Source organism: Schistocerca piceifrons, chromosome 2 (genome assembly GCF_021461385.2).
Source record: "Schistocerca piceifrons isolate TAMUIC-IGC-003096 chromosome 2, iqSchPice1.1, whole genome shotgun sequence".
NCBI lineage: Eukaryota > Metazoa > Arthropoda > Insecta > Orthoptera > Acrididae > Schistocerca > Schistocerca piceifrons.
Window position 1 is genome coordinate 69,063,293 of NC_060139.1, and position 144,179 is coordinate 69,207,471.

The window sequence follows — 144,179 nt, forward strand, 5'->3', positions numbered from 1 at the left end:
GTTCCAACTTAATAAGTTCATTAGTGACATATGCAATGGATCACTGCCACTGATGAAAATATGCAATTTTTTACCCACTTCATAAGAAAGGTGACAAGACAGACTTAAGCAATCAACGTCCAATTTCCTTACTGACATCTTTTTCCGAAATATTAAAAAATAATGTAGTTAAGAGTAGTCGCACACTTACGTGGAAATAATTTACTTAGCGTATTACAGTTTGGATTCCTCAAGTGCTGTTCTGCTGAGAATGCTATTTATACATTCACTCAGCAAATAGTACAAGCCTTAAATAATAATATATCAACAGTGAGTGTTTTTTGTGACCTTTCCAAGCCATTTGACTGTGTAGATCACGATGCTCTCTTAGAAAAATTCAGGCATTGTAAAACTTATGGCCTTAAGTACAGTTGGCTTGAATCATAGTTAACAAACAGGATGCAAAAGGTTGTGCTGAATAAGTCATAAAATGTCAGAAATGTACAAAGTTTTAGTGACTGGGGGGAAAAAAATCACAGAAGGAGTCCCACAGGGTTCAATTTTTGGTGCGCACCTATTCCCTATATATGTGTATGATCTTTCACTGAACATTCAACAAGAAAAATTGGTATTTTTTTGCAGACAATACTAGTGTTATAATAAATCCAGTTAGAGAGCTGGTAAATGATATTTTCCAAAGAACTGTTAAGTGGTTCTCCGAAAATGGACTCTCCCTAAATTTTGAAAAAAACACACTACATTCAGTTCTGTACATCTAATAAAGTCACATCAACATCAGCAGGAGTCAGTAAGTACGGTAGAATGCTCCAAATTTTTGGGTGAGCATACTGATGAATACTTGAACTGGAGAAAGCATAGTACTTAGCTTCTCAAAAAATTAAGTTCATCTACGTCTCTTCTGCGTATAACTGCTAATCTTGGAAGCGAAAGCGTCAACCTCCTGACAGATTTTTGATATTTCGACTCATTAATGACTTACAGAATAATTTTCTGGTGTAATTCATCCCTTAGAAGGAAAGTATTGATTGTACAAAAGCAAGCAGTAAAAATAAAATGTGTATTTTAACTGCTCCGCCACAATACGTATATTCAGTAATGAATTTTGTCATAAATAATCTATCATAATTTGAGAGCAGTAATGTTCATATCCACAGCACTAGAGGGATAAATAACTTTTATTATCCATTATTAAAGCTGTCGTCGCTCAAAAAGGAGTTCAGTATGCAACAACCAAATTTTTGACCATTTGCCCAATAACATAAAATGTCTGAAAGTCAGAAAAAGCCTGTTTTTTAATGAACTTCCATGAGTAGGACGAATAAAAGGAAAGTGTGTGCATGAAAATTAATGCTAATCATGTAAACATAGCCTGTAAACTGACTCATCCCAAATCATTTCGATAAAAGTATCGTCCAAATTCTCTATGGAACACGTAACTCACTAAATAGCTTAGTTACTAACTTTTCAGCGACGTGTAAGACAGGCAACTGCCTGAAGTAGGAGAATGCCAATAGGTGCGAAGCACCACTAAGGTAGGTGCGAAGGTCGGAATCCTGAAAACTGCCACAAATTCCGAGGTCTGAAGAGGCTGTTACGCGCCCAGATAGCCAACAGTAGATAGTAGTATATCTATGGGGGCTTCTGGCCCACTATAAGTACAGCGTGGGACAAATAAAAGTGGAATGGAGAACATAGTTCCAGGGTACAAACAAACACAGCAGAGGAAAGGAAATAAAGTACTAACCTGACCACAGCACATGTTACAAGTGACCAATATTCCTCTCTTGGCACTTTTGGGCCCTGATGGGCAGGTTTCTGAAGGTAGATCGAAGCTGGACTGCTGGAATTGCTGCAGTCTCATCCGAAATGTTCGGCTGCAGTTCTTGAAGACCATTCGGGTCGTTGCGCTATGCCTTTGCCTTGAGAGCTCCCCACATAAAGTAAACGTACACTGGCAGACCAGGTGACATCGTGGCCAGCTAGCGCCGCGACCAGGCTGACCTCTGCTATCAGCTCTGTCAGCTGTGAAGATTGTCTAACTGGCGCCAAGGTTCGGCCAGCTGTATAGGCAGTTGCTTCATCCTGTTGGAAGTAACTGTAGGTCCTTTCATTCTCCCTTAATGCTGCCACAAATGGTTCCAAAACTGAAGCGCCGAAGTCAGCGTCTGACGAAAGAAGATGGGACCAGTAATGTGGCGTGCAGACACTGCACACCAAACCCCAAACTTCTGATCACGCAATGGTGTTTCGTGGAAGTTATGAGGAATTTCCGCTGCTCAGAACCTGTGATATGACATACCCACTCAGGGTAAACCAGCCTTCATCAGACATAAAGAACATATCCATGTCAAAGCCATTAATTGTTATTTCAGTGAACAGCCACTCACAAAACTGGAGACACTGAGGAGCATCTGCTGGTTTTAATGCGTGAACAACAGACATTCGGAAAGAGATGCATGTGCAGGTCCGGGGGAAGTATTCGTCTACACGATCAATGTGAGATGCCGGTCTCTTCGGGCTGATTTGGTACAACCCTGAAACATTTTCTGGTGACCTGCAGCCACATTTTCTGGTGACAGGGCACGATGCAGAAGGTTTTTTGACTTTTTCAAAACAGACCCTGCCTGACGCCATTTTCGGACTAAGCGCTGCATGGCTCTCATTGCTGGCACTTTGTCACCATTAAACTTCTCAGCGTACAGTTGACCACACTGTTTCCACGACTTCGTTGTCACGTAGCTTTCCACAACGAACACCCGCTGCTCCACTGTGAGCACCATCGTACCCTCTGCACTGCTCCACTCACACTGATACAGCCCGCACTACGCTCTGAGCCGGTGTGGATTACGTGGCGAGCGTACACGTAGTGCGCGTATCACGGGGTGTGGCTATATGCATACATTCACGTCCAACCGTATTCACTCGTTCGGGCCACTTTTATTTGCCCCACCCTGCATATCTTAATGCCATAATGTGCTTAGCACTGTCCTTCTGACGTCACACGCTCTGGCTACCTGTTCGTAGGGGCAGGTTGGGCGACAAAGGAAGAGTCAGGTATTGCGAATCAAAATTTGGAGCTCCTTCTCAAGTCATACCTCTTTTCTTTAAAAAAGGGACAATCAAAGTTCTCCTTAACCAACACACACACACACACACACACACACAAACACACACACATTGCACTCACAGTCACAGCCGGCTACTGAAAGTGAAACAGCCAATCAATATGTACCCCAGAGCTGACCATCTTGTTCACTGTACCCTAGTTGGCGTCCAAGCATGACTTTTGCTCTATCTTTGCACTCACTTTGGTGCAAGGTATGATGGACCCTCAGATTATGTGCTAACCTTACTTGCACCTCTAAATTGCCTATATTATTGTTCTACAACACCAGTTGACACTACTGTTGTCGCTTACAGATCAAGATTCATTTGGCGATGACTGTGGTTCATCATCACGCCGTCCTTGGTGCAGGGCACAATGGCCCCTCAAATTAAATGTCACAAAGTTATTTGCACGTCTAAATTGTCGAAAAACGTAATGGCTTGTGCTATAATAGTACAAATCACTCATGTCTTATTCTACTGGTGCCACTGGTCTAACTTACAGGTTGAGATCCATTCAGTAACGACTGTCGTTTGATCTATGTACCTGAAACAGGCCTATCACACGGTTTCTAAGCCAACACACACATTTACATCTCCCAAACAAAGCCCAGTATTTTACCAGACATTAAAAACGAAATATGGAATCAGTATGTGCCCTAGAGTCGGCCATCTTGTTTTCTGTACCCATTTGATGCCCAAACACGAATGTACCGAGTGATCAAAAAGTCAGTATAAATTTGAAATCTGAATAAATCACGGAATAATGTAGATAGAGAGATACAAATTGACACACATGCGTGGAATGACATGGGGTTTTATTAGAACCAAAAAAATACAAAAGTTCAAAAAATGTCCGACAGATGGCGCTTCATCTGATCAGAATAGCAATAATTAGCATAGCAAAGTAAGACAAAACAAAGATGATGTTCAAACAGGAAATGCTCAATATGTCCACCATCATTCCTCAACAACAGCTGTAGTCGAGGAATAATGTTGCGAACAGCACTGTAAAGCATGTCCGGAATTATGGTGAGGCATTGACGTCGGATGTTGTTTTTCAGCATCCCTAGAGATTTTGGTCGATGACGATACACTTGCGACTTCAGGTAACCCCAAATCCAATAATCGCACGGACTAAGGTCTGGGGACCTGGGAGGCCAAGCATGACGAAAGTGGCGGCTGAGCACACGATCATCACCAAACGACGCGCGCGCCTAGCAATATGGGGTGGAGCACCATCCTGCATTTTGGCTCTAATAAAACTCCGTGTCAATCCAAGCATGTGTGTCAATTTTTACCTCTCTATCTACATTATTCCGTGGTTTATTAAGTTTTCAAATTTATACTGACTTTTTGATCACCCTGTAGTTCGATTCTTGGACCTACTTTGGTGCAATGGAAAATAGAGCCTCAGATTTACTGCTGCAGTGTTACTTCCACGTCTCATAATATTCCAGACAGATTGGAAGGGAAAAAATTGCATTCAGCTTTGCTGTCCAACTACAAGTCTCAAGACTAGTAATGTCTTTGAACAAGATTCCATACAATAAGCGCGCTACTGTCTTTCCCTGCAACTTATACCTATTTCTTTCTCAGACTTTTAAACATCTTGCACTATTTTATGACGAACGCGTATCCTAGGTAGATAAATTCTATAAACATGTCTTGATTTTTCTTAAGTACTGCGTCCATTATGAAGCTCAGCGTCATAACTGCATCTTTGACGCCTTTCCCTCCTTCAGAACCGAACTGATCTTCACCCAACAGACCCTCAATCTTCTTTCCCATTAATCTGTATATTATTATTGTCAGAAATCGTTATGTACAAGCTGTTAACCTAATTGTGCGGTAGTTCTCCCATATATTTGTGTTTCATATTGAGCCACAGAGCGTCTTTTTTTTCTTTTGTCCTGTTGAGTGTCGCTTGGGCTGAAACAAATTTATTACAGTCCTTTATTGTTTTTACTAAATGAAATTTCGTTAACAAATAGTCAACGCGACAAGCGTCCTCTGCGTAGACCAGGTCCAGACGCCAGAATTCGACCCAGCTCGAACATGACGGCGTCCGTATCAGCGACGGCGGAAGCAGCTGAGTGGAAAGCAAATGGAGGCCATGCGTCGAGAATTTCGGCGTCGTTTCAACATCGGACGTGTTCGTCGTGTTTCCCCAGTGCATACAATCAACGACTGGATCTGCAATTTTGAAGCAAAGGCTTCTGCGTAGAAGAATAAAACTTCAGGGAGACCCCGTGAAACCTTCCCGTCTCCTCTATACCTCTTTTGTTAATGATAACCTTCCCCTTTACAATAACCTATGTAACCTTTCCTTAGGATATCTCTTGCTTAATAATAACAAATGGAATCTTCCCTTTGAAGTTTATTCTCTTTCTCACTCATCGCATACAAATTTAATTGCTGATTTTTAAAAGTGATTTTCGGATTATTTCGACGAAACATAAAATGTGTCGTCGTCGTGGCCCTCAGTCGTTATCTGCAATAACCCAAAACTGTTCCTTACCTTATTTACTGTTACTGCATCGCCATCTGGCTGCTACATCGAACTGCGACATGATTATACTTACTCTGGTTTACTATACTCTATTAACTGCTGGTAGGCTGTCGTAAGAAGTGGCAGTATTTATTACCAAAGCTGACGTTATTCTTTACTAGCAAAGCTGACGTTATTCAAAAAATGGTTCAAATGCCTCTGAGCACTATGGGACTTAACTTCTAAGGTCATCAGTCCCCTAGAACTACTTAAATCTAGCTAACCTAAGGACAACACACACATCCATGCAGGAGGCAGGATTCGAACCTGCGACCGTAGCGGTCGCGCTGTTCCAGACTGTAGCGCCTAGAACCGCTCGCCCACCCCGGCCGGCGCTGACGTTATTCTTTAATTAATTTGACAGAAGTTACGTAATTCATAGTTACACTTTTTCTTGACAACAATAAAATTTTTGCAAAGTTTTACGTTGATGGTTTTTGGGATGGATTATAATCAGTAACGCAACATTGCTGGCAAAAATTAATTATATTTTGAAAACGTTTCTTCATATATTTACTGCTGGTAATGAAATGATTTTACAAACGTTCAAATGGGACTTACTTTTTACAATAATCTTACAACTAGCATTGCGCAAACATATCTTCAGTAGTCTTGAGTTTCGCAACGAAAATAATTCAATAATATTATTCTTCTTATGATAATATTTAGCTGATGTCTCTGTACATTCGTTTATAATCCCTTGTAAATCATAGCTAGTGGCTGGCAGGCACACCGCTCCTCTCAACCTCTCGCTTCAAACCTGCTACCAACTCGCTTCACATCTCGCTTACTACTGACTCCTCCGAACGCTAAAGTGCGGCCTCTCCTGCCAACAATGCTTTCTGGTGCAGACAATCCCTGCTACCATTACAATATGTATCAATGCGCGGTCTTAGGCGGTCTCTCCCGCCCTTTTTGAAATTATATCAATTTGCGGTCTCTCTCGTCAACAATACTTTGGTGCAGACATTCCCTGCTACCACAACTATTTCCAACATGACAAATAGTAATTATTCCTACTTAATCCTATTAATAAAATATAAACATCATTCATAAATTGTGATTTGACAATAGACAATAGAAATATAAAGGTCTTCCACCCGAACCGTTCGTACGGGAGACAAAATCGTGGCTGTGTGAACTGCCTTGGTAAGAAGCCCACAACGCTCTGTTCGACGTCATGTAGAGTCTCTAAAGTGGCATCGTTCGAATATTCAAGGAATACTAAAAGTGGATTTACATCCGTAAAAGTTGCAGACCTGTTGTTGCGTAGACAATATGCTGAACGCATTGTTCACAAAAATGCAGGACGACGCAATTTCATTAACAACATGTGGAAGTCGGACGAAGCGTCGTGGAAATCGTTGCGCGTGAACTGCCCCTTTTCCTGCCAATAGTTGGTTTGAACATGGCGGAGCACCGCACGTACGGCGCGGGTATCGATCGGAGATGTGCAACGATTGTTTGGTATCCCTGTCATTTCAAGCCACGATCATACTGCACGGACCCCAAGATGCCTGACCTGAAAAAAATATGATATTTTTCTTGGGGGTCATGTTAAGAGTACGGTTTACCGTATTCGATCTGCTACCACCGAAGAACTTAAAACAAGAAGACGAGAATAAATCTCCAGGATTCCTACTGAAAAGTGAGGCCGTGCCAAGCATAACGTTCCAATCAGGCTGCAGGAATATGTGCGCCAATGATGAGCTCATCTAACAGATATAATAATCAAGTAATAAAAATTGTGACATTCACTAATAGCATACTCTTTACTATACATTGACATAAATAAAAATGTGTAAAGTAATTGTGCTCATCCATTAATCTCCATTCAAAAATTTCCCGTTCCTTAGAGTCACCCCGTATACGGGTAACACGACAGAGAGCTATGTGGACGAAAGTTTGATGACAGAGACTGCAGATGTTTGTAGGATATGACTTTCGAGGAATATACCAATAAAAAAGCAACAATAAATCATTTGTTTCATTTTTTCACGAATCCGTAATGGTTTTTCGTGGTGCAGACAGACAATGAAAGATTACATAATTTCATGAATTGAAATCCGTCTACTTCCTGTATTTCTGTTCTTTTACGATGCTTTTCGGAAATGAAATCTAAAAACCGAAATAAAGACACAAAATTTTAGATTTCAGTTACGAATCGTAAATAAAACTTAAAAACTGAATTACAGGCAATCGACTGACTTGTATTTATTAAATGTACTCGCTTCATTGTTACAAGTGTTATAAAAAGCCGGCCGCTGTGGCCGAGCGGTTCTAGGCGCTTCAGTCTCAGGCGCACGAGTGTGATGATGTTGATCTTCATAACTATACTCGAGACAAACAACAGTATCAGAATTAAGTCCGCCTTGATGCAAAACATCTTGTTATTTGTTCACTTATTTATTTCCCAAACTAGTTTCGGCGACAAATATCACCATCATCAGTGGGTGTTTTTAAATCTTATTTGTTGTACGTTACGGCATGTTTTTTAAGAATTATTGTCGCTGTTTGCGGCATATTTTCTGTGCTTTTTTCTGTTGCCGTTTTTTCTCGGCGTACATCATGTCATCTACAAGTTCGTTGGACGGCATATGTAGCTGATTCTATACACAGAAAATTACACACCATATATTAGAAATATTGACCCTGGCTGTTGAGACACTTGTCCTTTTGTAACACAAGGCAGTGAATAGCTGTCTCATAAAATTCCCTGGGCTGCGATGTTAACCAGTTCCGCACGTACAGCTTGAAGTCGTCGTGCGAGGTGAATCGTAAAGGTTATGCTGACGTTCTTCTTTGACCAAGATGACCCCCTTCTGATTCACTTCTTGCAGCAAGGGACAACAGTGAATGCCCAGCTTTACTCGCAAACCTTGATCACCCTTCGCCAAGAGATCACGTCAAAACGACCAGGCCATCTCACCCGTGGGGTCATTCTGCTCCACGACAATGCAAAGCCTTCTACGGCCAACACAGTGGCGGCACTGCTGCAGAAATTTAAATGGGAGGTTCTCGGCCACCCTCCATACAGTCGAGACCTCTCTCCTTATGATTACGCCATTTTTGGTCCCCTTAAAAAGGCTCTGAGGGGAAAACGATTCACTTCGGATGACGACGTCCAGCTGTACGTGCGGAACTGGTTAACATCGCAGCCCCGGGAATTTTATGAGACAGCAATTCACCGCTTTGTATCACAGTGGGACAAGTGTCTCAACAGCCAGGGTCAATACTGCCAACATAGAGTTACTGGTTTCTGTAATTATGCCTCTGGCTCGTTTGTTTTGAACGCCCCTTATAAACTAAGGTAGCCCTACTGTACAAATGCTGCCAGATTTTCATAATGTCTAGGTCTCTGACTTCCCCAATTATTCGGCTGCTTCTAAACCAGCTGTTGTTGCTATTATCTCCTGCATTGCCATATGCTCATTTTCATGTCGTACTGGTATCTTCTCGTAAGTACTCATCAAGCCCTATTGAGACAAATTTAAACGCCTCCAAATCAAACTTTTCAAGACAGAGAAGTGTTCTACTGGCGTAGTCTTAACGAAGAATTCAATCTACTCACCAGTGTTTTATGGGTAGTCGAGGTACTGATTCTGTTTTAGGATCTCGTCGAAATACTTTGAGTGAAACGCTATGCAAATTTACGCATTAAAAATCAAAAAATACAGGTACAAATACAATAAATACATCATATACTTATAGGGATATATTGTCTGTTCTTTCGTACATGTCCGAAGTAGCTGACGGTATTAATATACTTCTAATTTAGTTCTAGACGGTTGCAGGTCATCAATGGTGTTTGTTCTTTCGAACATGTTCGAAAGAACAGACACCATATCCATATAAGTATATAGTTCTGGCAATACCGGCCATGACCTTCTTCTTCTGTGCGGATGCACACATATTCCCCGAACTCTTACGGGACTTGAAAGAATGTCTTCTATGAGCAATGAATGTGGGTCTCGCGGGAGGTGTGCGCGAGATAGTCCCTGCAGTCGCGCTATCCTCTTTGCCCTCGGTGGCTCAGATCGATAAAACGTCTGCCATGTAAGCAGGAGATCCCGGGTTCGGGTCCCCGTTGGGGTACATGTTTTCCCCTGTCCCCGTTGATATATATCAACGCCCTTCGGTAGCTGACGGTATTAATATCATTCCAAATAAATTATAAATAACACATAGCTCTCATGTGTCACTCTAGCACGTGCTGCAGCTGCAGGTCTAAATACAAGCTAAAAAAGGGTCAAAAATGGTTGCTACAACATTTTGCAGCCCAGGAAGTGCCCTAACTGCAGGAAATCAAAAGAAATCAAAATTAAAATACTGGATAAGAAGCAATATGGAAGTTTAAGCTGTTCGTGCGGTTTTTCAACCCGAGAGCTGCACTGTGGTATGACGTTACTATAAAATGTTGTTTTTTTATTAAGTCTGAAAACTGCTAGGTCTTTAGCCAACTAATCATTAAACAATGCACAGCAAACTTATAATCCTGCGGGAAATCGACACAGCTCTCCCTAGTCATGAAGAGGATCACCCATTGCCTGCACTGAATAGTAAGAGAACGATCGTTGAGTTTGACCGCTGTACGCAACGATAAGACCGTCTCAATTAGAAAAAAATGGTTCAAATGGCTCTGAGCACTATGCGACTTAACGTCTGAGGTCATCAGTCGCCTAGAACTTAGAACTAATTAAACCTAACTAACCTAAGGACATCACACACAGCTATGCCCGAGGCAGGATTCGAACCTGCGACCGTAGCGGTTGCTCGACTCCAGACTGCAGCGCCTAGAACCGCTCGGCCACTCCGGCCGGCCTCAATTAGAACAACAGCGTTAGTTTTGCAGCAGGTTATATTTATTGTTAGTGAGTTGCCTAACAATGAAAAGTTGTAGGACAATTTAAAGGATCTTTTAACTTAAATCAAGTCTGACAAGGGGACCCTCCATACTACAAATCACGGTTTTGATGTGCTTCAAATATGTTGTAGAGACACTTCCCCTGAGTACATGGCTATCAGGTTTTTTAGCGACGGGTCTTGGTTTTTGAGAAAATCGATTTTGAAGTTCATTGCGCGCTTTGTGTACTCGTAACATTACATATGTTCCCAGAAAGTGGGCATAGGGCAGCGGTAAAGATTCACGGCTACCGCGCTGTAGGTATCGTCTTCGAATTCTGCTCCCATATGTTTATTTTTTTGTGTGCAAGAACCGTCCGGAAAATTTGGTCCTAATGTTCAAAAACGAGTAGGCGAATTAACTGGGAAATACAGAAACGTTGTCATGTCCTGCACGAAATCCGGGAAGTTCACAAACTTGTGTACGAAAAATTTCTGCGTTCTGTTATTCTTCCTTACGTGGAACAGAAAATTTTTTTGTACACTATCGATTCGTGGGGAGGGCAAACCAGTTCAGTTTTATACTAAATTCACTGATGAAAGGAAAGCGAGCACTCTAAAAGTGGTCCCACCAAAGAGCACTTCTTTTTTTTTTTACCAATAGGTGAAAATCTTCACGAAAATTATTCAGAATGCTCTCGACTTGATGAAAGACAATAGAGAGATCGCTTCTAAGGAAGAGTCGATAAAATTACATTCGCTAATCCTACATCAATTCGACGCACCTAATTTTTAAAGTTTGATTAGATACGCATGGTTCGCATCGAAATTAGCGAATGAAAGAGAAAACTTTTTGAATGCAAAAGAATTGTGTATCCCCGTATCGCTCATGAAGAAACCGTGCGCCTGCAAGACGGATGCTTTCATAAAATGCGCGTAGTGCTGCAAAAATTTGTGCTTCGGTTGTTTCTATGATAAGTATCGCCCACAATATTGTTCTGGCACATCAGGCAATGTGGACGATGAAAAATAAGATTTTGTAATACTGTATGACAGAAAAAATTAATAACTGAATATATCTTTATAATTTAGCACACCTTACACTGTTTGTTGATATTCTTTAAAATAAAATTGAAAAACTCGGTCGATTTTTTTTAAAAAAGGAGGAAGTACACTAGCACGATTCGAACACGGTACCTCCAGCGCCGTAGCCCTGAACCTTTACCGCTGCGCTACGCTGGCTTACTCGGAACGTAGGGAATGTTACGGGTATACAAAGGACGCAATGAACTTCAAAATCTATTTTCTCAAAAACCAAGACCAGTCGCTTAAAAACCGGATAGCCAGGTACTAAGAGTAAGTGCCTCTACAACATATCTGAAGCGCATCAAAATTCGTGATTTACAGTGTGGAGGGTCCCATTGTTAGTGTAACAGATTTTTATTTGCTTTAACTACTGTGCACAATACACAAAGCAGTTAGCAGAGAGCAAAGTGTTCTAAAACTCTGGATATAATTCATACAAAATGACGCTAACAATAAGGAGAGCTATCGAATTCAATGGAATACTGCGTGGACAAAACACAAGAAACTATTGTTATCTGAGCAGCTCATGAATTCAGTGCCACAAGTTACTAGAAATGGGCAACTCAAGTTGTGTACCAGAACAAGCAATTAACGAGCTGCTCGGACTATGAATCATGCAACAACAGACTCTGAGACACACATTTCTCCAAAATCAGCAAAGCGTGAGCCAATGAGCACCAGACGACGGCTGAGAGAATAACTGCACGGTGGCCAGAACACGAATGGGACCAGAATATACACAAATGCCATGAAAGTTACTTCTTCCTCCAGCAAAAACTCTAGATTGAGGGGGGGGGGGGGGGACGAATCAGTACTATTATCAATGAGATGGACGAGAATATTACTAATTTCATGTAAAAACGTAGCAAATCTTCCCACTCTCGTCGTACAAAACGCAGATTAACTAACAAGAGTTTGGTACCGGCACACTCTCTCTTCTATTGATCAGACTCTTCGCACTAAGCACAGTGGTGGGTTAGCTCAGTCTAACTGGATGACCAAAATTTTGGAGCGAAAGCGACCGACTTGCAAATGCTGGCCAGGCGGGGCCGCGGTGTATCGACCTGAGAGTTAATGCACAACAGGCAAAAGTATCACACTCATGTATTCTCCGGGGATAGTGGTGTGGCGTCCCCCGCCCTCAGTTAGGTCGGGCACTGGCTCAGCCCACAAACGCACGAAGCAGACCACAGCCTCACTTTCACGAAGCCTGCCCTTCTGTCTGGCGATGCCCACCTCTCTTAATGAGATTCATTAATTGCTTTCTGCCGACAACACGACCACACACACTGGGATCCACTTTTCCAGTGCGAAAAAAGCAAAGGCTTCCACCCAAGATCACACGTCCACTACTATCAATAAAATAATCATCAAACAGTCGAAGAAAACAAAACATTATCGCTCAGCAATACGTGGCAGTAATGTCAGAAAGATTACTTAAACAATATTATTTTAAGGGATAGAGCTGTTAGAGGCTGTTGGAAAGGAAACTGAAGCAATTATTAGGTGTCTGAAGTACAGTCACATACTAAACAGTACAGTATTACTAGTGCATCTAGTTGGATAAAATAACTTTGCTGGAAGGCATTTTACCCACACAAACTTTTCCGGCAGTAGGAATTCGACAAAAGGAAGTCAATGTTGACAATTTCGAGTCAATACCATTGTTACTGGCTGTTTCAAAAGTTTCTAGAAAACATGTCACAGCTGACAGATTCGCAAGTCGGGTGTAGGAATTGTTCTTTAGTTGTCCCTCACATATATTGTTTGCTGCGTGAGTTAGTGGAACGTACTTATAAAGAAACTGCGATCATTGCATATCTTGTGTAACGGATGACTTAATAAAGGCTCTTGACTGTATAGGCTCCACTACCCTACTAAACACAGTGAAACATCTTGAAATGGGAGGTATGGTTTCAGTTGTTTTGTGTCTCAGGTATGGGTAATAAAATGTCAACTCGAAATAAGTTGGCACCTTTCAACGGTACAGCACCCTGTCGTGTGTCACAGAGTTTCACGTTAGGGTGAATTCCTCTCCCGATATACAGCAACGAATTTCTTGTCGAGCGTATGGATCATGTCGATACAAATTCTGCAACTGTGATTTAGGTTTTGAATAAAATACCAGCACCAGTTGCACTTTTGTTTTTATTTTAAAAATCACGCCCGGTTTCAGCATCCGAGGTCATTAACCAGTGGCATCAACATAGTACTGAAAAACAACATAAACTAAAATTAGTGAAATAGAGAAAAATGCAGTAATAGGCATTATCAACAACAACTGTAATACATAAATGGTGCAAAACAATTCTTCCATAGATGATAATGTGCGGATTCGTTAGTCACAAAAACAGATATATCTCACATGTTGTTATTGTGGTCTTCAGTACTGAGACTGGTTTGATGCAGCTCTCCATGCTACTCTATCCTGTGCAAGCTTCTTTATCTCCCAGTACCTACTGCAGCCTACATCCTTCTGAATATGTTTAGTGTATTCATCTCTTGGTCTCCCTCTACGACTTTTACCCTCCACGCTGCCCTCCAGTACTAAATTGGTGATCCCTTGATGCCTCAGAACATGTCCTACCAACCGATCCCTTCTTTTAGTCAAGTTGTGCCACAAACTCCTCTTCTCCCCAGTTCTGCACAATACCTCCTCATTAGTTATGTGATCTACCCATCTAATCTTCAGCATTCTTCTGTAGCACCACATTTCGAAAGCTTCTATTCTCTTCTTGTCTAAACTATTTATCGTCCATGTTTCACTTCCATACATGGCTACACTCCATACAAATACTTTCAGAAATGACTTCCTGACACTTAAATCTATACTCGATGTTAACAAATTTCTCTTCTTCAGAAACGCTTTCCTTGCCATTGTCAGTCGACATTTTATATGCTCTCTACTTCGACCATCATCAGTTATTTTGCTCCCCAAATAGCAAAACTCCTTTACTACTTTAAGTGTCTCATCTCCTAATCTAATTCCCTCAGCATCATCCGACTTAACTCGACTACATTCCATTGTCCTCGTTTTGCTTTTGTTGACGTTCATCTTATACCCTCCTTTCAAGACACCATCCATTCCGTTCAACTGCTCTTGCAAGTCCTTTGCTGTCGCTGACAGAATTACAATGTCATCGGCGAACCTCAAAGTTTTTATTTCTCCTCCACAGATTTTAATGCCTACTCCGAACTTTTCTTTTGTTTCCTTCACTGCTTGCTCAATATACAGATTGAATAGCATCGGGGAGAGGCTACAACCCTGTCTCACTCCCTTCCTAACCACTACTTCCCTTACATGTCCCTCGACTCTTATAACTGCCATCTGGTTTCTGTACAAATTGTAAATAGCCTTTCGCTCCCTGTATTTTAGCCCCGCCACCTTCAGAATTTGAAAGAGAGTATTCCAGTCAACATAGTCAAAAGCTTTCTCTAAGTCTACAAATGCCAGAAACGTAAGTTTGCTTTTCGTTACTCTTTCTTCTAAGATAAGTCGTAGGATCAGATTGCCTCACGTGTTCCAACATTTCTACGGAATCCGAACTGATCTTCCCCGAGGTCGGCTTCTACCAGTTTTTCCATTCGTTTGTAAAGAATTCGCACATAACATACATAATGTTGAAAAACAACTCAACGAAAAACATCCTAAAACACTGTAATAACAAAAATATTGTATATATTCTTTAGAATATAACAAACTGATATACATAACATGAACTTATGTGTCATGCGCTGTGACGGATTATGTGTCATGCGCTGTGACGGAACGTGGAACGGCTGAAGAGACGTGCTAGGAGGTGGAACATGAATAGGGGAGGGCATGCTACGCCACCTCCTGGTACGTCTCTTCAGTCGTTCCGCGTTCCGTCACAGCGAATGACACATAAGTTATGTGACCTATAATTAATGTATGAGTGTCTAAAGAGTATGTTCGATATTTGTGATACTATGGTGGTTTCATGATTTTTTGTCGACTTGTATTTTTAGAATTATTTAATTGATTTTACATTGGTTTTCTATAACAGATGAACCCAACAACATTTTTTTTTTGTTTTTATTAAGACTGTGCATGAATTTTTGCAAAATTTACGTATCACGCTTGTTGATGGCGCCTATTAATACGCGTTTCTCCATCTCACTAATTCCATTGTACCTTGTTTTCCGAAGCTATGTAGATACCACTGGATAATAAATGGCCTTTGGGGTGAAAGCCTGTCGTGGTTTTTAAAATAACAAGATAAGTGCTACGAGTGTTATCATTTTGTTAAAAGTAATACATCAGTGACTAGTCTTTATCTACAAAATTAGGAACCTGTTTTCTTCGTGAATGAAGGAACACAATATTTACAGGTACACGTCAGATGCGCCATAACGTAGCAGATTATATTTTTGAAAGAAAGTCTTGGTGCACTGCAAATGGGCTTGATTGCAGTAAAGCATACTGAACCCAATTTTTTTACATACAGTTCCGTTCCTTGTTACATTCAACTGTTCCACACTTGTGGCACGATTAGAGACCCAGAAAACACCAGATTTCCGGGACTGAGTGCGATGCATTTACTGACGAACCTCATAAGAAATGAATGTAGCTACATTTATGATTAAAATATAAGCCACTGCGACCAGCGGTGGTGTATTGAAACGTGTTTGCTTGGCCTACTTTCATTCCTTAATGGTAGTACTTTAGCCAAGTCAGTTTGTGCACAAGGAATATTTTAGCCCTGACTGAGATATTGTGAACTAAATGTGTGGTAATTCACAAACCGCGTGTAGGCCTACATTTAATGGTTGAGTTATTCTTACACTGACGTATTAGTGTATTTACTCAGTATGCTTACCGATATGAATTTGTTTAACAGGAACACCATAATCCATTCGGTGAACGAAAGACAGGTGAATGAACTTTATTTCATTATTAGCACATCCTTTAATAGAGATCAAGAAAGTGTGCAGCACAGCGCAACATACATTTTCATCAAGATTTAAAAAGCCTGAAAGCTGTTGTTGATAACTCACAGGTTTTCATACCTGGGTTGATTTTTCTTTCACTAATCTTTTTCCTAATCCCTGCAAGAGCACTTTAGGTTCAGTTAAATATTTTATGGAAATGTTTGTTAAAATGAATGTGTCAGTTGCAAATATTCCGTTATATGAGTACATTAAGTCTATTTCTTAGGGTAATAGTAACAGCAGCTATAATCATTACAACGGGATACACAGTTCTTTAGCTGACCCGGAAGCGCTGGTTCAGATCTTTCAAGGTTTTCCGCAACAATCCAGGGAACATCTTTGTGATTCATACCAACCATTGAATTACAATGTTTTACAAGGAATAAATAAAGAATTTAAACAAACGAAAAAAAGAGGCAATGGCTGTGCACACTTGGTATGAACAGGCATTTACACATAGTCTTTAAATAAACATATTGATTTCTAGATTTGTTTTTGGAGAGGGTCCACTTGAGCAAAACATAATTTTTCTTTTTCTTTTTATTTCCCAAACAGGTTTCGGTGAAGTTTCAGCATCCTGAGTTACCAACTGACTGGCTAGGACTGCAAATCAGTTTATATAGGACAGACAAGAAAAAACTTTAACACCATAGACACGGAATACCGATGACCATTTAAAAGTAACACCTGTCATTCTACATTTGTTGGACACCTTATAGACGTGGAACACAGTCTAAAAAACACCAACACTGACTTGAAAGTTTTCAAATGCAACAGCTCCACACAAAAACTAACAATTAAAGAAAATTATCAAATGCAAAAAGCCATTATTGAAGAAAAACAAGCAATAAATGAATACACAGTTCTCTGCAACGCAACTCTGTCCTCTGCCCTCAAAGAACTATCAGACAACATCAACTCATAGACACTCCAAAACCCCTTCTCCCCCCCACACAAACACAAAGCAAAGTGCACACAAACGCTCAGCTACTTACATACATACTCTCACATTCACACACAAAATGGCAGATACACCTCACAAAGGTTCAAAACCCTGCCCAGAAAACACTCAGATGTTCAGCTGTCCGCCGTCTTAATTCTGTAGTTCGTAAACGGTGAGCGTGAAAGTTACTTAGTGCAAGCCGTCACAGTGAATACAATGGATAAACAAGTTAAAGTAAGTGTAACATATTGTAAACACACACAAACACAATCTTCCATATAGGATTAATTAATGGTAGACACAACCATAGCATTCCTAGCCATAAAATCTCCAGGTAAACAATTGTTCTACATTAAGTTCTATATGGTTGTAGATGAGAAACTGTGAAACAAAACAACTTCAGTACATGATATAAAATTCAGGAAATCTACAACATGTGGTAACAAGGCATATATACAAAATTCTGTCTGCTTTTCAAATATGTAAATACTGTCTTAAAAACTGAAATTTGTATGTGTACAAGTAGTAAAGAGAATTCTTCCTGTTTGATAGAAAGATAATAAAAATTCGCTGATGATGGTAAAACTTCAGCGAAACATGTCTGCGTAATAAAAATAAAAAGAAAAGTTGTGTTTTGCTCCACATCCAACAAATCTATTTATAGGTAGACCTCAAGATGACATTAATTTTTTCTTGCAGAATGTTTTATTCGCCTCCGTGCACAGCTGTTCTTCAAACTGCTGACCGCGATGTGGACAGCAGTGGTTCTGGGACGTATTATGGTCGTAAAAACTCCAACAGTCCATGAGATTAGCCGAAGCTGCAGTGCATAGAAATGTTTGGCAACCAAGTCCACCCAAATGTCGAACGTGGTCCAACAGACTTTGTTCTTCATATGTCCCCCATTCGAGATCGGGCTGGCCAGTGAACAGCGCCCTAATGTGTTACTCAAGGTTTCCCAAGTTTGATCATTGATAGTTGTCTTTGGTCATGGTGCTATAGGGCTGCATATATGTATGGTTTGTATTTTGATCCCAGTTTCACATTTCTTCTTTCTTTTCGTAGAAGGTCTTGGAAACCTTTGCGTGTTGCTTCGTTCTGTCTTATTACATACAATATGTAATTACAGATTAATCAATTTAACGTTCTCACTTTCGCTCACGGAAAGGTTCGAATGTCTAAGCAAATTAGCTCTCTGTTCGATAGGTCTTGTGGTTGCTCCTTTAGCAAATTTGCTCATCACTGTTTTGTCCATTTCAAAACGTCTATGGTTTTCGAGCAGCCAACCTTTATGTGTATGGCAGTGTCTCTTATGTGGCAATATTGACAGGATGGGTTGTGTTCTGGGTGTATCCTGTGCCGTCGCTCGGCGGTGAGCGAAAGATCGTTGACGAAGATGTATGCGTCAGAACGGACGTTCGAAGCTATACACTGGTCAGAGAGATTTTTCCCTGTAATATTCCAGCGCACATCCAGTATCTTTCACCGAATGTGCGGCGTGTGTCGTTTATCTGATAAAAAAATTCTGTGATACTCTTGGTTCTGTGATTTCTGTCCATTTCCATTTTCTCCAAAACATCCTTGAAATCTCTGGTAGAGGTAGAAATATCCCTTGGCATTGGTCTGTGTAGCTCTGGTTCTCCAGATATTCCCCATGCTTCCTTGAAGAGGTCTGCCCTATAACAGGGCCTGTAAGTATAGGAAGCATGCTTTTCAGAAACAGAACTCTAGATTTGGATTCAAAGTCAACCAAGCCCTGCCACTCCAGTCCTTCATTGGGAGCGTTAACTGTTCTCTGGCCAGATGGAAGAGCACTCCACTCCATAGGAAACACCCTATGTGTCTCTGTGTATTTTTATTCTGGTAGCAAATTCAGTTTCCAGTGTAGGTATTTGTGACATGTGCCATGACCTGGAGGGCGCATAGATGTTAAACCACTCCACACGTAATTTTATGTTACTTTTACTGGAAGCGTTATCAAGGCTTCCCGTACAATTTATTTTGTGTTCTCGTTCAGTGATTCGCCTTTTATTTTTCTAAACTGCATGCCTAGTATTTTTATTTTGTCACGTTCCAGATGGGGATGAGTGCCGAGACGCATGTGATTCGTTAACCAGAGGAGTTTGCTTTTCCTGACGTTAATAGCTGCTCCACATACCAACACATAAGTTACCAAAATATGCTTCGTGCGCATCACTTCAATGTTATTTTTCACTATTATGGTTAATTCATCTGCACACGCATTGACAGTAAGGCTGTTGTTTCCAATCTGTTTATCTTCAATATGGCTATGTAGTCTACGCTCTAAGGATCTATGAATAAAACCCGTGTCTGACAGATCTGTGCACTGGAAGTCATTCCTAGAGGTATCCCTTCCCGCGAATCATTGAACTCACGTGTCCATTTATCGGTAAGATTGAAGAATTATTGATTCCGTAAAATTAAAGTGAGGCATCATTGCTCTCAAGAATTCGTGGTTCACTTTTGTGGATGTTTCTTCCAAGCACACTACATGTCTGTCCTTACCCAATAGTGTCTACCAGTACTCTCTACATTTTCATTGCGAGAAATTTTCACTGCGAGAATTTTTTGCTATCATCTTGTAGTCTGTGCAGAGTGATCTAAATGGATGTTAATCCGATATTGTGCTCGCTGTTGAATATTTCGGCACAAGTACTATTATTCCTGGAGATTTAGCCATGTACAGATTCCTATTTCCGATCTTAAATTGTGAGACTTCGAAAAATTCAGTACACCCCAGGTGTTACATGCTTCACCCACTGTCCCTGCTGTCGAGACATCTTCGCGGGTACCGGGCGCGGTTGGGCCACCCCCTCCCCAAGTGGAGTGGCGGGTTCAGCGGCGTTCGCGGCGCACGAGGCGGAGGGTAAATGTGGAGGCTGTCCGTGTGGCATCGCCCGCTCTGCCTGTGAGTGGACATGTGGCTGCTCCTTCAGCAAGGTCCGATCAGGCACACGGGGGGAGGGGTTTATTAGTTATTGGGAACTCCAACGTTAGGTGGGAAATAGCGCAAAGGTCGGGGAACAAGGCCAGTATTCACTCTGTCTGCTTGCCGGGGGGGTTCTCATCCGAGATGTGGAGGAGGCCCTACCGGCGGCGATAGAGAGCACTGGGTGCACCCGACTGCAAATTGTTGCTCATGTCGGCACCAATGACTCCTGCCGTCTGGGTTCAGAGGTCATCCTCAGATCGTACAGGAGGTTGGCGGAATTGGTGAAGGCAGAAAGCCTCGCTCGCGGGGTGGAATCAGAGCTAACTATTTACAGTATGGTTCCCACAACCGATCGCGGTCCTCTGGTTTGGAGCCGAGTGGAAGGCTTAAACCAGAGGCTCAGACGATTCTGCGGAGATCTGGGGTGCAAATTTCTCGACCTCCGCTATCGGGTGGAGAAATGTAGGGTGCCCCTGAATAGGTCAGGCGTGCACTACACGCCGGAAGCGGCTACAAGGGTAGCGGAGTACGTGTGGAGTGCACATGGGGGTTTTTTAGGTTAGAGAATTCCCTCCCTAGGCTCGACAAGACGCCTCCTGAGACGCGGCAAGGTAGGAGTAGGCAAAATGCAACAGGGAATAACAATATTAATGTGCTAATAGTAAACTGCAGGAGCGTCTATAGAAAGGTCCCAGAACTGCTCTCATTAATAAACCATCACAACGCCCATATAGTACTAGGGACAGAAAGTTGGCTGAAACCAGACGTAAACAGTAATGAAATCGAAAACTCAGATTGGAATGTATACCGCAGAGACAGGCTGGACAGTGAAGGGGGAGGCGTATTTATAGCGATAAGAAGTGCAATAGTATCGAAGGAAATTGACGGAGATCCGAAATGTGAAATGATTTGGGTGAAGGTCACGGTTAAAGCAGGCTCAGACATGGTAATTGGATGTCTCTATAGGCCCCCGGGCTCAGCAGCTGTTGTGGCTCAGCACCTGAAGGATAATTTGGAAAATACTTCGAGTAGATTTCCCCACCATGTTACAGTTCTGGGAGGAGTTTTTAATTTGGCGGATATAGACTGGGAGACTAAAACGTTCATAGCGGGTGGCAGGGACAAAGAATCCAGTGAAATTTTTTTAAGTGCTTTATCTGAAAACTACCTTGAGCAGTTAAACAGAGAACCGACTCGTGGCGATAACATATTAGACCTTCTGGTGACAAACAGACCCGAACTATTTGAAACAGTTAATGCAGAACAGGGAATCAGCGATCATAAAGTGGTTACTGCATCGATGATTTCAGCCGTAAATAGAAATATTAAGAAAGGTAGGAAGATTTTTCTGTTTAGCAAAAGTGACAAAAAGCAGATTTCAGAGTACCTGACGGCTCAACACAAAGGTTTTGTCTCAAGTACGGATAGTGTTGAGGATCAGTGGACAAAGTTCAAAACTATCATACAATATGCATTAGATGAGTTTGTGCCAAGCAAGATCGTAAGAGATGGAAAAGAGCCACCGTGGTACAACAACCGAGTTAGAAAACTGCTGCGGAAGCAAAGGGAACTTCACAGCAAATATAAACATAGCTAAAGCCTTGCAGACAAACAAAAATTACGCGAAGCGAAATGTAGTGTGAGGAGGGCTATGCGAGAGGCGTTCAATGAATTCGAAAGTAAAGTTCTATGTACTGACTTGGCAGAAAATCCTAAAAAATTTTGGTCTTTTGTCAAAGCGGTAGGTGGATCAAAACAAAATGTCCAAAGACTCTGTGACCAAAATGGTACTGAAACAGAGGATGATAGACTAAAGGCCGAAATACTAAATGTCTTTTTCCAAAGCTGTTTCACAGAGAAAGACTGCACTGTAGTTCCTTCTCTAGATTGTCGCACAGATGACAAAATGGTAGATATCGAAATAGACGACGGAGGGATAGAGAAACAATTAAAATCGCTCAAAAGAGGAAAGGCCGCTGGACCTGATGGGATACCAGTTCGATTTTACACAGAGTACGCGAAGGAACTTGCCCCCCTTCTTGCAGCGATGTACCGTAGGTATCTAGAAGAGCGTAGCGTTCTAAAGGATTGGAAAAGGGCACAGGTCATCCCCCGTTTTCAAGACGGGACGTCGAACAGATGTGCAGAACTATAGACCTATATCTCTAACGTCGATCAGTTGTAGAATTTTGGAACACGTATTGTGTTCGAGTATAATGACTTTTCTGGAGACTAGAAATCTACTCTGTAGGAATCAGCATGGGTTTCGTAAAAGACGGTCGTGTGAAACCCAGCTCGCGCTATTTGTCCACGAGACTCAGAGGGCCATAGACACGGGTTCACAGGTAGATGCCGTGTTTCTTGACTTCCGCAAGGCGTTCGATACAGTTCCCCACAGTCGTTTAATGAACAAAGTAAGAGCATATGGACTATCAGACCAGTTGTGTGATTGGATTGAAGAGTTCCTAGATAACAGAACGCTGCATGTCATTCTCAAAGGAGAGAAGTCTTCCGAAGTAAGAGTGATTGCAGGTGTACCGCAGGGGAGTGTCATAGGACCGTTGGTATTCACAATATACATAAACGACCTTGTGGTTGACATCGGAAGTTCACTGAGGCTTTTTGCAGATGATGCTGTGGTGTATCGAGAGGTTGTAACAATGGAAAATTGTACTGAAATGCAGGAGGATCTGCAGCGAATTGACGCATGGTGCAGGGAATGGTAATTGAATCTCAATGTAGACAAGTGTAATGTGCTGCGAATACATAGAAAGATAGATCCCTTATCATTTAGCCACAAAATAGCAGGTCAGCAACTGGAAGCAGTTAATTCCATAAATTATCTAGGAGTACGCATTAGGAGTGATTTAAAATGGAATTATCATGTAAAGTTGATCGTCGGTAAAGCAGATGCCGGATTTAGATCCATTGGAAGAATCCTAAGGCAATCCGAAAACAAAGGAAGTAGGTTACAGTACGCTTGTTCGCCCACTGCTTGAATACTGGTCAGTAGTGTGGGATCCGTACCAGACAGGGTTGATAGAAGAGATAGAGAAGATCCAACGGAGAGCAGCGCGCTTCGTTACAGGATCATTTAGTAATCGCGAAAGCGTTACGGAGATGATAGATACGCGTAAACTCCAGTGGAAGACTCAGCAGGAGAGACGCTCAGTAGCTCGGTACGGGCTTTTGTTAAAGTTTCGAGAACATACCTTCACCGAAGAGTCAAGCAGTATAATGCTCCCTCCTACGTATATTTCGTGAAGAGACCATGAGGATAAAATCAGAGAGATTAGAGCCCACACAGAAGCATACCGACAATCCTTCTTTCCACGAACAATACGAGACTGGAATAGAAGGGAGAACCGATAGAGATACTCAGGGTACCCTCCGCCACACACCGTGAGGTGGCTTGCGGAGTATGGATGTAGATGTAGATGTAGGTATGATATGTCAATATTTTGTGTAAAATTCCATCAACGCCTGGGCTTCTGTTTCTTGGCAAGTTTTTGATCGCGATTTTCAAATCGTCTTCCGTCACAGGTTCCATCAACGAATTTCTGCTTTCGTCGCTAACTTCCGTTCACAGTTATTTAAGAATGCAGTGATTTTCATGTCGTCCATTTGGTGGTAACTCTAGCGCGCTTTTAAAATGGCGCCACCATTTTGAATTTCCCGTAAGGTGCTGTAATAAAATTGATCGTATCGTGCCTTTAACTGTGTAACTGATACGAAGCATTTTCAAAAAATTATCTTATAATACGTCAGTCTCAGGGCTGAAGACAACAACAATACCTTGTTTCGATATCTTTTCCCACCATTCAATGTGTCTTCTATAAAATCATTTCTTTCTTTTCCATCTGGAGAATTCAGTTCTGGAGTTTTCTTCAACATGTTTGTCACCAAGGACGAGAGTGTTTAGTTTCTAGTAGCTCTTACCATACTGGATTGGTCTCGGGAATCCTTTCACTTTGATCAGAGCTGCATGGTGATCAATTCTGCTGAGTAATATGACTCCATATCCGTCTACGCCGATATTTTCCGAAACATATGACCTTTCCAGTCGGGATGCTGCGTTTGAGCTTATGCAGCTATTGTGGGTTGTCTGGATGTTAAGCTTTTCGCCTGTCTTTTACGCTGATAGCAGTAGTTGCATCTCGTAAGGGCTTACAGATTGGAGCGTTACCCTTGATACAGGCGGCACTTGTAAATTCACTCCCCAGTGTCAACCCATTATGGGAGTTTCTTAAATTATAGGCGAGAGTTTCCCGGAAAAAAGACTGTCGTATCCCTTTCAGTTTCGATCCGGACGGAGCATACACGTTTACAAGTGTAATGTCACCGATGATTTCTTTTATCACTCGGTCGTCTGGATGTAATTTAAGTTGACTCATCTCAAGACCTCTCTTTGTTAAGATTGCGGAATCGCGTCCGTTTTCTCCCACATTGCTGTACAAGCTGTATGCGGCTGTTAGGGAAATCTCGCGACATACCACTCCCTGGAGAAATGCGACATCGACATCATTAGTTTTTAGGAATTCATCGAAAACTTCCCATTTGGACAAGATGATAATACCTGAGATATTGAGCGTTAGATTCGTAATTACTCTATCGAAATTTATATGTGAAGTGATTTGTCAATCGGAAAGTAAATCTCCTATTACAGTTGCAGTTTGCTTCAAAATCAGTTTAGCACTTCTTTCTGTGACACAGTTCACTGTACAGCCTCTATCAGCCAGCGCCTTATTATCATTAGTAGTCGTTAGGCTTTATCCGGTGGGTCATCTGCCCAGGACACGTTTTGCTAACAAGCCGTGTGCAGCAGCTGGCGGAATTCTGTGAGATGCAACACAGAGATTGGCACGACTTCACCGTCCTTCTTCCCCTTTCGTGTGCGGGGGGAGGGGAGGGGGGTGAAGGAGGCGGGGGGGGGGGGGTTCTTTTTGTAGTCGAGACAGGAGCTTGCATTTCATTCCTCAACTTCTTCACTGATTGCCTTATCTGGTCATCTGGTCTGAACAAGGTACTGTTCGCAATGATCATTTTGAAGCCAGCTGCAGCGTATGTGGGGATTCATAATTGCATCCATTTCCTAAGGGTTTATCCAGCTTGGTGTCTTCTTCGGTCCAAGATTTGGCGTCACATTTAGCTTCTGCATTTCCAGAAGAGCTACTGCCACTGTTTTTCAGTTGTTCTTTGCTTGTATCAACACCTGCTACCTTCTCCAAATTCTCTTCCCCCTTCATAGCCGCATTCTGTTGTTCCTCATTCTCTGCATTGTCTGTGACACTGAATGCGCCCTCGTCAAACGTTTTAAGGCTATTTTCTGCTATGATACTCACTATTCCGTTTTCTTGCCCTTCTGCTATCGTTCCACTAACGCTGGGCTTTAGTCATAAGTACCTACGGAGAAGAGCATGGTTCTATGACCCTAATTACCTTGAAAAGCTTAGAAGATTTTGCAGCTTGTTAACATCATCAAAAATTTGATTAAAGAAAAACAAAAAAAGGTGCAGTCAATACAGTCTACGCGAGCGAGGCAGCGGGCACTAAGCTAGTTGTTCGTAAAATTTCATTTTTGTTTGTGTTCTAACCGTTTCTAGAGAGTCCTGTCCATCTCTTAAGGACTACATTTATTTTCCTGACATATGATGGCTATATGTACTCTACTGCTGAGATTAGGTCCAATGTTCAATTCTGACTAATTTTGTTTGAAATAATTTTCAGGGAAACTGACAAACCTGAAAATAATGGCCAACTTCTATTTGTGCACCATACAGCATTTGTGGATTGCGAATGAACGTTTGCATTGTGAGCGGTGCTAGATATATTCTCTTTACGTACAAAAAGAAAGCAGTTTTACAACAACAAAAAACTGAAAATTAAAAAATAGTGGTAGGTATTCACAGACGTCTACAGGCCAAAGAGTCAATAACATACTGGGCGTCCCAGATATGTTGCGGCAAACTTCGAGAGGTTGCAGGGGGCGTCGTGAGGAAGAGATCGAGTACAGGAACCCGTGTCCAGAGACGTCATCCAAGGACGCTACACAGCGGCGAAGTTACAGGTGATGGCGCCTAACAGTAGGCCACCCCCTCGGCAGCAAACGTCGGACCGTACGGTGACGGAACGCAGGCGGAATGTCTCGCAACGTTGTTTGTTATTCGGTGATCGCGACTGATTGCCACAATCTCCAGTGGAGAAGATAGAGCTAGCTGCTGCCTAGACACGCCTTGTCTCCTATGAAAGCGATGCTCTGTTGTCTTCGTGCATGACCGTTTCGAACACAGGTGCCCATCTGCAATTTATTTTTCTCCTGTATACCGAAAAAATGGAGGTTTCAGAACGTTACAGGAGCAAAATAAATGTGGATGGAAACCCGTGTCCGAGGCCGTCATCCACCGAGGCAACAAACCATTGCATTCGTGGGAGACAAGGCCTTTCTACGCAGCAGATACCTCATCTTCTCCACTGGAGATAGTGGCAATCAGTCGCGGTCACAGAATAGCAAACAACATTGCGCGACGTTCCACCTACGGTCTACCAGCACTGCCGAAGGTTTGGCCTACCGGCAGGCGCCGGCGCTTACGATTTCAACACCCCAAAGCATCGTTGGGTAACGTTTCCGATATGGGTTCCTGTTCTCAATTTCTTCCACCCGATACCCTCCACAGCCCACCAAAGTCTGCCGCAACATTTTTGGGACACCTCGTTTACTAACAAGCCAAAATGTTTCGAGATCGAATGTCGTCTGGTGATGACTGGGGCACATCACGTGGTGACGAGAGCGTATAAGTGGAGCCGAGACGAAAGAGAAATAATTTTAGCGACTACATGGACCGCAAGTGGGGAAGTCCAGTGACATAAGTGACTTTAACAAAGAGCAGATTGTTGTTGGCCTGTTCCTCGTTAAATGGCGGTTGGAGACCCGGCAAAGGGCCGGCGATGAGAGCCGTAGGGTATATCATTTCTTTCCAGAGATCAAGGGACGTCTGAACCGTATCAATCCCAACCGGGGTATGGTTCACTTTCTGACAGGCCACTGCCCTTACCCTGCGCACTTACACCGCGTAGGTCGCAGCCAGTGCTATTTGTATATGTGGGGAACATGGATCCCCAGAAGGCATACTTTTTTACTGTCACCGATACAGACACAGAGACGAGTGGGATATCATAAGTCGCTGATGATGTCTCAAGGACATTACATGCCGAATAGGGACAGACATGGACGCTTAGCAGAACACTGCAACACACACGAAGCAAGTAAGACAGCAGTTCCAATTCGTAGATCGACACAGGCAGCAGTACCGAAACACACACTCACTCAAACAGGGAACAGTTTCACAACATCTCGAATAATTAAACTGTATTAGAATAATCAGTGTAATGCAATCAGCCCTGAGAAACCTCATCTAGATTAAGTATCTACATCTACATCTACATGATTACTCTGCTATCCACAATAAAGTGCTTGGCAGAGGGTTCAATAAACCACCTTCAAGCTGTCTCTCTTCCGTTCCACTCTCGAACGGCGCGCGGGAAAAACGAACACTTAAATGTTTCTGTGCGAGCCCTGATTTCTCTTATTTTATCGTGATGATCATTTCTCCCTACGTAGATGGGGGCCAACAGAATGTTTTCGCAATAGGAGGAGAAAACTGGTGATTGAAATTCCATGAGAAGATCCCGTCGCAACGAAAAAGTCTTTTTTTTTTTTAATGATTGCCACTTCAATTGACGTATCATGTCTGTGGCACTATCTCCCCTATTTCGCGATAATACAAAACGAGCTGCCCTTCTTTGTACTTTTTCGATGTCATCCGTGAGTCCCACCTGATGCAGATCCCACATCGCACAGCAGTACTCCAGAATAGAGCGGACAAGCGTGGTGAAAGCAGTCTCTTTAGTAGACCTGTTGCACCTTCAAAGTGTTCTGCCAGTGAAACGCAGTGTTTGGTTTGCTCTACCCACAACATTATCTGTGTGATCGTTCCAATTCAGGTTATTTGTAATTGTAATCCCTTAGTATTTAGTTGAATTTACAGCCTTAAGATTTGTGTAACTTATCACGTAATCGAAATTTAGCGGATTTCGTTTAGTACTCATGTCAATAGCTTCACACTTTTCTTTATTTAGGGTCAGTTGCCACTTTTTGCACCATACAAGTATCTTATCAAAATCATTTTACAATTCCTTTTGGTCATCTGATGACTTTACAAGACGGTAAATGACAACATAATCTGGAAACAATCTAAGAAGGCTACTCAGATTGTCTCCTACGTCGTTAATATAGATCAGAAACAATAGAGGGCCTGTAACACTTCCTTGGGGAACGCTAGATATTACTTCTGTTTTACTCAATAACTTTCCGTCTATTACTACGAACTGTGACCTTTCTGACAAGAAATCACGAATCCAGTCGCACAACTGAGACGATATTCCATTGGCACGCAGTTTGGTTAGAAGACGTTTGTGAGGAACGGTGTCGAAATCCTCCTGGAAATCTAAAAATATGGAATCAATTTGACATCCCCTGGCAATAGCACTTATTACTTAATGAGCATAAAGAGCTAGTTTTTTTTCGCAAGAACGATAGTTTCTGAATCTGTGCTGACTATGTGTCAATAAATCGTTTTCTTCGAGGTACTTCATAATGTTCGAATACAGTATATGTTACAAAACCCTACTGCAAATCGACGTTAGTGATATGGGCCTGTAATTCAACGGATTACTCCTTTTTGGGTATTGGTGTGACATGAGCAGTTTTCCATACTTTAGGTACGGATCTTTTTGTGAGCGAGTGGTTGTATATATTTGCTAAATATGGAGCTTTTGTATCAGCATACTCTGAGAGGAACCTGGCTGGTATACAATCTGGACCGGAAGCCTTGCCTTTATTACGTGATTTAAGCAGCTTTGTTACACTGAGGACATCTACTTCTGTATTTCTCATCTTGGCAGTTGTTCTTGATTGGAATTCAGAAATATTTACTTCGCCTTCATTGGTGAAGGAGTTTCGGAAAACCGCATTTAATAACTCTGCTTTAGTGGCACTGTCATCAGTGACTCCACCGTTGTTATCGTGCAGTGAAGGTATTGATTGCGTCTTGCCACTGGTGTGCTTTATGTATGACCAGAATCTCTTAAACGGCAGGCATATCCATCCCACGGTCATTATACTTCTGCTGGGATGTAGCACTTGTAACTGAACACATAGTATATAAGCAACATAATGGGTAAAATTCAAGACACACAATATAGCAACTAACGGTTAATTAATAACCCAAAGAAATATCATACTTTACACCAATGCGCTTGCCTCAGTGTACATAATAGTTATAGTTTTTATTAAATTGTGTTAGAAATATTAATTCGTAAATTAAAATGTAGCGAAGAGGGACTGCAAGACTGGAAGTAGTTCCGAGGACTTCAGACCAGGCTGGCTCAGATAAGGTAACATTTCTCTCCCTCTTTCTATCCAAGTCTTCCCTATAGTCTCTCAACATATCTTCTTAAAATTTGAATATTTTTTTGGTTTTCTTCCTTACAATTTCCATTGTATTTTTAATTTATTATTACTTCCACTGTAATTGCTGAAAACAATAATTGCTGTTTGCAATATGGAATATGTTTTGTAATCTACATGAAAAGCTGTAAAATGAACGAGCTATTATAAAATGTAAGGCAGCACGTCTCCACATGAGCAGTTGATCAAATCAAATCAAATGTTCCTGGGAACAAGTATCTCGGAAGCGGCGCAGCTGGTCAGCTGTTAGCGTGCTACTGTCATGAGCATCTTTGGAACGTGACTGAAGGACGATGAAATCACGAGTAGGCGTCAAGGCGTTCAATGTCGATGCGTCATCACAGAATGTTGAGGCTGGAGACTTGCACGCTCTGTACCGCAGGGTAAACGGAGGTCTGTGGCAGGTATGACGAAAGACCGCCGTGTTACCGCAGCCCCAAGCGTACCGGAGAACACCATTCAAGACACATTGCTGAGCATGGAGCGTCGAAGCAGACGATTCTTACAAGTTCGCACGTTGACATCGTGGATCAACGTAAACGTGTCGCCTGGACGGATGAATCACCTACCATGTTGTACCGGGCCAGTTCCGGATATGGCGTCATTCAGGCGAACAGCTGCACGAAACACGAAACTCGCAACGGCGAGAGTAGTTTCATGCTACGGAGAACGTTCATCTCGGCTTCCATGTGATCTGTAGAAGTAATTAAAGGCACCATGTAACAGTTGTGGACTACGTGAACGTTACTGCGGGCCGACTGCATTCTTTACGTTTGATGTCTACCCCGCACGCACTGACATCTTCCAACAAGATAACTGTGTGTGTCACAAATTGTTATAGTAATTTCGTGAGCATGATAGGAACTCACGCCGATATCTTGAACACCAAATTCGCCTGATCTGAGTCCAATGGAAAACATCTGGGACGCTTTGAGGCGTCAGTTGCTGGCGCAATAAGAACCGGCCAGTAATTTACGGAATTGCGAGGATATGGACTATCAGACCAATTGTGTGATAGAACTGAGGAGTTCCTAGATAACAGAACGCAGCACGTCATTCTCAATGGAGAGAAGTCTTCCGAAGTAAGAGTGATTTCAGGTGTGACGCAGGGGAGTGTCATAGGACCTTTGCTATTCACAATATACATAAATGACCTTGTGGATAACATCGGAAGTTCACTGAGGCTTTTTGCGGATGATGCTGTAGTATATCGAGAGGTTGTAACAATGGAAAATTGTACTGAAATGTAGGAGGATCTGCAGCGAATTGACGCATGGTGCAGAGAATAGCAATTGATTCTCAACGTAGATAAGTGCAATGTGCTGCGAATACATAGAAAGAAAGAACCTTTATCATTTAGCTACTACATAGCAGGTCAGCAACTGGGAGCAGTTAATTCCATAAATTATCTAGGAGTACGCATTAGGAGTGATTTAAAATGGAATGATGATATAAAGTTGATCGTCGGTAAAGCAGATGCCTGACACAGATTCATTGGAAGAATCCTAAGGAAATGCAATCCGAAAACAAAGGAAGTAGGTTACAGTACACTTGTTCGCCCACTGCTTGAATATTTCTCAGCAGTGTGGGATCCGTACCAGATAGGGTTGATAGAAGAGATGGAGAAGATCCAACGGAGAGCAGTGCGCTTCGTTACAGGATCATTTAGTAATCGCGAAAGCGTTACGGAGATGATAGATAAACTCCAGTGGAAGACTTTGCAGGAGAGACGCTCAGTAGCTCGGTACGGGCTTTTGTTGAAGTTTCGAGAATATACCTTCACCGATGAGTCAAGCAGTATATTGCTCCCTCGTGCATATATCTCGCGAAGAGACCATGAGGATAAAATCATAGAGACTAGAGCCCACACGGAGGCATACCGACAATCATTCTTTCCACGAACAATACGAGACTGGAATAGAAGGGAGAACCGATAGAGGTACTCAGAGTACCCTCCGCCACACACCGTGAGGTGGCTTGCGGAGTATGGATGTAGATGTAGATGTAGACCTGAGCGTAGACATCTGGTTTCACATATCTCCAGAAACCCACGTAGAATCGCTGCTGTACTGCGTTCTAAAGGCCTAGCAACACGCTACTAAGCAGGTGGTGATAACGTTTTGGCTCGCCAATGTACATTTACAGAAATACTTAAAATTCAGAACTGACGAAGGACATGAACTTGAACGTAATGGTACCCATGAGTCATTTATTATAGGTCGTGTATGATGGTTCATGGGTGTAGGTTGATAACTGATTGGTGTTGAGCTTTAGATGTGCCCACGCGGCTACGGCCTCTCACCAGGTAGATCGTTCACTTGGTGCAAGTCTTCTTAGTAGACGCCACTCCGGATGATGAAGCCAACACAACACGCAGCCCCCGGCAGAGAAAATCTCCCACCCGGCCGGGAATCGAACCCGAGACCCTCGCAAGGCACTCTGCCGCGCTGACCATTCAACTCCTGAGGTGTCAGCTACGAGGTGGTGGGTCAAACGTGATGACAAGCGTTCCCCAAGTACGTGAGAAAGATGCAGCTACAAAATATATTTAGAAATGTAGGTATTTGGAATTTGGTAGTCACGATATTAATAGACTGTTTAACTAGTAGTATTAGTAGTGGTACCAGTAGTAGCTTTAGTCATCCATAGATCTCTTTTTACAAGGATATAGGACATGTGAAAGTATTTACAAATTTAGATCAATTTAAAACAAGCTAATTCGTATACACATATATTTACAGACTTCTAGTTAGAGACAATCATTAGATTTACTTCTGGTATACAATACTTTTTTACAAATAACTTAACTAAATAATGCAATGCCACATTGTTCACTCATATCTCACTACCAGTCACTGCACACACTATACACACATTGTTTCATAACACTTCACTCACTACACACACACACACACACACACACACACACACACACACACACACTGGTGATCTCTGGGCCATTTTCTGTACCGCAACTTCCTACTTGCTGTCCTGATAAGATGAGTCAGCATCCCTCCATAATAAGTGAGATGTTGAGATCAGAAATGAGGAAGAGGTGTTAGTATTGTGCTATACATAGCTTGGGGGTAAGTATTTCTAGAAAGGAAAAAACGAAGGAAAAAAAAACATAAAGTCACGATGTTATGTGGAATGTTGGATATTTTATAATCATTATTATTATTATTTATTTCTATAACATTTTTTATCTAACCCCTACTCTGTTTTAGCTAAGTAATCCTTGAGAGTATAAAATGTATTGCATAATAGGTACTTTCTAGGTGCTTTTTTAAATAAGTGTATTTTTGCAGTTTCTTTAATCTCTTTTGGTAATTTATTGTATAGTTTTATTCCTTGGTAGAAAATGTTGTTTTGAGTTTTATGTTTGTTTTTTCTTGGTAAATGTATGTTGAGTCTATCTCTTGTTGCACGCTCATGGACAGAGCTGTTTGTGCCGTAATTACCAATGTTATTTTTGATGTGTACAACTGACTAGTAAATGTATTCACATAGAGCTGCTAAAATTCCCAGTCTTCTGTACAGAACTTTACAATTAGCTCGATTAGTATTTTTGGTTATTATTCTTATGGATCTTTTCTGGAGTTTGAAAATGGTGTTCATATTTTGTGCGTTTGTTCCCCAAAAAGAATGCCATAGCTAAGAACTGAGTGTGCATATGAATAATATGTAACTAGAAGACACTGCATGTTACACACTGATGAAAGGATTCTAAGGGCATTCTGTTTGCAATTACCTTTGTGTGTTCACACCACTTCAACTGAGAATCAATATTCATTTCAAGAAATTTTGCATTTGTTACACAGTCTATAGAGGTGTCATCTACATTTAATTTAACATTTTTCCTCTTCAAACTGAAAGTCATGGCATTAGTTTTCTTTATGTTCAATGTCACTTTATTGCTTGTTGACCAATCATAAACTTCCTTGAGAGTTTCATTTGTTTTCTAAACAAGGAGTTCTCTTGTTTTCTCAGTGACTATAATATTGCTGTCATCAGCGAAGAGAATTTTTTCACTATGAGTAACACTACTGGGAAAGTCATTGATGTATATCAGGAACAGTATTGGTCCTAATATGCTACCATGCTACCTTGCAGAACCCCTATATTAATGTATTTTGGTTGTGATAAGTGTTTTACTAAATGTTTACATCTATTTGAAATATGTGTTATCTCTACACTTTGTACCCTATCTGTTAGGTATGATCGAAACCAGTCATTAGTTAGCCCTCTTATTACCAATGCTTCTCATTTATTAATAGTAAATCGTGCAGAGGTAAACTATATGTTCGTTATTGATATTATTGTTGTTTAGTCTGAAGACTGGTTGTATGCAGCTCTCCATGCTAGTCTATCCTGTGTAACCCTCTTCATCTATGCATATCCTTCTCAACCTGCATCCTTTTCTGACCTGCTGCTGTATTGATCTCCCCCTACAATTTTTACTCGACATTCTTCCTTCCATTACCAAAGTTACGACAATTCCTTGATGCCTCAGGATGCGTTAGTCAACCAATCCCTTCTTTTAGCTAAGTTTTACCACAAATGTGCATGTGGACCAGGAGAATATTTTGTATTTTATTTGCGATCTGCGTAAAACAGTGAGCTAAACATTGGTGAACTGAGCTGAAATAGTAACAATACGTTCTCATTCTTGTATGTTCTACTATTATTGAATAAGCACAACTGCATTGTATCATTAACAGTCGATATTATCACAGGAAAGACATACCTTGTAATTGTATCTGTTTTACTTTCAATGTAATTAAGTACTATAAATAAAACATAAAATCTTTACAATGTGTCTTGAGATGCGAAAATGGTATATTCGTATTCAGATTATCCACGGCCGTTACAACAGTAAAGTCAGAAAACGTTAGGTTCATGCTTCACGACCCTCCCCTACTGGAAATCCTAGGGTACTCGATATAGAAGAGTTCATACAGAATCCTAGTGGGGCGGAGTGGGCGGGGGGGGGGTGGGGGAGGGGGTAGGTAGATACTGAAGGCGAGTCGGAGGGCGAGGCCTTCGAGGATCTTGAGGGAGTGATAAAACTTTAGTGTAGGCGACGTTGGCACAAGAGAGAATTTGTCGGGTTATGGAATATTGGATAAAATGGCTCTGAGCACCATGGGACTTAACTTCTAAGGTCATCAGTCTCCTAGAACTTAGAACTACTTAAACCTAACTAACCTAAGGACATCACACACATCCTTGCCCGAGGCAGGATTCGAACCTGCGACCGTAGCGGTCGCGCGTTTCCAGACTGTAGCGCCTACAACCGCTCGGCCACCCCGGCCGGCTATGGAATATTATGTCAGTTTTAATGTAATGAGGTTTCAACGAGTTTAACATTATTAATGCTGTTGAGACGAATTAATCTCTGAAACTGCGATTTCATTTAAATGTTGACTACAGTTATTTGTCCTTAGATACTTTTGACATTGCACGTTTCACCTGATCGTTATTAGAAGGAGGATGTAAATCGTAGTACAACCGGTATTTGTTTGACTGTTATGCTTGAAATATATCATTTAAAGCACTCGCTTGTGTCAAGATATTGCGTCCTAATAGCGGAAACTGTAATGAAGAGAGAAAACTGCCATTCTCGTTGTTTATACAGCACATCTCGTGCCCTTGCATTACCTTAGAGACGAGCGCCACTCTCGGTTATTCGTGGGCGCATCTGCTGTGCCGGTAATGATAAACGAGTCATTGGAGCTCCAGTGAACGTCGCTTTCCCTTTGAGTGTTGTCCTCCCCGCTTCGGCCGTTCTCGTTGGCCACAGCGCCTTGACAAGGTCATCTGCGGGGATCCTAACCAGCAGCGGAAGCGTAATCCGATCGTTTATATAATACACTCGACCATCTGCTCCACTCATACACGTTACGTGGAGTGTCAGTGTAACTAATCACAGTCGACTCTAAAGATATGTAACGACAAGAATTCCTGATCATATTCTCCGATGAAAGTGAATTGATGGGGGGACCCATCCTCGTACTTTGACAAAATCTCAGCAGGCGGTCGCCGACGTGCGGTCCAAAAGGAAGTGTGGGAGGAGATGCGGGTAGGACAGTAAACGTGAGGGAGGAGCGAGAGGAAAGAGCGACGACAACAGACTCGGAGGTAGGGCCGCCCGCTGCGCCTTCTGCGGCCGGCGGCCATGATGGGAGGCAGGCGACGTCAGAGCGCTGGAGCGGTTTCTCCGCCAATGAGGGGTCGCGAACAGAGAGGGGTTTGTCCCCGATAGACGGCCGACTCCGTAGAGGATGTAGGCCGCGTATAAAAGGCGCTGGTAGGCGCTCGCAACGTCACTACCAGTGAGTGTCCACGCGCGAGAATGGCGCGGATTGTGTACAGCGCCTCTTTACTGCTCGTCCTGCTTGTTCACTCAGGTAAGAAGCGCACCGTCAAGAAGCAACGCGCTATCTTCTTTTTTTTTTTTCTTTCGCGCATCCAGTTTCATTCATCTAATTACTAACTCATCTGTTACACATTTCTTATGTTATTAATCATGTCCCTCGCGCGAGACTGTTACAATCATTGCTCTTGTATTCTGTCATTTTTTCTTCTTCTTCTAACTGAATAACAACACTGTGAAACTTATTTATACGATGGTAACAATGTTTTATAGGTGTGTTCTATGACATAACTACACACGCATCGATCCCTCACAACATATGTTTCTATACCCTTCTATTGAAGTTTCTTCAAGTACGACTGGAGGACATACTTCACTGCTTTAAATAATTCTCCAGCTTTATTGTGTGCCTCAAAATAACGTCCATAAAAAGGAGCTTCTTAAAGATGTCTATTTCACTAATACAATAGAATTTCATGGTATTTCAAGTAACTGTCAAGTTTCAGCTTACCTCAGGTACGTGGAGACTTCAATGCATGCACAAGAAACGAACAGATCATTTGCAAAAGTTTCCTTCTGTAACTCTCGTTGTTCACTTTCATAGTTCATTTAAAGTGGAGGATTAGCTTTTGATTGAAAATATACTGTAGTTTTAAGTATTTCTAGCAGCCACCTGCTCTCTAGCTATGCATCACTTCATTTAGTTCTCTACTTCACCATAAAACAAGTACTTGGTTCAAGGTTCACGGAAATGCACATGCGTCCATCCCTCACAACATATGTTACTAGCCTCTTCTATTAAAGGTGTCAATAATCACATAATTAATTGCATCAGTTGATCTAAAAATAGAGTCCAGATAATAGTGTATAGTAAATTGAAAAGTAGTACATTATATTATGTATTCTTTTGTTTCGAAATTTGTCATTGCATGATACGTGTACAAAATGGCGGCAGCTGCACCGGTTGTGGTGGGTATTTTCTCTTGCTGCAAGTACCGATTGTGAAAGTGGCGCTCCTTGACTTCCACTGCCCACTGCTGGCGGTAAATAACTCTAGCCAAGTGGCTCACTGTTTGGTTTTTTGTAAGATAGACACAACAATAGAATTAACAAAAAATGTTCGTATCGGGATGACGATGTCTAAAATGTAAGTTGCAGCATTGCTAATTTCCGTGAAAAATATCAAAAGGTAGTATCGTCATCAAGGAATTCCGTCCTGCATCAAACAGTTGTACGATATCATACTTAAAAGATAGAGAACTTTAGACTTTTAGATGTAAACGCTACTACTTAGATGCAGCTTGGAGGGCGACTATGAACCTGCCATCCCCATCGAAAAACATTTTCTTTGGAGACTGTTGTCAGCTTATGTTTATTCAACATCGGAAGTGGTAAACATAACTAGAGGAAATCTAAAGAGTGTTTCCTAAATTTTCTTTACTTATTCACCGAAAAATCCATATATGTAAGCGATAGAATGAATACCGTACAATAACAGGTGTTTATTGCTCTATGTTTTATTATTTATTTCAGTTATACTGCCGTTGACCTTGGCCGGTAGTGTCATTGTCAGTTGAAAAGGCCACAGATGATCGAAATTATTCGAACTCTGACTGACAATTAAGACGAAAATTACTCATTTGCTCTTGTGGAAAACATCAGTTAATTTGTTCAAAAACATCTCTAGTATTTTGTTTCTTCAGAATTACAATCTTTTGCGGTAGAGGTATACCACCTGCATGTCACTTCTACGTAGGGAATGTCTAAAAAATTTGTGACTAATCCAAACCGGAAATTCTGAACTCCGATGACCTAGCAATGCGGAAAAATAACTATGAACACATCCTCACGGAATGTCTTTAATAGGTAACAGAGTAGTGTCAAAACTCATTAGTAACTAGCTGTAGATTACAAAAACAAGAGGGATACAGTCACCTTAAGCCAGATATCAGTTCAGGCTGTCGAAGACAATGAGCGTTTTTCCGCTCATCATAAAATCTTCTTTGGGTAATGTACCAAACTACTTTCAGAATCTAATGTGAAATGCTGAAACGTAGAAAAGTCAGGAGCATGTCCTAGGCTGTTCTTTTCTCTTCTAAGACATCTGTTACTGCAACTACATGAGCGAAAGGTTTTTTGACAAGTGCAAATTCGTCATCACTACCGCAAAATATATGTTATATCTCTACAAGTCCACAGCAATGACAGCGTCAACTAAGGACAACAAGTGTTTTCAGGACGTTAGCATTTAACGGTTTTATCCTTTTTGCAAAATGTAACAATCAGTTTAAAATTATTCTATTTCACTAAATAGTGGAAGACATTATACTGCTTCTAGTGATTCTGTCGACGTACTGTATATGTTTTCAATTTTTATGACTGCTCAGATGAATTTTTCACCTCTCATTGTACTTGTATTTGTAGCACTAAATCAACAATCGTTAGAACAATGTTTATGTCAACGGGAAGGAAGGCGGCTTCGACACTAGCATGCATCATATGCGGGAAGCAAATCAACTAGCCTCGTCAGGCCGGCCGGGGTGGCCGAGCGGTTCTAGGCGCTACAGTCTGGAACCGCGTGAACGCTACGGTCGCAGGTTCGAATCCTGCCTCGGGTATGGATGTGTGTGATGTCCTTAGGTTAGTTAGGTTTAAGTAGTTCTAAGTTCTAGGGGACTGATGACCACAGCATTTAAGTCCCATAGTGCTCAGAGTCATTTGAACCATTTGAGCCTAGCCTCGTCAGTTGACATCGTCGTCCCTGAAATAATTCTCTACTTAATACTGCATACCGCAGGGTACTCTGTATGTGTAGCGTCACAAGTTACTGTAGCCTCTCAGAGGTGTCCGACAAAAACTATGAGTGTCTTAACATAAGTGCAAGTGACTTCACCCGTGGACATTTCATTCGGATGGACTCGAATTTATTGATTTGACCTGTTGAGTTCCCTCAGCTTCATAAATCCAGCTGAAAAAATGACTGAATTTGATATGTTACCGCAATCGACTGACGCGCAGCTGACAACGTGGCTCATGATCCTTTATCAAGGGACAAATGACACGGCAAAATAACTAGCCACTGTTGATCAGCTACAGAATTTTCGGGGAACGGATTGAGCATCTCCACTTGCAAGAGGAAATAGTGGTTTCACCTGTAAAGTCAATGCGAGGAAGATTCTTTTGGTATGACCACGATCAATTTCTGTCCACATCCTGGTACAACGCAGTTTGTGCTCCATCTGTTAATACGATTGTTTTCAGCCGGCCATTACAGCCAGTTTTTTGTTATGAACTTGCATTTGCGTAGCATTGCTCTTCACATCAGATCCGATTTACATCTGAAGACTATTGTTTCACATGTGATCTGAAGTAGTCGTAATGTGTTATAATATTGACTGGCGGGAACAGAGGACAGTACATCATCGTGCTAGCCTTCCAGGGTTTTCATAGTGACGTCATATCTATCCAGACAAAGCGGAATAATCCAATTGGAAGTGCGGATGAGACTTCACACAATTCGACGACAAGAAGTGAGAGCGTCTCAGACCGCTATTCCGCTTTCGGCAACCTCTCTAATGAACTGTATAAAGTACGGTGATAACCTGAAGAATCAGACAAATTTTTGAACGAGTCTCTGGGAATTTACTCATATTTTACCGACAGAGCATCAACAAGTACAAAAAATTTGTGGTAACATCATATACGACCAAACTGCTCAGGTCATCAGTCCCTAATCTTACACACTACTTAAACTAACTTACGCTAAGGTCAACAGACACACCCATGCCCGAGGGAGGACTCGAACCTCCGACGGGGGGCCCGGGGGGGGGGGGGGGGGGGGGGCTGCTAGGACCGTGACAAGACTCCTTAAACCGCGCGTCAACAAGTACATTTCTTTAAACAATAAAGTTTACTCTCCAACGGCAGAACCAATTTCGACTGACTAGTTACAGGTATGTTCAGTCACCGAGAAATACTTCTTGGGCGACTCGTAGCGTGTCCAGATGCAGCCATCTGCCAAGCAGTATTTATGAGATACTAGTCACTAGAAATCGATAATCGATTTAGCGGTTAAAGAATTTATGTGAGCATTCGCAGCTTTATTGTTTAGCGTCTCTGCAAATGTTTACGACAGGTTCTCCGTCGGCCTCAGCTGAAATTGCGCTCGAATTTTCAGCATCGTTTCGAGTGCACTAAACGCAGGGAAGTCTCATGCCACAAATGTTTCGTCAATGATTTCGCGTTAAGTACAACAGCTGTAATTGCACATGAGTATAAATATCTTTATGTATTGCAGATTTGTCCTGATAATAAAGGAAATAATAGGTGCCCGAAAAGAAATTTGGTCAGCCACACCAAGAATATAGTGTTTCACCGAGCGAGGTGGCGCAGTGGTTAGCACACTAGACTCGATTTTCGGAAGGACGACTGTTGAATCCCACATCCGGCCATCCTGAGTTAGGTTTTCCGTGATTTCCCTAAATCGCTGCAGGCAAATGCCAGGATGGTTCCTTTCAAAGGGCAAGGCCGACTTCCTTCCCTATCCTTCCCGAATCCGATAAGACCGATCACCTCGCTGTCTGGTCTCCTCCCCTAAAACAACCTAACCCAACAGTGTTTCATCAGAATGTCAGTTCGTTAATTTTTGCATCAAATTATAAATATTACTGCGTAACTTGATACGAAAGTCTATACTGACTGAAACCTTTCAGCTCCATTTGTTTTCACTCTGCACTGCCACTGCACTCGCAATAGTTGCACTGAAAATAATCTGTATTACGTATAATCAAATTATGCCAAGAGTAGCTATAAACTAAACGACAAAACAAATTACACATATACTGCAACACTGAAAATCTCAAGTTTTGTCTTTCATTTCATGTATTTCGTGATTTAGGCATATTTCTTCCATGTGTAGTACTTTTGGAAATATTCACCCGGATGGAATCCTGGCTTTCTGTAGCATGTGTTACAGTAATACGGTAAGCAGTCTCCCTTCTACCACCTTTTACCTTCTGTTACTACAAACAGCACAATCCTTACTGTTACTCTTTTCATCGGAATAGATGAAGTGTGGCTGCTCTGGTAGTCTCTCTTCGTCATCGAAAGTACATGGTCTTCCCCTCTTTCTCCCTTTTGTGTTCGGTACATTTCGAAGTAGAGCTTTCAGAAATTCCACTCTCTGTCTCTTGTGGCTGAAATAGTATTCCTGGTTGGAAGTAGCATCCAGACTGCGCAGAATGAAGCTATTTATACTACTGTCACTGTTTTGTTTCCATTGTCATCGCTCAGGTCACTCAATCACTCACTGTTTCATCCAATATCTACAATACTGTTTTAGTGTTATCACGTAAATTTGCCATTTGTCAGTTTGGTTTCGAACACCGTCTTCGCAGTGAACCAGAAACGTGAAAACAAAACAATAGCGGTGTTATTTCGACAAATGCGTTTCCTTGTAGTAATATCGCTTGCCGATAGATGTCAGAACGCTTCAATACAAGGTGATGAGAGTCGCGACATACGAGTTGCTGCGAATTGAAGGTTGTGCCGGCGACGTCCGACTTGTGAGTCTGTTGCGATATTTACGTGGTCGGGGCTGCCCCGCCAGTTAAGCATCAAGGGTTTAACGTAACAGTAATCAGTTGTTGTGTACCGCAGCACCGAACTTTCATTTTCACTTGGCCGAATACCATGCAATAGACAGAAGACGGTGAAAGCGGCTGCTGCCTCTGAAATCCGGAGGGGGCGGACCGTGTGTTTGCGTCGCGGCCGGAGAGCAAGAACGTAGTCCACTGCCAGTATCTGTTGCCGAATGCAAGTAAGCAGTCCGTAACGCTACTTTTTAGCTACAGCTGATTCGTCTACACACTGTAAGAGTGCCGTTGACAAAAGTACGGGCGATGTCTGTTACGCAAAAGACGCAGGGGCTCCTCGAAAACAGTTGCGTGTCCGCCGTTGAGCCGGGACGACTTTCTCGGAGCCGTATCAAGTTTACGGGCGCCTCGCGACTTCGGACGTACGCGGAACATGAAAGTTTGTTTTGTGCGACCGGAATCCATGCGTGGAAAGCGGCGCCCGAGGAAAGGCGAGAAGTGGTGTTACATAAAGGCGCTGGTCTGCGCGCTGGACTGCAGCTCCAGGCAGCCGGCGCCGCCCACGCCTCTGCCGCAGCTGGCAGGTGGATGGGGGGCTCGGATCCCACAAGGCGCTTTAACGCGCACGCTCACTGCACTACCTCCCTTCTGGAAATTTTGAAATTCTCTACCAGAAGCTTGCTAGGCAGGCGTGGTACCCTCTTAACTACGCAAGCGCGGACGTGTTTAACGGCTTACTCCAGCATACAACAGAAAATTAATGCTGGAACTTGAAACCTCGTCATTCTATCGTCGATATTTCAAAAACAGACCGAGCGAGGTGGCGAAATGGTTAGCACGCTGGAGGACGACGGGTCAAATCTGTGTCCGGCCATCCAGATTCAGGTTATCCGTGATTTCCTTAAATCGCTTAAGGTAAATGCCGGGATGGTTCCTTTCCGAGGGCGCGGCCGTTTTCCTTCCCCATCCTTGACCATCCGAGCTGCTGCTACGTCTCTAGTGATCTTGCTGTCGACGGGACGTTAAACTCTACATCTTCTCTTCCCTTTTTAATTTCAAAAATTAAAATAATACAGTATAAAGAGACATCAGGACTTCAGCCACCTAAATGCACTGAAATAAATCATTGGTGAAGGTTGACAATTTGTGCCGGACTGCGACTCGAACGCGGATGCATCGCTTTCCTAGAACGGTTGCCTTAACTGCCTTTTTGTTTGAGTTTGTCCCTTATTGTTAGTGGCATTTTACCGGCGCGGACCTCAAATGACGCCCGTTCAAGTTCATCGTAAATTGTTTCACTCAGTTTTCTTTATCACAGAGGGCAGCCAGATCTATGACCGAACACGCTGAGCTACCGCGCCGGCTCTCGCTTATCTAGACACGCTTCCCGTCCAACCCATATCCTTAACTTGTCACCCGCAAGTAGCAGATCTGTACAGCAGCAGCACTGCTCGTAGCATTCGCTAAGTTCCGCAGGGGTTCGGAAGATGTGATGCATCCGCACTGAAAGTACCCGGAGCGATCCTCGCTTAAAATTTTATATTCGTGTAGTAGTCTTGAATGCCGACCATTTTTCAGAGCTGTGTTTGAATAAATGAGTTACTCTGCTTATTTCCTCCCTACTGTCTCCTCGAAGTTTCTGCAAATTGGCTCAAATTTAGGGTATGTTCCAGCATTACCAGGAAGGAACTAGATTTCTGGTTATTTATGCATAAATTTTGGAAAGAAAACAACGCAGAGCCTAGTCGGTCATCATCAGTTACGTAATTTACTCTTTCCACAACAATTTACAGCACCGAGTAGTAAAACTTTTGAACACTTTACGGAACAGGGCCAGACCAGTGTGAACACGCCGTGTCACGTTACAGAATGCTGATGAGTGCCAAAAAATTAGACCAAAAGTGACCATCGACGCTCGACTCGCAACGCAACGATGTTTACATTTGCACAGAGCGTAACGGTTAAAAGTGCAGATACTTCTGTTGGTGACAGAACGGTATACTGAACAACATTACATCCGTATTTACGTCTTTAGCAGACTAATAATTACAGTCCTTACAAGTCGAATGTTTTTGAGTTGGTTAGTACCTCCAATTACACACGGCAAGAACAGGCCATTAATGCTTATTTTCAGCTGGGCAGCAGGTCAGGTGTTGAAATGTGGACCAAAAATGTTTGGTCTATACTGACTGGCGTAGCCCACATAGTGATGCAGTACGAGTGTGCAGAAAACATCAGTACGTAAATTCTGTGACGTGTTTGTGGGAAGACAGTTCGACGCAGAGAAAAAACAAACCCAACGCACTGATACGTGTGCATATTGAGGTGCCACAAATCAAATGGTTCAAATGGCTCTAAGCACTATGGGACTTAACATCTTAGGTCATCATTCCCCTAGACTTAGAACTACTTAAACCTAACTAACCTAAGGACATCACACCCATCCATGCCCTAGGCAGGATTTGAACCTGCGACCGTAGCAGCAACGCGGTTCCGGACTGAAGCGTCTAGAACCGCTCGGCCGGCTGAGATACCACATATGAAAACATCTGCACTGTATATGAGTCTTTACTTCGAAGGTAAAAGTTATACGTCGTTAATATTTTATAAAATTTACATAACACATAACTTTCAAATTATAATCCAAATATAATATTAATAATAATAATAATAATTTTCATAATTTTAGAAGGTTTCCTCAAAATTAAAGCAAAATGTGTTTAACACAACTTTTAATGGTTTGATTCTTATATTCAAATACCTTCTTACTACACATTTCATATTTGTACATCAGCAAAATAATACTCTACAACTTACTTGCTCATACTTAAAACACCAACATTTTTATTCTTTGGCAGCTTTCTCGTCGCATTGTACCATTTGTACTAAAGATCAATAATCGCTTTAGTTTTGCTCTGGTGATGTATCTAACCGGTGCAGTTAGGTTGCCATGGTATACAGACTGAAAACTAAATCCAGCAACAAAATTTCCATGGTCTTTCAGAGGTGTTTTCTGAGTATTTTGGTATGAGGTACTCGTGGTTTCCGGTGATCCGTTATAGAATAACAACAATAATAATAATGTTATTATGACTTATTCAGTTTATTAGCCAATTACCTAAGTTTATGTGGAAATACCTTCATTGCAATCACCAAAACGTAAAACACGTTTAGAGATGCAGACACATTGTTATGTGTGATTCTTGAAGTTTTCCCGGCGGACATAATGTTCCATCTTTCGGGCGTGCACTCGGGACAGCGACAATCACGTGACTCTCCGTATAAATAGGCACGCGCAAACGCTATGAACTCAGTCTCCGACTCGCCTTGAAGATGGCTGGGAGTTTTCTAGCCGAGATATCGCAAGAAGAATTGTCGCTGTCCCGAGTGCACGCCAGAAAGATAATGGAACATTGTTATGTGTTTTGCCTTCGCTACGGGAAGAGCTCAACGTAGCTTCGTCACATTTAGTCACTCCATATACTGGGTGTCTTAGGAAGAACCGTCAGTATTCAGGTGTACAACAGGAACGATCATCCGAATCAAAAAAGAGCTGTGAAGCGCATGCCTCAAGAGCTAGGAGCACTTGTTCATCTTCACTACCGTGAAACATGTCTCTTCTAGCACAAGCTCTTTAGTTTCCATATTTTGCGAGTAGGTAGTATGGACCAAAACAAGAAAAAAATTGAAAAGCAAAGAGCTTGCAGTAGAAGAGATTTGTTTCACAATATCAAAAGTGAACGTTGCTCATAGCACTTAAGGTAGACATTTTAGAGTCCATGTTTACTAGACTTTTTTGCTTCGAATGATCATTCCTGTCGTATCGCTGAATATCGACCATTCCTGCTGGGACACTCCGTAGAATGCACATCGCCCAACTCTTCGTTATTATGCATATCAATACCGCTGTGTATCGAAGTCAACGTGCAACTCAGGCTTTCGGAAAAACAGCTGCGAGGCAAAAACCGAGCAGTACTGAATGAAAGCTTAAGAGCTAAGAGTGAAGTGGGCATCACTGTTGCTAACAGCAAGTGCTGAGTGTGAATGGAACAAGTTTGTCTCCAAACAAGAAGCACGGCGAACACTGTCAACATTTGCACTGTTGTGCAGATACTGTCGGTGCAATATAAACACAAAGGTAAATTAGAGTAAGAAATCTAACGAAATAAAATTACTTTGTAACCAAGAGACCATGGGTGGGTTCCTTGTACCACAATACGCATAAAATACTCCCCAGCAACCACCGATGCTGAAGTAGTAAATAATTAGAGGTAGATACGACGATGAAGATCAATAAGCTACTAATTAGGGAAATTCGTATACGCGTTGATGTAACGCAGTACCGTTGAAATGTGGCAGATCTGTTCTATATTTCGTCCCAAGGCTATTTCCATGTTGTAAATGGTAAATTGTATTTAGAATAACACATGATCATTTTCGAAACGGTTGCTCATCAAAATGTTGGTACACTTGTCCTTTCAGATATTTAGTTTCAGAGCGGTAGGTGACTAACTGCCAATGAAGTATTAACTTCTGATGATATCATGTTAAGAGCACGCTGTTGTACACGTTTGAACGAGAATCTATGAGAACTCCGAGAAAAGGCTTTGAGTACCGCGAGTGCTGTACAGAAAGACATTGTGCGGTATTCCTTATGTGACCATAATTATTGTTTGTTCTGAGTAACCTGCCGTGCAGATTAACGTAGTTTCCTCTTAAAATCGATGTCTTGGTCCAGGCCTATCATTGGTTGTTCCTTCGTTCCTTTGCAAATCGACAGTTTTTGTCGTCTTTCTTCTCGGGGATTAATGCTCCATCGAAACTATTGTCGTTGGCGACGCAACATTACGTTCTGGTAAAAATGTCAGGCGGTGTAAGCAGTGACAGTGCTGAAGATAGTGAATTGTATTCTGGTGTGATACCGAACAACCTGAATTGACGTAAATAAAGAAGACTGAAATATAATATGGATCCACTTTCCCAATAAATGAGATTTGTCTTTTCCTATGACCCAGACTGTATGAGGCTAACTGTGCTTTCGATAAACTTTCCTAAACCCTGACAGTGCTTCATCATGCATAACATGGTTTTGATGTGTTTCACCGATTATCAACTGTTAGTTTAGTAATAATCGATTTATCGATACCGCCTTATCCTCAAAACAACTATGCACAGTTAAAGTGTGAAATTAAATTTTCTCCCATTGTTCTGACATTAGAAGGTAAAATTGAACATCACTACGAAATACTTAAGGAGTAAGTCACAAAAATCTGCAAATTCTTGGTGAATACTATCGTACATCTCGTAAACTCCATGTCGCACTGTTATCACTATTGTTATACGGACAGTACGTATTGTGATTCGGTGAGATCCTCTTGATTGTGGACAAACTATACTACTAAGTTACCAGGAAAAAAGATAACTTCAGCAGGGAACAATTTCACAACTTCAGAAACAAACAAAAATGCGTTTAGATATAGATGGTTCTCGTTTCTAAGACACAGTCCATTTTTACAGTTCTACGAAAGAAGAAAACACATACAGATCAGCTAATAACTATCTTTATTCCTCACAGAAGTAAATTTAAGGAAAAATTTCGCTATATTGATGGTAAGTGTTTGAAATTAATTCAACTTCAAATATTTCATAGCCCTCGAGGAAACGCTTTAGAGAAAACATTTCTTATGTGCTGAAGAGAGGCGGCAGGGGGGGCCGAGCGGTTCTAGGCGCTACAGTCTTGCACCGTGCGACCGCTACGGTCGAAGGTTCGAATCCTGCCTCGGGCATGGGTGTGTGTGATGTCCTTAGGTTAGTTAGGTTTAAGTAGTTCTCAGTTCTAGGGGACTGATGACCTCAGAAGTTAAGTCCCATATTGCTCAGAGCCATTTCAACAATTTTTTTGCTCAAGAGACACCGTAGCGTGGTCACCAACCAGAATTGAATACAATAGCAGACTGCACAGTCTCAACACACAGCAAGGAAGAATAGAAAGATCCTTTTTCGGGTACTAAGTCTACTGGCAGCAAGTCCAGACATGTTGATTAATGTTACCCTCTCTTTTCTTAAAGTACCTATGGTAAGTCTGGGTGGTTCTGTAAGTGCCACAGAAGATACCTCGCTATATCCTTATACAACAGAGTCCACTGTCACTCATGACACTCCTTTCTAACGGATGCTAAGCAATTGAAGCCCAGTACTTCATTCTTTCGATTTTACACACGAAGAAAAAACTAAGGGTAACTTCCGAAACCGACCAAGTTGACGACACATTCTTCTCGCCTGAGGTACTCAGCAGTTGAAAAAATTATTTCGAAAAAATTCTGCCCTGCTCCTCCAGTTCTCATAGTATCAGGAAATATTTCGATTATGGAGAGTATACGACGTCGGGGGACGAAATATTCGCTTTCCGAACAGGACCAATAATCAGAAAGGTGAACGCATAAAGCACAGTCTAGTGAACTTCACTGAAGAAGCCATTACCACAGCATAGTCAACGACAGTTTTGTGCAGTGACGCACCATACTTCATCATATGATAGTCAAATGGAAACATTTAAGCTAGTCGAAATTTTGTGTGGACGCTACCACCGCAAATAATCTAACAGACAAATCATAAGTTCTGTGTGGTGCACGTGAAAATTTCTAGATACTGGAAGTCGATACCATTATGACCACTTACAGATCGCATAAAATGGAAGCCCAGTTATGGAATGTACACTCAGCATCTAGACGCAAATGAAGGCGCGTCCAAACGGTACAGTTCTCAGAGTATTTTCTCGCTACAAAAAGTCTACATGCCTCCTTATTTATGGTCCTAACAAAACTTGCGGTGAACATTTCAGGTGTAATTTCGGACAATACACCACGAGCCAGACCACAAAGACTTTCAAAGCATCCTTTTCAACTCTCTGCGAATAATGGATTAGTATACCCCAGAAAACTATCATCTAATTATTTGTGCGCTAAGGATCGTTGTGACGTTTATGCCACTCTCCCTTTATGGGCCGTTATGTAATACGTACTCACGAGCACCCTCCACGTGCCCTTTTCTGTGAGTGTGTGCTGTAACTCCAAGTAGCTGGTCCAGAAACGGAGAGCACTGAACTGAACAGGTGCGTCTAGACATTTGACTTTAGTGTGCGGTGCGGGGTGACGGGAGAGAGCGCAGACGGAGTACACGTGGCTGCAGCCAGTCTCCGTCGCCAGCTGGAGGCTGGAGCTGGAAGCAGGAGGCTGGAGGCTGCCACTTTCTCCAGCGACCCGCTCGGCTCCCCTGGCACGCCAAGGTCGCACCCACCGACGGTTCTACCACAAGCGAGACAACTCTTCCCCAACTGGGAGCACCTTCGGCTGAATGTATTTCCATCTTAACAAGCTCACGGCTCTTCCCCGGAACACCTGCTGTTACGGCGCAGATTTTAAAGCGTTTCTTTCATGTATTTAAAATGCGTAAAAAATACTCAAGCAAGCATTAAAATAAGAATAATGTACGACGGATTTAATAGCTATCAGTAAGCGACAAAACTAAATAATAAACTCGGCTGTTTCGAAATGAAACATGTGGACCTTGCCACTTCCTCTAGTGTTATTCAGTAATTTAAAATTCATCGATTAGAAGTTTCTGAATTAAAAATTTTCATTTCCGATTGGTACATAAATTCGTAGCGGTTTTCCACAAGCAACAGACACACGTATCAGAGACTTTAGTTATCAATAATATATTCTCCTTCATTATTTACAACCGTCGGCCTAAGGTAGGGTGACATTTCGGTTCCGCGACTGCAGAAATCACCAGGCTTTGAGGGGAAGAACACGTTCGGAGCGCATTTTCATCCGGAAAGGAAGTTCCTTGAATGTTATTCGATAGGGAGCGGAAAAAGTTGAAATCTGAGGGCGCAACATCAGGTGAATAGGTAGGTACGGAATGATTTCCCAACCTAACTACTGTATAGCGTTTTTTCTCAAACTAGCAGAATGAGGGCTGGCGTTATCGTGGACTAGCATCGCTTTACACAGTCTTCCTGGTCGTTGTTCTTGAATAGCGTCTGCCAGACGTCTCAGTTGTTGACAATAAATGTCAGCAGTGATGGTTACATGTCGGGGAAGCTATTCGTAGTACACCACACCATCGCTGTTCCACCACATGCATAACATTGTTTTGTGGGTGCACAGAGGTCTCCGTACGGGGAGTTGCTGCTTTGTTTGGGCTCAGCCATTCCTTTCTTTTCCTTATGTTATCATAAAGACACCATTTCTCGTCACCAGTAACGATACAAGCTAGGAATGTTCTGTGTTGCTCATGAGCCAACTGATGACGAGCAAGCAGAGATGCACGTATATCCATCCACTAATTTTTGTAATTTTGGCTTAGAGCATGCGGTGCCCATACACTCTATTTCTGAACGTTCCCCACTAGATGCAAATGACGCACAGTGGATGAATGTTCACAGGTCATCACGTCTGCCAGTTCTCGAGTGAACTAACGTGGATATTTGTGGATTAATGCGTTTAAACGATCTTCATCAAACCCCGAAGGTCTTCTTGAACGTGGAGGCGTCACTAATGTAAAAACGATCCTCTTTGAAACGAGAAACCATCTACTTGCCGTGCTTTGACCAATGGCCTTATCTCAAGACACGGCACAAATGTTTCAGACTGTGTCCGCTGCTGTTACTCCTCTATTGAACTCTGACAGAAGAATGCGTTAGAAATGTTCCGATTCCTCCACTCGGCACTCCATTTTCTAGTGTCCACAACTCCACTCAATATCTCCAAATGTTTATGTAAATTCAAATAAAAAATTACAATCGATAAATAAACCAATAGCAACCGGAATACCAACATGCAAAAAAACCAACGTACAGGACAAAAACGTTACGAACTTATCCAACAAACTAATATTTCACGATACTTAGGTTGGTGTGGTGTGTTTAATCTGGTAGTCGGCGGGAAAGACCAACAGCTGTATTCATCCTCTGAGAAGCAAAGTGCGGTATGAAGTTGTAACGTGAAAGCTTTTATAATTTTATGTTGACTACGCTCGATAGTTTCGTGTTAGCCACAGCACCTGGCTAGTCAACCATCAGAATTTTTTTTTATTAACTTTGGAGCAAGGATCACTTTTGCCAGTGGCAGTAATCAGTTTTATCTTACGTATCCTGTGAATAAATAAATTACAACGAAGAATATCAGTGCGAAAAACATGTCTTTGTGGAATCCGTGGCATCGTTCGTTTCTGTCATAGCGTAGGCCTAAGTGAAGGTAAACACTTACAGACAATTTTTACTTGTCACCTGCTTGCTGTACTAATTCAGCTACATATTCGTGACATTGTACTTTCACAGGAAATCAGAAGGGTGTGCACTCATGATTCTCATTGCTCACAATCCACACTCAATTAACTCGATAAAATGCTTCTGAAAAGCTTATTTAACTTTTTCTGATATATTGAGTCTTTTTTTAAGATAATGAAATTACTGTTCACTGAAAATGCTGTGCCGAAAGCATTAGTTGCATCCTGTGTTTAGGGACTCCTAAACACTCGCTAAGAGATTAACCGAGCCTCTGAATTAATCTATTAATGCTGAGAAACTAGTAAATGCAACATTCTGTAGCGAAGAGATCGTAATACGCTTCAGGCAAGGCATCTCATTATGCTAAACGGGTCTCCTTCAAAATGTTGCCCACCTTGTAACTGAATCTATGATATCGCTGAGATTCTTGAGGAAACATTAGCAGACGTATAAAATGCAATTGTGACCGAACGATGTGGCTTAGTAGAATGACACTACACTCGTACTCAGCAGAACTGCGATTAAATTATCCTCCGCATATCCAACTTAGCTTTACCGTCGGTTCCCGAAATCGCTTAAGGTGGTTGAGATGTTTCCTATGAAGAGGACACAGCTGATTTCCTTCCCCGTGCCTGACTTTTAGCGAGGCTTATATTCCGCCTCTAATAACGTCGTCATTGACACGATATTAAACCTAAGCTTCCCTTTTTAGAACGCAGTCAAAAGACTGTGACGTCTAAGCTACTGCAGCTAACTTAGGGATCAAAGACATACAAAGAATTCCAGACATGTAGATGAGTAACTTTTTGCATCCACATTGCTCATTGAACTCTACACACTATCTGGTCAAAAGTGTCTGGACGCCCCTACGTAATAAGGAATTTACCGCTAGATGTCACGATAGGCCTATTCGTCAGTATAAAAGGAAGCGGGGAGCACTGTATTGTCCGAAGAAAATCGGTAACAGCAGAACGGGTCGGTCGGAAGAGCTCAATGACATCGAACGTGGAATATTTACTGGTTGTAGCCTGAGTAGCAAGACCGTCAAGGATATTTCGACTGAAACTTCCTGGCAGATTAAAACTGTGTGCCCGACCGAGACTCGAACTCGGGACCTTTGCCTTTCGCGGGCAAGTGCTCTACCATCTGAGCTACCGAAGCACGACTCACGCCCGGTACTCACAGCTTTACTTCTGCCAGTATCTCGTCTCCTACCTTCCAAACTTTACAGAAGTTCTCCTGCGAACCTTGCAGAACTAGCAGTCCTGAAAGAAAGGATATAGCGGAGACATGGCTTAGCCACAGCCTGGGGGATGTTTCCAGAATGAGATTTTCACTCTGCAGCGGAGTGTGCGCTGATATGAAACTTCCTGGCAGATTAAAACTGTGTGCCCGACCGAGACTCGAACTCGGGACCTTTGCCTTTCGCGGGCAAGGTTCGCAGGAGAGCTTCTGTAAAGTTTGGAAGGTAGGAGACGAGATACTGGCAGAAGTAAAGCTGTGAGTACCGGGCGTGAGTCGTGCTTCGATAGCGGCACACAGTTTTAATCTTCCAGGAAGTTTCATATCAGCGCACACTCCGCTGCAGAGTGAAAATCTCATTCTGGATATTTCGACTCTTCTGAAGCTGCCCAAGTCGGCTCTTGGTAATGTGATTGTGAGGTGGAAACGCGAAGAAACAACCACAGCCAAACCAAGATCGTCGAACATTGCGGAATGTGATTGTAAAAAAATCACATGAAATCAGCAGAAGAAATCACTCGTTACTTGGGACAGCAGTCCAGCTAGCACACTAACAGTGCGTAGGGAGTTAAAAAGAATGGGGTCCTAGCAGCTCCCCATGAGCCACCCACTTCTGTAGCCACTGTCAAGCGATGCTTGAGGTGGTATGAAGAGGGACACCACTGGACCGTGTATGCCTGGAAACAAGTGATTTGGAGTGATGGATCACCCGATGGAAGCGCTTGGGCCTGTCGGATGCCAGGAGACCATAACCAGCCATCATCTGTAGTGCCGACAGTGAAGCACGAAGGAGGTGGTATTATAGAATGGGGCTGTTTTTCGTGTCCTCACACTGCATTTAAGAAAATATTAAATGCGGAAGAATATTAATACATTTTACAGCATTGTGTATGGTTTATTGTATAGGAACAGTTGTATTAGAATGACAGGTCGGCAATTGTAGGTCAGTGCATTGTGGACAATAACATTCCTGAAATGGACTGGTCCGCCCAGAGAGCTAATCTGAACCCAACAGAACGCATTTGGGATGAGCTAAAATGTCGTCTTCGCTGTAGACCCAGCATCCAATATCACTACGTTCTCTGGGTTTCAGTTCTTGAGGAAGAATGGCCTGCTATTACTCCATAAATGTACGGACACTTCGTTCAAAGTGTGCCCAGCAGAAATCATCATAAAGGCGAAGGGTGGACACACCCATATTAATGTTCACTAATAAGTGTCCAAATACTTTTGATTAGATAGTGTACTTTCCTCTAAAGAAAGGTGTTTCTCAGTGGACACAGTCGCTACATAGTAAAATCTGAAATAAACTAGAGCACGATAAACGGACCAAAAGAAAACCGGTGACCATGCAATGTCAGCTTTCACGGCAGGTACTGACATCACTTGGAGCCACAAAAAGAAGTGCTGACACCCGTCTCGTTGAACACAAGAGGAATTGCCGCCTAGGGCATACGAATAAATCTGCCGTAGCGGAACATCGTTACCAAGAGGGTGATCACGAAATAAAATTCACAGAGACGAGTGTCATATCGTAAAACATCACATTATCGTGCCCGTATGTATAGAGAGACAATTGAGATCTATAAATGCCATTATAATTTTAACAGAAAAGAGGAAGGTGTTAAATGAGACAAAATTTTTATGTCAACATTGCAACATAAGAATGATGATCGATTACTTTCTCTCGAGAATGTTGGCAATACCAGTGATAATCTCGTAGTCGACGTCACGTCATAGACTGTGGTGCCCTCTACGCAGCCTGTATAATCGGCGCTCCCTGGAATTCTGGTTTCAACCAGCCATTTTACCTCTGAAAATGTCTCCCGCATTCCAAGAGGAAACGTTGGGTGAAAGTTTTACATCTCAACCACGGCCTAATAGGCCGGAAGATTTGAGTGAAAAACAAACGGTGTTCCTTCCAGCGTAAATCATTGAATAACGAAGTAGCCCGAGTGTAATGCAGCACAGGATGGGAGCTGTATTGTCACTTGCTCTCACAGTTTAACTTTTTTAACTCGCTTTAAGACACGGAAGATTCGCACGTGTATCGAACTGAGTAGTCTCGAGTATTCTACAGAGAGCAAGGGCGACGGAACAAAGGCACTGGACTGACATCCAGGAGATGCGTACCTCGCAGAATACGCCGCAAGTCATACAGTGTATTACTGAAGATACTAAAATCATGGTAACAAAATTCCTGCAGTAATAGCACAATTTGTGTATTTTCTCGCCACCTGTGATTGTCTCGCGGGAAAACAGAACTTTTTTTCTGTAGTGGTTACTGATCGTTAGTACCTAACATTCACTTACGCTTGCATCACCAACAAAAAAGATCGCTAAAAAGTGGCCACTAAGTCCTCACTAAATCTCCTCCTCAAAATCTCTGAAGACCGAGACTCATTTCTTCAGTTTTAGACCATATACTACTAATGACCTGCGTAAAGTAAATTTAGTGGAAGTTAACAACAGTGTGCAACTCTCAGAGGAAATACCACGCTCTACTTCGATCGGGACACGGTGTGAAATATGTTGTATCAGCAGTATCTTTGTGGTAGAGAAAATTGTGCATCCTTGTTTCGACACGACGTGAAACGCAGGAAGGACGCTGCAACCTACTTGGTAGCTGGCTCGGAAGAAGAGCATACTCCGTTAAGCGGGCGAAAGGAAAGTCCTTGCCACTAACAGGTGTTTCGAAGGTGCCGACTTTCTACAGTAGTTTCATCTCGTATCATCACGTTTTCGCATTTCATCGCTCTTTTCCCCACAAAAAATCTTCGCCCAAAAATGCCTTCGTGTTGACAATGCGATTCTGAAATATCTCGACGGTTATAAACTCTTTGCACTCGATGAAGAAACTTCTCTGATCAAATAGCGCATTTTGTTCCCCTGGGAAAGAGCTGTTAACGGTCTTCAGCGCAAAAGCAGAGCCCAAAGTTCTGAACGGGTACGAAATTTTTTTACTTTTAATCGGTTTATTAGATTACATTCAAAGGGCGAAAACGTAAACACTGAATTTCATAAATTTTTACATATAATTATTGATCAATTTTTTCGTGTAGCAAGACAGACAGAAGAGGTGTCCCGTCGCTAATTACATATCATGGGCAGCAATAATGTTATTACGAGAAATATTTGTTGAACCACGTTTTTGTAATTCCGTAAAAGCATTAACGAACAAAATTTATCTAAAAAACATGTGTTTCCTTATAAACCATTGTCATTTCATCGTAAAATCGTCAGGTATTTATTTTCACAACAACTTCTCACGCAGTGCTCTTCCATCTGAACCGTAATGAATCCCGAATGTATTGTTGAGAATAACCTAGAATCATCGTTAAAAATGCGATAACTACGGATAAACTTGTCAGATCTAAATTGGTGTCTGATTTGTCTCAGAGTGCACCCTGAAGTAGCTGACATTTCTCTAGAGCGAATAATGTGACGAACGCATCTCAAAATATGGGACTAACTCTTTTCAAAAGCATAATTTTGTTCTCTCATCTATCTGCTGTGACTGTGGGGAGCCAAGGGAAAGACATAGTAAGAAAATAGATTCCAGTTACGTGTCAGGAATAAATAGTAGACTCTTTTAAGGAAGCATAACGCTTAATCTTACATACACGTGAAGAAAAATCAAAATTTCATTCGTTTTTAGAAGGACATATTCTGCATCCTGTTACCACAAAGAGAAAGCCACACATTCAGAAAGCTTCGGTTACAAGAGGTCGCTAACAAGAGGTCTTTGCTGCAAGCATTTCGTGTCAAGGTCGACAGGAGCCGCTGTCAGCCTGTAATTATTGCGTGCTTTGTAGCATGCTGCTACGCGTAAGATCTAGTTCAAAGAATCTCAGAGTCCCGTTGTCTATTCTTCCATTGCGGAACTGTCTCCAACGTGGGTCGAACGGGATGTTTCGCAATAAATGCAGACAGGCACGACGTACGCTGCTGTCCTAAGAGACTTGTTGGTTGCATCACGCCTGGAGCTCAGAACTTGCCGAGCTGACACGCTGGAGGAGAGGTGACCATTTATTAAACAAATGATCCGGTCACCCTTACAAGTACACCAGCCATTACAAATCTGTTTCGTCTCGCAGTAGCCCCTGCTGGTGACGTAACCGTGAAATATACTACCGCCACAAGTTTGTTGACTCAAGCTGATCTGATAGCTGAGTGGGTCAGCTGTAGCCAAAGAAAGTCCGAGCTGGCTCACAGCAAGTGCGGCGCTGTCTGTCGGCGGTACGCCTAAGGCTCTCTCTAGTGGTCACATTACCATTTTTTTCATCCTTTTCTGGCATGGAGAGGAAAATCATCTAGATCAACGCAAAGTAAAGTGCTTCGTTATGATCCAGCTCACTTCATATCTGATTACATCACAAGAGCTTGCACAGTGCGATGGATTATTCACACTCCGAAGTTGACGCCTGCTTCTGGCTTAATCATTCGCTAAGACGATATGTCACTCTTTGTCTAACAGTGCCCAGGCCCCGAGAAGCATTATTTTGTTTACCGCCTAAGAATTTAAATAATGACCGAGCGAGGTAGCGCAGTGGTTAGCACGCTAGACACCCATTCGGGAGGACGCCAGTTCAATCCCCTGTCCAGGCATCCAGATTTAGGTTTTCCGTGGTTTCCCTAAATCACTCTGGGCAAATGCCGTGATAGTTCCTTTGAAAGGACACGACCGATTTTCTTCCTCATCCTTGAGGATGTGTTCGCGCTCTAATGACCTCGACGTTGACTGGACGTTAAACCGAATATTCCGTCCTTCCTTTTTAATTTAAATAACCGTTGGCTTCACACGAGAGGAAGTTCAATATTTTGTTGAGCTATTGCTCTTTCGAGTATCAGTCCTAGGAAAACAAAATTTGCATGCTCTCTGCAGTCTGGGTCACTTACGATCGCCTTTGTTCTCTGAGCATATTAAAAATCATGCTAAATGCTGCACTGTCCGACTGCGAGAAACGTTAACACCAACGTACTTAGTGAAGTCCGCCCCGATAGCTTAGTGGTTAGCGCGGCGGTCTGTCATGCTAAGAGGCCCGGGTTCGATTCACGGCTGGGTCGGAGGTTTTCTCCGCTCAGGAACTGGGTGTTGTGTTGTCCTCACTATCATTTCATCATCACCAGTGGAAGGCAACGGGAAACCACCGCTGGAATCACTTCCCTAGACGCTCATGCGGTGGACCTCTCTGACGAGGCTACCCCCATGACCAGACAGAACACAAAGTTTTAGTACTTAGTGAACATAAAAATTCTTGGGAGCGGAAGAATGAAGGCATTTTGGATTAAATTAAGCAAAATAACCGATTTAGGGACTAGGATAATTCAGTAAATTGTTAGATTCCTAGAAACTACCTATATTTTAATCGACATATCATAATGAGTAATAGTCCATTAAACGTGATGAGGTCATGTAAAAAGCCGTAGCAAAAGAAATGCTGTGAGTGCCATCTGGTAACATTCATATGAGTCGCTTGCATAGTCTATGGGCCAAGCCTGGTAGACAGAAATTAGAGCTGATCACATCTTCACACGTAAATCTTCGTAAGACCTTTGTAGAGATTTTACAAATGTAATGCTGTGAGATAAACATTTGTTAGATACTGCAGCCAAAAGATTTTTGACGTTAAGGAAAAGAATAAAATACGTCCGATCTTCGTGTGAGGATCTGATATCGTTAATGGTGGTGTTTTGCAAAATCAGTTACGTATTAGAAGCCCTCTGCAACTTTCTAAGTATAGAAAAAGAAAAAATTGTGATTATCATTAGCTGTCAAGAAAGTTCCGAAGACCGTTCCGTATCACATGGAAGAATTATTACATTCCTCAGTAATTGGGAATACTGAAATCTTGTTTGTAAATACGTAAAATAGAATCACCACTGTAAGACCCCAGGAGAACACCAAACACTGCTGCCGAGTCCATCAGTGTACGAGACACAGAAGGCTGAAAGTATGAAGTCGAGATCAGTGAGTTGGCAGAGAATGTTTCGCATCGCAGAACGGCTACACAAGCCTGGGACGACCCGCCACAAAAGGAGATCGGGAGCCGAAGCGAGCCGCTCTAACCAGTTTGTGTGCAGCAGGGAGCAGCCGTCTCCAGAAGAGGCGAGCGGCTGCGCTCACAAGGATGACCGGAGATTCTATCACAGTTCCACGCTGCCGCCAGCTGCAGAGGTTAATCAAGTGTGTTCCCTTTGCGTAGCTCGATACGTGTGCATTTAAAGTTCATATCTTTCGACCAATATAACGGTCCTTTTCTTGCACTTTTTCCATGTAGTGAATAATGTTCTAGCCTTCAGGTTCTGTTTCAACAATATGTATAGTAACGTATTATTTTACATTTTAACGTGTCGACCGTTAAAAGTAATTTTCTTTGAATGGAGTCACTGCATACACAGGCTCTTCATATGCTAACATTCTCGTCTCGCGCTCCACAAGGCATATTACTTGCCACGGTGGAGAGTACTTCGAATCAGTGTTAATCGCTTCCTTTCTCGTGTATTAGCGAACGCATCGGGACGACACCTCCCGATGATCTCTCGTATTTTTGTCTGTGTGTCTTATGTGAAGTGAAAGAAAGAGTAGTGTTTAACATCCCGTCAGTGACAATGTCCTTAGAGATGAGAAAGAACGATGAGAATGGAAATTGGTCGCGTGCGTTTCAAGGCAACCATTTCTCAGGTGACACTGTAAATTGCAGAAAAATCATGGGCACTATATGACTGTGAGACTGCAAACCACTTGTGAACGCGAGGCTCATTACATTACCTCCGTCTGCACATTCACTCCCTATTCCAGTCATGGATGACTCTCGGGAAGCAAGTTTGTACCGACAAACTCCTTCTGTATGAGTCCAAACTACTCTCATTTTAGCGTCATCGTGATTACGTGACGTATATGTCGGACGTATTTTTTGTTACCTCTCTCATTATACGTTGTTCATTTTTGTGAGCCTCACGCTGATTACGCTACTTGACAATTCATACAACTCTTTTCTAACTCTCCCGTTGATTCAATTTGATAAGAGCCCCACACCGACGAACCATATTCATGAATGGTTCGAACGAGATATTTGTAAGCGACCACTTTCACGCGTTCCATCCATAAATCTAAGTCCGGAATCTGCTGTCCCCCAATGCTAGATTCAAGTGGTCGTTCCTCCCAAACCCTAGACGCTTGAGGGTTGTAACTGATTCTAGAGACTGATCGCCGTTCGTGGAGGTCAAATTATATTAGGTATTTTCGCTTATTTATATGCACCGCATTACATTTATTTACGTGCTTAGGGTCAGCTGTCAATCTCTGTACCAGACACCGATCATCTGGAAATCTCTGCACCTCGTTAAAATTTCTTAAACTGTCGCCGGCCGGTGTGGCCGTGCGGTTCTAGGCGCTGCAGTCCGGAACCGCGGGACTGCTATGGTCGCAGGTTCGAATCCTGCCTCGGGCATGGATGTGTGTGATTTCCTTAGGTTAGTTAGGTTTAAGTAGTTCTAAGTTCTAGGGGACTGATGACCACAGATGGTTCAAAATGGTTCAAATGGCTCTGAGCACTACGGGACTTAATTTCTGTGGTCATCAGTCCCCTAGAACTTATAACTACTTAAACCTAACTAACCTAAGGACATCACATCCATCCATGCCCGAGGCAGGATTCGAACCTGCGACCGTAGCAGTCCCGCGGTTCCGGACTGCGCGCCTAGAACCACTAGACCACCGCAGCCGGCTGACCACAGCTGTTAAGTCCCGTAGTGCTCAGAGCTATTTGAACCATTTTTCTAAAACTGTCATCTCCCGGTACACAACTGCATCGTCTGCAATTAGCTCTGCAGCGCATCCGTCAGTCTTATGCATGTACAAGGGGTTTCATAATTAATACCGAAAACTGACTCGGGCTACTCGCGTAGAGCCCCACATCACGGAAAAATGCGCAGTAACCCTGAGGTCTACACCATCTAGTACCATCTGAGAAGAATCATGAATAGGGCGACGTGAACTGAAATTCGTATACTCCCTGCTGCCAAAATTATTCATTGTTAAAAAGGAAACTCTTCTACTAGCTCCCATTCAATTAGGCTCAAATGTCATTCATCGCCTTCCTTATCAAGAAATAAAATTATGCTTCATCACCCGACATTTTATAATTTACTGTGCGTTCGTACCTGTTACAGGAGGTGTTCCACATGTCGTCTTGACAGTTTCCTGCGATACTATACTTTTCTCTGCAGCAAGTTGTGAATTCTTTCAAACACCCCCCTCTTATTCCCCCCCCCCCCCCCCAGCCCCCTCCGGATCATCTCGTAAAGCTTTACACCACTATACAATTCGCTGCTATATATGTGTCAACTAGAGTATTGATCTTTTTCGAGATGGCCTCAGACAACAAGCCTCTCCGGTTGAGATCGCTAATTCACGCCTATTCGAAGTGCTCGACTCCTCGTACGTAAGCCGGTTCGAATAATGGTGGTGGATGAAATTCTCACTGCCAGTATTTGATCGGCAAGACGAGGAGAGGTGGTGGCTTAAGGACCTTGATCACCAGTCTTTGCACCAATATCCTGGATGAAATTCCATATCTCTCCGCAGCGTCCCACAAAGAGAGGGCAAGTAATACTGTTGATGTTGATCCGTCGTCGGATGGAGACGTGGCACTTGGAGGGACCCACGGTGCTACTGGTGAGGAATATAGTACGCTAATTGCCGGCACCGAGTTTTACCCTCTCCCTGCTCTAATCATCAACACACTACACAAACATGGCTCTGGACTACAAACGTGTCCATTACACTCACCCACACTCTAGAGCTACACATATACACAATTCTTATAGATCCTCAAGAAAAGGGCCAATTTGTGGCTGGAAGAACATCCTTTCCGGCAGGTGGCTGAACTCACCACATGGAATGTTCCTGTCAACAATTCCAAACTGAATTTAAATTATTTTACCTGAAGAACATACTTTTCGGCAGGGGCTGAACCTACTACATGGAATATTCCTGTCAACAATTCCAAACTAAATGTAAATTATTTTACCTCAGAAAAAAATTTCAAACTGATGTCAGGTGATCTTGGACACCATGGTCAGGCCTCAGGTCGATCTCAGTGGCTGACATCAGCAGCACAATGGGCCGGTTACCCATCATACTTAAACCACAATCCTCAGACGTGGGCCATGGTTGAAATTTGAGCCAAGCAGATGACAATCTGATCGGAAAGTTATTCTTCAAATCTGTTATAACAAGGAGAATATTTTATGCTAAGGGCAGTTACCTCACAAACGGCTCGTTTCCGGATCCATGTTTACCGGAACGTTTATACTTCCACATGGTCCAGCCACATTAATGTGCCACCGTCTATGTTCGACGTCGCTGTGTGACAACCACTCACAGACGGCAGGCGGCAGCAAATACGGTGGAGGATATATATATAGTGTATAGGGGAGGACACGGAAAACAGTGCTGTCGATGTCGTAATGTGGAAACAGAGTGATTTGTCTGACGTTCAGAAGAGCATGCCAACAGCGATGCCGCAGTGGTGATACAGGTTCCCGTGGGTCGCCGCAGTTACGCGCTGTCGGCTAGCACCTGAATAGACGACAGTCCGGGTCTAGCGCTGTAGGCAAGCAGGGCGCACTCAGTCCATGTGAGGCGAGTTGAGGAGCAACTTGACTGAGAAGTGGCGGGTCTGGACACGACAACTGACAACGGCCAGGAGAGTGGAGCGCTGACCACATGGCCCTGCATATCCAAATCCGGTGACGCCTGATATAGAGGTTTTTAGAAGGGCATTATCATTATGTTTCCGGTCAAGGACGGAATCATTTCCTAAACTGTTCACGTCCCACTGTGTTTAAAGTACAGCGTGCATGTCAAAATGACGCTATCAAAATTGGCGCCGAGGCAAGGGCCATAGATGACAGGAGAGAACGACGGCTGCAAAGATGTGAAAGGGCGAATATACGTACAGCTGTTGAGCAACTGGTTGTTTGGTGGATTTGGGGAAGGGGACCAAGCAGCGACGTCATCGGTCCAATCGGGTTAGGGAAGGATTGGGAAGAAAGTCGGCCCTGCCCTTTAGAAGGAACCATCCCGGTATTTGCCTGAAGCGATTTAGCGAAATCACAGAAAACCTTAATCAGGATCGCCGGACACGGGTTTGAACCATCCTCCCGAATGGGTTCCCAGCGTGCTAACTACTGCGCCACCTCGGTCAGTCTGTTGAGCGATTGACTGACCAGATGAACCGTGGGGTTACCAACGGTGTCTGATCAACGACCGCTAAGCCAACGTTGTTGCGTATGGGCCTCTGCAGAAGGCGCTTGTCTGCTGTTCATCGGGGACGGAGGCTGCAATTTGCACTCCAATACTTCAACCGGAAGCCCACTGATTGGCGCCAAGGCGTCTTTCCGAATATCACGTTTTAAGCTGTATCGACAAATTACCGTTGGCGTGCGCGTGAAACGTCTGAAATCGAACACACTGCATGCGTCGTAATCCAGAGAATGTTTTCGTGAAGTTTCCTAGCTGATCTTGTCATTCTGGACGGCATACTGGATCAACAAAAGTATGCATCTATTGTTGGGGACCATGTCCAGCGCTATATGCGGTTTATTTTTCCTCAGTATGATGGCATCTACCGGTAGGAGAATGCAACGTGTCATACAGCTCGCTGTGCACGTGCATGGTTCGAAGATCACAAGCATGAGTTTACCGTACTCGCCTGGGCACGAAACTATCCAGATTAAAACCCAGTCGAGAGTCTGTGGGTCCACCTCGATCAGGCTGTCGGCGCTGTGGATCCTCAACCGAGAATCCTAGTGCGACACTGGAGTCGTCATGGCTCCATACCCCTGTCGGTACCTCAGTGACACTCTTGTTCCACGTCTCGCAGCGGTCTGGGTTGCAAAAGTGGTTATTCGGGCTTTTAGGAGGTGACTGGAATTGTACACTACTGGCCATCAAAATTGGTACACCACGAAGATGAAGTGCTACAGACGCGAAATTTAGCCGACAGGAAGAAGATGCTGTGATATGCAAATGATTAGCTTTTCAGAGCATTCACACAAGGTTGGCGTTGATGGCGACACCTATAACGTGGTGATATGAGGAAAGTTTACAACCGATTTCTCATACGCAAACAGCAGTTGGCCGACGTTGCCTGGTGAAACGTCGTTGTGATGCCTCGTGGAAGGAGGAGAAATGCGTACCATCACGTTTCCGACTTTGGTAAAGGTCGGATTGTTGCCTATCGCGATTGCGGTTTATCGTATCGCGACATTGCTGCTCGTGTTGGTCGAGATCGAATGACTGTTACCAGAATATGGAATCGGTGGGTTCAGGAAGGTAATACGGAACGCCGTGCTGGATCCCAATGGCCTCTATCACTAGCTGTCGAAATGAGAGGCATCTTATCCGCATGGCTGTAAAGGATCGTGCAGCCACGTCTCCATCCCTGAGTCAACAGATGTGGACGTTTGTATGACAACAACCATCTGCACGAACAGTTCGACGACGTTTGCAGCAGCATGGACTATCAGCTCGGAGACATGGCTTCGGTTACCCTTGACGCTGCATCACAGACAGGAGCGCCTGCGATGGTGTACTCAGTAACGAACCTGGGCGCACGAATGGCAAAAAGTCATTCTTTCGGATGAATTCAGGTTCTGTTTACAGCAACACGATGGTCGCATGCGTCTTTGGCGACATCGCGGTGAACGCACATTGGAAGCGTGTATTCGTCATCGCCATACTGGCGTATCACCCGGCGTGATGGTATGGAGTTCCATTGGTTACACGTCTCGGTCACCTCTTGTTCGCATTGACGGCGCTTTGAACAGTGGACATTACATTTCAGATGTTTTACGACCCGTGGCTCTACCCTTCATTCGATCCCTGCGAAACCCTACGTTTCAGCAGTATAATGCACGACCGCATGTTGCAGGTCCTGTACGGGCCTTTCTGGACACAGAAAATGTTCGACTGCTGCCCTGGCTAACATATTCTCCAGATCTCTCACCAACTGAAAACGTCTGGTCAATGGCGGCCGAGCAACTGGCTCGCCACAATACGCCAGTCACTACTCTTGATGAACTGTGGTATCGTGTTGAAGCTGCATGGGGAGCTGTACCTGTACACGCCATCCAAGCTCTGTTTGAGTCAGTGCCCAGGCGTATCAAGGCCGTTATTACAGCCAGAGGTGGTTGTTCTGGGTACCGATTTCTCAGGATCTATGCACCCAAATTGCGTGAAAATGTAATCACATGTCAGTTCTAGTATAATATATTTCTGCAATGAATACCCGTTTATCATGTGCATTTCTTCTTGGTGTATCAATTTTAGCGGCCAGTAGTGTATTACTGTACGCTGTCGCCCGTGCCAGATTGGGAGTACACGAAGTTCAGTGTAGGGTGTCCCTTTAATGAGGGTGATCCCTGATGGCGCTAGCTGGAGTGCAGGTGAGGCTTGCCGTGTATTTCTGGGAGGTGCGGGGTTTCACGTGAGCAGGCCTCGCGCAGCTGGGAACGGCCCGTTCGCCTTGGCGCCGGCGCGGCACGGCTCGCCGTTGTGCAACGCGGCTGGCGCGCAGGCCGCCGGCCGCCGGCCACTGGCTGCTGGCTGCAGTAATCTCGACATCTCGGAACAGCGCGCGGCCCTGGGCCCGGCCCGGCCCGCCGCTGGTTTCTCGCCACGCCCGCGCGCCGATCTTGCCACCGACGCGTTACGTGCTCCCCCTGTAATTGGATCACCTGCTGCGGCGCCGCTAGACACTCGGCGCATTGGCGTTGTAAGACATCGTGGTCTCCTGACCTTCATTGCTTACATATTCCTCCCTCACAATCATATTCCGCACATCAAGACGCTTCATTTGAACCCAAACTCGATAAGATAAAGTCAGTGCTGTACGAATTCATGTAAACGATATGCAAATAACAAGTAAGCGCACTGTGGTTGAAATACTCGAGGCTGGCGTACACACACACATTCAAGACACGACGGTCACAAAAGCTTTTAGTTCGGGAGAGGCAAACACCGCACGCCAGGACGCCAGTCCCTTCAGAGGACGACCCAGCCTATCTGCGTCGGCCGGCGGCCGCCCGTGGAGTGGACAGCGTTTGCCCGACGGAAAGGAGGAACGACCCCGTGTTCGGCTTAAAAGCAAATTCCGCTACACTGTGTAGCATTCTTCACACATAGCATGCAGTTTCAGAGATTTTCACAGGGAGACAGCAAACTCCAAACGCATGTTACAGATTTCCAGATTGGTCGCCTTAAACGAAACGTCATTCTCCCGTTTTAGAAGATCAGACGATATTTCTGACGCTTGAGCTGAAGGAGTAATGAAAGAGACCGAAAGATATACCCCTTCACGTCTGGCGTGGAGAGGGGCCGTTCCGTTGTCGCTCTTGGAGCGAGAACACGTAACGAGAGCGTGCGCGCTCGTACGTGTACTCAAAGAGCAAGGAACAAGTCTCTCCTCAGTATTTCACTGTGAGAGCACCTCTGTTGTGAGCGAATCGAAGTGCGACTCTATGCCGGCCGGAGTGGCCGTGTGGTTCTAGGCGCTACAGTCTAGAACCGAGCGACCGCTACAGTTGCAGGTTCGAATCCTGCCTCAGGCATGGATGTCTGTGATGTCCTTAGGTTAGTTAGGTTTAATTAGTTCCAAGTTCTAGGCAACTGATGACCTCAGAAGTTAAGTCGCATATTGCTCAGAGCGATTTGAACCATTTTTTGCGACTCTGTATTGAGTCCTTGCGATTAAGCGTTCTTCACTGTGTTGGCCGACACACTTATTGTGCGGTGTGAACGGACAGAGTTACAGTTAAATGCCTGTGAGTGAATTTTGAGTGGCATCACGGTGGACTGGTTATCTGAGCGGTGTACCACGCCAATAGTTAGACTAGGGGCGAATAGGAGTCCTTGACTTCATCAAGGCGTAAGGAGAGTTTGATTGGCGAAGGTCAATCCAGATAGAACGAGAGTTATCTTATTTGTCAGCAGCAAGCGGCGCAGACAGCAGTCATCGCAGCTTATGGTATTGTGCGCTACAGCTCTTGCGAGCCCCATATTTCCTCCACAAGAGTAGACTTCACTGCATTTCACACGCGACAGCCTCGACTGTACCTAGCAACACACTAACGGATAATTATTCAAGTTGAGTAGGTGTGGCTCGCAGCCATTCTGCCAAGTCAATAACAATCTTAAACTTTGTATAGAAATTTCATTAGCTAATCCTATCCTTGAGAGGTAACTTCATATTCCGAGAAGAACCAGGAAATAACGTGTTCAGTTCATAACTAAAAGTACCATTGTGATTTCTGAGAATTTTTGCAAAATAAATAACAATTTTTGTTAGTTTCATGTTTTTCTTACACTAACCAGCACTACTCCACTACCCAAGTATCCCACTAGTTACGTAAGAAATTTTGTGAATTTTTGTGTCATTTCCTTACAGCAGACGACTCCAGAAGATATTTATTGCTGAAAGTTTTTCAGGCATTTCTCTTTAGAACGTTAGGAGCGTCTGTCTGACTTCAGTAGTAGTGCGGGGATGGGGGTAAGGGGGGGGGGGGTGGAAATTGCATCTTGCAGGAGCCGCAGTGTGAAGGGTACATCTCAGATTAATCCATTGCACAGAATGACAGAATAGCAGCACCCACACGCTCACAGCGTTTACGCTTATTTGAGTGTTAGCATGTTAGCAGATGCTGCATTTTCAGATGTAGCAGCTACCAAACAGAGAGATGCAAGTGGGACACTCGACGCGAACCGAGGTATTATGCGGTTCAATAATCTTGCCATTCTAAACTGGTGTTTCTTTAAGTGGCCTCTAGCTAGTGTTGTATACTTCCAAATATCTCGTCGGACCTCCTCTTGCCCTGCGCACTGCAGCAGCACGACCTGGCATGGGTTCAACAAGTCATTGGAAGTTCCCTGCAGAAATATTGGACCATGCCGCCTCTGTAGCCGCTCATAATTGCGATTGGGCCATCTAGGTGGCCGTAGCATTTGCTCGATTTATCTAGAACGTTCTTCAAACTAATCGCGAACATTCATTCTGTGTTCACAGGAGCGTCCATCAGAGTGAAGCGGCAGGAGGATGCGAAGAAAGACGACAGTTTCGAGGTAGAGCTGTGCAAAGACAAGGACGCCGGCGAGTGGTTCCGACTGGTGGCCGGAGAGGGCGACAACTGCAGAGACGTCATCCAGTGCACGTCCTCGGTGAGTACCGCTGTTTCTCCAAACTGTCCAGCGGCAGCGTTCTAGTGGCCACCCGGCCGCGCATGCGTCAGAGTTCCCGAAAGCCCTTGACGGCATACATTGCTTCAGGCGCTTCGTTAAATAAATACACGCAGGCAAACAAAATTCGTTTCAGAATTAAAATAGATCCAATCACCCAGTTCCGAAAAAGGCTTTGGTGATTTTTTCATTGGTTATCGGACGAATGCCGGGACTGGAAACCCATCCCAAAAAATTGCAGTTGGGATGCCCTTTGCCCATCCTCCAGATTATCCTCAAAAGAAGGAAGCTGGCTACAAGGAATAAAATAAAAATATAGCTCCTAATAGGTTTTAAAGAACTAAGCTGTTTGCTTATATTCTCTTTGATGTCTTAATTACAAATTTTGATAATCAAAAAGAGCTACCTCGCAGGTGAGTCTAAAAAAAATTGTCCATTTTTCTACTTGCAGGCAGTTATCTGTATGTCCTTGAATTCGGTGAATAATTTTCAAAAATGGCTCTGAGCACTATGGGACTTAACATCTATGGTCATCAGTCCCCTAGAACTTAGAACTACTTAAACCTAACTAACCTAAGGACAGCACACAACACCCAGCCATCACGAGGCAGAGAAAATCCCTGACCCCGCCGGGAATCGAACCCGGGAACCCGGGCGTGGGAAGCGAGAACGCTACCGCACGACCACGAGATGCGGGCGGTGAATAATTTTACTCAATTTCTTGTGCTACAATATAAAATTACAATAGACTTTCAGAAATGTGCACTATCAATACACATCTTGTCGCTCCATCTCCGATAGCTCTGAATCACTTGTTCTATCAGTACCAAGCTATTTGGGAGCTAGAGAGACGATGCCCGTCTTGAAAATAATTTAAGGTACCCAATTTAAAGACTGGAAGACAATGCAAGGAACGTTTTCTGCAATAACGTTAATCATAGTGAAGAAATTTTCCTTCGAGATATAAATTTGCTGTTACAATCACATAAACTCAGTCCCATTCTGACAAGAACTAGAAATACATCCATTTAGGAGCATTGCGTCCGTTTGTCTGCTGCGTCACGAACTATTTTAGCTCAACTTCACTCTTTCCTCCAGGGACAACTTTTGACCAGTGGAGACATATAACGGGAAGTCAAATGAAAACCGAACACCGGCCACAACGGAAACAGGAAATGGTTCCATTCAAATCAAGATACTCGTTTAAAACATTATGGAAGGCGAGGCGATCAATTCCTGTTTCGTAGAACGCGGTCGGCCGTTGACGGATGCACTACCAAACCCACTCTTGCACTTCCTCGTCCAACGTCCATGGGAGTGCAGCCGCGAATATCCCGCGGTCATAAAAATGGTAACGAATCCTCCCAAGCCCGCAAGAGAATGAAAAGCGATGGGACCGAATCCTCCCGTTCGAAGCAGGTAGCAGTTCTAAACGTTATGAATACTCCAAGCAGGCAAAGGCAAGCATATGAAGTTACAGTAGAAGATGTAAACAAATTTCGCGTCTATTGTATGTTTAAAAGTTTTATCTTTTATCTTATTGAGATAAAGTCCAGCCGACACAGCGCCAGCGACGAAGTCCCGCTCAAGGTCACGCGCAAAGCGTGCATAAGTGAATGAGTATTTTTTGTTTAAAACTTGGGAGGGGTAGGGGAAGGAGATAAGGAACATGCCAGAGATAATTATATTATTGTCTATAATACAACATACAATGTGTCAGTTTGGGAGGATTCGGTCCTGTTACCTGATTACCTACGTGGTTTCAGGAGGGATCTGGACTGCGCCCGTCCATTGATGTCTTTCTTCAGGTCGATAAACATGCGAAAATCACAAAGTGAAAGATCCGGGCTTTAGGGAATTATTGCAGTGTTTCCTACGCAAGTCGCCCATCCTGACTGACGATGTGGGGGCGGGCGACGGTCGTTATCGTGCAACAAGGCGATTCCTCCGCTTGTCCAGCTTCTCGAGCGTGGAACCAAAAGTCAGTGCGCAGCTTTATGAACACAGTTTGCAGAAACTAAGAGGCGCCATTAGGTCAAAACACCGAGGAATGCTGTCGGTCCGTCGGACCAGGAAGTACGGGCGTGGGTGCGGTTGTGGATCAGTCAGCGGCTGACCGCTTTCCACAAAACAGGAATTGATTGTCTCTTCTCCCAGTGGAATAAATGTCGTAACGTGCGTAGCAACTACTTCTGAATGGAACCATTCCATGCTCCCGTTGTAGCGGAGGTACGGTTTTCATTCCACTGACCCTCATAATTAAGAGATGACGTAAGAGGGAATTGTGACAAAATTTTCTTTCACGTGAACGGAAATTAGCTTACCACATCTGAGACCAGCAGCTGGAAATGATGCTTTTCTCGTTGTATGGATTCCGCATACAGCATATAAATGAAAATGGCAGTTAATGCTTTTTATTTGATTATAATGGTGGAACCCTGCGGTAAAAGCGCAAGACAATGAAATGTTAAGCCTCTAATAGTGACAATATTGAGTAGTGCGATTACCTATAATTGTGACAAAAAGTTTCACTGAAGAGCTCAAATTCGATCCAACCAAATCCTGACTAAAAAAATATTATAATTAAACGAAGATAAACTATAATACGTATTTTCTTCATGTGTCCCTCATCTGTAGTTTCGACCACTATAATGTTTATGAAACACTCACTGCCTCAACTGATGATGACTATACGGTAATTGTTGAAACCTACTATGACAGACCGGTCATAGGTTTGCGAAACCTACAGTGGGGTTTACTGCGCAATGTTTCTTATCCTTTAAAAATAATTCGCTACCACACAACAGCAGGATGCGCAACCTTGCGTGATCTTGTCAACACGTAATAACAACTAATCGTTTTAGAATAAAATTTCTTCACTGTCTTTCATCTTGAAACAAATATCTTGAAAGTACTTTCAAATATTTCGACGAAAATATCGCCTGGAAACTTAAGAATAAATATAGAGAGATTATCGTTTTCAGAGGTTCAATACACGATGCGCACATATCATTCAGGGTTTTCACGTTTTTATATACCGCATAACCAAGCACAAAATATATATCGTAAAGCTTCATTACCTCATTTCGGGCCGGCCGCAGTGGCCGTGCGGTTCTAGGCGCTTCAGTCCGGAACCACGCAGCTGCTACGGTCGCAGGTTCGAATCCTGCCTCGGGCATGGATGTGTGTGATGTCCTTCGGATAGTTAGGTTTATGTAGTTCTAAGTCTAGGGGACTGATGACCTCAGATGTTAAGTCCCATAGTGCTTAGAGCCATTTGAACCATTTGAACCTCATTTAGAAGGGAAGTGATTGTTTATCTACCTCAATTGAAAGCATCCAATAAATACTATTATATATCAGTGCTGAGATGAACTTAGAATCGCCTTGGTGATAAAGCACTGGCTGCCTTATGATGGGATCACACATCTGCAGGATTATCAATATACTATCAAAAAACCTGCTGCTTCGTTTTTTGTTGAACATTGCTCTGGACATCCCGCTATATGCCGTCATTGCTACGATAGATCATAATTTTGTTTATATTTACTCAGCACGAAAATATGGGTACCAGACCATTCAGAATGATAGACTAGTGACTGTTTAACAGAACTGACCTCAAATGTGACATGTACTTTGAAAGGTAAAAAGCCTCTTATAGCATGTGGTATTAGTTCGAATATCTATGAGGAAATGTTTTCAACATAGATCGAGTACAGGTGCATTACCTTGGCATTTGTGGTAGTTTTGCAACAAAAATCAAGCGGAGTTGCTCTAGGAAGATTATATATTTTGTTTATTTACACACCTGCATGTTCTCAGTGAATTGAATATGCCCCATATCTGTTAAATCTAAGTTTATGCGTTCTAGTTACGTTAGAGAGCTCGCACTAGATTAGCATACTGTGCTTCGGAAACTCAGTGTGTAATACAGCGACTGCACTAGAGAGAAAGCTGCTTACGTGTTATATCGTGCGCAGAATCGCTCACCACGTGGTGTAAAACTGCTTCTGTGTACTTGCAACACAGGTTGAGGGTATTGGCAAGGCATGAGAATCAATGCAAGAAAACACAGTTTGAAAAATAGTTGTATGTGCAGCTCTCATGTCACAGATGTGAAAGATGTGATTAGCTGTTGCCCTCAATAGGTACAGCGAAACTGCCCTACTGATATGAAGAACTGAAGCAATGCGAGAGGATCAAATTCTAAAACTTTCTGTTAGAGAGTAGCAAATCAATTAGCAAACATAACATGGCTATTAGTACAACAGATCGTCAGCAGTATGTGCCACACTAACTGATTCACGTCCATAGGACATTGTCAAGACGCTAGGACTCCCAACTGAAATTGTTGGTACACTACCAACAGTATGGGATGTTACTTCAGTATACATAATTTTTACGTTGGTTAGTTTCCAGAAATGAAAAGTATTTCGACCATAGAGATTCTAATTAGCTCCCTACAAACGGAATGTCCCACCCCCCTCCCGCATACCCTACCCCTCTCCCCCTTACGCGTTAGTGACCTTACCAAAGGAGTAGAGGTCGTCTGTTAGGGATACTGTGATTGAACGGTTTCATTGACTCATGCTCTTAAAGCAGTGCCCCCCTACTTATTCACGAAAAAAGAAAAAAATCGCGTGATAAGAAATGAAAAACGTTTATTTCCAGTTTATTCAATACATTAATAAAGCACTTCAGGATTTTGGTCTTCAGTCTTCCTCCAAAATCCTAAAGTGCTTTATTAATGTACTGAATAAACTGGAAATAAATGTTTTTCATTTCTTATCACGCAAAGTTTTTTTCTTTTTTTTCGTGAATAAGGAGGGGGGCACTGCTTTATGAGCATGAATCAATGAAACCGTTCAATCACAATATAAGACTGAGAGGAAGAAGGAGATACAAGGTGATAGACGACATAAAGGGAAGAGGAAATTATGCAGACCTGAAGAGGATGGCAGAAGACCGGACAGCCTGGAGAACTACCATGTGAAAACAAAGATGATGATGATGATGATGATGATGATGATGATGAGGATTTTGGTAGGATAGTGACGAGAATATTAGGTGACAGAGCTCAAGAAGACGCGGTACAGGACCATAAGACTTCTGTTAAACCTTTGGCTGAAAAACAACTACATTCTCAGTCGTCTCAGGTAAAGTGAAGCAGCAGTATACATAGAAAAAGGCAGTAACATAGATAGTATGACGTACATGTATACAAAACGTTCATTTGTTTCCCAAGAACACATGTTTCTAGCAGCTTCTGCGTAATTTTCCATAATACCCAGCAGGCACTCGTTTATACCAAACTAACTGATCACCCGGTGTTGCCTAGGTATATACTCGTATTTATTCCAGTCTTCTATTCGTCCACCTCCCATTCCTTCCCCCTCTCTTTCTTGTCACCCCTCCCTTCCCCTCGTCTCTGTCCTTCCTCTTTCCCCCTCTTCCTGTCCATTTCCACCTCACTCTCTCGCTGTTTATCTCCTCCTCCATCCTCTGTCCATGTCCCCCTCTTTCCTTTTGCTGTCCATTTCCTCTTTTCCCCTCTCTCTTTCCATTTCCTCTTCTCTCTATTTATCTCCCCCTTCCCCCTTATCTCTGCCCACCCCAATAGGAGATTGGTGGTTCTTACCTCCACAGTATCCCTTTCCAAATCGTAAGTAATATGTGTTTCAAATTTCGTTCTAGCGGCTTAGGGTGAGCCTTTTACCGCTGACTTTTCTCACGTACGTACCTGTTAAATACATTATGTGATCAAAAGTATCCGGTCACCTGCCTGAAAATGGCTTACAAGTTCTTGGCGTCCTCCATGTAATGCCGGAATTCAGTATGGTGTTGGCCCACCCTTAGCCTTGATGACAGCTTCCACTCTCGCAGGCATACGTTCAATCAGGTGCTGGAAGGCTTCTTGGTGAATGGCAGCCCATTCTTCACCGAGTGCTGCACTGAGGAGAGGTATCGATGTCGGTCGGTGAGGTCTGGCACGAAGTCGGCCTTCCAAAACATCCCAAAGGTGTTCTATAGCATTCAGGTCACGACTCTGTGCAGGCCAGTCCTATACAGGGATGTTATTGTCGTGTAACCACTCCCGCACAGGACGTGCATTATGAACAGTTGCTAGTTCGTGTTGAAAAATGCAGTCGTCATCCCCGAATTGCCTTTCAACAGTGGGAAGCAAGAAGGTCTTTGAAACATCAATGTAGGCCTGTGCTGTGATAGTGCCACACAAAACAACAAGGGGTGCAAGCCCCCTCCATGAAACACACGACTACACCGTAACACCACCGCCACCGAATTTTGTGTTGGCAGTACACACGCTGGCAGATGACGTTCAAAAAAATGGTTCAAATGGCTCTGAGCACTATGGGACTTAACTTCTGAGGTCATCAGTCCCCTAGAACTTAGAACTACTTAAACCTAACTAACCTAAGGACATCACACATATCCATGCCCGAGGCAGGATTCGAACCTGCGACCGTAGCGGTCCCGCGGTTCCAGACTGTACTGCCTAGAACCGCTCGGCCACTCCGGCGGGCACATGACTTTCACCGGGCATTCGTCATACCCACACCATGCCATCGGATCGCCGCATTATGTACCGTGATTCGTCACTCCACACAACGTTTTTCCACTATTCAATCGTCCAATGTTGACGTTCCTTACACCAAGCGAAGCATCGTTCGGCATTTACCTGCGTGATGTGTGGTTTATGAGCAGCCTCTCGACCATGAAATCCAAGTTTTCTCACCTCCCGCCTAACTGCCATAGTACTTGCAGTGGGTCCTGATGGAGTTTGGAATTCCTGTGTGAGGTCTGGATAGATGTCTGCCTATTACGCGTTACGACCATCTTCAACTGTCGACGGGCTCTGTCAGTCAACAGACGAGGTCGGCCTGTACGCTTTTGTGCTGTACGTACCCCTTCAAGTTTCCACTTCACTATCACATCGGAAACAGTGGACCTAGGGATGTTTAGGAGTGTGGAAATCTCGCGTACAGACGTATGACACGAGTGACACACAATCACCTGACCACGTTCGAAGTCCGTGAGTTCCGCGGAGCGCCCCTTTCTGCTCTCTCACGTTGTCTAATGACTACTATGGAGTACCTGGCAGCAGGTGACAGCCCACTGCACGTAATATGAAAAACGTATGTTTTCGGGGATGTCCGAGTATGTTTGATCACATAGTGTATATTTCACACATATTTAAAATATTTCACACGTCTTTGTACAAACACTCACCTGTATCTTTCGCAAATTTCTCTCAGTAGTTTCATTTTCACGCAGCTCAACGTTTATGACGTCGTATATCCCGAGTTATGTGTCGTGCAGTGAAATAATTTTTACAGATACATACAATGGTACATGAGTCTGCAGCATACGAAATGTGTTCTGAATAGAGTTAGTAGTAAAGAAGTAAAAAATTAAAACGTCGTGGACGATGCGACAGTTTTCTCCGACATTTCAATATTTGGCATCGTATCTCCTGAATTGCGTGTCGCACAGTGGTATGTTTCTCTGGTACTTTGGGCGGTATATGTAGATACTGTATGAGAAACATGTCGCATATACAGTTTGTAGTAAATAAGTAATAAATTACAACGTCATACTCCATGTACAGTTTCATTTCATGAACAGCGGAAATGTAGTAAGCGATAATTTTTTTTTCCTTTCATCATTTTGTGGGGGTTGTCAACGAGAAAAAGTTTCTTCAAGGTATGAAATTATGTTTAAAGTATGTTGTAAGTCACCAAGTGCTCTCATTCTCAGGGAATGAATATAGGATGGATATTCGCACGTCGTGGGCTAAACTGCTTTTTCACCCCACTCCTTTGATAGATATGTGCTTACCCCAACAGCGATCCTTTCCAGACAGTAGTTGATATGCGCACCAAATTTGGTTGAAATCGGTCCAGTGGTTTAGGAGGAGATGTGGAACAAATAATCATACATACATACGAGCCCATAATACAGACTTATATAAACACGTGCATCCATTTTTGTAATGTATATTCCCACAGTTGATATGCTTAATACGTACTCAATTTACCACGCAAAGAAATTTAGTACAGGTTGTGCGATTGACGGGAACAGAGTGATAACTGATTTCTTTTGATTTTGGCCCACAGAACAACGACACCAAAAGACGCGAAAAGATAACGGTTATCCCGGGAGAGAATAAACTGTCAAACATTACCATATGGTGACTCCAAAGTCTTCTACAAAACGTACAAAGAAAGGGCTGTACGGAAATCTTCCGAGCGACCTGCGAAAATACATTTTCAATAACTTTTTCGAATTCCATGAAGTTTCGGAAACCTGTGCGCACGCGCCTCCTCGCAAATTTCTGGTATAAACCTAGCGACGTGAACCAGCAATCTGTAGTGCAAAACACTCACCTGTGAAAGGCTGAAAGATTGCCAACCGAAATATCGTCATAAGACTTCCGACATCATCCAGCTGGAATACCGGAACTTCATGGAAAGTTGAGAAAACATCAAGATTCACATCTACTCGAATATCATTCCCATATTCTGCAAGAAAGAAAGGAATGATCACAGTTTATGAGATGAGTGCTACAATGTTTAAGAAAACGTAATCTCTCAATTCTTACAATATTTTTTTTGCGAGGAGATCAAGAACACGTCATCTGCCACGTCTAACTAAAGAATTTATCCGCAAAAATTGGCTACAGAACTGGCAAGTAAACACAACTGTCGGTTTATGGTCTCATAAGTCGATCAATTTACTGTAGAATGGACTAACAACAACAGGGCGAATGTTTCGGTTGCGAACAAATATTAAAACATGCCACACCGTAGTTTATACTGTGCAAGGTGCGCGCACAATATTTATTTTTTATACGACATACTTTTAAAGCAAATCAGGTTGCAGTCCCTCAAATTTCTGAGTTTACACTTATTAATGTCAATGAAATTCACAATGAAGCACGCTTACGAAGAGTCAAATGATAGATCGGATCGTCATTGTCTGCCACTTTTGTCTAAGATAGAGTGGCAAGTTCCAGCTACTTATACAAATCGAATTCACTTGTACACCGCTTGTACACACGTGATTCGATAGCTGACATGTCAGCTCGTTGCAAATGACTGATTATTCACAACCTGACAGGCTTTAGCAAAGTGTTTGTCACAGTGTTGGCATTTGTTTCCGTCAAATTTATAATTTACCTCCAACACGGAATGTAAGATTATTTTCTGCTAAATGGTTCCTAAAAGTAGCGCAACACCAGCAACTAACAGTGCATCCCTTGGCAAATAATCTAACGTGGATACCTAGCTGTAGTCAAAGAAGGAAGTTTAAACATGTAACTATTATATCGTTTTGTTTGCCTATTATTTCTTCTACAAATTACATGCAAACTGAATACATTGTTGTACAACCACCGAGACGGGCTTAAAAAGCCGCCTACCATTGTCCAGGCAGGCCACGCGACGTGCAGGATACTATAAAATCTTTCGAGAGCCCTTGTCCTCTTATTACGTTACATCTGAATCGGATACGATAGTCGAAATTTGTTTTACTGTAGGGTTGCGAACAGCAAATTCTAAATACTTCCATTGTAGGGCTTCACTTTTTAGGAATTCTAAGCCATTATCTTCTTGTATAATTTAGTATCTTTCTCTAGCCCCTCAAAATTGTGGCTAACACAGAGTTGGTTGATGGCAGAGAGCTACTGAATAATCAGTCGCACTTCGTTACACACGCTAATCGGTTAGTTTCATCGCTTGAAGCTTTCTCCTGTTGCCATGGCCGCTTTTCCAGAGAGTTAGTACTGTACAATTTCGCGAACACTATCCTCTTTTCAGGCAACGTTCGTATTAAGATCTGACCATATTCTATCGTGTTTGGTAACATTATCTGCGCATAAATCTTTTAATAATGTAACGATTTCACAAACAGCTTCTCAGTCTAGATTTCTTTAATCAACGAGTATTTACCTTACTCAACAGCGGAGAAAGTAAGCTGCGCAGCTTCAAAAATTGACTTATTCTCGCTTGTGTTCAAACAGAAATTTACAGTGCGTACAGAGAAATTTCCAAGATTTATACGGTCCGTTTCACCGAGAAAGTTGACGTCATCGTGTATTTATCCTGGTATTTCAAGTAGAAACCGTCGTCTGCTGTGATCTTCTCTTATCTCTAAACCATATAGTTTTTACGAAAACAGAATAAAGTCGTGAATAGTTTTTTCGAGGGAACACATTGATGCTGTTTTCTACACGCAGTCCATGCGAAAATATTTGGCCATTCAGGAAAATTAATAGATACGTAAGTCACATATGACAGACTTATAAGACTTGAAATATTGGATAATTTTGGCTAAATAATGTTTTGTTACTTCAACGGTGGCCACTATGCGTTGAAATTTGTATGTTTTTGCCTCTGTGCCTCGACGACCGCGAAGCCAACAGCATGCACTCAGCAGCCTTCGTCCTCTCTGATATGTCTCACGTTGTGGGTGTTTAAGGAAATCCAATAAAAAGCAATGTATTATTCAACAACACTGCGCATTTTACGTAACAGAAATTTAACTTTTACACTTTTTTAACACCTCGAAATTTAATAATTTCGATCAGGAAATACAAAACTCATGAATTATTGAGACGTTTCCATTGAATTGTTGACACAGATTTACAGTGTGCGGAAAGTAAAGCTAAATGTGGGGCAGCGACTACTGTGATAGTTGCTTTCGTTATTTAATAGCACTGTAGACTGGCGTAATGCCAGTACCATAACTCCCACACACTTCACACACGTTCTCCTGGGTACTTTGCGAGAAAAGCGGTCCTGGAAGAGAGGATAATGCGGAAACATAGCTTAGCCACAGCCTGGAGAATTTCTTCCAGCCTGATTTTTCACTTTGCAACAGAGTGTGCGTTGAATGGAAACTTCCTAGATCCCAGATTCGAGTGCAGGTCCAGCACGCGATTTTGATATACCAGGAAGTTTTGAATCTTATTTACTTTGTGTTGAATGAAAAAGTTCAGGCGTGAGAGAACAACATCTCGAGATATACTTTAAACAATTGCTTCCTGGATACCCCATTCGACCAACAAAATTTTTAATGACTACTTCTTTGTAATTTCACTCATCAGGAATTCTTACCACATTTATTAATGTTGAAATGTTTGATTATGCAGTTAATGTCTCTGGGTTTAAAGCAGCAATACTCAAATATTTAAGTATTTTATATCTTTCTTAACGTGATTTTAATTCAGATATTGGAAACTAAACTAGGTGCTTATGTGTCGACAAGATTTAACACATATCTTGAATGGTAAGAGGTAGTAGGGAAACCCTAAAAGGTTTGTCCATATTGTCTATAACAAGAAATATGAGAGCAGAAGAAAGTAATGATTAGGTGCAGATATTCCCAGGAAATGTATGCTCTCAACGTAACTAACATAAGTTTCTGCTTAAGAATGTAATTTTACACAGATACAATCATTGCAAGCCTGTAAAAGTACGTTATTAGCATGTTAATTCCGTCGTCGTTTAGTAATGCTGAACCTTTGGCATTGCGAAAAAATCTTCGTCTCGGGAATGCCAGTATTTTCAGTTAATTAGTGAGACAAAATTTTGGTAGGCAGTCGTCGAACATAAGAAGATTATGTTTAACAGAAATCTGTGCCTTTTTGAGACGTATTGAAACATATTAATGTGGTCGCCTTGCTCATTGCGACGTCGGTTACCTAGAGAGCATGTTTAGGATGTGTTTCTAGGCCAGATGTTAAACTGTGTGTGTCAAGGAAGCTTCCTTATCAGAAAGCGACAAGGATAACTCCTCATAGAATTTTGTACCTCTTCTTCTGTGCAGGGTCTGCAAGCTATCCGTTGCCCGGCTGGTCTGTACTTCGACATCGAGAAGCAGACTTGCGACTGGAAGGATGCGGTCAAGAACTGCAAACTGAAGAACAAGGAGCGCAAAATTAAGCCGCTGCTCTACACAGATGAGCCTCTCTGCCAGGTAAGCCTCACTTCCGACTCTGTTGGTTTTATTCTATAGAAGCAGGGTTCTTCTAACATTTGGTAGTTTTATGTATACTTTCCCAGTAACGTAATCACGATAAAAGCGACAGTGTCATTTAAAAAATGGCTCTGGTTACTTGCACTACGTATGAAATGCCGAACGTTTTTCCGCGAGTTTATTTACAATCCGCTGAGGTCCCTCCGGTGAATTAATTTATCAAGCAAGCTCCGTACTCAACGGCAGGCTTCAGTGGCAGGCCACGAATCCGGCAATACTTAACTGTCAAAGTCACAGCGGACGTGGTCTCGAACAATCAATATGATCCTGCAGCATAATGTTATGTTGTCATAGATGACTAAGGAACAAGAACAGAGGGTGGGTCCGAGTAACGGCACATAGTTTCAAGTAAACCAGTTGTGTGCTGGTCTGAATGCAACACAGCGCATTCCTCCACATTGTCACTCTGGAGGTGCTATTTCCTTCCTGCCTTCGCACCCTGGGACCGATTCATCGAGCCGTGCGACACCAAACGGGCGACTGTCTTAACCTTTTGACTATCAGAATGTATGTGTCCCATATATAGCAGAACCTGTGGGAATTTGTTGCAAGGTATTTCCATGTATCAATGTCCCACTGGTAAAGGGAATTCTTACAATTACAGCTTGCACCTGTCGTTTGTGTTACCTTTACGTTTCATTGATAACTCTCAGCCCCGTTCCACTTCGTCTTGCCACACCAAATTATTTCGGACATGCAGATAGGCATCCCAAAGAACCGATCTGCAAAGTGGACTGCTGTCGCGACTTCCCTGACAATTCGTTTCGATGAACTGCAACGACATATCAACGTTAGCTGCATTATGAAAGGTTCCCATATTCAGCACTTGTAATGTGAGTCAAAAACTTGGAGAGATGCCCTAACCACTGATGTGTGTCTGTTTACTGCGTGCCAATATAGTTTTTGCGCAGTTTTCTTCCTGTTATTCGAGAGATACGCATGAATAACTTTGAATATCCCACCCTTCTCCACATTAGAAAACGAAGCGGCTCGAATTATTTCTTTCATATTGTAACTTCTCATTACGACACTAATTAAAGTAACCGTAAATTAAGGTCTTCACTCCGAAATTGTTCGTAATGAAAAGAATAACATTCAAATCCGACGAATGGAATACGTGGAACAGAACAACAAATTAAGACATTGCAATGTGGTTTGGGATCTAACACAGAGAAACTGCTCACAGTTACCGTTAGGAAACAAACCACGGTGATGAAAATTTCCCCCACTTCTTGGATTCGAACAGCTTCCTTTTGGTCAAAAGCTATTGGCGTGCGTTAGCAAATTGACATCACACAGATAGGCAAATCTTCAATAATATACACAAAAATATTAATTTATCGGGGAAAGTAATCGAAGAGATGGTTGCTACTCGACTCGTCTTGCCTGATCTTTTAGAATTAATTTGTTTTAACTGCTTTCTGTGTAACGTAATAATATTTGGAAATCCTCCAAATTAAAGGTTAAATATACATGTTTGTTAGACGAACGTGATTTTTAAAGATGATTGTTCAAGATGCGATGGATTTGTGGACAGCCACCGATGACGATTCATTATATATATTTTTATTTTCGTCTTTGGTAGGAGAAATAATGAGGTTTTCCGCAGGTGAACTGTTTCTTTACTTCCTAACCGAGAACGTCAGAGTTTAATATGGAAAATATTATGACATCCAGATGCAGCTCAAGTATCAAAAGAGAAATTAGTAGCATGTAGTGATTCAGGGTCAGATGTTAATGGAAATATTGTGCTTATTCTAAATTACTTTCCCATATTTATGAGAGGCACTGAAAAGATGCTCGTTGTACGGGTGTTGTAACATTTCCCACCAAGACGTGAATATGTTGAATAGTAAACAACTGTACGTCGAGGTTGGCAACAAGAAGGAAAGAGTAGGAGAGCTGACCTCTGTTGTTCCACCAGGATGGCTTCCTGGCGTGCGGTGACGGAGCCTGTATCGAGAGGGGCCTTTTCTGTAACGGCGAGAAGGACTGCACGGACGGCTCCGATGAGAACACCTGTGGTGAGTACTTGCAGCTATTGCTCCCAGCGTCGCCGTAGCGCTCCATCAACAATTTACTGCTGACTAACATTGATAAGTAATTAACGATCTGCGGCCCTTAAATGAATTAACAGCGAACCGTTTTTTTCCACATCGGTACGATTCTGAAAATGGACTTTGAACAATCGGATCAATTGTTGCTCCTGACGACGGGGAGTTTTAATATTGGAAGAGAAATTCTCAACCTGGTTCGGTGAAGAACTTTCAGTGGTGTTAGTAGCTTTATCTATTTAGAGATCTGAATCAGAAATACATGAGAGACCTCAGAAAATATAATTTCCTTCTTTATTCGTCCAAATCTTTGGAACCTTGATATCACAGCTAATACGACTTATATCAGGGGGGCAGCTGTTTGTACAGAATATGACCAAAGCACTACAAAGAAAGTCACACAATTCCAAGCGGCATGCTTGTTATGATTCTTTTTCTATTTTTCATCTTTTCGACATCACAAAACATTTAAAGCTGTCCCATATTACAAACTACTATACAGGCCACGAATGTAGTCTATTGATCGTTCCCCCGCCATCAAGAGCGCTGTTGGCTCGAAAGATAAAGCTTACTGAGCGAAGTGGGAAGTGGTTAGCACACTGGGAGTCGCATTCGGGAGGACGATGGTTCAAACCGACGTCCGCCCATCATGATTTAGGTTTTCTGCGATTTCTCTAAATCGGTTCGGGCAAATGTCAGGATGGTTCCTCTCAAAGGACGCCCCCGATGTCCTTCCCCATCCTTCCCTAATCCGATGGGGCCGATGACCTTGCTGTTTCGTCCCGTCCCCCAAATCGACCAAAGATAAAGCTCTCAGAAGACACTCTTGAATTACATGGCGAACAGTCTGCTTTTCAACTCCACAGTCAACCTTGATTTTGTTCCACTTGTAAAGGGACTCAGTATATCTTCCATTGTTGGTTCTCACTCTGTTAAGAACGGACCAGATCTTGCGTGGCAGTTCAAAGCCAAGCGGCTTGTCGATTTGTATGGCATCTTTAGTTGTTTCCTAGTAGCATTAATCTGCTACGTGTGTCTCCAGCATACATTAAAATTAATATCAACTAACATCCTTACGTATAGGTTTGTAGGTGTTCATGGCCAGTGTCATTCTGAATAGAATAATTGTGGGTGTTAGGCGACGACATTATAAAACAATGACGTAACTAAATTTCCAACGTTTTGACCGACTTGTTGTGGCCCTCTTCGCGGCGGTTAAGTCGGCAGTTTAGTTGCTAGACTGTTTTTTAAACACGCGGCCTAACACCCAAAATTATTATATTTAAAGTAACATCCTTACGGTTTGGAGTGGCTTAAGAGGGCGAAGTCTTCCTTCGCTAATGGTTGAAATGTCTGTCCGAACAGGAAGTTGAGGATTTTTCCATAGTTTTTGGTATTCCTGCAAAAGCGCACCTTCACGCCGCAGAGATGGAAGAAGTATGTGCATGGGTAGCCATAACGAAGGTGTAGGCAGTTATAACATGTACGGTAAGGTTGAGCTTTGTCAACAAATCTTGTGTGCATACTGCTCATCCAAGCTAGGGTGCAATATACCGCAAAATGATCAAAGAATCCCAGAGCTGAAGTGCGGAGTGTCGGTACAGATGATCTATATGATGTGCCACAGAGTTTCTGGAGTGATGTTATGAAGAGATTTGATTTTGGCAGCTGTCGTTAATAGGTGCTGCATGTAACTGGGCGTTCCATCAAGCGTAACCCCTAGATATTTCGAGTTTCTATTATGTCTGAGCAACCTTCCTTCAAAGTAGACTGCGGGCTCCTTCTTGGGCATCTTATTGCTTAAATGATTCGTTGAGACTTCCGTCTAGCGACATTTGCCTGCAGCTTCCATTTCCGGAAGTATTCACCAATAGTCGACAAATCATTGGTCAAAAGAGACCCTGTAACTTCAAGATCTCTACCTTCATTTTCGAGTGCCTACCGCATACCCGTGTTCAAAGTCAGTCTGTAACAGAATACTCAGATGTCCAGTTTACTCTTGTTTCACCCTCCGCATCTAGATGCAACATTCGAGCGTCCTACAGGGCATACTTTCAAACCGGACAATCCTTTCCCTGACTTATGGTCACACAGTTCAGTCGTAATACTAATCTTGCGTTACAGATTACTTGGGATACTTCAATGCGCAAATCAAAATGCATTTCGAGAAAATATAAGAAAGTAAATCCTTTACATCTTTCCCTCACCACAGTTAGTTGTTGTTGTTGTGGTCTTCAGTCCTGAGACTGGTTTGATGCAGCTCTCCATGCTACTCTATCCTGAGCAAGCTTCTTCATCCCCCAGTACTTACTGCAACCTACGTCCTTCTGAATCTGCTTTGTGTATTCATCTCTTGGTCTCCCTCTACCATTTTTACCCTCCACGCTGCCCTCCAATGATAAATTTGTGATCCCTTGATGCCTCAGAACATGTCCTACGAACAGAAAATGATTCAAATGGCTCTGAGCGCTATGGGACTTAACTGCTAAAGTCATCAGTCCCCTAGAACTTAGAATTACTTAAACCTAACTAACATAAGGACACCACACACATCCATGCCCGAGGCAGGATTCGAACCTGCGACCGTAGCGTCCTACCAACACCAGAGTTAGTAGATACTTTTAATTTTTCTTCTTCTCTCAGTGCTGTAGCAGTTTGTATATAGAAGGTGGGTGGTGAAGCGATGCACAGTGGCAAGAGGCAGTGAATCACGTGAAACTCCAGCCTGCAGCTGCAGCGAGCTCTTCGGAATACGTGTAGAACATTATCCTTTGATATTCATGTTAGTGTCGGTGTGGTGAAGGTACTTATCCTCTGTAGTGTTCATTGCGGCTGGTATAAAACAGATAGAACTGCTATGTTAAAAAGGAGCGGGAATAATTTTCAGAGGTGATAAATACACTACTGGCCATTAAAACTGCTACACCAAGAAGAAATGCAGATGATAGACGGGTATTCATTGGACAAATATATTATATTAGAACTGACATGTGATTACATTTTCACGCAATTTGCGTGCATAGATCCTGAGGAATCAGTACCCAGAAAAACCACCTCTGGCCGTAATAACGGTCTTGATACGCCTGGGCCTTGAGTAAAACAGAGCTTGGATGACGTGTACAGGTACAGCTCCCCATGCAGCTTCAACACGATACCACAGTTCATCAAGAGTAGTGACTGGTGTATTGTGACGAGCCAGGTGCTCGGCCACCATTGACGAGACGTTTTCAATTGGTGAGAGATCTGGAGAATGTGTTGGCCAGGGCAACAGTGGAACATTTTCTGTATCCAGTAAGGTCCGTACAGGACCTGCAACATGCGGTCGTGCATTATCATGTTGAAATGTAGGGTTTCGCAGGGATCGAATGAAGGGTAGAGCCACAGGTCGTAACATGTTTGAAATGTAACGTCCACTGTTCAAAGTGCCGTCCATGCGAACAAGAGGTGACTGACACGTGTAACCAATGGCACCCCATACCATCAAGCCGGGTGATACGACAGTATGGCGATGACGAATACACGCTTCCAATGTGCGTTCACCGCAATGTCGCCAAAGACGGATGCGACCATCATGATGCTGTAAACAGAATCTGGATTCATCGGAAGATATGACGTCTTGCCGTTCGTGCACCCAGGTTCGTCGTTGAGTACTCCATCGCAGGCGCTCCTGTCTGTGATGCAGCGTCAAGGGTAAAAACAGCCACGGTCTGCGAGCTGATAGTCAATGGTGCTGCAAACGTGGGTGCACGATCCGTTATAGTCATGTGGATAAGATGCCTGTCATCTCGACTGCTAGTGATACGAGGCCGTTGGGATCCAGCACAGCGTTCCGTATTACCCTCCTGAACCCACCGGTTCCATATTCTGCTAACAGTCATTGGATCTCGACCAACGCGAGCAGCAATGTCGCGATAAGATAAACCGTAATCGCGATAGGCTACAATCCGAAGTCTGAAACGTGATGGTACGCATTTCTCCTCCTTACACGAGGCATCACAATAACGTTTCACCAGACAACTCCAGTCAAACGCTGTTTGTGTAAGAGAAATCGGTTGGTAACTTTCCTCATGTCAGCACGTTGTAGGTGTCGCCACCAGCGCCAACCTTGTGTGAATGCTCTGAAAAGCTGATCATTTGCATATCACAGCACCTTCTTCCTGTCGGTTAAATTTCGCGTCTATAGCACGTCATCTTCGTGGTGTAGCTATTTTAATGGCCAGTAGTGTAGTTTTAAAGAGAATCAGAAACAGAAACGTTGGCGCCAATGTGGTGTTTACCCCGTCGTTGCATTTACTGAAGCTGACAACGGCTGGGACATATGGCGCGGGACAGAGACTTCTTACATGCAGACCAGTACACAAGTGGCATTTTACAGCCCCTTTTATAGCTTTGCATCTTTCCAGAAGCAAGGTAGGCCTTTACATTACAATATGTTATGTAACACAGACTGCTATTCTCGCAACAGGCTACTCGTTTGCTTCCTACCACTCGCTAATTGCGAGTACTGGCTGTGCCTGCGGGCACACAGTTTCTGGCACTGCTCCCAGATGGTCTCCTCGGAACCGGCCCCTGGGCCGTGGGCGCCGGTGGTTGCCGTGGGCGCCAAAAGACAGGCGGCGCACAAAGCGAGACGTGCCGGGGGTACCGTTAGCTGGCGAGGCTAGGCTGCTGCCGGCTACCGGTACCTCGAGGGGCGACCTCCAACGCTGCTGCCAACAGCCTGCCGACCCGGCGTAACTTTTACTGCGCAGGCGCGCAGAGCCCGCCATCACTCATTTCCTCAGCCTGCCGCTCCTACAGCTGCCACTTTCGCAGATTTCACTCCACTGGGCCCTTCCCCCCAGCTAGACTCTTCAGTCCCCCTGACGACGAAGCCTTTCCGAAAGCTCCCTCCTAACGCCGAGCGCTCCGCCTACTGTTGCACCCGAGTTTATAATTCCTGTCGTAGATATAGTAATTACTTCGGCTCGCCAGCATCACTTATTGCTCAGTGAGCAACTTCGTGAGCGCGGGCAATCTCGCTGGAGATCGTCCGCTTCTCCGCTAATTATGGCGCAGTTAATGAGTCAGCAGCATAGCGTAACGACTCCATTGGAAGAAGCAATCACTTTGCAGTGTAATGTAAAATTATAAAAGCAGAAAACCGAGAAACGTTAACCTCTTTCCTTGCAGTGTGTTACCAGAAAATTAAAGGGTCGGGCTGTTTGTGTAGAATTGAGAACCTAAAACATCTCCGTCTTGGGGCACCAAACAGCGTCTAAGGGTAATACAAAAACCGCAAGCTGTTTCAGTATGATTCTAATTACTATGCTGAAATCTCGGCACAGTATATTTCAACGGTGAAGAATATGGTGACTCCTCGATCTTTTCTTCGTGTTCGAAAGTTGTAATTAAAAAAATGGTTCAAATGGCTCTGAGCACTATGGGACTTAACTGCTGAGGTCATCAGTCCCCTAGAACTTAGAACTACTTAAACCTAACCTGACCTAAAGACGTTCCACACATCCATGCCAGAGGCAGGATTTGAACCTGCGACCGTAGCGGCCGCGCGGTTCCAGACTGTAGCGCCTAGAACCGCTCGCCACCCCGGCCGGCAAAGTTGTAATCACATTTCACTCGAAAATGTTGAATGTAGGTGACTAAGGCAGTCTTTCAGAGACGATGTCTTCCAGTACTGTCGCAAATACACAAAAGATGTGCTGGAGAAAGGAAATTTGAAATGAATAATCCGAAAGAAAACTTTACCACCAATTTAGCGTCGTGATCAACTCATTCAGTTCTTGTTACTGCTGCTGTTACCAGCCTACAAGAATTGAGCTGCATCTTCCGATTTGGAGACATGGCTTGCATTCGTATAAGTGGAGATCTTCTAGTAGTGGAACCTACTGTTTTTAAATGACACGTCAGATGAATGTCCGCATCTGTAAGCGAGTGATCCGAGCGTCTGACTCTCATGTGGAGGACGCAGGTTCAAATACCAGAACTGCCAGGCATTTTTCCTTGTGTGAAGACTGAAACAGAGTGCACTCAGACTTGTGATGCCAATGGGTGAGCTACCTGGAAGGTAAGTAATGGCTCGAAAGTCTGAAATTCGACAGCGATTGAGAGGGAGGCGTGCTTAAGGGTGCTCCTCCATACTGCACCCACACGATGCCACATGGCAAAGGGCGAGAAGGCGGCCAGAAAAACCCTGAACGCGGAGTCTATTTTTTGTTTTCATCAGATGAAGAAGCCAAGCCATGAAATAAGCACACTAGACAAAATACAACCGCTCCTAGGAGACATCAGTCTTTCTCTGTGACACTGCGTCTGCTCTTGGTCACGCAGAGGGTATGAGTGTTCTTTGATGGAGGTTTGTGGGACAGGTGGAGTGAAGAGCAGCTTAGTGGCAGTAGAATCAAAAAAATGTTCAAATGTCTGTGAAATCTTATGGGACTTAACTGGTAAGGTAATCAGTCCCTAAGCTTACACACTACTTAACCTAAATTATCCTAAGCACAAACAAACACACCCATGCCCGAGGGAGGACTCGAACCTCCGCCGGGACCAGCCGCACAGTCCATGACTTCAACGCCACAGACCGCTGGGCTAATCCCGCGCGGCTAGGCATTAGATAGCTTTTATTTACTTTCCTTGACTTCATGTAAGTAATTCATGCCCGTATCTGACGGGCGCTGCTTTGTGGGCATCGAGCCCACAGACTTCGATGGTGAAGCGTAGTGATGAAGACGCCAGTAGCTCCTAGACCCAATTAGCCTCGACGGCGAACCTGCCTTGCGACACTAGCATTTCTGGCCAGGTGGCTCAGCTGTTTTAAGATCTTATAGGTCAGACTGGTATGGCTTGGCAGAGTGCAGGACTTCCTCGCAGGAAGCCTCCAGCCCTACGTGTCTGGGCTAGCAGCATCTGGCGCTGGTGAGCGCCCGATGGCTTGGTGGCTGGGAGGATCAATTCGACGCCTAGCCCATCAGTGCCGCTGCTGGACCGTCAGACAAGTGCTCTTCTCATACTGATGTCTGAGCAGTGGTGGTCTCACGGTGGAAGTCATCACTACGGTAGACGCCGCAGCTGTCACCTAGGCCACGTACCAAAGTGTCGCTGGTTGAGATAACTTGCCGATCACCGATCAGAAAGCGGTCTGCTCCTCCGAGGCGAGTACTGCGGCGTAATGCTGTACCGAAGTGTTACAACAAATGTTTTCGGCAAAGAACCCCAGCGTTTGGCTCGCGCTGTTACAGTAATAACTTCAGTTCTGGAAGGAAAACAGTATTTTCAAGTATGTGAATCGAGCTGTAGCCATTCATTAGATTCCGTGCAGCTACCAAACTGCGATGATACTGACTACTACATTTCATTCTCTGTTCCAGTCCTAGACTTCGTTTTATGTATGGTTTAAATGGCTCTGAGCACTATGGGACTTGACATCTGTGGTCATCAGTCCCCTAGAACTTAGAACTACTTAAACCTAACTATCCTAAGGACATCACACACATCCATGCCAGAGGCAGGATTCGAACCTGCGACCGTAGCAGCCGCGCGGCTCCGGACTGAGCGCCTAGAACTGCTAGACCACCGCGGCCGGCTTTTATGTATGAGACCATAGCTTGGGAGCTGTTTAGCGCCCGTAAACCTCAAACACACACACACACACAGACCATAGCTGCTGTGAATTTCTGCAGGGAAGCGCTTCTCCTAAGTAAGCTGTTTTATTTTGAACAATCACCAAATTTCATTATTTAGCGATTAACTACTTTCGCCCCCTTGGGTATCAGACTTCACGATAGTAACACAATTTGCAGTGGCTATATCATTATATATGTGGCTAAAGCATCAAGTGAAGCTGTATCTGCCGGACGGAATGGCCGAGCGGTTCTAGGCTCTACAGTCAGGCACCGCGTGAAGGCTACGGTCGCAGGTTGGAATCCTGCATCGGGCATGGATGTGTGTGATGTCCTTAGGTTAGTTAGGTTTAGGTAGTTCTAAGTTCTAGGGGACTGATGACCTCAGCACTTAAGTTCCATAGTGCTCAGAGCCATTTGAACCATTTGAAGCTGTATCTAATAACGGTTTCGCACAGGCATAGTAGTTATGGCCACAGCTATCTCAGTATATCAGACCTGTAATCCATTTTTTTGGGACCAATAAAAGGTTACATGGTTGAGGTGTGATTTTGTACTGCTCGTCATAAGAGCCACATACCGTGAGACCCTCCACACACTGTGGGTTAAATGCCTCATCGGACCACTGGCGCACCTGACACCTTGCATAATGTAAAATCACGACTCACTGGACTTGACTACGCGCCTCCAGCCAGCAACTGTCCAGTTTCTGGGTCGTCTGGCCTACTGAGGATCTCACGTTGGAATGCCGCTGTAAGCACTGGCCTTCTCAGAGTTACGCGACTATATATGTCCGTTGACGGATCACCCTCGTAATGTCCGCTTGGAAACTGGTTGACATGGCTCTGGATTAGCTGACGCATCAGCTGCCTTCGAATTGGTAACTGTCTGCTGTCGCTATTGGTCAGGCTCTTTACTCCCTGTTACGTGGTCGAAATTAGTTGCTACTGCTGCATCAATTGTGTGCCTCCATGCCACGCAATACTCTTAGATGTCTCGCGGTGGACTCGCGTCACGACGCAGCGACGTGTCTCACAAACTAGGACCGGTGCTCTCTTTGAGTGGCGCTGATCAGAGAGAAGAGATTCTGGCCGGCAAGGGGAAGCAGGTCGCTTTCTCGCGAGATGGACCGGCGCGAGGTTGGGGCGTGGCCGGATCGTATCGGCCCCCGGTCCGCCGCCCATACCCGCCGTGACGCAACAGCTGCCAAACTGCCGCAGCCTGTGCCATCACAGGCGAGCCACTGCAGCCGCTCCTAATACCCACCGGCTTCGGAATTGCGTCATAATTGCGCGAATGGCTTTGCATGGCCAATGAGGAAGTACGAAGGAATGCCCTAGTTACAAAGGTATCGTGGTGTTGGAGGTATCTTCTGTATTGCCAACAGTAACTGATCCGTTGTTATCTAATAACACATCTCATTACTCGTGTTAGCTTATGCCATATACGATCATAGTAAGTAACATCCACGAGGGTGACTTACAGCATAGAACAAATTCAAGGAGGAACGCAGCTCACTCTTTCTGTTTACCCCGATTCCAATGATGCTGCGTAAGATAACCGAGAAATTTAATAATTATTCCACTACTGCAGTTGGTTCCGTAAAAGATAAATGCTGATGGCGACGCTGAACTCCACGTGCAACACATATCTTATTGCGAACATTGATAAACGTTGTATCCGAATACTTGTATTTTCACGAGTGAGCAGAAGCTATCAGAAAAAAATTAACTGTTTATTTTTTGAAAGGTGGTTGCTGTTGTTGCTGTCCTCATTCTGAAGATTATCTTAATGCATCACTCTGCGTTAGACTATTTTGTACAAGACTCTTCATCTGTCCAACTACTGCAACCTCCATCCATTTCAGTCTTGATACCACCTATAATCGATCCTGTCACAGTTTTCACCGCACTCTCCCCGTACCCCCTGCACACATAGTCTCCTCTGTTACCAAACTAACTATTCCTTGATGCATCGGGTTGTGTATGGGTTATGTCACGTATAAAAGATTGTTATGAAGTAAAAATGTTAATGACTAGAAAACATCACCAGCTGGACCTCATATTATCAGAAGAAGAAATGCCCGCTTGCAAGATGTCAGCCCCAGTAATCGATCCCGAGCAAAAATTTTGGCCATGATTCTGATGGTACGCAGTTACGACCTCCTGAAAGTTCAGCTTATAAACTTTCGCGCGTGCCGGTTGTTTATCACTCGATCCACTCCACCGCAACCGCCAAGTGGCGATAGCGGAGCACTTTACTGCCGAGTTGAGACCAGAGCCCTCCTATTCGTGACATCTTGAAGGCGAAGGACAGTGGAGAAGGAGACTCACACATCTGTTTTGAAATGTTTTTCGAGAACACACATTACTCAATGTAAAAATAATAAGTAATATGAGTATGTAATTATGTCAACTTCAGTCATATATATGTTTAGTACTATTTCAACAGTATTTCTCAAAATCAAAACGAATAAACCTAAGCAATTGAAGAATTATTATGAAATGAAATTAATGATTTTCGATTTACAATTTGATCATGCCACTGACGTTGAAGAATAGCACATCTCCTTCAAACTTACTTCACGTTAACAGTAATACCTTCAAAATACAAAGAAAGTAACACACAACAGCGATATTAATAATTAAGTAACCCTACGCTATATCTGAAATGATACACTCATTCGTGTCATTCATTTACACTGTACTCGTGGATAGTAACATAAAAATGTTCAAACTAAAGAGATTGTTGATGCCAGCTGCTGTTTAGAAACGACGCACATTGACAAAATGAACAAAGCTTGTCGCCAATGTCAAAACAGTGTTTCAAAGACCTCTTACCCACTCAATTGTACAGTACTTCACTCTCGAGCATTGGGCGAGTGACAAACATCCGGCGGTCGCGAGTGTTTGAGAGCTGTGCTTTCAAAAGGTCATACGCGTGCTATGAGAATAATGGCCCAAATTTTGGCGCGGGATCCATTATTAAGTCTGATATCTTGCAAGTGTGTTTTTTTCTCCTTAAACTGTGAGGTCAAGTTGGGGTTATTCTTTGTGAGTGCGCATTTAAGTAGCTTCGGTGATATTTCGCAACGTTTTGTGCCCTGATCCCCATCATCTGCACTGGCATAGTCCACGTTGTACCTTTGAAAAAGAAAAGCTAGGTTTACAGTGCTCAGCTCCCTCACCTACAGTTCGATAATTGTCTGTCTGGCATCGTTTCGGATGCAGAGCGCGCTGATCGAGCTAGCCCGCTGTAGGGCCTTAGTTCTTATCAGTGAAATAGCAGACGAGTTGGTAGCAGACCACAGGATATCTCAATTGAGAATTATTGTGAGGGGATTTCTAACGCAAGCACTGCCCTGTAACCTAAGGGAACTAACCAAAACCCTTGATGAGAGCCAGTAAACAGGAACTAATTACAGTTTTCTCAATGAATTTTCGTACTTTCTCTTTCATATGCAACTTAGTGGCAGATTAAATTTGTGTGCTGGTGCGAAACTCGAACCCGGGACGTTTGCCCTACGCGCTTTGGAAGGTAGACGAGGTACTGGCGGAAGTAAACCTGAGAGGACTGGTCATCAATCGTGCTGGGCTAGCTGTGTTGGCAGAGCACTCGGCCACAAAGGCTATGAGAGCCTGTGAACGAAAGTAAGCGTATAGAAGTGTTTCCACACGTAATCTCTTAGGAATGAGACACGGGTAGAGAACGTCAAACAAGTGAGAAACGCATAGTGTTGGTTTTATCATTAGCTGCCACTTGCACAGTTTGTTCAATATGAGCAACGGACACGTCGACGAGATGGTGTACAGCGGCAGATTTGCACCTGCTGGCTAAAATTGGAACCAATTTTTTTCCAGTGTAAATCGGTTCGGCGTTAACACATTAGCACATCTACAAAGTTTCGTTGCAATACGATAACAAACAGCCCACACTGGACCTCCGTGAGCAGCAGCACTTCAATATTAAGTACAGGGTATCTGTGTATGTGTAACTTAGTAAACTGGATAGAAGTGCTCGCGACTTACGTAATTTATGCCCCCGCCGCTTCAGAGCGATGATGGAAGGTTCCTTTTTTCCCTTCGCTGCTCCCAGGGGCAGTCAGAGACGGCGCTCGTTAAGCAGACTCGTTTTTTCTTTCAGCAGACGACTTCTTAAGTAATAGAACCCAGTACGTTGTCCTCGATGGCGAGTGTTCATCGGAGGTGAGGGTATCATCTGGTGTGACCCAGGAAAGTGTGGCAGGTCCGCTGTTGTTTTCTATCTACATAAATGATCTTTTGGATAGGGTGGATAGCAATGTGCGGGTGTTTGCTGATGATGCTGTGGTGTACGGGAATGTGTCGTCCTTGAGTGACTGTAGGAGGATACAAGATGACTTGGACAGGATTTGTGATTGGTGTAAAGAATGGCAGCTAACTCTAAATATAGATAAATGTAAATTAATGCAGATGAATAGGAAAAAGAATCCCGTAATTTTTGTTTACTCCATTAGTAGTGTAGTGCTTGACACAGTCACGTCGATTACATATTTTGGCGTAACATTGCAGAGGTATATGAAGTGGGACAAGCATGTAGTGGCAGTTGTAGGGAAGGCGGATAGTCGTCTTCGGTTCATTGGTAGAATTTTGGGAAGATGTAGTTCATCTGTAAAGGAGACCGCTTATAAAACACAAATACGTCCTATTCTTGAGTACTGCTCGAGCGTTTGGGATCCCTATCAGGTGGGATTGAGGGAGGACATAGAAGCAATTCAGAGGCGGGCTGCTAGATTTGTTACTGGTAGGTTTGGTCATCACGCGAGTGTTACGGAAATGCTTCAGGAACTCGGGTGGGAGTCTCAAGAGGAAAGGAGGAGTCCTTTTCGTGAATCGCTACTGAGGAAATTTAGAGAACCAGCATTTGATGCTGACTGCAGTACAATTTTACTGCCGCCAAATTATATTTCGCGGAAAGACCACAATGATACGATAAGAGAGATTAGGGCTCTTACAGAGGCATATAGGCAGTCATATTTCCCTCCTTCTGTATGGGAGTGGAACAGGGAGAGAAGGTACTAGTTGTGGTACGAGGTACGCTCCGCCACGCACTGTATGGTGGATTGCGGAGTATGTATGTAGATGTAGATGATAGTGGGACGCAAGAAGTTGGGAATAAAAGAGAGAGAGAGATTAGCGGTTCCGGTACTTGTCTTACAATCACGAGAAATCCGAAAACCTTGGTCTAGGAGACTGTAACCATTTTCAGTTCATTTCTGGAGGTGTAAATATCTTTGTATGTATGTGTGTGTGTGTGTGTGTGTGTGTGTGTGTGTGTGTGTGTGTGTGTGTGTGCGTGTGTGCGCGCGCTGACATTTATGAGGTTGATGCATAGTTGCTCGCCGAGCGGCTGCGACAGTGAGAACGAAAGCTCGATGCGGGAGGTGGTTCCACGTGTCCGCGAGCCATGGGCGTGCGTCGCATTCCAGGCGACGGCGAAAGCTGCGCCGCTGAGGGCCACGCCTCGCGGTGGCGCGGCGCGCCTGCAGGGCCACCAAACCGCGCCAACAAAAACGACACGTCACGGCGCGGCGCGGCGCGGCGCGGAAAAACGTTCGCGTATCCCCGTGAAAACAGGCCGTCTGCCAGTTCACCACGAAGCTCGTCCTTCACACTGTCGCGCATATTTAGAGTTCAACATCTAGTTTCACTTTCTATCATTCTTCTTTTTGATTCTATCTTTATTCGTACTACTTAATACGCGCTTCTGATGTAGCGGATCCAGAAGATCACTTTTCAGTCGACTTACGGAACGTCGTGTTCCTGTGACGTCATCAGTAGCTGCTAACTGAATACCAACATTAGCACAGGAATTCTCTCCTGTACCGTACTCCATAAACGGATATTTTTGATATTCGTGGCAAAAATTGTCAGATGAGTTGCGATTTCAGTCCCATGTAAAGTACCCACAATAAGCAATGCTTCATTGTGGACATGTAGGCAGTTTTCTCCTGAAAATATACACATCCTTCTTCTTCGTCAGTCTATCTCCATTGGGCATGTTGTGGAACGACCTCTCTGCTTTTTGTAAAAGCACTAAACTTCGCTGGAATCGCCACTAATACCTAAAATGGCTCAAATGCCTCTGAGCACTATGGGACTTAACATCTGAGGTCATCAGTACCCTAGAACTGTAGCGCCTAGAACTGACCTTCCCCGAGATCGGCTTCTACTGGGTTTCCCATTCTTCAGTAACTGATTCGAGTCAGTATTTTGTAACTATGGCATTAAATTTATGGTTCAGTAATATTCACATCTGTCACACCTGCCTTCTTTGGAACTTGAATTACTACATAGAAAAACCACTCTTGGTCTTTTATGTGTCTCATATATCTTCCACAGCAAGTGAAATAGTTTTGTTATGGCTCACTCTCCCAAGAATATAAATAATTCTGAGGTAATGTCGTCTAGCCGGCTGGAGTGGCCGAGCGGTTCTAGGCGCTAGTCTGGAACTGGGCGACCGCTGCGGTCGCAGGTTCGAATCCTGCCTCGGGGATGGATGTGTGTGATGTCCTTAGGTTGGTTAGGTTTAAGCAGTTCTAAGTTCTAGGGGACTGATGACGTCAGAAGTTAAGTCCCATAGTGGTCAGAGCCATTTGAACCATTAATGTCGTCTACTCCTGGGTCCTTGTTTCGAATTATGTCAAATTCTGTCATGACTCAACCATATGCTCCTAATCATACACAGGTTGCAAATAAAGGCTAGTAATGTGAATACTGCAACACTTTTCCAAGTAGCATATCATGTATCTCCACCGATCGAGCATCATTATGTGTCAGTTCATGTTAATGCTTCGTACTCAGTGATTTCATTGGCTCGACTACAGATCATGTGTCTCGCAAAGTCTGCTCTAGCTAATCCTCGGTGCTCACTGCCTCCGGGAGGTGCTGCCTGTCAGTCATTCGTCTGGTAGCACATTACTATCTCGCCTCTCTGTTGTTATTACACGTGATGCTTCATCGAACCCAACCAGCGATCTCGAACTCTGTGCCAAACCGCACCTTTCACAGTTTTCCGTTGTGCATAGTAGCTGAAGTAAAGCCTGAGAACTGCTCTGGCCAAGAATGGTGATTTCTGCAACCGCTGTGCAGTACACGCCTTGTGGCGACCAGACAACAATGCGCGGATTGTGAAAAACGTTCTGATTGGTAATGCCATGTCGTGTCTTTAGAGCCTAAGCACATTGACAAAACTTGCGTATTGCGTGGCACTGCCAGTCCTTTCCAGGTTACCAATTTTTTAGTTAATTTGTAAACATAACAACTCCTCGTGTCAGCTCGATAACAAAGCAGTGCAGCAGCATGCGTCGCTGTTTTTTTTATTTTTTTTTTAACAGTAAGGAACTGAAAACTAGTAAGTGCACTCGTTGGGTCAAGTTAGGGACGGACATAACTACAACCATGCTAATAGTTGTAGAAAAAGGCATAAAGAAAGAGAGCAAAGTGCGGGGCGAAGAAAACCATGAAACAAAACTGAAGGGTGGAATCCATACCACCATTAACAAGTGCTACATCTTGCACTGGATGGGAAAACAAAAACTGCGAAGACCTTTTCGCACCGGGGACAAATAGAGGAAATGGGGCAAATACTGCTACAGAGTGTGAGGATTCACAACGAAACTCTCCATCTGCTGTATCATCCAGGTATGACTTCTCGTAATGATGAAAGTAGACCCCACGTTGTATCGTGTAGTGTTCTATCGTCGTCTTGTAATCTTAGCTTCTCTTACCCGTGATGTTCCAGCTACGTGGAGGGTCGTAGAACACACTCCACAAAAAATTGGAAAAATATTGTCGATACTTTGGGTTACGGAGGATCTTGCAATGTCGTTCCTGCAAATAGTTCCAAAAGTCTAAAGTGTCCTTAGTGTCGTCTTGAAACAAATAATGCACTGCATGTCCACGAAGCCACGTCATTGCATTAGTTTTAGTGCGTGGGTAATACGTCTCATCCGGGAATAGGATAGTCTTGGGGTCGATACGATTCGGCGTTACCCGAAGGAAGTATGCTGACATTTGCCTCACTAAGTGCCACACTGCCGTAGACTCGCCACAGCTAAGACGGTGTTCATCGTTGTCTTGAACGCCACAGCTCGTGCACGTGGGTGAGTCTACCATGTGGATCGCACGTAGCCTCGATCTGGTCACCTGCTTACCGTTGACAGTGATATACCACATCGCCGTGACTTCAGTGTCCAGTGTTACGTGGTGAATTGTCCTCTACACTACTCGCCAGTTGACGTTCGGGTGCTTCCTCTCCACGACGTTATCGGGTCGTCCACGTTGCAGGACCCTATAAACCGCCTTTGCCGTCGCCAGGTGAGTCGCTGGTAAGGCAAGTCGAACGTAACTGAGTTCGAGGTAAAAGACACCGATGTAGAAGAGCGAGGAGGGGACGTGCTGTTAAATGTTTCGGGACTGTGTGTTTGTGACGCGGCTGTTGCCTTTTGCAGACAACGACAACGACCCGAACCGCGCGCCGCCCTGCGACCCCACGGTGTGCGTGCTGCCGGACTGCTTCTGCTCCGAGGACGGCACCGCCATCCCGGGAGACCTGCCCGCCTCCGAGGTGCCCCAGATGATCACCGTAACCTTCGACGACGCCATCAACAACAACAACATCGAGCTCTACAAGGAGATCTTCAACGGCAAGCGCAAGAACCCCAACGGCTGCGACATGAAGGCTACGTTCTTCGTGTCGCACAAGTACACCAACTACTCGGCCGTGCAGGAGATGCACCGCAAGGGTCATGAAATCGCCGTACACTCTATCACGTGAGTATCTGCTGTTGATTTACCTTTCTCCATCGCCAGTCCCTCCTACGCGTTCAGCAGCTGCGCCTTGAGATAAGAGCAGTCTTCAGCAGAGAACAGGGAAACATTGCACGAGAGGTATGGATCTGGTTTTGGCAAAGTTACTCACCGGCAGATTGGGTGTGTGGTTTTAAGGCAGGAGGTTGTGCGGTACCATCTAACACAAGATTTCGATGAACTGTCTTGTTTAGTATTTCTCAGATTGCTTTGTGTGCCAGCCGATATTCATCGCTGTCTTGAAATCAATGAATCGAAAGAAAATGTCTCACAAGACGTAATATTTGCAACCTATACTACTATGGGAGACGAGTAAAAGCTCTGAGTCGCTTGTTCATCAAAACTTCGAAAAGCTTCTATCTCTATTCAGTGTACTACTTCCAGCGGCATCGTCAAGCTGATCTCGCACAGTTAACCATTATCAGTCTCCCCTGACTTGTTTCAGTGCGCATATAAAGAGGTGGAGTTGGGATACCCTTTAATCAAAATTTCGAGTCGGCTCGAGTGAAAGCTACCCAACTGGTTAGTCATGCCCCTGAAAACTGCGAGATTTATATTTATGTCTCCGAAGCAAAGTCGTGCAGCAGGAACCCGACGTTCACAATTCTCGCTTTAAATTGCACTGAAATTTTCCAGCAACAAAATGTCAACGTCACCTGGGAAAACACGATACGGGTGAAATCTGAGGTTGTTAAAGGATTTCAACAGAGATCCATGCATTAGCGGTCGCTTTGCAACTCACTAAGGGCATTCAGTGGCAACCCATTATCTCCTTGCCGTTCGAGATAACTAGTGCAATTATCGTTGTACGTAAAGGAAAACAAGTACAAACCACCATGCGACACAGTTCTGAGATTACGTAGAGGTCCCACTGCCTAACAGATCCATAATACGTTATGGCCTCGTTCGAGTGAGAAATCATGTCCCAAATAACTACATCGTATGGCAGACCGAAGAGAACCTTCAGTTGATAGCAGAGAATATGTAATGACGTAACTGAACATATTGGTTGCAACAGAAAGCTAAATTTTAGCTTTTTAGTTAAAATTAGGGCTGTTGTGGTGTCCTAAAAGAACTTGTAAACACCGAGGTTCCAAAATTTTGTGTTATGATCTCTAGACGCCAACGCACAAGAGTTCCAAGTGTGTTATGTCAAAACAAACCATTATGCAGGTATGTTATTCATAAAATCTACTCCAAAAACCGTTCTCATTCGATTTCTCCACTACACAGGCATTAGAAAGCTTTTTTTTGGAATAGTCGAAAGAAAAGAGTTCAGGTTTTACCTATGTTTCGCAGGCGTTGTGACCAATGGTAAGAAAAAGCGGAATATATTTTTTTACTGAGGAAATATCGTTATTTTTGTTTGGGATGAATCGTTAGAAGCAATAGTTTCGGCAGATTCGGCAGCGAGTAGCTACAATCAGTTATGAAGTCTACTCCAATATTGAGTCACGACTCTCTACAATCAGGTGTCGTAATTAAGTCGATAGAAACTGTTATTGCCCGGACCATCCCGTCGTCCCGGAGAATTTGGACTTTTTAGTAATTTAAGAAGATGAAGAAGCTTGCACAGGATAGAGTAGCATGGAGAGCTGCATCAAACCAGTCTCTGGACTGAAGACCACAACAACAACAGTAATATAAGATTGACTGTAATTCGAAATCGGGATGTAAGAAAAGATATTTGATGGTAGAAACGTCTTCTGCAGCACGGGTTAGATTAAGGAATATATGTTGGATGCTGAGGCTCTGGAGAGAGTGGTTATTCACACTCACGACATAAAGGGAGAGCAGGATTCATTGCAGTCCAAGACACCAACAGCGGAAAACGGCGAGAAACGCCATGGACCACCGCGGCTCATCTCGCATTCTCTGGGCCTTGTTCTCCAGCCGAGTATAGAAATTCCCTTTGAGCTTTTCTTATGTTTCAGATTCAGAGCAGGGAAGAAAGCGAAAATATAAGAACATTGAAAACGTTCGCTAGCTGTAATCTAGCAACAGTCAGCTCAAAAATTCTCTCTCCGCGTTTTTGCCATGTTATACGATACCTTAGTTTTTACACTACTGGCCATTACATTGCTACACCAAGAAGAAATGCAGATGATAAATGGGTATTCATAGGACAAACATATTATACTAAAACTGACATGTGATTACATTTTCACGTAATTTGGGTGCATAGATCCTGAGAAATCAGTACCCAGAATAACCGCCTCTGGCGGTAATAACGGCCTTGGTACGCCTGGGCATTGAGTCAAACAGAGCTTGGATGCCCATACAGCTTCAACACGATACCACAGTTCATCAAGAGTAGTGACTGGCGTGTTGTCACGAGCCAGTTGCTCGGCCACCATTGACCGGACGTTTTCAGTTGGTGAGGGATCTGGTGAATGTGCTGACCAGGGCAGCAGTCAAACATTTTCTGTATCCAGAAAGGCCCGTACAGGACCTGCAACATGCGGTCGTACATTATCCTGCTGAAATGTAGGGTTTCGCAGGGATCGAATGAAGGGTAGAGCCACGGATCCTAACACATCTGAAATGTAACGTCCACTGTACAAAGTGCCGTCAATGCGAACAAGAGGTGACCGAGACGTGTAACCAATGGCACCCCGTACCATCACGCCGGGTGATACGTCAGTATGGCGATGACGAATACACGCTTCGAATGTGCGTTAACCGCGATGTCGCCAAACACGGATGCGACCATCATGATGCTGTAAACAGAACCTGGATTCATCCGAAAAAATGACCAGCCAACGCCGGTCAACTGCTGTTTGTGTATGAGAAATCTGTTGGAAACTTTCCTCGTTATCAGCACGTTGTAGGTGTCGCCAACGGCGCCAACCTTGTTGTGAGTGCTCTGAAAAGCTAATCATTTGCAGATCACCGCATCTTCTTCCTGTCGGTTAAATGTGGCGTCTGTAGCACGTCATCTTTGTGGTGTAGCAGTTTTAGTGGCCAGTATTGTACAAGTTTTCTGGAATGAGTGGGTGATACGTGGTCATGTTGTCTTCATCAGATCTTAGTCTCTTATAGTTCAGTTCGCAGCAAGAGCGGCTTGTTCACCACGAGTGTTTTGGGCCTCACGAATGACCGCCTTTCTCTGTGGCCTACAGGCACAACGACGACGAGCAGTTCTGGAGCAACGCGACCGTGGACGACTGGGCCAAGGAGATGGCGGGCACCCGCATCATCATCGAGAAGTTCGCCAACCTCACAGACAACAGCGTGGTGGGCGTGCGCGCGCCCTACCTGCGCGTCGGCGGCAACAACCAGTTCACCATGATGGAGGAGCAGGCCTTCCTGTACGACTCGACCATCACGGCGCCGCTCTCCAACCCGCCGCTGTGGCCGTACACCATGTACTTCCGCATGCCGCACCGCTGCCACGGCAACCTGCAGCACTGCCCGACGCGCAGCCACGCCGTCTGGGAGATGGTCATGAACGAGCTGGACCGCCGCGAGGACCCCCAGTTCGACGAGTACCTGCCCGGCTGCGCTATGGTCGACTCCTGCTCCAACATCCTCACAGGTGCGCAGTCGTATCCTGGCTCTTGTCGCCTCCTTTGCTCGTTTTGTGCTTATCACCATATTCACACACTGAAATTGCCAGCAACCAGTTTGATTCGTGTGATCTTCTTAATCGAGAGGTTCTCCTTGCACTTTATTATTCAGTTCAACATATTTCCGTAACACAAAAAACATTCAGGAGACTCATCATTGCTCTGAAAAGCATGCTGATACTGGTATCGGATGTAGTTCAATTTTTGTAAATGAGTTATGTTCTATATCATTTCAGGTGAAAGATTTTCCTTCTCCTTGTGCTTCTGATCTCATTCTCCATCGCAATTAACGAAAATAAAAATTATTTTACATTCTGGTAACTGGTTTCGGTCTATAAGACCATTCTCAGACCGAAGCCTCCTAATGACGTGAGCCGCTGTTGATGATGATGATGTTTGGTTTGTGGGGCGCTCAACTCCGTGGTCATCAGCGCCTGTACAAAGTTCCAGTTGTTACACAGTCCATTTTTTTACACAGTCCAATCTAGCCACTGTCACGAATGATGGTGATGAAATGACGAAGACAACACAGGCAGCCAGTCCCCGGAGCGAGTGGCTGTGCACTACCGACTAGTGCCTTATCAAGAACTGCTCAAAATTTAAAAAAAAATGACAGTACGTTATTGCCACCTGGACAACTTTTTATTAAAATATTAACCATGGTAGCTTTTCCACAATACCATCAAAAATTACTTCCAACCCAAATGATTTCTACGGCGACGGGAAATTAAACTCAGCTTCTGCTACTCCTCCGTGTGGGGTGTCAGTTGAGTTGTTCTCTTTTCTGTTTGCTATGGTTTCCGTAAATCAAACAAAGAGTGCCAGGGTTTTTCTCACAAGTCAAGACCAACTCTCTGCCTCTCTCTCTCTCTCTCTTTCTCTCTTTCTCTTTTGACCAATTCAGATAATTCCCAGACTCCAGGTATGTCATTCACAACAGCAGTTTGTACTTTAACAGATCAAAGAACGCATTTCCACTATCAGTAATACGACGAGTGCCAAATATCAGGCTATTACAATTTAAAAACCCGCATATACTGCGTGGAGAGAGTATTTATACAACTGGGGACTAAACCCAAGGTGACATAAGGTCGCACCTGTTATTCGTGTCGATTTCACGCTATGTGCACCAAAATTACTCAATGCCAACTGGTGCCGAGACGTTTTGTCTGCATGAATCAACACGCAACAAACAACCTTTCATGTAAGCTACGGTTTTCGACACCTAGTCTAGTCATTTCAGGCTGCCATATAGTTTCTGAATACTAGAATCTCTGTCATAGATCCGAGATCAGTGACAAATATTTTCTCCACTGTTTTATGGACTGACAGTTTGATCTTTCACGGATGATAATTCTTCCGTCGCTTGCAGACCATAGTGTAATAAGTCGCTCACATTTAGGTTTCCTTGTCTTACTCTTTCTTAGTTCCATTTCTACAAAACACACAACGATGTTATAACGGTAAACTTGTGATTTCTTCATAAATTCCACCTAAACCGTCAAACACTACGGTAATTCAGATCCAAAATTTGAGAGTAACATCAAAAGGGATATTTGATGTACGACAAGTGTACCGCTCCAGAATGAGATTTTCACTCTGCAGTGGAGTGTGCGCTGATATGAAACTTCCTGGCAGATTAAAACTGTGTGTCAGACCGAGACTCGAACTCGGGACCTTCGCCTTTCACGTGCACCATCTGAGTTACCCAAGCACGACTCACGGCCCGTCCTCACAGCTTTACTTCGCCGAGTACCTCGTCTCCTACCTTCCAAACTTTACAGGAGACGAGGTACTGGAAGAGGTAAAGCTGTGAGGACGGGGCGTGAGTCGTGCTTGGGTAGCTCAGATGACAGAGCACTTGCCTGCGAAAGGCAAAGGTCCTGAGTTTGAGTCTCGGTCCGGCACACAGTTTTAATCTGCCAGAAAGTTTCATATCAGCGCACACTCCGCTGCGGAGTGAAAATCTCATTCTGGAAACATCCCCCAGGCTGTGGCTAAGCCATGTCTCCGCAATATCCTTTCTTTCAGGAGTGCCAGTTCTGCTATGTTCGCAGGAGAGCTTCTGTAAAGTTTGGAAGGTAGGAGACGAGGTACTGGCAGACGTAAAGCTGTGAGAACGGGGCGTGAGTCGTGCTTGGGTAGCTCAGATGGTAGAGCACTTGCCCGCGAAAGGCAAAGGTCCCGAGTTCGAGTCTCGGTCCGGCACACAGTTTTAATCTGCCAGGAAGTTTCAAGTGTAGCGCTATTTTTGGCGTCCCCGCTCCCATTTTATGCACACGTGCAACTCTAAGAAACTAAAGTGGTGATGGATAACTGAGTATTATACATGTTCGTTTTGCGTCCTTGCAGGTGACCAGTTCTACAACTTCCTGAACCACAACTTCAACCGCCACTACAACAAGAACAGGGCGCCCCTCGGCCTGTACTTCCACGCAGCGTGGCTGAAGAACAACCCCGAGTTCCTGGACGCGTTCCTCTACTGGATCGACGAGATCCTGGAGTCGCACAAGGACGTCTACTTCGTGACGATGACGCAGGTGATCCAGTGGATCCAGAACCCGAGGACCATCCAAGAGGTGAAGAACTTCGAGCCGTGGAGGGAGAAGTGCGTGGTCGAAGGCCGCCCCGCCTGCTGGGTGCCGCACTCGTGCAAGCTGACCAGCAAGGAGCTGCCCGGCGAGACCATCAACCTGCAGACGTGCGTGCGCTGCCCCAACAACTACCCGTGGGTCAACGACCCCACCGGCGACGGCTTCTTCTAGGCCGCGCCCGGCCCCACCGACGCCGACGTCGACGCCGCCCATCGTTCCTCGGCCGCTGGCGCCGCCGTGCATCTCCTGCCCCCGCCACGTCCGGCGCGCCACCGGCGAATCGCAGACTCTCGCCGCCATTCTTCATCGTGTACTGCCTTCGCTGCTTGTACTCGGCGGAAGCGAACTCACATCTCACTCAGTTGAAGTTCACTCTAATAAGCGCGTGGTCCACTACTAGCAGTAATACCCTCCTGTATTTTTGTTTTTGTTTTCGAGGGAAGGACACAGAGAAAATGAACAGTGGTCCCGCCCACTCCTTACGTTCGGAAAGGTCGTGATTGGCTCCATTCTCTCTGGTAGGCCGCAATCCACGTCGGAGCAGGGGACGGTGGATTGCGTAACAGCGATCGTGATGACTGGTCAGCGCCATCTCGCTTGCCGAATGTAACATTCTGCTGCGCTTATCATCACACAGTTGTGCGAGCAGACGATACGCAAAAAGAATAAATCGCTCACTTTTGGACAAAAGAAAATGTATGAAAATATGTAATCTACTCATTTGTTTGTTGTTACCTGATTGTTCCATTATTTTCGTGATGTACTTGTATTTTAGACGTATGTACTGAATAAATTAATTTCTACACCATCTGCTTGGCATTTTTAATTTCTTATTTTCCTTTCCCATAACCGAGCAGCGCGTAACCCAGCGCTTAGCTCGTGCACAGTAGGATTAAGAGCCTGCCCACACGCCTGTTACTTTCTTAAATATGCATTGTGAACCGATATGACAACATCTCTTGCCAAACAGGTCACATTATTGCAATACTTCGCTCTCCTTCTGCGACTGGGTCCACACCCTTGCGAGCCCAGAAGGAGGCCGTGTTGGAAGCTGTGTTGCCGCCCAGAACAGAACAGTGACCTCGCTCTGAGGTGCCGCGAATTGAGTCACGTCGTGACTTCCAGTAACGGGCTCCTTTTTAACCTATCGCGCACCGCTATCGGCCTGCAAAGGTTACTAGGATGTTGCACAAGTTCCGCGAGAGGCTATCAGGCTTGGGCGGAGATCACGAACCCACAGTCCCGGAACAGAATAGGCGAACGACGACTTGAGGTGTAGCAAAGAAAGTAGAGCTTCACCAAGGCCAAGAACAAGGAAGCGCAGGATTCCTAAGAAATCAAAATATCATGCACTAAGACCACTTACCGTCTATAAACGTGCTCAAATACCACCATAAGGTTCAACGTTTCAAATGGGCACACACACACACACACACACACACACACACACACACACACACACAATATGGAAGAGAAATTATCAAATGGCTTGATTCAAATGGCTCTGAGCACTATGGGACTTAACATCTCAGGTCATTAGTTCCCTAGACTAAGAACTACTTAAACCTAACTAACCTAAGGACATCACACACATCCATGCCCGAGGCAGGATTCGAACCTGCGCGCGGTTCCAGACTGTAGCGCCCAGAACCGCTCGGCCACTCTGGCCGGTGGCCACCAGCGGCCGGAGAGAAATTATCATTACTATAAAATGTACCTATATCATGTCAATAAAAACACACAAACTTTTCGCTGCACGATAAGTCCACAGGAACTATCAATTTGCCTTGAAAGGCGAAAGTGTGTTAACAATAGATAAGTAAAAAGAGCAGTTTCTACATCATTTACTTTTTATTTGTATATCTGAAGTAGTTGTGCCACTTCATTTGAAAGGGGTCCATTAATAACATTTCTGTACATTAAACGAATATCTCTGACTTGATGGCAGCATTAATCCTACTCCGTCCTGTGAATTTTTCTGGTAAGTATTGTGTCTGGTAAGTAATTCCATGCTGAACTGCCGAGCTGTGTGAACTGATTGTCAGGTTCTTTGGAAGATATGTGCGTACGACGTTCGATTTCAACAACAAAGCAGTGCTGTAATTCGACTAAACGTCAGGCTGACGATTACTTTAAACAGAAAAAAAAACCTCAAATAACCGCAATACGGAAACAAATGTTTCAAAAATGGTTCTAATGGCTCTGAGCACTATGGGACCTAACTTCAGAGATCATCAGTCCCGTAGAACTTAGAACTACTTAAAACTAACTAACCTAAGGACATCCCACACATCCATGCCCGAGGTAGGATTCGAACCTGCGACCGTAGCGGTCGCGTGGTTCCAGACTGTAGCGCCTAGAACCGCTCGGCCACGACGGCCGGCTACAAATGTTTCAAAACAGGAGATTTAAAGAGAGGAAATCAGCAAGAACGTGAGACGAAATTAACAGCTTATATAGCTTTGAAAACTGAAGTGGGCTCATTTCCCTTACCATCAATTTAAATTATCAAGTTTTTCTGTATGAAGCTATTTAAAATTTTATTTGTTACGCGAGAGTAGAAATGTATTTCATATACGTGAAACACGGGTTTTTTGAATGTGTTGTTGAGGAGACTAAACTCGATACGTTCACTTTTCTTAGCCTTTGAGCCCGACGCTGACCTCCGATGATCTTCGTCCATTTAAGTGCTGCAATAAGATGCTGTTATACAAGGGTATAATGTCCTGAATGACTACTTAGCTTACACCGTAAGTGGCACAGTAAGCACTGTAGTAGCATAACCGCTTGTTTGCTTCAAACGAGCGTGCAGCTCGAGGATATCGCCTTCGGCGGCTGTCGGTTGCTCGACGCGGACCGTCCTTGGCGCGGACGCAGGAAAAATAAGGTGTCGCCGCAATAACACAGCAAAGCGAAAACACCTCGGCCCCGGTTCTTCAGGCGGCGACACCGCTGCAGCCGCCTGGGAGAAAGCTCCGCCTGCCGCAAGGCTGAAAACAAAGCCCGTTCGTGGTGAACCTTAGCGTGTCGACGCATCGCCGGGCCTAATTTCTAACAGCAGCTTAACAATGCCAGAACTTAAAGGAAAGGTCACTGCCGGCTAAAGGTCAAACGATACGTGCCGCAATTCAGCATTCCTCAGGTTCCTAATAACACACTGGTGCTCCCTGGTAGTTGCACAGTAGATGTCTCATATTTTAGAAGTCGCCGAAATACTGGCACCTTTCGCACTAGATAAGTGAATGACGTAATCCACGCAGCAACATTAGATCTCAGGCGGTACTTATAACTCTAGAGTGGAGAGCGGAAATTCCTGTTCGCCTAGCTCTCTTCCGCATATCAGGTTTGTCATCTTGATCAAAATACTTACGTCACTCCTCTCCATTTAATAAAAACATTACCGTCACTGTATTACAAAAAGTATGCATTTTAACGTACAAAGCTGCGATGGGACAATTAATCATTATTAATGTTATGAAAGAGCAATCTGATTTCGTCCATTATAATTTTTAAAAAAAATCTGCAACCCTGAAAATAATGGGTTTGTTTATAAATAACTTTCCTGCTGCCAGCAACGATTTTCTTTTATTCGTATTTTACACGACGCGTTTCGGAAAATAATTCCCATTTTCAAGTGCGTTTCCTCTTTGTGCTATGCTATTTTTATGCAATATTTTCGATGTGTGAGGTTCTCATTCGTTTTGTTGACTTTACTGCAATGTATAAAAAACTGGCAATTTTTAGTTAGTTGCCGATTTTTGTAAGTAGTTAGTGGCGAAATTCGGAAGATGGCTCTGAGCACTATGGGACTTAACTTCTGAGGTCATCAGCCCCCTAGAACGTAGAACTACTTAAACGTAACTAACCTAAAGACATCACACACATCCATGTCCGAGGCAGGATTCGAACCTGCGACCGTAGCAGTCGCGCGGTATCCAGACTATAGCGCCTAGAACCGCTCGGCCACCCCGGCCGGCAATTCGGAAGAACAATGAATACTATGCAAAATGTTTTATTTTATTTTCAATTTTTTGGAGTTGGTAGGCCACGTGATATCTACTTTCAATAACACGCTGTTTCAGTGTCGATTTCACGTATTACGCAACATGATTCAGTGAACCGATGTCATTAGGCCCATCTGGATTTGAAATCTTGTTGGAATAGTTAGTATTATAAAAGTAATATCGTCCAGACATCGCTGTGCGATGCGAATCGATATTACAGACATTAGCGAGGGCTCGCTGCAATCTGCCAAGCAATGTAAGGTACTGCGGAAACCCCACCTCCCTCAGCATAGCAGCGCCCTCACACTGAGGTCAATATAGTGTCGAGCATGTAGGAGCTTTGCCCCATTCGTGACCTCAGCTACATCCGTTATCATCATCATCATCGTGTAGGACAACGAGAGGCGTTCAAGTTTCTGATGAAATGTACTTTCGTAAATGTTGCGTTTTGTACTGCAAGAGAACTGTTTGGTAATAAGTGCATCGAGTGATGCTTCGCTCGTCAATGACAATTGTAAATTGTACCACAGTCCCGTAGCAAAGAAGCGTGTCAAAGTTAATTAGATCTTTTAATGAGTTATGTAATAAAGTGAACTTATATTTCATGTGTTCTAATCTGCTGAGCCTTGTCCCACAACAATCAAAGAACGCACAATTATGCCAGGACGAAAGTGGTTTCGCCTGGTCACAGCAATACACGTGAAAATTCTTATTGTTGGCACTGCTGTCGGTCGAAGTAGTGTCAGGTGGCAATTTAGGGACTGGTCCTGCAATGAGATTATTCGAATTTCTTATCTGTAAGCTACTGGCTGTACATTTCTTGTGAGTAGATTTGGTGAAGCAAATCAAAACTATTGACAAAACTGACCTGCACGTTAATGACCGTACTTTACATACAATGAATAGTTTTCATGATTAATTAATATGGACATAATGAGTAAAAGCAACTGATCACCACATAAATAACGCCTGTATTCATGCTCGGAATAGTATATGGAACTGGTGACAATTTTATGTTTACGGAACAGTCTCTGATGGCGCAGTTCCGAGTCCTCTTGCCGTAATACTAGATACCTCGGCACTCCTTTCTCTTTTTAAAAAATCGTATAGGGTCTTCCTTTGACCATTTGATCCTTCACGTAGAAAATTTTCCTAACTCGACGGAGATAAAGACATCAAAGGCACTTGGGAACTACACGCCTACAGCTCTCGGAAGTTAAATTAAAAATTCAATTAAAAGATATCATCTGTGAGCTTTTCCCCAAAACAGGACGCGAGCAAGTAACACGCATCCCTACCATCGGTCTTGTTACTCCTGTTAACGGCTATATCGTTTCTCTAGAGCCAGGTTTTTATCGGTAGTAGGTTATTAAGGAGGGACATTTCATATTAATTTTCGAACTATTTAAGAAGCATGTGTGAGAGTGCTGTAGAAAATCGTAGTACAGTTTGGTTTAAATGATTGGCTGTCAAAGAATTGTTGGTGCCTAAATTCAGTGCTCAGAATCTGTTATAATCTATATCTACATTTGCAGTTATACTCCGCAACTCATTTCATAGCAGAGGGTACTTTGTACCAACACTAGCAATTTTCTATTCTTTTTCACTACCTACGCCAGGTATGCGATGGTGGCACCAGAACGGTCACATAGTTTTCTGAAATATAAGTGCTTTAAACTTACCCAACACAATTTCGCGATAGTGCGTAATTTTTCCTTGCACGATTTCCGGTTAAGCTCCTTGAGCATTCCTGATACACTTTCTTATGAGCTGCACTGACCTCTTACGATCCTAGAAGTGCGTTTTTGAATTCGTTTGATGTCTATTGCTATGCCTATTTGATAAGGACTCCAAACACTGGAGCAAGATTCTAAGCCCAGCCGATATGGATAACAGATAAGGGCATATATATTTATGGATTCCAGTTTCACTTCGCATGTTTATGGCCATGATAGTCTAATCGCCATCGAAATCTCAAAATGTTTCGCTGGGGTCGGTTTTGCAGAGACAACTTAAACCCTTTCAGGCTTTTCGAGTGATACTTGTGCAACACTTGGCATTTTACTGTGGTCAGTTACTGACTTCACACGTTTCACCCTGAAATGTTTCGGGCCCTCTAGGTTAACCAAGTCACCTGAATTTTGATGTAATCGCCTCGGGTCATAATCGCTGTACTGCTATTACGGGCTTCCGGAATTTTAACTTAACGCCAACAGACATTTATTTAATTTGAAACCACTGACTTCTTGACATACTCTGCGTGGTATGTTGCTAGTGGTGGTACATCACCTAACCATTTGCTCCGATGCAGCATGTTGTCAACATCGAGATCCTATTTAGCTTTGTAACGATCCTGACAAAACGATTTGTGAACCTCAAAGTATAATATTAACTGACGTAAACCATTTTATGATGTACAATTCAAGGTCTCTTGCAACGGGAATATTTTATCGCCTTCTTATCCATTTTGTTTTTTTATGATTTTATTCTTTTTTACTTTCGTTGAGGAGGACAAATTGTTCCATCACCGTCGCTGGGGAGATAGAAACTTTCTTTCGCCATCTCTGACTGTACTCATTTTATCCGACTTACCAGCTGTGTGATATTGCTGCGAGTAATGAATAAACCCGTTACACACTGTCTACGAGACATTTAAGTAATAAACGAATGCCACCTTACATATATGGGTTGTGCTTACAGTGGATTGCACGAGACTTTTGTAAGCAATCTGCCTTGTGGTGAACTGACGTCCTCTAAAAGTCTCGTAGAAATCCTATTTGCCATTTGTCTTCCCCGTTAATGGCTTCGTGTGTTAATTCTACTTTAAATCTCGCTTAAAGGTCGCCTTGAGGTACTTGACTTCACGGAGTAATTGAGTACTGATGTAGTCAAACAGCATCGTGACCTTTCCTCTATTTAGTCGCATCATATTGCTCTTGTTTGTATGGTGTTTAAGGCCAGTAACCGCCTATTACTCGAACTTTCGACCTTCTCCATGTTAAAGCTGATTTCGAAACATTTATTGCAACACCATTACGAGATAAACAACAGTATCTCCAGTGAACAGTTTTAAACAACTCTTTCAAGAAGTACGAATACGTATCACCTGCGTGTGCAAGACGAAGTGTAGTGATCGTTCTTCACGGTTATAGTGTGTAGATGAGTGTTGTTAAATATATCCAGACATCTGTTACGCAGCATCCCCCAAAACTGACAAACTAAGTTATGAAATATGATCTACTTTATCCTCTAAACTGTCTGCTACATAAGTAAATAAATAACGTGATACATTTTAGGGAGTCAAAGTCGACGAGTCTAAAAATTAGACACAATTCAGATCCTAAACGCAATCGCGACTATTATAGTAGCAATCGCTACGTGTGAAAAGCAGCAAGAGTAAAGTGACACACTTCCTTCAACACTCTCTTGAACGCTCTTTCTGTCGGGACAACGATCTATGAAATGTCATCTGCAATGTTCCAACATACCTTACAGCACACGAAATACCGTTTCTTCTCCGGCCTGTTTATATGGTTTGACATGAGGCTGACTAGCATGGTCCCGCCATTTCAAGCCACTGCCAATGAACTTTATCTCAATCGAATGATCCCAGCAATCAATATGCCAAAAGCTCATCAGCCGCGTCTGTGGTGTTATTCCCCATGGAAAAGTTAATGCCATTTGGGGTTACGTCACGAGGTATCTGTTTTTGTTGTTAATACAGTAGCATCAGTTTAAAACTACCGTTATACAACGGTATGCGAAACTTAAGAACGGAAGTAACGTTCGCATTATGTGTCACTTCCAAGTAATATTACTCGATGAAACTTGTAACATACATAGAAAGTACTACTACAGTATAGGGCTGAAGGTAATTGAAATGAATTGCACAATGAGGCGAACAGAAAAACACTTTTCTTCGAAGACAATTATTACATTGAAGCCACCGCGACTCATGATGTTCGCTGGATACTACAAAAGGCGGAACATGGATCTTAGTAGGGTGTGAGATAACCTTGAATGCAATGCATACTCCGCAACGTGTTCCCACATTGGTCACGAGGCTTGTAAAGAGCAGTAGGGTTCCATTTTACCACCAGCGCTGATGATAACTACTGGATGGTTGTTGGTGCATATGGGAGAACAGAATACCTCTCTCCAACGCACCCCCTCTGTGCTGGATGGAATTTAAGTCGGGGGCAGAGGGGGGCCTAAGAGCAGGCCAGTCCACCCGGCGAATATTGTTTTGTTCCAAGTGCTCCTCCTCTTGCGCTGTTGGATGCGGTCACCCATTGCTATCAATAAAAATGAAGACAGGGCCGAATGCACCCTGGAAAGACACACATGGGGAACTAATACAGCGTCACAATAACGGTGACCTGTGAATGTACCGTGTTCAAAGATTTGGAACAGTATGCGCATGCAACATTTTGCCTCGTGACACCAAATCTTACTAAGCAAAGGGCTGAATACGTTGATACTTGATTAATGGGCGTAACTTTTTTTTATCTACTGAGTTTTTGAATTAAATTTGTTTTTAGTAGCCCCATCTACTTTTACATTATATTTGGTAGCTATTAATTAGAATAATGCAATGCTACAACTTTTGCAGCGAAAGTTTTCGCGTAAGTGCAACAAATGTGCTAACTTTGGTGCCTAAATCTACGCTTACACTAAAATGGATGTGGAGCTATGTTTATCTGTTAGTCTTGGCCTTTCAGCATATCGCTTAGCTGCCGCGGAGAAAAGTGTCGCTAAGAACACTGACAAGCATTATTTCACTGCAAACATCACAAGAGCTAGCGAATGCCGTTGATTGGTTGGTTTGGGAGAGAAGACCAACCAGCCAAGTCATCGGTCCCATCGGATTATGGAAGGACGGAGAAGAAAATCGGCCGTGCAGTTTCAAAGGAATCATCCCGTCATTTGCCTGAAGCGATGTAGGGAAGTCACGGAAAATATATATCAGGATGACCGGACGCGGGTTGGCAAAGTCGTCCTCCCCAATGCGAGTCCCGTGTGCCAACCACCTCGCTCAGTCGAATGCTGTTAACATTTCCGACGCACACAGGTATCTGAAGGACAGCTCTTCCTCACACGTGTATAACACCTGGTGCAAGGAACACTGGCACCCTTAAACATGTCTGAAACACCTGGGGCAAGGAGCAACGTCTAGAGCTGTAAAACGTTAATGTAAAACATAGTTTGAAAACAACATTTTTTTTAGGCAGCTAAGGTTTAATTCCGCTGAAGAAGTCCTGCGCAGGCTGGAACAAAACCTGGGTTCATCACGGATGTTCGTACGTGGAAGACTCAGGACGCTACCAATCATCTTGCGTCTATTGAAAATACAAAAGTTAGGTAAAGACTGTGGTCTGATTACGATAAAAACGCATGGTGTCCCAAGTCTTTAAGAACAAAATTTTACAGAAAATAGAGGATCCAAAATTGCATAATTTGAGACTGGAATCCAATCGTCTCAAATTGATAATTAGTTATTTACTGGCATATGTAAACTCAAAAAATGGCTCTGAGCACTATGGGACTGAACATCTATGGTCATCAGTTCCCTAGAACTTAGAACTACTTAAACCTAGAATGAGATTTTCACTCTGCAGTGGAGTGTGCGCTGATACGAAACTTCCTGGCAGATTAAAACTGTGTGCCCGACCGAGACTCGAATTCGGGACCTTTGCCTTTTGCGGGCAAGTGCTCTACCAACTGAGCTACCGAAGCACGACTCAGGCGCGGTACCGACAGCTTTACTTCTGCCAGTATCTCGTCTCCTACCTTCCAAACTTTACAAAAGTTCTCCTGCGAACGTTGCAGAACTACCTTCCAAACTTTACAGAAGTTCTCCTGCGAAGGTTCGCAGGAGAACTTCTGTAAAGTTTGGAAGGTAGGAGACGAGATACTGGCAGAAGTAAAGCTGTCGGTACCGGGCGTGAGTCGTGCTTCGGTAGCTCAGTTGGTAGAGCACTTGCCCGAGAAAGGCAAAGGTCACGAGTTCGAGTCTCGGTCGGGCACACAGTTTTAATCTGCCAGGAAGTTTCATATCAGCGCACACTCCGCTGCAGAGTGAAAATCTCATTCTGGAAACATCCCCCAGGCCGTGACCAAGCCGTGTCCCCGCTATATCCGTTCTTTCAGGAGTGCTAGTTCTGCAAGGTTCGCAGGAGAGCTTCTGTAAAGTTTGGAAGGTAGGAGACGAGGTACTGGCAGAAGTAAAGCTGTGAGTACCGGGCGTGAGTCGTGCTTCGGTAGCTCAGTTGGTAGAGCACTTGCCCGCGAAAGGCAAAGGTCCCGAGTTCGAGTCTCGGTCGGGCACACAGTTTTAATCTGCCAGGAAGTTTCATTCTTAAACCTAACTAACCTAAGGACATCACACAACACCCAGCCATCACGAGGCAGAGAAAATCCCTGACCCCGCCGGGAATCGAACCCGGGAACCCGGGCGTGGGAAGCGAGAACGCTACCGCACGACCACGAGATGCGGGCTCATATGTAAACTTCTTACGCTCAATAAAAACATTTTACACCTTATAGCGACCGTTCAAAGTGATGACCATCAGTCCCAATGCACACAATGCAGTGAAACGTGGAATGTTTCATTCTCTCTCTCTCTCTCTCTCTCTCTCTCTCTCTCTCTCTCTCTCGTTTAAAGTGGGACAAGGAGCTAGGGCATCGCCATGAAAATTCCATTTCAGTTTCTACTGACTTTTCATACACCAAAGACTACAACAACCCCAAATGAAGAATTTCACTGCGAAAATATCCCAGATGATTGTGTATTCATTTTCAAGCCAGGGCCACCCACGCCTCCACGGCCTCATAATTACTGTTGATGGCTTTTGTCGTGGAGGTTCCAAGCACTATTTCTGGTAACCACCTAAATTTCTTCTGTAGTTGAACGTTTAGGAACGGGGCTCTCACTGCCTCGTGAGGTCAACAGAGAAACTTCTTTTCAAAAGTAAGTAGTAAACATGGCATACAAGCCACCGAAATGGTGTCAAATTCGAAAGGTTTGCACCAGTCAGGGAGTAACACGAACATTTATATTTTTATGTCAACACAGAAATTAAACAGTGTACAGATAAATGTCTCACTAACGCTGTTGATTCGACACCTTGTACCGGTCGAAATATTCATTTCCAACCATTGATTTTTTTACCTACAAATACACTAACGTTCAGAAGAAACAGAATATCTTGCAGGACTAGAGATAGGACATATTCACAGGACATGTGCATTAGTATTTTCTGTTGTGACTTGGCAAGACAGCCAAGTCACAATGAGAGGAAGCCGAAAGGCACGCGTTAAGATTCAAATGGCTCTGAGCACTATGGGACTTAACATCTATGGTCATCAGTCCCCTAGAACTTAGAACTACTTAAACCTAACTAACCTAAGGACAGCACACAACACCCAGCCATCACGAGGCAGAGAAAATCCCTGACCCCGCCGGGAATCGAACCCGGGAACCCCACGCGTTAAGCTCACGCAGATTGGCGTGAGGTCTGGAACAGTTAAAGGAATTAATAGTAGCAAATAAAGTACGTAGTTGATGTAATACTTAACTTTAATCCACAATTGTAGAACATCTCTCTTGACGGTACATGTTATAACCACAATATAAAATAATATCAAATGCTATGGCGCCTTGCTAGGTCGAAGCAAATGACGTAGCTGAAGGCTATGCTAACTATCGTCTCGGCAAATGAGAGCGTAGTTCTCATTGATCCATCTCTGGCAAAGTCGGCTGTACAACTGGGGCGAGTGCTAGTAAGTCTCTCTAGACCTGCCGTGTGGTGGCGCTCGGTCTGCAATCACTGACAGTGGCGACACGCGGGTCCGACGTATACTACCGGACCGTGGCCGATTTAAAGGCTACCACCTGGAAAGTGTGGTGTCTGGCGGTGACACCACATTTTCTACACAAATGATTAGCATTTCAGTTTTCTCGCTTCAGCATGTGTCCTGTTGCTTAGTAGGCACAGGGTCCGCCATGGGCCGTAATGACTTGCTCCATGCGTGATGGCATCGACGCGTAAAAGGCGCGAATGGCTTCCTGTGATATAACCAACCATGCTGCATTTACCTGGTTACAGAGTTCATCTGAGGTGGTCGGCATTAGGTCACAGCGCTGCATACGTTGTTTCACCACATCCCACACATTTGCTGTTGGCGACAAGTCTGGTGATCTGTCGGACCAGGGCAAAAAGCTGACCTCCTGCGACACTAAGAAGGCACGTGTGGGTGCAGCAACACGCGGTCGAGCACTGACTTGCTGAAAAATGGCGTCTGGGGTGTTATGCAGAAAGGGTATGTCTAAGGATCACAGGATGTCATCCACGTAGGTCACACTGGTCACAGTGCCCTGGTCACGCACCAACTGTGATTTGTGGTTGTAGCCAATAGCACCCCACATCATAAGACTTTGAAGCCCGCATCTCGTGGTCGTGCGGTAGCGTTCTCGCTTCCACGCCCGGGTTCCCGGGTTCGATTCCCGGCGGGGCCAGGGATTTTCTCTGCCTCGTGATGGCTGGGTGTTGTGTGCTGTCCTTCGGTTAGTTAGGTTTAAGTAGTTCCAAGTTCTAGGGGAATGATGACCATAGATGTTACGTCCCATAGTGCTCAGAGCCATTTGAACCATAAGACCTTGAACTGGCGCTTAAGTCTTGTGCAAATGCACTCAGCGTGATCCCGCTCCGCCGGTCAGTGTGGCCGAACGGTTCTGGGCGCTTCAGTCCAGAACCGCGCGGCTGCTACGTTAGTAGGCTCGAATCCTGCCTCGGGCATGGATGTGTGTGATGTCCTTAGGTTAGTTAGGTTTAAGAAGTTCTAAGTCTAGGGGACTGATGACCTCAGATGTTAAGTTCCATGGTGCTTAGAGCCATTTTTTTGATGCCGCTCCTCCAGTCTGCGCCGAACCAAATGCGGCCATCATTTTCAATAAACAGAACCTAGTTTCATTCAAAAGAACTATTTGATGCCATTGCATACACCATTGCCATCTAGCGTGTTTACGCACATTCGTCGAAAGTAGGTGGAGAAGTGGACGACGCGCACGTAACTCATGCCGTAATAAACGGCGACGGACTGTTACTCTTGATAGTGTACGATGTGTTACACTGTTACATTGTTGCACCAGAGGCGAGGAACATTAAGGTTTTCCCCGCAATGCCATTCGCATGAGGTGTCCTTCTTCGCGGGGGGGGGGGGGGGGGGGTGTTGTTATGGGTGGTGCGACCTGACCCATCCCGTCATGTTCTACGACCTTCCGTGAACCATTCGGCACACAGCCATTGCACTGCCAAAACACTTCTTCCCACATGAGCAGAAATTTCCCAGATGGATGCATCGCTTCCTCGCATGCCGACAATGCGCCCCCTTCAAACTCATTGATTTGACGGTACGGTTCGCGCATACGTCTGCGAGGTATCCTGCACGTCTGCTCACGTTACACTGATCCATTACCTTCGGTTACAGTGACAACGAGAGCCGCGGACACATTTTACCGGTGGATGGCGATGCGCCGCGATATCGATGTTGACCCTGAACCTAAAGGCCGACATTGTTTAAATGCTAATCATTTTTGCCGCACGTACTAATGTACATGTCCTGTGAGTATGAACATCCTTTGTCTAGTCATCCACGGTGTTCTGCTTTTTCTGAACATGAGTGTATTTCGTTAGGATCATCTGTCGTTTTTTCCTTTTTTAACACAACAGTGTAGGACACCCATGATAGAAGGTAGCGCTCTCCTCAATCTGACGGTTGCTATAACACCGCACAGCTTTACTAGGTATGGTCCCCAGTCATCCATAAGGGACCTAGGATTTAACGTGGACTCCGAATCACGGCCCAGCTCGGCGTTTTCCTAACACACAACTGATCGGCAGAAGTGAAAGAAGCGATAGGTGACAGATGCACAGCTGACAATTAAAAATACAAACAAGAAAGGGTATCAAATAAGAAAATTATTGTGGTTATATAGTATAGTATTGTATCTTAACCGGAGACATAGGAACGACGGAGAGGCTCCGTCCCCGCCGCAGCCGCAGTGGTCCGTAACCCCACGACGACTGCCGCAGTCCACTTCACCCCTCCGCCGCCCCACACCGAACCCAGGGTTATTGTGCGGTTCGGCCCCTGGTGGACCCCCCCCCCCCCTCCCAGGGAATGTCTCACACCAGACGAGTGTAACCCCTGTGTTTGTGTGGTAGAGTAATGGTGTTGTATGCGTACGTGTAGAACTTGTTTGCGCAGCCATCGCCGACATAGTGTAACTGAGACGGAATAGGGGGAACCAGCCCGCATTCGCCGTGGCAGATGGAAAACCGCCTAAAAACCATCCACAGACAGGCCGGTTCACCGGACGTCGACACAAATCCGCCGGGCGGATTCGTGCCGGGGACCGGGCGCTCCTTCCCGCCCGGAAAGCCGTGCGTAAGACCGCACGGCCAACCGGGCGGGCTTTATAGTATAGTAATAACAATGCATCATTAACTAATTTGGTGATTTGGGGGAATACAGTATGCGAAATGTAGTAGCAAAAATGATAGCAAAAATGACTCCAAACCAGCTGAGCATCAAGTCGAACTAACCTTGTATGATACATACCCATTCGTAGTGGCTGGCGATAGGTGGTGTACTAGTGGGCAACCCAGCTGCACTTTTATCTCTACCACCCAGCATGTGAACCAGAGGTGATCAAGTCGTGAACCCAAATGGCACCCCATACCACCTTGCCAGGTGCTGTGCGCAAATGACGATGACAAATGCAATCCGACTTCTTTCTCCTCAGATACGTCAACTGCGATGCTGTTCGTAGTACCGCAACTCGTCTGAAAATTCAGGGTGTTTCAAAATGAATAAACGAGTTTTAAGGCTTTGTAGCACATATTACATTCACCTTACAATTATAAATAATACACCAAATGAAAGAGAAACACAAACAGTTTTTCTTACAATTATTCAGAGTGAACACCTATCACTCTTCGAGTCGATAGGTGAGTTATTCCGAAACCTCGATCAATGTGTCAGGAGTAACTGTTGTAAGAACACTGTTTCTAAAGTCTGATAGATCAGCTGGTATCGGAGGCACATACACATGATCGCGTCAGATCGTGTGTGAACGTGGAGGTCATGCGTAAAATGCTGTGCAAACCAACCCCTTGCGCCCAACCCACCGGTCGCATACAACATCGTTTAACCAGTCGCGTAGTGAGTTAGGCCAGTGAGACGGCACACCATCTTGCTCCCAAATAAAGATGTGTTGTTCAGATTCTTCCCATTGAGGCACGGGCCATAGCTGTAGCACATCAAGATAAGAAACATCAGTTACAATTCGTTCACCGAAAAAGAAGTCCGCCCCCGGTAGCTGAGAGGTCAGCGCGACAGAATGTGGTACTTAACGCCTCGAAAAAAATGGTTCAAATGGCTCTGAGCACTATGGGACTCAACTGCTGAGGTCATTAGTCCCCTAGAACTTAGAACTAGTTAAACCTAACTAACCTAAGGACATCACAAACATCCATGCCCGAGGCAGGATTCGAACCTGCGACCGTAGCGGTCTTGCGGTTCCAGACTGCAGCGCCTTTAACCGCACGGCCACTTCGGCCGGCCTTAACGCCTCGGGTTCGACTCCCGGCTGGATCGGAGATTTTTTCCGCTCAGGGACTGGGTGTTGTGTTGTCTTTATCATCATCATTTCATCCCCATCGACACGCAAATCGCCGAAGTGGCGTCAACTCGACAGATTTGTACCAGGCGAACGTTCTACCCGACGCGAGGCCCTAGCCACACGGCATTTCCATACCGAAAAAGAAAGGCCCATAAACTCTACGCGGTGATATTTCTTGGGGCTAAGCGTGAAAGACTCGCACTCGTTCAACAAGTATCCCAGTCACCCTTTGTAATTCCATACGCTTCCCATTTCGCACCGGTATACAAACAAAACTGTTTGAGTTACTCTTCCATTTGATGTATTATTTCCAATTGTAAGTTGAACGTAATAAATGTTACAACGCCTTAAAACCGGTACGCTCATTTTGAAACAAACCTCTACTTGGCACTCCCGTGTCCAGTACTGCCTTTTGGCGCATTACTGTAGGCTCATCTTCTCTGCTGCCGCGGCAAGGGAAGCCACAACAATGGCAGCAATGCTGATAGTCCAAAAAATGGTTCAAATCCCTCTGAGCCCTATGGGACTTAACGTCTGAGGTCATCAGTCCCCTACAACTTAGAACTACTTAAACGTAACTAATCTAAGAAGACCACACACATCAATGCCCGAGGCAGGATTCGAACCTGCGACCGCAGCGGTCGCGCGGTTCCAGACTGTAGCGCCTAGAACCGCTCGGCCACACCGGCCGGCGCTGATAGTGCGTCCGTGGTTGTCCATACCTAGCGAGACTATTTACTCGAACCGACAACCAGCGGCGATACACGCGCGCAGAGGTAGCGATCGCACCACAATAGGCTGGAGGCACAACCGCCTCTGGAAACAACGATCTAGATCATAAAAATACTTTATCAGTGACCTGTTTGCGACTTCATGTAGAAGTCATTTTCAGCAAATGAGCACTGTTAGAACAAGAACAGCAGAATTACAGAAGGTTTCGCGAGTATGGTGTCAGAGGAAAGTACAGTATAACGAAGCAGCGATGTAGAAACTACCCATCTGACTACTGATGGTGGATCCACAGCTGCTCACGCAGCAAAACTATGATAAAATGCTGGCTGATGGTTGCAGAACCACGAGCCTGGGCTGTGTCTCATGTTTGCCTGTCTTTTCCATTGCAGTGAGGTAGACTTTAGCTTAATTTGCCGGCCGCGGTGGTCTAGCAGTTCTAGGCGCGCAGTCCGGAACCGCGCGACTGCTACGGTCGCAGGTTCGAATCCTGCCTCGGGCATGGATGTGTGTGATGTCTTTAGGTTAGTTAGGTTTAAGTAGTTCTAAGTTCTAGGGGACTTACGACCTAAGATGTTGAGTCCCATAGTGCTCAGAGCCATTTAGCTTAATTCGAGGACCTGCAGTATTTCACAATATTCGTTCTTTAAGCCCCCGCAGCCACAGAAGTTGGCTTTGCACACTGGAGTCTCACTTTGTACCCAACTTGTAGCTAGTGTTTTTGTTCACATAAAAGGAATGGAAGCAGCATTCCAACAGGTGCATTGTCCGTTTCGATATTTCTGTCGTGGAAAACAAATCCGACTCGAGATACATTACTTGGCTGTACCATGCCGTATGGACGAGGAAACAATATATCTGCCGTCTCTGGGGTTAATCGCGTGTGGTGTGGAGTGTGGCGCTCCTGAATCCATAGACCCAATCCCGACCAACGAGAGGAGGAATAACGCAGATCGATAGCTCGCAGTTTCGATAGGTCACGACGCTGCCGCTGTAGAATACAGACGCGTGCTGGCAGGCGTTTCTCCTTAATACACTGGGTATGACAGATCTTCTCACAAACGAACAACACTGAAATTCGACTTCATAAGGAGAAACTTCTATGTTATTTTTCGGAAATACAGAATGTAGATGGCGTTGGTGCTATCTACTGTGTATGTTTGCACAGGAATGCTAATAATTTGCATATCCACGCACGTAGTACACTTCTCATTAACTGCAGTCTCACAGAATTGCAGTTTTAGTTGCCAGCAGTGTATCATCCTAGGATCGACCAATCAGTTCAGTTCTAATCTTTGGATTCGTAACACCCACCACCTTAAACACCAAGCACTACACAAAATAAAACAGGATGAATTTTACATCACAGTGCTCTTTTGAAGCCTCGTCTCTAATAACTTCGCACCAACGGTGCGTTAATCCCTAATATTCTCTCCTTCTTTCCTTCCTTACTTTGAAGCCCCTTTACTGACCTCTACTTTCACCTCACGAGATCTGCACTTGACCTCGGCAGTATTTGAGTTCACCATAAGGACTAACGGTAAAGCCAGTGGCAGCGATTTAGGCCCTTGGCAACGTGAAGTGGCGGGTGGCTCATCCGTCGAAAGCACCTGCGGACGCGCGCCTCTGGACGTGTTAGCACATACTTTCTCTGGCTCTCCTCGCTTCCGTCCCATTGGGCGCAGCCGGACACATGTCCAGCTTTCGTGTGCCCGCAGTTGCTTTTCTGCGGGACGGTTTTCACGGTGAGAAGAAAGTGCCACGGCTATCTAGTTTCAGATCTCCTGTTGGCCGAACCTACGACGCGACATTCGAGAGCAGTACAAAGGAAAACTTTTCCAAAAATACCGGCATTCCTAACAAAATGGCTGAAATCTGTAATTCGTTGGGCTCTCTTCAAGCTCATAAAAATATTTTTAGAGCAAAATGTTTGATAATGGTGCGATTCTAATGCGGCAGCTATGGCGACGCAAGCCGACCTCCTGTCCAGTGGCACTGCTTTAATGTAACTGAATGCAATCCTTTCCAATGGCGCGTCTGTAGTGGCGCGCCAGCGGAGACAACAAAGAGCCACGCGACTTGATTAATCTGCTCTAATGAGGGGGAAGGCTTGCCTGCTGACGTGATGGGAGAAGAAACAGGAGTCGATATACAAGAGATAGAGGATCCAGTATTAGAATTCAAAAGAGCCTTGGGAAGACTTAATACCGAATAAGGCAGAAGGGATAGATAACATTCCAGCGGAATTTCTAAAATCACTGGAGGAAGTGGCAACAAACTATTCGCCTTGGTACGTAGAATGTATGAGTCTGGCGACATATTATGTGACTTTTGGAAAAATATCACCCGCACAGCTCCGAAGATTGCAAGAGCCGGAAAGTGAGAGAATTATCGCTAAATCAGTCTAATAGCTCATGCATTTAACTTGCTGACAAGAATTATATACAGAAGAATGGAAAAGAAAACTGCGGAAGTGTTAGATGACGATCAGCCTTGTTTTAGGAAAGGTAAAGGCACCAGAAAGGAAATTATGACGTTGCCGTTGATAATGGAAGCAAGGGTTTGTCGACATTGACCTAGCAATCGACAATGTCAAATGGCTCAAGATGAACGAAATTTTGCGAAAAATAGGGGCAAGCTATTGGGAATCGTGGGTAATATACATCCAAGAGCCAAGAGGGAACGGTAAGAGTGGAAGAATAAGAACGAAGTGTTCGGATTAAAAATGGTGTAACACACAGATTTTGTCTTTCGCCCCTATTGTTCAATTTATACCTCGAAGAAGAAATGCGGAAGTAAAAGAAAGGTTTAATAGTGGAATTAAAATTCAAGGTGAAAGGATATCAATGATAAGATTCGCTGGAGAAGAACTGAAAGGTAGGCTGAACGCAGTGAACAGTCTGATGAGTACAGAGCATGAATTGAGAGTAAATCGAAGAAAGGCGAAAGTAATGAGAAGTAGCGAAAATGAGAACAGCGATAAACCTAACGTCAGAATTGGTGATCACGAAGTAGATGGAGTTAAGGAATTTTGCTACCTAGGCAGCACGGACGGAGCAAGGGGGACATAAAAAGCAGACTAGCACTCGCAAAAAGGGCTTTCCTGACCAAAAGAAGTCTACTAGTATCAAATCTAGGCCTTAATCTGAGGAAGAAATTTCTTAAAATGTACGTTTGGTGCACAGCACTGTATGGTAGTGAAACCTGAACTATGGGAACACCGGAACAGGAGAGAATAGAAGCATTAGAGGTGTGGCGATACAAAAGAATGTTGAAAATTAGGTGGATTGATGAGGCAAGTAATGAGGAGATTATCCGGAAAATCGGCAATGAGTTAAATATATGGAAAACATTGAGAAGAAGGGGCAGTATGGTAGGACATCTGTTAAGACAGCGCAGAATAACTTCCATGGTACTAGAGGAAGCCGTAGAGGGTAAAAACTGTAGAAGAAAACAGAGATTGGAATACACCCAGCAGATAATTGAGAACGTAGGTTGTAAATGCTTCTCTGAGATGAAGAGGTTGGCACAGGAAGTCGTGGCAGATCGCACCAAACCAGACAGGAGACTGATGGTTGTAAATGCTTCTCTGAGATGAAGAGGTTGGCACAGGAAATCGTGGCAGATCGCACCAAACCAGACAGGAGACTGATGAGTCAATAAAAAAAATATGCCCTTATCCAACAGCACTGAAATTTGGTTTCAAAACTAAGAGAAACATCCAGTGTGGATTTAGAAGTATCCGGTTTGTCCCGTTGTACTTGCTAGAATGTGACAATCTTTCACTTCATTTCCCTGTCTGAGTTCAGATGATCTTGCATTATGTTTGTACTTTATAGTGGTTCCGTTTCTTTAGCCAGTAATTAGCTTCGTATTCCCTTCTTCATAAATCAAGATAACCTAGTGTCATGAGCGGCTTCAAGACAGTTCGATATCGTTGATGCCTTTGCTCTACAGATGGACATACGAAAATTCAGAGACGCTGCGAATTATCGTCCATATACATGGGCGATGGGACCACCCAACTTCTCCACAAAATTTTCGGAAAAGTGTAAGTACAATTTTGCGTCCAGTAAAGTCAAAAACTTTTTCCTGTCGATTATGATACAAGCATACATCGTATTGCAACCATCTCCGACGGACGTCAGGGATAATTCGACACGAAGCATAAGCTCACGGAGGTGGAGGATGGGAAAGGAAATCAACTGTGTCCTTTTAAAGATACCATTCCGGTATTTGCCCTGGACGATGTAGGGGAAGCATGAAAAATGAGAATATGGATTACAGGTCGGCCATTTGAAAATACTAATCTAATGGCTTGATCACTGAGGCACGCAGCTCCACCTCTACGCTGGACTTAACGGTCCTGACCCCGTTACGCGAATTGTCAAAACGGAATCGCTCAATAGGCTGTAGCACGATGCCATGATTTTGACGAACAGTCCTCCATGGATGAGTCTCGGAACAGCTTTGCGCCTAATGTGTCATCGTGCGGCGCGAAACAAATTATCTGCCAACTGAGAGCACTTCCATTGGCGATAATGTCCTACTGTACAGCGAGATAACTGTTTTCTGCTACCTTCTCCATACAGAATCATGGACCACGTTCACTTGGCATCCACCAGAGGTCCCCAAACTTTTGTTTGTCACGCCCCCCTTCTGCCGAAAATAAAACTTCCGTGCCCCCCCCCCCCCCTAAAAAAATAGAGATTTTTATTAATTATCAAGAAATTATTTGTGATGGTGACGTCATGTAACATGGTGGGCTGTTAATGTATCGAGTCGCAGTTATTACGTCATCAGTCTAGTCTTGTGATTGTAAGCCACTCCGAAAGTAAAGAAAGTCCTTGGTAAACAAGGAAAAATATTTGCGACCTTTGCAGATTAGTGGATGCGGGCTATTATTTTAAGTTGAGTGTAGCTTATCACTTTCACTCATCATCAGAAATAGACACTCAGTCACGGTGTTAACGAACATCACTAATTTGTACGCCTATAGCGCTCCCCATTGTCATTGTGCATAGGTTGGCATTTATGTCAACTACGACAGCTACCGAACGGCGACAAAGGCCCAGTTTCCAGAACCAGACAAAAAATAAAAAAAATAGTTTTACGCAATAATCGTGCAGACTACACAGAACTTTAAAAAATATGAATAAAACAACTTCCTTACCTTGATTACATTCCCTTGCTGCACACCATTTCTTCACCCGTATGCGATTTTAGGACTACTCTTCGCTTGCCATATCTAGGATAAACTTTCGCTGTGTCTTCATCCAGAAGAAATACTATTATTAGTTGAAATAACATACCACACGTAACATCAGAATCCATAAGGATCACACGCAGTATTTATATTTAAATCAGATTCACTATGTTTATTTTATATTGTTTCTTCGAAATAGTTTTTTATAATTTTACAGTGTTACCTACATGTAAGGATAGTTAGGAGGAAAATAACAAGTTCTCTTATAATGTGACGTATTTATTATAAAAATGTTATTTCCACACACATATGGCAAGAAATGTACAAATAAATCAATGTGAAGGATGAGCTTGCATATTTTTTACAAGATTTTGAATTCTTGGCTGAATAGTAGAAACCACGCAACGTAAATCATTGGCAATACTGAGTTTGCTTCTAAGCTTATTTTTTATCGCCACTACCGCTGAAAATGCTCTTTCGCACAAATAAGCGCTTGAAAATGGTAAATACAGTTTCAGTGCTTGTTCTGCTGTGCTGGGATACACCGTGAGATATTTCACCCAAAATAAAGGCTTATCCATCTTCTCAAAGTCATACTTCGCTGCAGAATCATTTTTAATTTCTAAGACTTGCTCTTATAGTCTGTCTGGCAACACATCCACGTCAACGTGAAATGAATCCGTCGCTAACCTATAATAAATTTTATCATCACAACTGTTAGGGAAGTATCGTTCGAATTCATCAGTGAGGTGCTGCAAATGGTTTGATATTTTACTCTTAGTATCAGTATCCTTATAATCGTTTAGAAATCGCGCTTCTTCCAGGATTCCAAACAATTTGGGAAAGCAGGAATAATTGCAGGCTAAAATTTTACCTTTCCATAGTTGCAACTTATCAGTAAACGCTTTGATGGCATCCCGATGAAAAATTATGTTTCTCTCCACCTTGTAATTTCAAATTCTATGTGTTTAAAGATTCGAAAATATCTGACAGACAAGCCAATGCAACATGAACACCGGGCTTTCTAAATTTCACATACAATTCAGTTTGTTTGTTATTTTCCAAAAACTGCATCACTTCGTCTCGAAGTTCAAATAATCTTGCTGGCATATTTCCTTTTGAGAGCCAGCGTACTTCTGTATGAAGTACTCTGCTCAGAACGAACACTTGTACTAGTTTCGCATTCACGTCGTGCACATCTTTCTGGTGACAAAGGGCATAACCCTGGCGTCCAAATTACGAACCCGCCAGTTCATTTGTATACAGTCTATTAAAGTCACTGTAATAGCATGACATGGGGATCCGCGGGTTGACAGGGTAATAAAACGGCATTTTTGCAGTTACGCAGTATAAGTGATTATTACTCTGATGAACATAGCCTACTACGGCCAAAAGTTATAACATGATTACGTTCAGTTCATGTGTACAAATGTACGCAATAGTTAATACCTGGATTTTCTGTTTTCCAATTGTCAGAAGTAAGTTGTTTACAAATCTGATATATTAGAATTAACGCAAATCGCCTTCGTAATTTTGAGAGTTCTGTGTGTGACATTCTAAACGTGACCTTCTAAACGTGATCTTCAAAAGCCGTATGTTCTAGGATAGATTATTGAGATAAGATTGCGGGAAGTGGGACGCCAAACGATTGCATTTAACACCATAATCTATCATTAATAACTGCACATTCATTTTTATTAAAATATCGATATTAAAAAGAAATATTAGATTTATACCACTAACTGCACCCGCGCCCCCCTTGGAACATCATCACGCCCCCCCCCCCCCTCCCCAGGGGGGCGCGCCCCCCAGTTTGGGAACCTCTGGTATACACCATTTCCAGTGGTCCTGCGATTCGACCACAACCATGTTATCACCACTCAAATGCTCTCTGCTAGTTATTGCCAGATCCTGTAGTCCTGTCCACGCTTATCTTACCCCATTTTTCATCTTCTTCCTCTGCTCACTTCTACTCCAAAACACGCAAAAAGATAAATAAAAAGGTACTTGGAATAAATAACGCTGTAGAAGAAAAATAAGACTAATTAATCGAAGATAAAAGCCATTTTGAGGCAGATCTAATCTTCAGAAAGAGCTTTCAGCATATGAATATAAAAATATCTAAGCAAACGCTACAGAAGTAAAGAAACGCGAATTTTATATGTTCCAAAGCCGGTATTTGTAATATCCCTTCTTCACATGATGTTCGTAACGTAATCGGCTCTGAATATATTTAAATACTGATTTAGGACAGTGAATGTACCTAATTTTAACTCAGAACGGTAAGGAAATAGCATTTCAGTATTTAATAGATATCAAAACCCATTCCGATAGCAAAATTACTCAGGTCACGTTCGCAATTACAAATGAAAACCACAAACAAAATAAATTACAAAATCTCACCAATATTTTTGTGAACCAAACCCAATAAATCTTAATATGGCTCAGTATAATTGCAAAAGTAAGAAAATCGAGTTACGATTTCGGTAATGTTGCAATAAGACGACATCCAGAACACACACGTAAGTTCCTATCATCGTACAGCTGTCAGACTTAAAATTCCCACTGTGTTTAGACCTTGCGCCAGTGGCAAAAAAGCTACTTTATTTTGACTGGTCGGATACAGGAACTTAATAGCGAACGTCAAAGCTCCTGCAAATTTTACGAAACGCAGCAGTTAAAAACGTAAAATTATCTAAGAACATTATTAATCACACAAATGCCACGTAAATATAGACATAATGGCAAACAAAAACAAAAGAGTTAAATTCGGCAAACAGTAACTTGGAGTTTTGAATCTAGTCACTATAGAACACTTGTTCCTGAAACCTACAGTACATTTGATAAAGTCAATCAAAATTACATTGGGCATTATTTTGAATCCCTTTCACCGTCTTTACAGAGCGAGAGCTTCATGGCCACGTAAAATTACGTACTTATTTATCTGTGCGTGATCTATGAGATCAGGCGATGTCGTCAGCATCTAGATAGTGGCAGCGAGAAGATTTTAGCAGATCCCTCAAAGTTAAAATGCAACAATTACATCCTCTTGAAATATGCTACAACCATTTCCCGGTGATAATATGCGACTCCCACTGAATATAGGCTATGCGATCAGAATCTTTCGGACTGCTATTAGTGGAAATTAACATGTGGTATGTACAGTGTACCTGCCCATAGTCCCAATCTAAACCCTATGGGACACCTCGATATGAGTTAGAAGGTAGACTTCGCTCTAGATCCTTAGCGTCCAACGTCACTACCTTCTATGGTTTCGGCTCTTGAGAAAGAATGGGCTGTCACTCCTCTACAGATATTCACACTCCTCATTGAGCTGATGCCGTCATAAAGATGAAGAGTGTGCAGTGTGTGTGAATATCTGTAGAGGAGTGGCAGTTCAGTCTTTCTCAAGAGCCGTCTTCTTTTCTCCTGTCATCTTGTATCCTCCTACAGTCACTCAACGACGACACCTTCCCGTACACCACAGCATCATCAGCAAACAGCCGCACATTGCTATCCACCCTATCCAAAAGATCATTTATGTAGATAGAAAACAACAGAGGACCTGCCACACTTCCCTGGGGCACTCCAGATGATACCCTCACCTCCGATGAACACTCACCATCGAGGACAACGTATTGGGTTCAATTACTGAAGAAGTCTTCGAGCCACTCACATACACATCACTCAGCATTAGCAGTGTCTTCGCATGTTACAAAGAGATGATTCGATAAGCTTCAGCTGCTGCACTTGTTTAAAGTTTTCACGCATGTAGCCCTTTTGACAAACTACTGCGTTTCTTTTAGCAACTCTCTGTCTATACTCCAATGCTCTATTTTAAACCAAAGTGAAGAAGTCGCTCTTTCTTTCAAACATTTTCTACAAAGCTTGTGTACCATAGAGGATTCCTACAATTACGAATCGTTCTACGAAGTACATATTTATTCACTGTTTAGGCAACAATTCATCCGAACTTCAGCCACAGATCCTCTACATACCCCTTCCCAGAGTGGAATATTTCAAGTTTCTCCTTTCAGTGTGACACTACAGTCTCTTTATCTACTATATAACTTTTTCTGGTTTGTTTGTCACCCTTCATACTTTAGAAATGATTCTTGGTACAACTGCCATCTTCAACGCTGACATCATCAAAGAGTTTAGGACTATTTGTTGTCATAAAATCTAACAAATTGTCGTCATGACCTGGTTTCCCAAAGATTTGGTTTAGGACGTTATATTAAAGCTTTTCTTGCAATAGAAATATCTCCACTTGTAGACACCTTAGTGAGTCAAATGAGTAAATCCGTGGACCAAAACGTACCAGAAGTGTTAAAGATTGAACGTCGGTATTTTGGTACCACCTGAGAAATATCGTCGAGGAAGATGCAACGACAGATGCAATGCTCCATCACATTTGGCTAACACGACTACAGAAATATAGTTGGATTCATACTGAGAGCCGGCCGGTGTGGCCGAGCGGTTCTAGGCGCTACAGTCTGGAACCGCGCGACTGCTACGGTCGCAGGTTCGAATCCTGCCTCGGGCATGGATGTGTGTGGTGTCCTTAGGTTAGTTAGGTTTAAGTAGTTCTAAGTTCTGGGGGACTGATGACCTCAGACGTTAAGTCCCATAGTGCTCAGAGCCATTTGAACCATTTGAACCATACTGAGCCTCTCTGCATTGTTGCCTGCTTTTTCTCTCCCCGTCTGTCCATGATGTCATCGAAGACGTCATGCGCAGCTGCAGATTACTCCTTCCCCACTCCTGTGACCTAACTGGTCAATTTCCCTATGTACAAACTCCAATTAAAAAAATGGCGGGTGATTCAAAATATCCCAATTGTGCTAAGTGCAAAATGGCAGGAAATTAAAAGATCCATGACAGTACACCCAGCTCAATTGTCCTAATTATAAAATCCTAGATGGCGTACATAAGCCACTGGTCCCACTACGGTTTTCAAGCCTTATGACGACAGAATCCAAGATGGCGGGTCAGGGGATACTGGGCCAGCCTGCATGGTTGACAACTTACTTAAATCCATGATGGTGATCCAAGATGGCCAATGGGTTTCCCTCAGCCCTATGACATCAGAATCTCATGTATCGGGCCAGGGGAACTGTGCCAGCCTGCATGGTTGGCAGATCAGTTATGCTAAGTATACAATCCAGTATGACTGATCTGGGGTAAAGGGGCACAACCTGCAAGTTAATTAAATCGAAAATGGTGATCCAATATAGTCACTGAGTTTTCCCCCATCTCTATGATGTCAGAATTCAAGATGGCGGACCAGATGGTTATTGGGTTGCAGGTCACTTGTATTAAGCATAGAACCCAAGGTGGCAGATTTGAGGATACGAGCACAGTTCTGGGACTGTGTACTTTAGTATCATGAGCAGGGTCACTTAAATCCAAGATGACAGACCTGGGGTTACAAGTGCAGCCCAGTGTCATGTAGGTCTGCCAGTCCGAGACATAGTTGTCTCTGAGTCATGGTGGAACTCGGCCACATCTGTTATGTTTCAAATAGTGGTAGCCTAGTTCCAAGACAGTAGTTCTGATTCCCACCACTACCACGTTTTTTGAGGCGAAGCTAATAAAGCAGTCCCGCAGAGGATATAACCAAGCCTAAAATTTTCAAATTCGATTTTCTTTGAAACGATTGAGAGTTGCCTCTTCCTGTTTACGTGTGTTAAAGTCATAGTTATGCCCTACGCACCCTGTCAGTATGAATAAAATCGGTGAGGGGAAGTTCATACGGTCCCCTTGTAAGACATCAGCATGAGTGCTCCTCAGACCACTGCAGAATCATTTCAGTCTTATACCACAGATAACTGTAAGTACGTTTAGCAGGTAGCCTTTCACTGGTCAGGATTATTGATTACAATAATGAGTGTCGGGAGATATGCAATGGTACCGCTGCGCATGTGTACTTGAGGAAATTCTCCAACTCTCCTAGACTGTAGGACATTACTGTAGCAAAACACGCTATGATATAGCAAAACTGTAACAAAACACCCTACATTACAGTAAAATTGTTACAAAATTCTCTGCCTCGTGATGACTGGGTGTTGTGTGATGTCCTTAGGTTCTACATCTACATCTACATCTACATTGATACTCCGCAAGCCACCCAACGGTGTGTGGCGGAGGGCACTTTACGTGCCACTGTCATTCCTGTTCCAGTCGCGTATGGTTCGCGGGAAGAACGACTGTCTGAAAGCCTCCGTGCGCGCTCTAATCTCTCTAATTTTACATTCGTGATCTCCTCGGGAGGTATAAGTAGGGGGAAGCACTATATTCGATACCTCATCCAGAAACGCACCCTCTCGAAACCTGGCGAGCAAGCTACACCGCGATGCAGAGCATCTCTCTTGCAGAGTCTGCCACTTGAGTTTATTAAACATCTCCGTAACGCTATCACGGTTACCAAATAACCCTGTGACGAAACGCGCCGCTCTTCTTTGGATATTCTCTATCTCCTCCGTCAGACCGATCTGGTACGGATCCCACACTGATGAGCAATACTCAAGTATAGGTCGAACGAGTGTTTTGTAAGCCACCTCCTTTGTTGATGGACTACATTTTCTAAGCACTCTCCCAATGAATCTCAACCTGGTACCCGCCTTACCAACAATTAATTTTATATGATCATTCCACTTCAAATCGTTCCGCACGCATACTCCCAGATATTTTACAGAAGTAACTGCTACCAGTGTTTGTTCCGCTATCATATAATCATACAATAAAGGATCCTTCTTTCTATGTATTCGCAATACATTACATTTGTCTATGTTAAGGGTCAGTTGCCACTCCCTGCACCAAGTGCCTATCCGCTGCAGATCTTCCTGCATTTCGCTACAATTTTCTAATGCTGCAACTTCTCTGTATACTACAGCATCATCCGCGAAAAGCCGCATGGAACTTCCGACACTATCTACTAGGTCATTTATATATATTGTGAAAAGCAATGGTCCCATAACACTCCCCTGTGGCACGCCAGAGGTTACTTTAACGTCTGTAGACGTCTCTCCATTGATAACAACATGCTGTGTTCTGTTTGCTAAAAACTCTTCAATCCAGCCACACAGCTGGTCTGATATTCCGTAGGCTCTTACTTTGTTTATCAGGCGACAGTGCGGAACTGTATCGAACGCCTTCCGGAAGTCAAGAAAAATAGCATCTACCTGGGAGCCTGTATCTAATATTTTCTGGGTCTCATGAACAAATAAAGCGAGTTGGGTCTCACACGATCGCTGTTTCCGGAATCCATGTTGATTCCTACATAGTAGATTCTGGGTTTCCAGAAATGACATGATACGCGAGCAGGTTTAAGTAGTTCTAAGTTCTAGGGGACTGATGACCATAGATGTTGAGTCCCATAGTGCTCAGAGCCATTTGATTTGTTACAAAATGCTCTATATTACAGTACAAATTGTAACAAAATAATCCATGTTACATTAAGCTTTTAAAAATGTGACTTCGGGTAGAAAGTCCGCTAGGTTTTATTTTCTGTTATTACTGCAGTATCGGTTAATTTTTCGGCAAAGCCAAAACCAGGCTTTTGAAGGGGGCAGGGATGTGTTTCAACATGACTGGTACAGATATCTTCACAATTATGTAACATTTATTTCATAATTAAATGTGTGCAGTACAAATTGATAAGAGGTAGTTGAAAGTTTCTCATGTAAGGTAGTGGATTCCAAGACACATTTGTTGTCCAGCTGAAACAGAAAAGTTTTTCTCAAGGCTTGGGTGGCAGTTGGGGAGGTTCGTAGAGTCTCCTTGCTGGATTCTGCAGTAGTAGTATCATGGCATTAACCCTTTATGTACAGCTCAAGGGTGGTATGTATTCAGCATGGATGTCAACAACAAAAATCGTCCCGTTTCGTTCCTCTGAAACTTGAGAAATTTCATACCATTTAAACAGAATTTCCTCCCGATCCAATCCTGTGTATTGTCTCCCCTACTAGACACTGTGCGTGCCACATCCACCAAAAGACCGTCCATACTTTGTACCAACCTAATAAACTTTTTATGAATATTTGTAGGACATGTCAGGGAAACTTTGCACTGTTACCCTCAATTTCACGTTTCATTCGAGTTTGTCACATTGGCTGCAATCGTGCTATCACCTCTCCATCAGATTTTGGGATGCGAACAGAGAACTTACAATTCTTATTCTTTCGCATTCTGGCTTTCGTCGCATGCAGACTATGCAAATGGAAGATGTAAGTGTCATCTTTTGCTTAGAGCACAAGGTGATAGTTTCCTGTTTCAGAGTACGTACTCTGAGCGGCTACAGTTCAGCGATTATTTGTGCCTCTTTGATGTGTAATTGACTGGATTGTTTGTCTTGTTTATTTGCAAATGCAAGTTGCACAGAGGACGAACTCTGATTTTATTCTTCTTTCAGTCTTCCTGGTAATGTCAGTCAAAGTCCAAACAATGAGCTTCAGTATTTCGTGTTAGTTTCCTGCATTTTTATTTTTCAAGACTAATATTGTAGTACGATTCCGTAACCATTTCTGTATTTGCATGAAAGTTCGGTAACTGTGAAGTCGACTTCCTACAAATCCTCCCAGTTTTAGGTGACCCTACCTTAACAAATATAATCAGCAGTATCCTAAGTTGTTGTTTCAGTGTGATGGTGGTTCCATTGTGCACAGTGGATAAAGTAAGAGAGGAATATTGCATGATATCCAAAGCTGTTAATTTTGGTGATGAGTGGGCAGCGCTCACACGTTTTTACTTCAGAGAAAACCAGTTACTAATGCAGATAAGGCTCCGCTCTGCCTCTGAATATTATTTGGCCTAAACCAGACGTGGCATTTAAAAGAAAAATAAAAGAGCAACTGGTGAGTTATTCGATTACAAATCAAAACTACACTTGCGGAATCTGCCGCACAATGCTCAGTAAGCTGGACAAGAAATTTGACTAACTTTTTCCCATTGTGCTTATAATCATACTGGATTAAATATAGAACTAGTTTCCGAGAACAACATCGCCAAAATCAAATATTTGAGGCCATCGAAATTGCAAGTTCCCGTGAGACGCTGTTAGCGGTCGTGCGGGAATTGGCAGACCCAACGGAGCACGCCTGTTGAGCCACGCCTCCACCAGCTCTGGACTACGAGCGCCCTTAAAGCCGCAATGTACACAGTGTGATCTAAAGTATCATGACTGATCTGACCATGCCATGGTTTTCCATTAGTATAGAGTCCAACAGGTACATTATGTGATCAAAATTTTTCCGGACACCCCCCAAAACATACGTTTTTCATATTAGATGCATTGTGCTGCACCTACTGTCAGGTACTCATTATAAGTCACCTCACAAGTCATTAGACAACGTGAGAGAGCAGAATGGGGTGCTCCGCAGAACGTGGTCAGGTGATTGGGTGTCACTTGTATCATACGTCTGTACGCGAAATTTCCACACTCTTAAACATCCCTAGGTCCACTGTTTCCGATGTGATAGTGAGATGGAAACGTTAAGGGACACGTACAGCATAAAAGCGTACAGGCCGCCCTCGCCTGTTGACTGACAGAGACGGTCGACAGTTGAAGAGGGTTCTAATGTGTCATAAGCAGACATCTATCCAGACCATCACACAGAAATTCCAAACTGTATCAGGAGCCACTGCAAGTACTATGACAGCTAGGCGAGAGGTGAGAAAACTTGGATTTCATTGTCGAGCGGCAGATCATAAGCCACACATCACCCGGGAAATGCCAAACGACGCCTCGCTTTTTGTAAGGAGCGTAAACATTGGACAACTGAACAGTGGAAAAACGTTGTGTGGAGTGACGAATCACAGTACACAATGTGTCGATCCGATGGTACGGTATGGGTATGGCGAATGCCCGGTGAACGTCATGTGCCAGCGTTTATAGTGCCAACAGTAAAATTCGGAGGTGGTAGTGTTATGACGTGGTCGTGTTTTTCTTGGAGGAGGCTTGCACCCCCTGTTTTGCGTGTCACTATCACAGCACAGGCCTACATTGATGTTTTAAGAACTTTCTTGCTTCCCACTGTTGAAGAGCAATTCGGGCATGGCGAACGCATCTTTCAACACGATCGAGCAACTGTTCGGAATGCACGGCCTGTGGCGGAATGGTTACACGAGAATAATATCCTTATAATGGACTGGCCTGCACAGAGTTCTGATCTGAATCCTATAGAACACCTCTGGGATGTTTTGGAACGACGATTTAGCGCCAGGCTTCACCGACAGACATCGATACCTCTTCTCAGTGCAGTACTCCGTGAAGAATGGACTGCCATTCCCCAAGGTACCTTCCAGCACCTGACTGAACATATGCCTGCGTGAGTGGAAGCTGTCTTCAAGGCTAAGGGTGGGCCAACACCGTACTGAATTCCAGCATTACCAATGGAAGGCACCACGAACTTGTAAGTCATTTTCAGCCAGGTGTCCGGATACTTTTGATCACATAGTGTAGGACGGCCAGCGGCTACCAGTGAGCCGAGTTGCACTTGCAGCCACTTCACAATGGGAACATTGTTTGTGCTTGTACAGAGAACTTCTTTCTCGTTGACATTGAGAGGTGGGCTCGATTTATTGCTCCCCCATCCGTAATGAGTCTTCGTACACTCGGAGAAACACAAGTTAAACTTTCCTACGGCGACAGTTGCCTCACCACTCAGTAGCCCACCCCTCCTACCAAGCGTCGGTAACAGATTACTGTAACACAGGACAAGATCTCAAGTTTCCACGCGTAGTTTATTGCTGACACCATATCACAGGCAATTAAGATTTGCCTGATATAAAGCCAGAGTCGGCTGGGACTATCAGCGGTTTTCTGTGGTTTTCTGGAATGTGCTCTGCTTTTAATTTTAACAACTGTAAGTAGGCTGTTTAGGTTTTTATGTTGGTAATGCCACGTAGCCCTCTGTGGCCCTCTGTGGCTGATTGGACTCATTGTCGGAATATTCGCTTGTGTAGTGTTGGGCAGATGGATGTGAACAGCGCGTAGCGTTGGGCAGTTGGAGGTGAGCCACCAGCAGTGATGGATAAGGAGAGAGAGATGCCGGAGTTTTGAGAGGTTACTATAAGCGGACGATCTGGACGTGTGTCCGCCAGAAAAAGGAAATTTGTAAAGATAGATGTCATGAATTGATAGATATATGTATGATGACCTTTGAACATTATTAAGGTAAATACATTGTTTGTTCTCTATCAAAATCTTTCATTTGATAACTATGCCTATCAGTAGTTAGTGCCCGCAGTAGTTAGAATCTTTTATTCAGCTGGCAGTATTGGCGCTCGCTGTATTGCAGTAGTTCGAGTAACAAAGATTTTTCTGAGGTAAGTGATTCATGAAAGGTATAGGTTATTGTTAGTCAGGGCCATTCTTTTGTAGGGATTATTGAAAGTCAGACTGCGTTGAGCTAAAAAATATTGTGTGTCAGTTTAGTGATGATAAGCGTAAGTTAAGAGAGAACTGTCTGAGTACGTTAAGTTTTACTCAGCCGTCTCTGTATCAAATAACATAGAAGTTTACCAGCACAGTAATTCTTAATTTTTCTAAGGGGGCGTTCCACAACATACAACTGAAACCATACAGGTTTGTTACTTTAACTGTTATACATATTAGGTGACAACAAGAGCTTTGTAATACATTTTATCCATTAGCTCTGATCAATTTGTGAAATCACAGTTACTGTTTCTGTTGTATCACAGTAACCATTTCCTGTTTTACCTGTATAGTTACTACACAAGTTTTTGTAAGTACTGGTGTGGGTTACTCCCTCATTCTACATAATTGTGGTGCTGTACATTGGTTTATATGCAGTTTTTTACAAATTGTTTGAATAATTGACATCTCTTATACTTTACTGTCATACCTGTAATTAAGGTGATTATATTTATGCGTAACGATTATTGTACAATGAAACCGATAAATCGCGCTCCATAGATGTCCAGCAGGGTGTTTATGCGTTTACCTCTTTTGCTGAGCGGCCCTGTTTAAACGGTCTAGTGTGCACGTCATGCCAAGTTCCCTGCTCTCACTGCTCACTATGCTTCTACCAGGCGGTCGACCGAGTGTTCTTCTGTCCGGCATATTCCAGAACGTAAGGCGATTTGACTTCTTGAGTCGTGATATCGCCATAACTCTGTGTGAATTTATTACAAATCCTGCTGATAGTGTGAGTTGCATATCATTTATTATGTGTAAGTTATCGCAGCCTTTAACCTAATCGTTCAATTTCAAGTCACCTGATGATTTTCATTAACGAAACAGGGCCGACCGTTGTGGCCGAGCGGTTCTGGGCGCTACAGTCCGGAACCGCGCGGCCGCTACGGTCGCAGTTTCGAATCGTGCCTCGGGCATGGATGTGTGTGATGTCCTTAGGTTAGTCAGGTTTAAGTAGTACTAAGTTCTAGGGGACTGATGACCTCAGAAGTTAAGTCCCATAGTGCTCAGAGCCATTTGAACCATAACGAAACAGGTCGTGGAATAATACAGCTCTGATGGTTCTTCTTAATATTTTTAAAAGTGTTCATTCCGGTAGTTGCAGTCAGATAGATGCCGACGTGTCTGAATATAACCTGGTGACAGGTTGTAGGAAGCAGTGGTACTCGACGCCCACACCCCTCGAACGGCTAGAGCCGTACTGCAGAACGCTACTGGTTATGACAGTAGGGTAATGCAAGGTCCACAGTGCAGTTCGCACCCCAGATACCTTGAGGACCGAGGGAGGTGGGGCAGTGGTTAGCACACTGGAGTCTCATTCGGGAGGACGGCGGTTCAAACGAACGTCTGGCCATCCTGATTGAGGTTTCCCGTGATTTCCCCAAATCACTCCAGGCGAATACCGGTATGGTTCCTTTGAAAGGGCACGTCCGATTTCCTTCCCCATCCTGGACGCAATCCGAGCTTGTGTTCCGTTTCTAATGACCTCGATGTCGACGGGACGTTAAACGCAATCTTACTTCCTCGCTTTATACATCGAAGAATGTACAGATCTTCAACTGACACTCCTGGTCTCCTGGTTCTTCACCTATAAAGTATATTTGGGATGTGATGGGGAGATGTACAGGGTGGCCCATTGATCGTGACCGGGCCAAATATCTCACGAAATAAGCGTCAAGCGAAAAAACTACAAAGAACGAAACTCGTCTAGCTTGAAGGGGGAAAACAGATGGCGCTATGGTTGGCGCGCTAGATGGCGCTGCCATAGGTCAAACGGATATCAACTGCGTTTTTTCAATAGGAACCCCAATTTTTTTGTTACATATCCGTGTAGTACGTAAAGAAATATGAATGTTTAAGTTGGACCACTTTTTTCGCTTTGTGATAGATGGCGCTGTAATAGTCACAAACACATGGCTCACATTGTAGACGAACAGCTGGTAACAGTTAGGTATTTTAAATTAAAATACAGAAAGTAGGTACGTTTGAACATTTTATTTCTGTTGTCCCAATGTGATACATGAACCTTTGTGAACTTATCATTTCTGAGAACGCATGCTGTTACAGCGTGATTACCTGTAAATACCACATTAATGCAATAAATGCTCAAAATGATGTCTGTCAACCTCAATGGATTTGGAAATACGTGTAACGACATTCCCCTCAACAGCGAGTAGTTCGCCTTCCGTAATGTTTGCAAATGAATTGACAATGCGCTGACGCATGTTGTCAGGCGTTGTCGGTGGATCACGATAGCAAATATCCACCAACTTTCCCAACAGAAAGAAATCCGGGGACGTCAGATCCGGTGAACGTGCGGCCCATGGTATGGTGCTTCGACGACCAATCCACCTGTCATGAAATATGCAATTCAATACAGCTTCAACCGCACGCGAGCTATGTGCCGGACATCCATCATGTGGGAAGTACATCGCCATTCTGTCATGCAGTGAAACATGTTGTAGTAACATCGGTAGACCATTACGTAGGAAATCAGCATCCATTGCACTATTTAGATTGGCATGGATAAAATGGGGGAAAATTATCCTTCCTCCCATAATGCCGCACCATACATTATCCCGCCAAGGTCACTGATGTTCCACTTGTCGCAGCCATCGTGGATTTTCCGTTGCCCAGTAGTGCGTATTACGCCGGTTTACGTTACCGCTGTTGGTGAATGACGCTTCGTCGCTAAATAGAACGCGTGCAAAAAAATCTCTCTTTCTCTTGTGCCCAGAGGCAAAACTGTACACGAAGTTCAAAGTCGTCGCCATGCAATTCCTGGTGCATGGAAATATGGTACGGGTGCAATCGATGTTGATATAGCATTCTCAACACCGACGTTTTTGAGATTCCCGATTCTCGCGCAATTTGTCTGCTACTGATGTGCCGATTAGCCGCGACAGCAGCTAAAACATCTACTTGGCCATCATCATTTGTTGCAAGTCGTGGTTGACGTTTCACATGTGGCTGAACACTTCCTGTTTCCTTAAATAACGTAACTATCGGGCGAACGGCCCGGACACTTGGATGATGTTGTCCAGGATACCGAGCAACATACATAGCACACGCCCGTTGGACATTTTGATCACAATAGCCATACATCAACACGATATCGACCTTTTCCGTAATTGGTAAACGGTCCATTTTAACACAGGTAATGTATCACGAAGCAATTGCTGTCCGCACTGGCGGAATGTTACGTGATACCACGTACTTATACGTTTGTATTACAGCGGCATCTATCACAAAGCGAAAAAAGTGGTCCAACTAAAACATTCATATTTATTCACGCACTACGAGGATATGTAATAAAAAATGGGGGTTCCTATTTTTAAAAAAAATGCAGTTGATATCCGTTTGACCTATGGCAGCGCCATCTAGCGGGCCAACCATAGCGCCATCTGTTTTCCCCCTCCAAGCTAGACGATTTTCGTTCTTTGTAGTTTTTTGTTTGACACCTATTTCGTGAGATATTTTGCCCGGTCGCGATCAATGGACCACCCTGTATAACCTGGTGGGAGGTTATAGGAAACAGTGGTCCTCGAGACCCACACCTCTCGAACGGCTAGAGCCGTGCTGTAGAACGTTATTGGTTATGACAATAGGGTAATGCGAGGCCCACAGTGCAGTTCGCACCACAGATACTTTGCGGACCGAGGGAGGTGGCGCAGTGGTTAGCACACTGGACTCGCATTCGGGAGGACGACGGTTCAAACGAACGTCTGACAATCCTGATTTAAGTTTCCCGTGATTTCCCCAAATCACCTCAGGTGAATGCCGGGATGGTTCCTTTGAAAGGGCACGTCCGATTTCCTTCCCCATCCTGGACGCAATCTGAGCTTGTGTTCCGTTTCTAATGACCTCGATGTCGACGGGACGTTAAAGGCAGTCTTACTTCCTTGCTTTATACCTGGAGGAATGTACAGATCCTCAAGTGACCCATCCGGTCTCCTGATTTTTCACCTATAAAGTACCGGGTGATCAAAAATTCAGTATAAATTTGAAAACTGAATAAATCACGGAATAATGTAGATAGAGAGGTACAAATTGACATGCATGCTTGGAATGACATGGAGTTTTATTAGAACCAAAAAAATACAAAAGTTCAAAAAATGTGCAACAGATGGCGCTTCATCTGATCAGAATAGCAATAATTAGCATAACAAAGTAAGACAAAGCAAAGATGATGTTCGTTACAGGAAATGCTTCATATGTCCACCATCACTGCTCAATAACAGTTGTAGTTGAGGAATAGCGGCCGGACGGAGTGGCCGAGCGGTTCTAGGCAGTACAGTCTGGAACCGCGCAACCGCTACGGTCGCAGGTTCGAATCCTGCCTCGGGCATGGATGCGTGTGATGTCCTTAGGTTAGTTCGGTTTAAGAGTTCTAAGTTCTTTGTGACTGATGACTACAGCAGTGAAGTCTCATGGTGCTCAGAGCCATTTGAACCATTTTTTGAGGAGTAATGTTGTGAACAGCACTGTAAAGGATGTCCGGAGTTATGGTGAGGCATTGGCGTCGGATGTTGTCTTTCAGCATCCCTAGAGATGTCTGTCGATCACGTTACACTTGCGACTTCAGATAACCCCAAAGCCAATAATCGCACGGACTGAGGTCTGGGTACCTGGGAGGCCAAGCATGACGAACGTGGCGGCTGAGCACACGATAATCACCAAACGACGCGCGGAAGAGATCTTTCACGCGTCTAGCAACATGGGGTGGAGCGCCATCCTGCATAAAGATCGTACGTTGCAGCAGGTGTTTATCAGCCAGGCTGGGGATGATGTGATTCTGTAACATATCGGCGTATCTCTCACCCGTCACCGTAGCAGTTACAAAAACAGAATCATGCATTTCCTCGAAGAAAAAAGGCCCGATAACGGTAGATGTGGTAAATCCAACCCCTACCGTGACTTTTTCGTCGTGCAATGGAGTTTCCTCGACAGTTCTAGGATTTTCGGTAGCCCAAATTCTGCAGTTGTGGGCGTTGACAGGCTCTCGGAGCGTGAAATGAGCTTCGTCGGTCCACAACACGTTACTCAACCAATCGTCATCTTCCGCCATCTTTTGAAACGCCCACACCGCAAATGCCCTGCGCTTTACTAAATCGCCAGGTAACAGTTCATGATGCCGATGGATTTTGTACGGAAAGCATCGGAGGGTACGCCTAAGTGGCAACCAAACAGTAGTGTATGGAATGCCGGTGCGACGTGCGACTGCACGAGCGCTGGCTTCCCCGTGCATAGACGAACCCACTACGGTCTCCATTTCTTCCGGAACTGTCTCAGCAGCATTACGCCTTGTGCTCGGTCGGCCACTAAGGGGTCTATCGTCTAAACAACCGGTGGCTTCGAATTTCGAAATAATTCTTGCCACAGCTCCATTTGTCAACGCACCTTTACCCGTTCGAATCCACTTCTTATGGCGATAGGATCGTAACGCTGAACTAGCACGTTCCCCATGCTGATAATACAGCTTGGCTAAAAGCGCCGTTTCAGGTAACGTCAACATGCTGCGACTGCTGGCGTATCTGATTCTCTCTCTCATTACAGCTCCTTTTATACACGATTGTCATGCGCAGTCACTGACGTTTTGCTGTCCAGCGCCATCTGTCGGACATTTTGTGAACATTGTTTTTTTTTTTTTTTGTTCTAATAAAACCCCATGTCATTCCAAGCATTTGTGTCACTTGTTACGTCTCTATCTACATTATTCCGTGGTTTATTAAGTTTTCAAATTTATACTGACTTTTTGATCACCCTGTATATTTGGGATGTGATGGGGAGATGTATACTTTCATACATCCAACAACCTTCACGAACTGACACAGCTTGTGAGGGGGGTCACACCTCATACTGATGTTGACCGATTTCCAATGGAATGAATACTCAGTAATTTGTGCGATGACTATCTCCACAAAGTTTGATATGTGTCGGACTAGTCCTTCACGGTGTACTTTCCGTTTCCATCAGTGCGTATTAAATTTATTGAGAGCTGTGACGTAAAGGGTGTCTCTCGCCGGTAGTGGGAACAGGGGCAGCGGCAGGTTATAAGGGAGCAGGACGGGCAGATGTCGGCGCCGGCTGGGGACTTTCTCGGCGCAGCGCAAGGCCAGGCAGGCGGGCCGCCACAGCCACAGCCGCAGAGGCAGCCGCGGCCAGAGCCACCGGCAGTGGCAGCGGCGGGGGCAGCAGCCGGCCAGCTTTCCCTTTTCACGGGGAGCGGGCAACAGCGCCACCTCCAGCCGGCGGGCCATCGCGCCTGCCGCCCCGCTGTGACATTTACACACTCACTAATGTTAAAGTTGAGCCATCTTCCCGCCGCCGTTGCACAACTCGGCAGCGCGGTCGCCCCGCGCCGTCTCCTCCTCCTCCTCCTCCTCCTCCACCTACTCACTCCTCCTACTCATCTTCCTACTTTCATCCTCGCTCGTCCTTCACCGAGACAGTCGTCATTCACTCCCCCGCCAGCCACGTACTCCCCCCGGCCTTCGTATTCATTTTCCCCAGTGCCGTGTTTTCTCTATTTTTATACCGCGGGACAGGTTGCACAAAAAGGTCGATCTTTCTAGCTGTGTGGGAGAGGCAGAACCTTTGGCTCGAGGAGTAAGGACCAGTCTCCTACACTTTATTTCCGGTTCTACACTACTGGCCATTAAAATTGCTAC

At 43.9% G+C, this 144,179-nt stretch overlaps 1 protein-coding gene across 1 annotated transcript; it reads left to right on the top strand.

Moving 5' to 3' along the window:
- The first annotated feature begins 36,229 nt into the window (after nucleotides 1-36,229).
- On the top strand, nucleotides 36,230-105,254 carry LOC124772857 (chitin deacetylase 1). The gene is made up of 7 exons (XM_047249355.1): nucleotides 36,230-36,369; nucleotides 67,535-67,686; nucleotides 79,552-79,701; nucleotides 81,686-81,785; nucleotides 97,926-98,247; nucleotides 101,406-101,821; nucleotides 104,205-105,254. The coding sequence occupies exons 1-7, from the start codon at nucleotides 36,315-36,317 to the stop codon at nucleotides 104,615-104,617; spliced, it is 1,608 nt and encodes a 535-aa protein (XP_047105311.1). The 5' UTR covers nucleotides 36,230-36,314; the 3' UTR covers nucleotides 104,618-105,254.
- Nucleotides 105,255-144,179: the final 38,925 nt, after the last annotated feature.

Excerpts from the sequence above, each read along its gene's own strand:
- LOC124772857 (XM_047249355.1), top strand. The coding sequence starts at position 36,315 with ATGGCGCGGATTGTGTACAGCGCCTCTTTACTGCTCGTCCTGCTTGTT. Across the intron at positions 36,370-67,534 it reads CGTCCTGCTTGTTCACTCAG|GAGCGTCCATCAGAGTGAAG; the intron begins GTAAGAAGCGCA and ends CTGTGTTCACAG. Across the intron at positions 79,702-81,685 it reads CAGATGAGCCTCTCTGCCAG|GATGGCTTCCTGGCGTGCGG; the intron begins GTAAGCCTCACT and ends TTGTTCCACCAG.